This window comes from Dryas octopetala, chromosome 6 (assembly GCF_963921425.1).
Source record: "Dryas octopetala chromosome 6, drDryOcto1.1, whole genome shotgun sequence".
NCBI classification, from domain to species: Eukaryota; Viridiplantae; Streptophyta; class Magnoliopsida; order Rosales; family Rosaceae; genus Dryas; species Dryas octopetala.
This window is the reverse complement of record NC_141371.1, coordinates 9,200,625-9,340,955: the sequence shown is the minus strand read 5'-3', so window position 1 is coordinate 9,340,955 and position 140,331 is coordinate 9,200,625. Positions and strand designations below refer to the sequence as shown.

The 140,331-nt window shown below is 36.0% G+C and overlaps 19 protein-coding genes across 24 annotated transcripts; 10 read left to right on the top strand and 9 right to left on the bottom strand.

Annotated features, from left to right (window-relative positions):
* Window positions 1–5,420: 5,420 nt before the first annotated feature.
* Window positions 5,421–6,850, bottom strand: LOC147282139 (protein GL2-INTERACTING REPRESSOR 1-like). Its single transcript, XM_086248670.1, has 2 exons — window positions 6,305–6,850; window positions 5,421–6,191 (listed from the first exon to the last, which is right to left on the bottom strand). Exon 2 carries the CDS (start codon window positions 6,164–6,166, stop codon window positions 5,813–5,815), a length of 354 nt encoding a protein of 117 aa, XP_086104796.1. The 5' UTR covers window positions 6,167–6,191; window positions 6,305–6,850; the 3' UTR covers window positions 5,421–5,812.
* Window positions 6,851–26,639: 19,789 nt separating this feature from the next.
* LOC147282138 (uncharacterized) lies at window positions 26,640–29,843 on the bottom strand. Its single transcript, XM_086248501.1, has 3 exons — window positions 29,633–29,843; window positions 28,779–28,958; window positions 26,640–26,958 (listed from the first exon to the last, which is right to left on the bottom strand). Exons 2-3 carry the CDS (start codon window positions 28,932–28,934, stop codon window positions 26,791–26,793), a joined length of 324 nt encoding a protein of 107 aa, XP_086104627.1. The 5' UTR covers window positions 28,935–28,958; window positions 29,633–29,843; the 3' UTR covers window positions 26,640–26,790.
* A 3,244-nt stretch (window positions 29,844–33,087) lies between these two features.
* LOC147282137 (TLD-domain containing nucleolar protein) lies at window positions 33,088–36,893 on the top strand. Of its 2 annotated transcripts, XM_086247985.1 has the most exons (8): window positions 33,088–33,179; window positions 33,321–33,423; window positions 33,547–33,651; window positions 33,756–33,841; window positions 34,180–34,421; window positions 34,576–34,765; window positions 35,235–35,418; window positions 36,303–36,893. In XM_086247985.1, the coding sequence occupies exons 1-8, from the start codon at window positions 33,121–33,123 to the stop codon at window positions 36,606–36,608; spliced, it is 1,275 nt and encodes a 424-aa protein (XP_086104111.1). In that variant the 5' UTR covers window positions 33,088–33,120; the 3' UTR covers window positions 36,609–36,893. The 2 variants fall into 2 exon arrangements, with proteins under 2 accessions (XP_086104111.1, XP_086104112.1); XM_086247986.1 differs by lacking the exons at window positions 33,088–33,179; window positions 33,321–33,423; window positions 33,547–33,651; window positions 33,756–33,841 and adding an exon at window positions 33,968–34,049.
* Window positions 36,894–38,242: 1,349 nt separating this feature from the next.
* On the bottom strand, window positions 38,243–38,973 carry LOC147282136 (small ribosomal subunit protein eS17y-like). The gene has a single exon (XM_086247574.1). The coding sequence runs from the start codon at window positions 38,925–38,927 to the stop codon at window positions 38,505–38,507; it is 423 nt and encodes a 140-aa protein (XP_086103700.1). The 5' UTR covers window positions 38,928–38,973; the 3' UTR covers window positions 38,243–38,504.
* Window positions 38,974–40,959: 1,986 nt separating this feature from the next.
* LOC147282135 (short chain aldehyde dehydrogenase 1-like) lies at window positions 40,960–41,923 on the bottom strand. The gene is made up of 2 exons (XM_086248680.1): window positions 41,880–41,923; window positions 40,960–41,773 (listed from the first exon to the last, which is right to left on the bottom strand). Exons 1-2 carry the CDS (start codon window positions 41,921–41,923, stop codon window positions 40,960–40,962), a joined length of 858 nt encoding a protein of 285 aa, XP_086104806.1.
* A 1,338-nt stretch (window positions 41,924–43,261) lies between these two features.
* On the bottom strand, window positions 43,262–45,878 carry LOC147282134 (secoisolariciresinol dehydrogenase-like). Its single transcript, XM_086247558.1, has 2 exons — window positions 45,747–45,878; window positions 43,262–44,184 (listed from the first exon to the last, which is right to left on the bottom strand). Exons 1-2 carry the CDS (start codon window positions 45,782–45,784, stop codon window positions 43,395–43,397), a joined length of 828 nt encoding a protein of 275 aa, XP_086103684.1. The 5' UTR covers window positions 45,785–45,878; the 3' UTR covers window positions 43,262–43,394.
* A 1,058-nt stretch (window positions 45,879–46,936) lies between these two features.
* Window positions 46,937–50,579, bottom strand: LOC147282133 (secoisolariciresinol dehydrogenase-like). The gene is made up of 2 exons (XM_086246112.1): window positions 50,479–50,579; window positions 46,937–47,814 (listed from the first exon to the last, which is right to left on the bottom strand). Exons 1-2 carry the CDS (start codon window positions 50,514–50,516, stop codon window positions 47,025–47,027), a joined length of 828 nt encoding a protein of 275 aa, XP_086102238.1. The 5' UTR covers window positions 50,517–50,579; the 3' UTR covers window positions 46,937–47,024.
* Window positions 50,580–53,390: 2,811 nt separating this feature from the next.
* Window positions 53,391–63,006, top strand: LOC147282132 (IAA-amino acid hydrolase ILR1-like 3). The gene is made up of 5 exons (XM_086246110.1): window positions 53,391–53,795; window positions 60,468–60,593; window positions 60,885–61,199; window positions 61,346–61,474; window positions 62,475–63,006. The coding sequence occupies exons 1-5, from the start codon at window positions 53,439–53,441 to the stop codon at window positions 62,862–62,864; spliced, it is 1,317 nt and encodes a 438-aa protein (XP_086102236.1). The 5' UTR covers window positions 53,391–53,438; the 3' UTR covers window positions 62,865–63,006.
* Window positions 63,007–63,989: 983 nt separating this feature from the next.
* On the top strand, window positions 63,990–66,840 carry LOC147282131 (IAA-amino acid hydrolase ILR1-like). Its single transcript, XM_086246111.1, has 5 exons — window positions 63,990–65,082; window positions 65,182–65,307; window positions 65,536–65,850; window positions 65,950–66,078; window positions 66,233–66,840. The coding sequence occupies exons 1-5, from the start codon at window positions 64,729–64,731 to the stop codon at window positions 66,608–66,610; spliced, it is 1,302 nt and encodes a 433-aa protein (XP_086102237.1). The 5' UTR covers window positions 63,990–64,728; the 3' UTR covers window positions 66,611–66,840.
* Window positions 66,841–68,601: 1,761 nt separating this feature from the next.
* On the top strand, window positions 68,602–71,515 carry LOC147282130 (IAA-amino acid hydrolase ILR1-like). The gene is made up of 5 exons (XM_086246676.1): window positions 68,602–69,382; window positions 69,930–70,055; window positions 70,149–70,463; window positions 70,768–70,896; window positions 70,987–71,515. Exons 1-5 carry the CDS (start codon window positions 68,990–68,992, stop codon window positions 71,362–71,364), a joined length of 1,341 nt encoding a protein of 446 aa, XP_086102802.1. The 5' UTR covers window positions 68,602–68,989; the 3' UTR covers window positions 71,365–71,515.
* A 941-nt stretch (window positions 71,516–72,456) lies between these two features.
* Window positions 72,457–75,104, top strand: LOC147282129 (IAA-amino acid hydrolase ILR1-like). Its single transcript, XM_086246575.1, has 5 exons — window positions 72,457–73,159; window positions 73,461–73,586; window positions 73,680–73,994; window positions 74,283–74,411; window positions 74,495–75,104. The coding sequence occupies exons 1-5, from the start codon at window positions 72,764–72,766 to the stop codon at window positions 74,873–74,875; spliced, it is 1,347 nt and encodes a 448-aa protein (XP_086102701.1). The 5' UTR covers window positions 72,457–72,763; the 3' UTR covers window positions 74,876–75,104.
* A 135-nt stretch (window positions 75,105–75,239) lies between these two features.
* On the bottom strand, window positions 75,240–77,511 carry LOC147282128 (Pentatricopeptide repeat (PPR-like) superfamily protein). Its single transcript, XM_086248517.1, has one exon. It carries the CDS (start codon window positions 77,367–77,369, stop codon window positions 75,696–75,698), a length of 1,674 nt encoding a protein of 557 aa, XP_086104643.1. The 5' UTR covers window positions 77,370–77,511; the 3' UTR covers window positions 75,240–75,695.
* A 1,441-nt stretch (window positions 77,512–78,952) lies between these two features.
* LOC147282127 (bric-a-brac protein) lies at window positions 78,953–81,934 on the top strand. Of its 4 annotated transcripts, none has more exons than XM_086246580.1 (2): window positions 78,953–79,221; window positions 81,810–81,934. In XM_086246580.1, the coding sequence occupies exon 1, from the start codon at window positions 78,968–78,970 to the stop codon at window positions 79,154–79,156; it is 189 nt and encodes a 62-aa protein (XP_086102706.1). In that variant the 5' UTR covers window positions 78,953–78,967; the 3' UTR covers window positions 79,157–79,221; window positions 81,810–81,934. The 4 variants fall into 4 exon arrangements, with proteins under 4 accessions (XP_086102706.1, XP_086102705.1, XP_086102703.1 ...); XM_086246579.1 differs by lacking the exon at window positions 81,810–81,934 and adding an exon at window positions 80,508–80,806; XM_086246577.1 differs by lacking the exon at window positions 81,810–81,934 and adding an exon at window positions 79,946–80,494.
* LOC147282126 (bifunctional nitrilase/nitrile hydratase NIT4B-like) lies at window positions 80,942–84,298 on the top strand. Its single transcript, XM_086246574.1, has 5 exons — window positions 80,942–81,466; window positions 81,810–81,983; window positions 82,783–83,076; window positions 83,350–83,628; window positions 83,846–84,298. The coding sequence occupies exons 1-5, from the start codon at window positions 80,959–80,961 to the stop codon at window positions 84,004–84,006; spliced, it is 1,416 nt and encodes a 471-aa protein (XP_086102700.1). The 5' UTR covers window positions 80,942–80,958; the 3' UTR covers window positions 84,007–84,298.
* A 692-nt stretch (window positions 84,299–84,990) lies between these two features.
* On the bottom strand, window positions 84,991–88,215 carry LOC147282125 (golgin family A protein). Its single transcript, XM_086247329.1, has 3 exons — window positions 87,379–88,215; window positions 86,958–87,080; window positions 84,991–86,777 (listed from the first exon to the last, which is right to left on the bottom strand). Exons 1-3 carry the CDS (start codon window positions 87,904–87,906, stop codon window positions 85,356–85,358), a joined length of 2,073 nt encoding a protein of 690 aa, XP_086103455.1. The 5' UTR covers window positions 87,907–88,215; the 3' UTR covers window positions 84,991–85,355.
* Window positions 88,216–94,865: 6,650 nt separating this feature from the next.
* LOC147282124 (uncharacterized) lies at window positions 94,866–104,656 on the top strand. The gene is made up of 10 exons (XM_086249165.1): window positions 94,866–95,343; window positions 95,624–95,813; window positions 96,011–96,144; window positions 98,005–98,117; window positions 98,682–98,805; window positions 98,921–99,076; window positions 103,492–103,647; window positions 103,865–103,944; window positions 104,036–104,085; window positions 104,191–104,656. The coding sequence occupies exons 1-10, from the start codon at window positions 94,945–94,947 to the stop codon at window positions 104,322–104,324; spliced, it is 1,536 nt and encodes a 511-aa protein (XP_086105291.1). The 5' UTR covers window positions 94,866–94,944; the 3' UTR covers window positions 104,325–104,656.
* An 8,677-nt stretch (window positions 104,657–113,333) lies between these two features.
* Window positions 113,334–116,224, top strand: ABS2 (AP2/B3-like transcriptional factor family protein). The gene is made up of 3 exons (XM_086248125.1): window positions 113,334–114,290; window positions 114,673–114,881; window positions 116,003–116,224. The coding sequence occupies exons 1-3, from the start codon at window positions 113,447–113,449 to the stop codon at window positions 116,057–116,059; spliced, it is 1,110 nt and encodes a 369-aa protein (XP_086104251.1). The 5' UTR covers window positions 113,334–113,446; the 3' UTR covers window positions 116,060–116,224.
* A 6,268-nt stretch (window positions 116,225–122,492) lies between these two features.
* On the top strand, window positions 122,493–124,563 carry LOC147282122 (protein trichome birefringence-like 8). The gene is made up of 4 exons (XM_086246655.1): window positions 122,493–122,899; window positions 123,454–123,843; window positions 123,970–124,131; window positions 124,236–124,563. The coding sequence occupies exons 1-4, from the start codon at window positions 122,505–122,507 to the stop codon at window positions 124,561–124,563; spliced, it is 1,275 nt and encodes a 424-aa protein (XP_086102781.1). The 5' UTR covers window positions 122,493–122,504.
* On the bottom strand, window positions 124,178–134,208 carry LOC147282121 (LETM1-like protein). Of its 2 annotated transcripts, XM_086246652.1 has the most exons (19): window positions 134,062–134,208; window positions 132,884–133,379; window positions 132,178–132,269; window positions 131,455–131,619; window positions 130,967–131,360; window positions 130,142–130,260; window positions 129,979–130,051; window positions 129,677–129,897; window positions 129,543–129,587; window positions 129,184–129,280; window positions 128,430–128,621; window positions 127,795–127,862; window positions 127,583–127,670; window positions 126,703–126,852; window positions 126,438–126,563; window positions 125,549–125,719; window positions 124,849–124,908; window positions 124,581–124,753; window positions 124,178–124,501 (listed from the first exon to the last, which is right to left on the bottom strand). In XM_086246652.1, the coding sequence occupies exons 1-18, from the start codon at window positions 134,100–134,102 to the stop codon at window positions 124,640–124,642; spliced, it is 2,712 nt and encodes a 903-aa protein (XP_086102778.1). In that variant the 5' UTR covers window positions 134,103–134,208; the 3' UTR covers window positions 124,178–124,501; window positions 124,581–124,639. The 2 variants fall into 2 exon arrangements, with proteins under 2 accessions (XP_086102778.1, XP_086102780.1); XM_086246654.1 differs by lacking the exon at window positions 129,543–129,587.
* Window positions 134,209–140,331: the final 6,123 nt, after the last annotated feature.

The following is a 140,331-nucleotide window of genomic DNA, read 5'->3' as shown; positions in this document are numbered from 1 at the left end:
CATACAAAACTTGTCCTCCTACACTCAGCCTTGCCTATGAAGCAACTAGTCTAGAACGTAGATGCTGATGCCAACACAGGGAATGGCCTACAGTACGTCTACAGATATCAATTAATTATTGTTATATTTCGTTTTAGATTCTCTCCCAATGCTTTTCAAGGTTTGGCTATGTTTATTTTGATGATCGAAAAATACAATTTTTGAGGAAATATTTTCTTGAAAGCTTGTCATATATGCGGTACTGTTTAAGAAAAAAAATTTTTTTTCTCAAAAGGCATTCTTTTCTTATTTTTGACTTTAATTGATAAATTACTTCATGAGTTGCAACTGCCTACACAATGTATAGCAACATAAGTTATTTATATTGCTAAACTACTGTGAATCCAAATTATTAAATGTGTAGATTCAGTCGGCAAGATTATATTGCTGCATTATCTAGCAAGAGAATAATATTCTCTGTATATATCATTACAAGTCCCTTTGACCATGTTAGGCCTGAAGGTCTAAGAAGAGGCTGAACAGTGCTTTTTTAGTCTTGTCTACTGTGAGACTATGATTGATTTTCATATCATTAATGATCCTTACGTATGTCAAATAAGCTAGCCACATTAATTTAATTTAAGCTCTACCTCATGTTTGTGGCTTGTGGACCCTTTCTTTCATGTGTTTTGGTGTCACACCCTTCTCTCTTTCTCTCAAGACATTTGAATCCATTACTGGTCTGCATCAAACTTAGAAGTTTGTGGTTCTGCAACATATATAATCAAGCAGAAAACAAAATTAAAGTGTATTTTCTATTTCGGAAATCAATATCTATCTGGGACTTTCTTGGCTACAAATTAGTGGTGTGTAAGTATGAGTTGGGGACTGGAAATTTTTTTGCATATATATAAAGGGTGTATACAATATGCTTTTCACACTAATTGGTCATATGATCGGTACATCACTACAACAAATATGGTCAAAGACTTCTATTTTTTGCACCCATATAGATAAGAGGGTGCCTATTGACAAATGAGGTGATCACTAATACTTATTGTTAGTGATTACTATATTTATGGTAGAGATAATAGTTGCCTTAGAACCCACTAATTTGTAAGATAGTTGATTTTTTGGTAGCTATATAAACATGGTAACCAAATTGGAAAATTAGTGGGATAATTTTTATTTTCCTACCCCTAACTCAAACTAAATTTATAATGGTGGTTGTGTACAAGACCTCTTTTCTTTGAAACTAAAGTTGAAAAAGTGACAATTGACATTTTGGGTTTAGGGATGAATTTATAAAATATTTCATTAAAATTATTTTTCTATGAATTTATAAAATTTTTTGTTTTAAAAAGAAATGCTTTTATAATTAAATTGATTTAAGGTTTTAATTTGAAAAAATTAAATGTTTATATTTTAAATGAGTTTTTGGTCTAGTTGGATAGGACTCGGGACTACGAGAGCATAGACACAAAGAAGACGTGAAACAGAGCTACGACCATCAAATTTCGGGTATTTTAAGTTAAAGGACAATTTTGTAAATTTTTCAGATAGAGTTTTACTATAAAAACCTAACTTCAACATCTTTTTTTCTCATTTGCCTTCAGAAGCAGCCGCACACCACCTGGTGTTTCTCTATCTTCTCTCTCCTCTGCCATGAGCCCTCTCCGGCTATCTCTTCGCCATCCGGTAGCCAATGCTGACGACATGGACCCCAATCAACTAGTATTTTCCTCCTCTCTCTATTCCTGCCTTTTGTTTGCTTAACAACCCAATGAAAACATAGATTCAAACCGAACCTGATCCGGCTTTCTTCTCCGATAGGTCACTAATTCCGATAAACTCTTGTCGTTGAGTTGGTCCCAAAATCTTCCCATAGGTGAGTTGAGTTCAATGGTGTAAATACCTACCCCATTCAGCCGCCGCACATGGTGATTCGAAACCCTAACAACCGCGACCCTCCTCCGTCGTTTCCGGCGATATGGGAGGCGAATTCCAACGATCTTCATCAAGTTTTCCTTCTCTTATCATGGCCCTTCCATTGGTGCACATGTATGACTCTGATTGTGGATGAATCCAAAAACCCCCAAATCAAACCCTAGAATATCTACAGCCACTTTTGGTCATTCCTTTGATATCAATTTCATTTTTTTTTTCAAGTTCTTTGTATTCTGATTGTTCACCTTATTTATTATTATATTGTTAATGTTAAATATTATCTTGTTAGTTGTATTTCTTGGGTATCATTAATATATCCCACTTCAGATTTTATTTAGTGTTAAATATTATCTTGTTGTTTGAGTCTATACCACAAATTGAATGTTATAATATGCTACTTGGTTTTTTGGTGATATCTGGAACTTCTTTCATATTTTTCATTTTCTCCTTTATTGCTGCAGATTTATGGTAATAATAAAAAAAATATGTTTTCACTTCTATTAATTATAACTTCGATTATGGCATGTTCATAACTCCAAAATATAGTTTTGCTTATGTTCAACTTTGACCAAACAAAATTCCTTTTAAACTTATGTTCATTTCCCTTGTGAGTTTATACTTTGTGGTTTTGCTTGGTTGTGATGTAGGACAAGAAGACCAAAAATAAGACTTCATGACCAAACCTCATGGGAGAGGACCACACCTCCAAAAGCTGAGAAGAAGATTGAAGACCAGACCTCCAAAAGCTGAGAAGAAGATTGAGGACCGGACCTCCAGAAGTTGAGAAGAAGATTGAAGACCAAACCTCATGGAAGAGGATCAGACCTCCAGTAGCTAAGAAGAAGATTGAGGACCAGACCTCATGGGAGAGAACCGAACCTCCAGTAGCTTGAAAGTGCGAAACCTTCATTTTCATTTGCACTTTTCTTCTCTCTTCCTTTCCATCCTTCACTTTTTTAATCAACAACCTCATCCTCTTCATTTCTTTTTTGTTCTTTATCCCCCAAAACCCCACATGTTTAGTATTGTTTTGTTTATTTGAATTGTTGTCCTCTATTCTTCTTGTAAAAGGATGTTTAGTTGTATTTGTTAGAATTAATGAATATTGAAGAAAATTAGTTCCAACTTCTGAGTACGTTTTTACTCTTCTTCTTTGTGATTCAAAGAAGGTCCGTCTCTAGCACAATAGTTAGCCCCCTTCCAGCTTTTGCTGTATGGAATGAATTTTAATGTAAGATTCAATCCCACTGTAGGATATGTTTGGTGGGAAAATGAATTTTGAATTCTAATTAGTTAGTCACCAAAATTCATGGAGACATTGTTTATTGCTTATGTTCTAACACCAATACAGTAACCTTACATCTAATGGTGAAGGGAAAAAACCAACTAACTGCAGCATTAGTGAGCAGATGCCTTGTCAGACTGTCATGACAGAAGCTTCCACCATTCCTACATTTGGATGGCCTTAGCTCCTTTGCCACACCAACACCAACCTCCAACATGCTCTATGGTGACTGTAGGGTGACAATGGGCAATACAAACTAATAATAGTGACAGTTGCATCTATTCCTATAAAAAAAAAAAAATTGGTGAGTTCTGCTAGATAATGGGCCAGGCCGGCCCGACCCGAATTTGGCACGGGCCCGGCCCATTTAAAGTACGCCCAGCCCGGCCTGTTAATAAGTGGGTCGGGCTGGACCAATGTTTTCTATCCCGTTGGGCCGGCCCGAGCCCGTTATGGGTTTGGGCCGGCCCGTTTATACTAGTCTTTTTCAATTTTTTTTTTAAAAAATTTACTATTAGCCTTGTTTTAATTTTTAATTTTTAATTTTGATTTTGGTGGTGAAATTTGATAGAAAATGAAATAAAAGTAGTAGAAAATTAAAAAAATTTGATAGAAAATGAAATGACATAAAAAACTATTTGATTTATTAAACAATAATAGAAACTTAAAATAATTAATCGGCCCAGCCCGAGCCCGGCATAACCCATTATTGGATGGGCCATGGGCCGGGCCGGGCTTAAGGTTTAAAATAATTGGACTGGCCCGGCCCGATTATTAAATGGGCTGGCCCAAGCACGGCACGAAGCACGAATGTGCCGACTTTAAATGGGCCGGGCCAGCCCGTTGTACACCTCTAGTAGTAGTGCATGAAGGGCGGTTATAAAATGAGAGTTGTACATATTTGTTATGTACAATTTCTTTTCTCACTAATTAGTCATATGACCAACACATGAAAGATGGTTATAAAAGAAGTGTTGTATACATTTGTTATATGCAAGAATTTTCGAAGCGGTCGGGCCAAAAGTTTAAGAAACATTTGAGCAAAGGAAAATTAAAGAGAAAAACAGAATTGGATGGGGAGGTACATGGATAAGAGGGAGGGGAGAGACAAGAGGTTTATCAACTTGTCCCAAAACAGAAAATGGCAATTGGCAAACAAAGAGATGGCATTTAGTGAGTAAGGGAGTGAAATCAAAGAGCCAAAGACACAAACAAAATCAATATTTAAGAAAAAAAAACAAAAAAAAACAAAAAACAAAAATGAGCAAAGAGAAGGGAGTGAAGGGTGGAATTAAATTTGTATTTATTATCTGACGTAATACCCCTCTTTATGCTCAACTGTCTCAATTACTCTTGCATTTATGTGATTTTAATGGTCTGTCAATCTAATAATATAGTCTCCCTTTATTTTTCAATGCTCGAACTACCCAAACCACCCCACATTTTAATTTACCTAATTATCCCTTATTGTTCTACAAAATAAATTCCTTTGACCTATATATAACAATTGGTTACAAAACAGAAATGAATTTTTAGGTAACTCTGTCAGTGTTGCAGGTGCTCTAGCTAAACCTTAATATGTACAAAATGACCCAATTTCACACTCTTATCACTTAGCCAAGTCATAGTTCTTGGTAAATGAGGGCATTTTTGGCTCATAGGCTAAACTTTCTATTACATAAATTTTGATTGTGGGGATTTTAGCTTGATGGTTACTTTATAGTTCATCGGTTTTTAGTTGAAATGAAGTAACTTGAAAAGAGAATGATGAAAATCGAACTCTCGTGAATGTGAAATTAAGCATTAGACTACTACTACCGTTATAAATCCATGTGTAGTGGATATGACTCATGACCCATGACCCATGAGGCCATGAGTCATATGTTTGGGTTGGGTCCCATATTGCAATTGCCCATGTAAATTTGAACAGATCGAAGAGTTCAGCAAGTGCATAGACCCAGTGGGCCCAAGCTAGTACCATTTACCTGCAAACCTGGCTCGAAGCTCCTAAGCAGAGTCTATGATGTTCAAGTTTCACGATATATATGTATATATATGTATATATGCATATTTCTTTTTTTGGCCTTGAGTATATATGCATATGTTTAAGACAATAAACAAGAAAGGAAAACAGAAAAAAAAAAGAAAAAAGAAAAATTGAAGGCAAAGGCAAAAATAACCTAACAATTTGATAAGAAAATTTTGGGCAGTTACAGTCAAACAGGTTTACATTGTCTTCTGCTAAAGGGATAAGAAAAAGCAGAGAAACAAACAGATAGAGAAAGGAAACACAGCCGCCCCTACAAAACCCCATATTGCATGCCCATCATCCATAATCTAATTTCTATGATTAGCGAGGACAAGAAAAGAAAAGAAAAAACCAAATGAGTAGTGCTATTCACGCTCCACTTTTTCCACATACAACCCAATTAAGTTGACATGAACCCCGTTCGAACGGGGCTCAAATCTTCCTCTCCGCTCAAAATGTAGCTAAAAATGGAGCGTCAATAGCGCTGCCCCCGAGAAGGGTAAAAAGGGTAGAAAAATAAAGAAGGAGTCTAACATTAAGTCCTAGTAACTAAATTAAAAGCTCTCTCTCCCTTAGCTCCTCCTTGTTGGGGTGGTGGTGGTGGTGGTGTTGTCATGGAGGAAGTCAAGCAAAACGGTGCTCTTGCATTTTGGGCACTTGGGGTCGTCCTCGGAGAGCATGACGTACATGAGACACCTCGGGCACCCCACCAGCACCATTGACGTGGCCTCCGGGCTGTTGGAGTACCTGAAATTGCTGTCGTCGGACTGATTCAGCTCCGACGACACGCAAGAGCTCGGCGGCGATGTGGGTGACACCGTCGCCGAGCGCCTCGGGGACTCCACCATCGGGTTGATAGGCCTCGGTGGCGACAGGTTCAGCTTTAGATCAAGCTTTGGACCGCTCCCTCCATTCCTGCGACTCATGGCTTAATTTTTGGTTCTCTGCTGCCTAATTAATCAAATCAAAACAAAACACCCACCAAAATTAACAAATTAATTAAACATGGAATTTGCACAAATATTATAGAGGTTAAAAAGTGGTAATTAACATGTTATATATACCTTATGGTTGAGGGGGGGTTTCTAGAGCTAATTGATTATGAGTTGATCGAGGAGAGAGGCCGGTTAGTATGGCTATGGAGAAAGTGGGTTAGGCTTGAACCATGACAAGCTCATGAGGCACCAAAAACATGGTCATGGTGAGGTGGTATATATATGGACCTCTAAGACCATTATATATATACAAGGGGAGAGGAGAGGAAGATGGATTTTCTTTAATGCTTAATTTAATTATGGGGGAGAGGTGGAGGGTATAGGAGAGAGAGAGAGAGAGAGAGAGAGAGAGAGAGAGAGAGAGAGAGAGAGAGAGAGAGAGAGGAATTGAATTGAATTGAGGTCTTGGGTAGAAGAAGAGTGTAAATTGAGGCCAGGAAATGTATTAATTGTTGGAAAAGATCCCAATAAGAATGCAGAAAATGGAAATTTGCAGTAAATATTGCAATTACAAAGTGCAGAGGGGGGAGAGGCCTTGGCCTTTGCTTTCATTCATTGCTTTGAGTAGTCGGTGTTTAATAGTGTCTGTCTGTGAGAAACAAATACCACAACAGATACACAGGAAAAACCCAATGGCTTTAAAGCTAAACCCCCCCAAGCCCGGTATTATTAAAAAATTGAAAGAAGTGAGAGATGATCAGCAAAATTCAACCCCCCCCCCCCCCCCCCCCCCTTCTACAATTTTAAAAGAAAACACAGACACCACACCCAAAAAACTTAAATGGGAATCCATGGAAAATTGAAGAGTAACAGCTAAACACCCCCAATTTTTTAAATATATCCAGCACCATCCTAAAATTTAATTAAACACTACAAAACACCAAGGCAATTAATTGATCACCACCCAGAAATTAATTGCATTGTAAGATACATTAAATTAAATGAGAAATTTGAAGCTCAGTAAAAATTGAAGAGAAATTTTGATGGTCTACATATATAATATCATTTTAACCCTCGATTTAGCCAGCATTTCCATTGTACAATAATGCTAGAATTATTGAATTTATTCACCAGATTTGTTCGTCAAACAAGCACTACAAGAAATTAGAATAAAGCTCACTTTCATTGGTTGCATAGAAATGAGTGATAATTGATAAATAGAGACTAAAATACCTTGATTTTAACAAAAATAGATGGCAATTGAATAATATGGATTAAAGTTCTTTATTGTCACCCCTTCCTGTGTAACCAAATGATAGTGGGTTTTACTCACATTTCATGTACTCGAGTATCAGTACACATGTCAATATATATATATATTATATGTTAAAATTAAATGAGGTTTTGAGGGATAACATAAGGGACAAATGAAAAATAACACATTTAATAGTTGGATTTAATATGATTGTGAAATTAATAATTTCTTAAAATAAATCTAACCCTTATATATATTTTGTCCTTCATATGAGTTGGATGGTAGAGTTCAATAAATACACTTTTATATGAACAAAGTTTGATAAACAAATTTGGTGAGTGTAGCAGTATTATATAACGCATTTTCTCTGTCAATTTCAATAATAGTATACACGCTGAGTATTCTTATATTTAAAAAACTGGACAAGTAAATTAATTAGATTGCATTATACATGTCTAAATCGAATACAATTAGCTAGTCATATGCATACATTGTCAGGTGTGTGTCCTTTGGTTGGCCAACGTTCAGAGAAATTATATATGTTGTTATCAAATCTAATAATACTAATAAATTTACACAGTTTTCTCGTGTCTCAAGGCCTCTTCTTCATTGATTTTTGAAAGAGAAAGGAAAAAGGTTTTAACCCAGTAGTACTACTATCTATCTGTCCATTGTCCAAGCTTATTTAGAGCTTCCAAAGTTAAGGGGCTCCCTTCAATATAGGGCATCCAAATCATTGTCCGTGACCCAAACACCCTTTAAATTAAATCTCAAACTAATAATATTATAAGATAAGGGGAAAAAATATGTTAAATTGCTTAAGATATATCATATACATGTATATAATTTGTTAGAGAAATGTTATCTACATTCTCCGTTCTAGCTACCTTCTCTTCCGATATATTCCTTTATTATTCTAATACCACAGTGTAGTTTAAGAATAAGAACCGTTCATTTTAGATCACCTTTAAAAGATCATCTATACAAAAAAATCAATTATATTAGAAATTATTTGGTTAATTATGTAATTGCGATCAAATAAGCTAATGATTTTAGTAATAGATAGATTCATCGTTTGTTTATTTAATAATAGTTACAAGGCCAAATAATTTCTGAATTGGTTGATTTTTTGTAAAATTGATCTTTAAAGAATAATTTGAAAAATGAATGATTTTGATCATGAAACTACACGGTGAATGAGAATAATAAATAAAAATGTTGAAAAAGAAAGTGAAAAAGAAAAGATAGATAGCATTGCTTAAAAATTTGTTATATATATATATATATATTATTTCTGTTATTTTCTTAACTTGATGTTGATGCAATTAATAAGTGGGGTGGATTGAGGTGTCCCATCTAAATCAAATTGTATATCTCAGTTTGTATTAATTAAATTTAAATATTATATTTTTATTTGACCGGAAATTAGTTGCACATATATAAGGACAAAACAAAACAAAAAAGGGTCAGTATAATAAATAGGAAAATTTTATTTGTTTATTTTTATTTGAAAAATATGGAGAAAAAGAAAAGGAACAGGAAAAGAAGAGAAGAAATTATGATGGATGAACTATTTGAAAAAGTTGAATTTAATGAGCTAATTATGAAACCTTTGAGTTCTCAACTTCCCAAGTATATGAAATTATTATGAGGTGTATAGAGAGATCGTACGTACTACGTAGCTCATGAATTTAAACAAATATCACGTACTTTTTTCTTATGAATTTCTCATAAAGCATTGATGGTATTATTGAATTCAACTCCTATATGTGGTGTAAGTTGTAAGAATTGGTTTAATGAAACATAACTTCAACGTCATATTGTTGATAAGCTTTTGTCTCAAGCTTGAATAGATGAGCATGAAACAAATTTATCATATCATAAGATATGAGAAATTCAAGTTGTAATGCGTTCACTTTGTTTAGTCATGCTTGTATCTTGACATGAACTATTAACAAACCTAAAATTAAGAAAATGAAAAAAAGAATTCAAAGAAACAAATAAAAAAGCTCACATGTCATTTCAAGCACTGTTTATGGTCCTGAACAGTGAATTCCTAGTCCATCGATCATCCTCCCTGCAGTTGGGTTCTGTTGAATATAAGGTATTACTGGAAAAGAATTCTAGTCTTAAACTCCTTAAATTCTCAATTAAGATATTCTTTATTTCTATTTATTGATATAAGGGTGCCCTTTGACAATTACTTCCTACCTTTGAAATTACATGTGTGCCCTTAATTTAGGCCAATATATCAACCTCATGAAAGACTTGGTGAATCTGTAACGTACTCTGTTACGTTATGGCTTTTATTTGCATTTCCTTTAAATATTAGTACCTTATTTACTTATTTAGGTATGCAATGCATAAGTTTTACCCATGTGGTTAGGTCCGTCCCTGGAATTTTGGTGGTCCGGTGCCAAAAATAAAAGTTGAGCTCTTTTATATATACATTGATACATACCTCAATTATTTAATTTGAGTAGCCACAACCGATTTAGAAATTAGAAATTAGAATTTTCACTTTTCAGTTGTGATGAATTTATGAACATTTAAATAAAAAAGAAGAGACACAAGGGAGAGAAAAATTGAGAAAGAGAAGAGGTCAAGATGTTCACTTGGTTTTTTCTTTCTCAACTTTTTATATTTTTTCTTCGTTCTGATTGGAGCCTCTTTTTTTTTTTTTTTCTATTCTTTTTCAGTTTGAAACTAAGACAAAAGAAGAAGGAACATGAGGCCGCATATAATTTACAAAAAATTAACAAAGCTAGGGGGGCTTGAACACATGACAAGGAAGGAGTAAGAAGTGCACAGCCTCACCGACTAGACTATAACACTGTTTGTGTAAAGCCTTGTTTTTATTACTAATTAATATATAGGTTTAATATTACAATCAAAATGGGGGCCCAAAAATGTCTAGTTGCACTCTATTCTTTACATGTAGTTAGTAAATGTGGCATAAAATAGTTATATGAATAATTAATTAGATATTAAACTTACGGTGAGTAGAGTAATGCTTTATGTACGTATCATATTTTATAACTAGTTATATTATAACCACATCTCTTGTAGAAAGGCAATCTAGTATTATCTAGGGTCACCTATATGAGATCGAGATATAGTGAGTAAAAGTGTTACAAATGGTTTTATAGTTAATTGTAAAGTACTAAGTAGAGATTGCTCTACGACATGGAGCAAAGAGTATTAATCATCTAGAAGAGACATTGCATTATTTCAGTCCTCACCAAGCTGTGCGTCAGTATTCAATAAGGTTGAAAAAAATTTGTTTTAAAGAACTGCCGAACTGGGCATTTGGTTATAGTGTAATAAGTAGTAAGCTGTATTCAGTAAATGGGTATTAAGTAGAGACTTAAATGAGAGCCACCAAAAGCCAAAACTAGGTTGTATTTCTTCAATATTCTAGTTCTTTTCTTAAGGCATTCATGGATAAGTACGTATTTATATCTCCCATTTATATCCATTGTGAATATGTATGGGGCTATGAATTATGAATTGAATATTTAAGATTCTCTGGAAAATAAATAAACCTTTTTGGAAGATCAATACTATTAATATATACATATATATCGGTACCAAATTAAGGGTATGTTTTTCTCTCTTTTTTCTTTCTGATAAAAAAATTAGATCTAATAATTAATTTATCCCCCAATTATTGAAATTTTTTTGGGTGTGACTGTAACACTCCTATGGTGTTAATAATTCATGTGTTATAATATGGGTGGACAACAAGTTTATAAATTAATTTAGGATTCAGGGTTTTAAATATTTATAATTATATACATGTTATAATTTTAATCGATTATATAGTCATACCGTCACATAGTGTTATAGTCACAAAATTTTTTTTTCCTAATTATGACTCGTGTGTCAAATTGCTACTCATTAAAAATTCGATAAATTAGGACATCAAACTTGTAAAAATAGGTCAATATGGACTAATTTTCTAGAGTCTACAAATTTCCGTCCAAAAGTTCATGTGAGGGCAAAATAGATAGTTGACGTCAAAGCCTTACATGGGTCAGAATGTTAGATGTTGTTTGATATTACTAAGACTTGTCTCATTTCTCGAAATTTAAGGCATACAAAGAAACAAAATTTAATCAATTTGTAGTGAATTGGAACTGACCCGCAAGACCCATGCAACAACTTTGGACGTCTTAAATTGTTTATTTTGCCTTCACACGAAGATTGCATGACATAATTTGGATGGAAATTTGGATGAAACACTAGGAAATTGGCTCACATTGACCTATTTTTCTAAAGTTTCATACCTTAATTTACCATATTTTTAAATTGGGGGCAATATGTCACACGTATCAAGTTGAGAGGGCAAAATGGCTGTTAAGCCAAAAAAAAAAAATTAAAGGTAAATTAAGATGTCAGTTCATATTCAGAGATGATTATTAAACTTGTATGACTTAGGGCAAAGACAAAAATAAAAATTTGAAAGAAATGTTAAATTAAGTGTAATTCTTAGTTGTCTTTACAATCATAGTAATTATATATTCAGAATAACTCCTATGAAAGACTAATTATGAGGGACTATTGTTAGTTCTTTTAACATCTGTAAGCATACACAAGTATTGAACAAACTCAAGTATTGTTAAATATCATTGTTGTATTAACAAGCAACACATCAATTGATATATATAACCAGATGTCGACATGATGCAGGGGATCTGATACCAATTGAGTAGCAATAATCTTCCAGTCAGCACAGCCAAGAAACCAAAAGCCTCTCTCACAATGGAACTAAGAATATGACTTGATTGTTGTGTGACCGGGGACTATTACTTATATAGAGCATCAAAGAAATCATAGTCCCTTCCATTAAGGGATTCTAGAATTCCTATCTTAATGTAACTCATATACAAATCCTATTCTGAATATAACTTTGCTTATGTAAAAGGCCTACAGGTAACCAAGTCTTCTTTATCCAACTAGGATTAGTATCCTTGCTGGATTGTGCTTATAGTCTTGGTATTAATTAATAATTATGTTACTTGTCAATTAAACAATGGTAAGGTATTGAGTTCTTTATTAGAACAATGCGTAAGTCCATTAATTTCTTACAACTATGAGGAATTGTATTATAAGAGCCCTTAGATTAATCTAATGATCCATATTTTTATTAACTTAAAACCTCACTATACCCATTTTATTACCCAATAACCAATTTAAATTACTAGCCCTTAAAAAAAACCTCACCCAAACTCATTTTATTCATCGTCCTGTTTTTTACCCCATCTGTCGGAGAAATTATTTTATATAACTGATATACTACCATGTGGTATAACCAATACATGTGTTATAATATGAGAGAATGTTATTAATATTATACCCTACAAGACCCTATAAGTATAAACCCGCCGTCCACTAATATTATAACATGTGGATTGGTTACACCATATGACAATATATTAGTTATACACAATAATTTTTCCATTTGCCGATTTATTCACCCCATACCCTCCTAGCTAGGGTGTAGAATAAAGCTTGTAGAGGCTACATGTTAGATTTTAATTTTGCCCAAAATTTTAAAGTTAAAATCTAACATAAAGTCGACAAGCCAAGTGTCATTGATTAATCTAAGACTCTTATAAAAACAGTCTCTCACAATCAAGCAGGGCTCAATTCCCTCTAGTATAATAAAAAAGAAAATTGATTTCGTCAATTTCTTTTAGAATCTAATTAATCCGAATCTTTTAAATAGTAGGTAACAATATTTTCACTTTCCTAAGTCCACCCATTAGCACATCCTCTTTTTCGGCCAAGTCAACTTATGAAGCATGATAAATTTTTATTTGTTATTGTAACACAGTCATGTGGTGTTACTCATTTACATGTTATAACTTTTAGGATATATAATTATATACACATGTAGTATTATATTGGTAGACGACGAATTTATATTTTTAAAATATATTATTATATATACATGTTATAACATAGGCGGATTAATAACACTACTAACAATGTTGCAATCACACCACAAACACATAATTTCTGAAATTGATCCTTACTAATGGGTTGTAATTCATGTAAGCAAATTTGTATAAATTATGAATAGAATACATCTTCATAGTCAAATTCATATTTTCAATTTTCTTAACCAAACGGACGGTTCGCAACTTTGCATTGCACTTGTACACTTTATTACAACTTTCAACCAAGAGTTGACCCTACTTTTCTGGATCTTGCAATGGAATTTCAGCTGTCTTCTATTGGTTCGGTGAAATGAACTTTTAAAGATCCCGAGAGATACTATGTAACATTAATATCGATGTCCTAAGTTCCTTTGTTCTTTTCAAACAGCAAAAAAGAAAAATGTTCCAACAACATTCCATTTCATATTGGAAGTAGAGTTCGAGGGTGAGACATTATTAAAAATCAAATAATTTTGAGCCATGAGTAGTGCCATGGGTGGGATGAGAAGAAAAGTAGTTCCTATATTCGATTCTCCCAAGTCCTAACAACAAAACAAAAGTTAGAACGCGATTTTTTTTTTCAACTTTTTCTCAATTCTCTTATACCGTGCCAATTGACTTTTTAAACATGCAATTAAAATTTTTAATAATTCATTCGTCTTAAAATAAAGATGGTGGAAAAGTGGGTTGCTAAAAATAAGGGTGTAATTTTGTATTTTTTTAATTCTAATTATTCTATTTTACTTTTTTGTTCTTAATTAATAAATAAATAATATTATCAGTACCTATTTTTTTAAGTGCGGATATTGTTGAGATATTTGAAAATTTAACCTTACTTCTCATTCTCTCTTTATAAGAAAAGTGAAACTTATAATATGTGAGACCCATATCCGATTTTTCTTTTTGGTGGTACCAATGAAATCCCACGACCCAATATATATCCTATTGCATATAAATATATATGCAATCACTTGTACACACGGAAAGAATATAGGTTTCTATTTTAAAATTAAGGCTTATTTATTATTTTATCCTCTGAAACTAATTATCGTGTATCACTTTACTCACTTCATATTTTTACAAACTTTAGAAATTAATTAAAAATAGTTTTGAACTCAAAAAAATATACGAAAAATTTCTTTGGACTCGTTTTGCCTAGTACTAATTTCCTATGGGGTCAAATTATCAACTTCTCATCCGAGTATTTCCAGAAAATTAAAATATTCTAGACTTTTTAGAAATTTATAAGATAATCTCCCGAACTCCAAAAAATACAAGATTTGCACCATTGGTCTTATAAACAATAAAACTATATTTCTTGTAAACACTTGCTACCCAAAAAACCTTTCGGTCTTAGAGAAAAATAAATTTTTCTCTATAAAATAAATTCTAGAAAAATTCTAGAATTTTTGTAAAGTCTTGGAAGAATTCTCTAAAATAGGTTTTTGGTAATTTCCAAAATATTTTTGGGAATTCATCCGAGACTTTACAAAAATTGTAGAATTTTTATAGAGGGAAATTTATTTTAATTTTCTAGAAATAAATTTAGACTTTCCAAATTTTCTGGAAACTCTCAAAGGGAAAATTAGTAATTTGACCCCATAATAAATTAGAACTAGTCAAGACGAGTCTGTAGAAATTTTGCGTGTATTTTTATAAGTCCAGAGCTATTTTTAATTAATTTTTAAAGTTTGTAAAAATATGAAGTGGACAAAGTGATACATGAAAATTAGTTTAGGGGCTAATATGATACAAAATAAACCCTAGAAGATAAAGTGAGAATTGAAGTTACTTTTAAGGGGCACACTATTAAATAAGCCTAAAATTAATTAACAATGTGTGGAGAGACCCAACTTTACTCCCCGCACATACGTGGGTGAGCTTGCTCTAATACGAATTTAGGCATCCATCCATCCAAAACCAATTGCTAACATTTAGAGAGGTTTAACTGCTTATAAACTATTACGTAAGGTTATAACTTTCCAACGTGAAATAACAATTCACATTCTCACACGCACTACATATCTATATATCTATCTATGTAGGAATGACTGAGCTATATGTCCTTATCCAACAAAGTTTTCTCCATTATTATTGCCTCATCAATTCAGTTTGTTAGGTTTATATTTCCAAGATGAGAGCAAGGTCTATGACTTGCTCAAAAAAATTTAAGTAGTCAGCTTGTTGTCCTTAAGTACATTATTTTGAAGAATAAATCTAACATCCTGCAAAATTGGTCTGAGGATAGAAAAATTTCCTCTCTTACCTGATTTAGGAATTTGGCTGAAACTGATTTTCACACCATCAAGCTTAAAATTCAGAAAATAACTTACCTGCCCCTGTGTTAGGGGACAGGTGGTGTCACAAGAGAGAGAAAGAAAAAGAGAGAGAGAGAAAGAAAGAGAGAGAGAAAGAGAGATAGGAGAGAGATAGCGAGAAATGGAGGGATGGGGATGCCAGCTGGTGCCATTGGGGGTGCAGGAAAGTTCTTCTCTAAAATTCATGCTTTCATATTCTTAACACAACAGTTCACAAAATTTATTTCTTAGCTCTTGATGATATTCAAAGGTAATTTCCAACCAAAAATTTAAAAACTATGTGAAGTGGTAATTCGAGAAAGGGGTAAGCAAAAGCCTCTCTCCCTATTTTTTGAAAAAAATTTGAAAAATTATTCAACGTGTATGAGTATTATTGGACGATATATTTATATTAGTAGAGTATAATATTAATAACATTCACTCATATTATGACACGTTAAATTTGTTACACCACATGACTGTGTATCAGTTATACATAATAATTTCTCTAATTTTTTTAGCATGAGAGGATTGCCTAATAAAGAGTTTGAGTCAAGTTTTTTCTCTTTTGTTCTTTTTGGTTCAAAAGATTGAGGTAAGTGGTAGTATTTGGATTCATTTTTGCTCATCATAGTGAGCATTATCATTATCATAGATGGGTGATAGTGGGACGATGGTGGGACACATATTATCCATCCATGATGGTGGTAATACTCACCACCACCTTTTTGTGGTGAGCAAAAATGGATTCGTAGTACTTTAATTATATGATTTTTTGAGGCCAAATAATAATTTTTAGAAGAGTCAATGATGGACGTGGGGGATATAAAAATTTCACAATCACGTACGTACCCATCACATTCTAAACAGCTCCTTAATTTAAGGTCTCATTGACTCCATGCACATTTATAGCTCAACTTGGTGAGAGAGATCACATGCCAGATAGCATTAGAGCTTTAGTTTTTCAATGGCATAATCAACAAAGTTTCTCAGTCCTTGAAGCAACCAAATTAACCACTTAAAGTATGAGTTCCATCAAAGGAAGTTTTGAATGTATTCCATTGAAAATATAGGTTTCTTGTGGATGGATTATTAATTTACTACCAACCATCCATTTAACGCCATCAAGTACCCTTTCATCCCTCAAAATGACATATGAATAAATGCATATCTCTTATCAAAATTGGTTACTTGTGTTGACAATTTGACATTAGCCTAATTTGTTTATTATTTATATTAAAAAATTATTTTATTTGTAAGTTTCTAAGTAATAGTCAAATCAAAACATATCCACTACTTAAATTAAAAAACAAATGAAAAACAATGCATTTAACTGTATAATTGAACACAATTATTGAAAAGTAAATAGTGACAGAAAGTTTGGTTCAATGGCTAGAAAGTATGAAATTTTTTATTTTTTATTTACTTCAGTAATATTATTCTTGTCTATTTAAGAGGGATGAATTGTACCCACCTACCTTGGAGACCTTGGTTGTGGGTATAAAACACAACACTGAGAGAGTGAGAGATATCCCACAAATGTAAAGGTACGGACCATTTCAATGGTACCAACCCACTCACACATTCATCCTATTAACTATAAATATTCTTTAAATAGATCTATGTCTCTGCTTTGAGTCGATCATGACATTCTTTAAATTGTTTAAGGAAATGAAGTGTAGTGTGTACTAGAAAAATATAATCTTATATATGTTTTTTTAGATACGCATATAATCGTATAATAGGATATATTTAGACTTAATTGTATTTTTACCACCCAAAGTTTATATTAATTCTCACTTTACCACCCAGAATTTTATTTGTCTTACTTTACCACCTAAAGTTTACATTGATTCTCACTTTACCACTCATAACTTTATTTATCTAACTTTACTACCTAAAACTATTTTTCGTGTCCTAGTTAACCTTTTTCTGTCTATTCTGTCACTTTAGCCGTCAAAAAGGCTGATGTGGCATGAGTATTTTGGTCTTTTCGACCACCTGGAAACTCACCCAACCACATGGCATGGGCAAAATAGTCTTTTCCGCTGTTTTGGATTATTACTAAACCACCTGCAATAAAGCACCATCTCTTGCTCGCGAATAAATTTGGGGTCTGGCTTCCTCTCTTCTTGATTTTTTCCTCCATTCTTTTGTCTCATCTTAATCCCATTCTCTTGTCTAGTTGTCTTCCTTTGTTGTGCTGCTATGAGCTAGTGTTAAGAGGATAAAGGGTATTATGATGAGACAAAAGAATGAAGGAAAAAATCAAGAGAAGAGGAGACAAGACCCCAAATTTATTCAACAACGGAAAAGACTGTGAGTCTATTATATAAAATTTGAAGATGTATAAAAATACGTACCCTTTTGCTCCCTTCGTACACTTTTACTATGAGTCTATTATATAAAATTTGAAGATGTATAAAAATATATTTTCCGTCACATTAACCATACAAAATTTATTTGATAGCTAGCTAGCTGCAGTCCCATCCAAAATTAAAGGATGGATCAGAAACTCATAAAGAGCACATTTAGTATTCTAAACTTCAAAAGTGGATAGGGATCTACCAGTATCACCCCCCCAAAATTAATGGTATAATGAAAAAAAAAAATTGAAAATTTTAATTTGATGAGAACGTCATACCCATGCATATATTTTTTAACAATACTTGGGTCACCCTTTGGAGGTACCTCAAGGTCACCCCACCCCCTTGAATTTTGATTTTGATAATGCCGACACATGATTGAGATCGTTCACTTTTTAGATCACCTATTATAGATCTTCTCTATAAAAAATTAACTTAATCGAAAATCATTTGGTTATATAACTGTTATCGATTAAATAAAAAAAAATCAAAAATTTGGTAAAAAAATCATTCTTTAATTGAAAACCATATTTTTTTTTATTTAATTAACAACAGTTATATAATCAAACGATTTCCGATTGATTTGATTTTTTGCAGAAATGATCTTTAATATGTTATCTAAAAAGTGAACAATTCTGATCATACACCGACATTGCCAAAATTAAAATTTAAAAAGATGGGTGAGCTTGAGGTACCACCAAGGGGTGACCTAAGTATTGTTGTTTTTTATATTTTTATCATCATCTTGGATTTGGCCTTGTGCATGTGCAGGACTTGTAGCATTCATGGACTATTATATTTTCAAGAGACATTTGGAATCTATGGGAGGCACTTAAGCGATTAGTGAAAGATATTTATGGTTGTTGAAGTTATCCAAACTTTAGATACTTGTCATTTTCACGAAAATTTATAAAGAAACTACGCTATATACATGGATCAATTTCATTGGATTTAAAATAGTATTTTTTTTCTAGAAGAAAAAGGTAGTTGTTTAGCTTTATTTAGGCCTAATTTGGTGTTGTGGTATGTCGAAAATAAGTTGCTTATTTTTTATTTTCAACGTAACACATCTTTTGTTATTTGGTAAAAAAAAAAATGAAAACTACTTATTTTCAAAACTATGGTGTGTGGAAGCACTTTTATACTCACAAAATTTTTAAAAATATAATTTACCAAATACTCTAATATTGTTTTTTACACTCATACAATTTTTAAAAATATAATTTACTAAATACTCTAATATTACTTTTTTACGGTATTTTTAAAAACATAATTATTAAACACTCAATTGCTACTTTTTTATAATATTTTTAAAAACACAATTTATTAAACACTTAACATTCAATCTCAGAGCATCTTTATATCGCCACACATTAAGCAATTTTTTTGTCAAAGTCAAAAGGAATGAAGCTAGCTATACTATAGCTCATACGTAAATAAATATATATGACCGATCACAACTGTTAGTACAAAAATCATATAATGACATGCAATCCAAACAGTTGAATGCTATAAATTTTGATACTCCATTCATGAAACCTTGAATTGAATTCTCAACCCCTCCTCATTGAAATGCATGCAAAGCATTTAGTGGGGGTACCTACAGATTAGCCTCTAAATTTGGGCTCTGGTTTGAACCCAGAAAGCATTCAAACGCCATTAACGGATCAAGTGCATATGCATATATAAATATATATATATATATGCTATTATTATTATGAACATTCAATTCAATTAATATTGCTAGCGTGCAAACCAAACTCCACCAACAAGCCAAGGACGCTTCTGAGTCTCTCACTAACTTCAAATGCATGCTATTTATTAACATTCAATTTTGCTCTGCCTTACAAAATTAAACCATTTCCTTATACATATATAAGTATATATATTTTTTCCTATTCATATTTCTTGTACAACGAAACTCAGAGGGAGCGATTAATTGATGTGGGTTTTTAAAGCAACCCCACTCAGTAAATTCCAGTTGCAATTTTTAAAAAGTAGAGATCCTTTCCATATTTATGGTTTGGGATTTTCTGGTCATAATTTATGACAAAAAAACCAAACGTAATCTGTTTTTTTTAATATTTAAATATAGAGTTATTTGCACTTACACTTCTTGAGATTTATTGTCTTTTCACATATACCTTCTGAGGTTTCAAAACTGTTACATATGGTTCCCTGCAAGAGAAAACAATAAATAAACAAAAAAGAAGATATTTGTATTGAGGTTGGACCTTGCACCTTAAGTAATTTTATTAGGCCATTTCACCCCTTAGCATGTTTTTTTTGCATATTCTCATCATTTTTCGTTTCAATGTAGGAAGTTATGTGCAACAGTTTTGAAACTTCAGACGGTATATATGTAATTTTTTAAACCCCAAAAATGTATGTGAAAAGACAATAAACTTTAAAAAGTGTAAGTGTAAATAACTCTTAAATATATGTAATAAAATTTTTTATGAAATTGCTTATATGTTTCATGTGTCTGTCTTTCTTTTTTGGCCAGGATGTGTCTGTCTTTCAAATGATAACAATTTGAATGTCGTGCTCATTTTTTAGAAATTTTTTTCTCTATATGTGTCATGCATGCTCGCCACATCGATTTTACACAAAAATAGAAATGAGATTTATATAAAATCAAACTCGGCCTGAAAGGAGCTCAATAAGGCAACTACATAAGGCCAGAAAAAATTGGGTAAGATAGTTATACCACTCATGAATCGGTATCCTAATGCATATAGATACAAATGGTTCAATGAGAGCAAGAATTTGCAGGAATATACCATTATGCTAACATGCATGGTAAGTTCAACTAATTACATGTACCACTAATAAGTCACCTGTTAACTTTTTTTTATTCACAATACTTATCAAACATTAAGAATGTAAAATAAATTTACATGTCATGCATTATTTAAGAATGTAAAATAAAATATTGGACGACTAATTATCGGTTTAGTGCTGGTATTTTCATAATATTAGAGAAGTTTTAAATTCAAATTACTCTCACTAAATAAATAAAAAATATTATTTTATTATAAAATATTAACACATGACTTTTTATACGTAATTAGATTAAATTAAATCGTGATCATAGTGACATGATATTATGCACCAAATTTTTCTTCATTTTAGTAGTTTTGTCCGTCCTCCAAAATCTCAAGATTGACCATGACATGACCAGCCCGTGGAGATTGAACATGCACACAGAGATTTGCTATGTGGCCAATAAATCGTTTCACGTGACACGATATTCTTTACATGTACAAATGCACGTGTGGGTTTATGTATTTTCCTTTTCTCTTTATAAGGAAAATGGATATTTCTACCATATTTTTATTATATTTTGTTGATTAACAGTTTAACACTCATACGTATTATATGTGAAATGCACAAAAACGTGGATTTCAAAGGCAATCCCTATTTTTATAGTAGCAATGTACGTAGTATAGATTTACAATTTTGATCGGGATATTCAGGTAGAAATAGAATTTAGAAGAGGGGTAATTTGGTCATTAACTAATAACCTCATGGACCTCACACTGAATTCTAACCCACTAGACCCTTACTGGGATGATAACCTCTCTTTGCTCCCCAGGGCCTGGCCCCAGTACTTTATTGCACAAAAAAGATAGAAGTAATTCAGTTATTTCTGAGTAATTTTGTTCAAACGTCAAATATTTGTCACATACTAACATATAACATGTCTAATTATGGTTAACATGTGTGATTGAATTTATTAGAAAAATTTAACCATGATTAGTTGTATGACAAATGACAAAATACATGTAGTCAATATCTCTTTGCTTCTCTCTTTCTCTCTACTAGTCGAACCTAAGACCTAATTAAGATCTGTTGGACTTTATTGTAACAAAAAGCGGGTAAATAACAAAACGCATGAAGTCGAACTCATAAGTTCATAACTCATTTTAATTCTAATCATGTGTTAATTAAGGGACGCTCATAAGTTCAGATTCTTTTTTTCTTTTCCTCTCCCCATTTGTACGAAGGGACTTAGCTGTACTAATTAAGGGACTTAAGGGACTTGACTATTAAATTTAGAACATCAAAACAGGATCAATCCATCAGTGAAAATGCTCTTAAAAAAAAAAATTATATATATATATATACACACCTATTTCTTCAGCTTGCTTTGCTTTAGTTTTTAGGCAAGTGTTTAAAGGTTGTAGACCTAACCACCAGGTGGGTAGGGTTGGATCAATAAATATTGGTCTTAATTATTTTTTATTCAGGGTGGGTGCCTCAGTGCATCCTAAACTGATCAGTTGCTTAGGCTTTGAATTAATATTGAAATGTCACTCTTGTTTGGTTCTCTTTAAATTAAGAAGCAGCACATGGAATGAAAAATTAGAGGAGCCATTAATGAACCTCCATTAGTGTGTGATAAAGATTGAAGCCCACAGATTAACGGCCATGATTACTTCTCCTCCCAACCTTCTGAAGCCAATGCATGCATGACAACAAACCAGAGCTAGCTAGGCAACTGCATGCATTTGCATTTGATTTTGATTGAGGCTTGTGGTTTGGGATTCACACATGTACTGTTTTGGTTCAAGGGACTGATAACTGCTGATATAATTGTTTGTGTTGTAGGTGTTAATAAATAAAATGTTTTGTTTGGGAGGCTCATTCATGGTCATGGGGTGGGTGAGGTTACCATTTATGAATGATATGTGCAAGACATAAATAAGAAAACAACCCTAGCTATGAAGGACCAAGTTGAAAGAAAATTACTTTGTGTGTATGACATTAGTTAGCTTTTCTTCAACCATTTTTAGATTCAAGGAGGGTGATGGGTCTCTGTCCTGAGTCCTCTTTTAGATAGAAAAGGAAATCTGCCTGCATATGATTGGCCCAAACTTGCAAATTACAGCATATTAGATAGATTCCCAAGATTATTTGAGTTAAAAATTGTTATTTTTGACATGTTATGTTTCATATTATGACTTAGGACCATGCATTTTGAAGAAATTGGAACATTCAACGCAATAAATAGTTGAAAATTGATAGTCTGGTAAGAGAAATATTCTTAATATATATACACAATTACACACACATATATATCATAATATGTTTTGGTGAGTTTTTTGGCAGAATTGAGCTAGTTTCTACTTATCACGTCAGTTAATTAACATTAGTACAAAGGCAAATTGATACGGTAGAATATGAAGGAAAAAAAAAAAACAAAAGTTGCAACAGTATGCAGTTATTAAAACTTTTATGGCTGCTATAGCTTCAATAGAACTTAGGTATTGTGTGCTAGCAATTGTGCATGCAATGATGGCACTAACCATGTCTTTGATTGTATAATTGAAAAGGTACCTTCTGACTGCTACTTGCCCTACAATTTTATGATGCATATCGATTTGCAAATCCCCTAATTTATGAATGTGGGTTCTGGTACGTTTCTTTTATGCAGCAGCAATGTCTCAAAGTAAAAATTCAAAGAAACCTGCAGCACACAAATACCTTAGAGAGTTCATTAATTGCACCTACTACCAAGAGGCCCCTTGACCTAAACTAAATAAGATCATGCTAACAGTCCATGTTCTCACCTGTCCAAGATTATGAGTAAGAGGTTGGGCTCTTATGCACCTCTATGGTTAGGGCTGTATATCGGTTCGATATGGTAAAAATTTGTATTATATGTTCGGTTAGTTTTTGTTTGTAGTTTAGTTTGTAAGAGAAATATTACAAATTATCAACAAATAAAAAGAGCAATAAGATAAATCCAAATAAAAAATTAAAATCGTGAAAAGAAAAATCCTAACCAAACTTGAATTATGGTACATTCGACTCATGAAAACTGAAAAGCTCAAATTTAAGTACAACTCGAGCTTAGCTTGGTTATCTATGCCTAACTCGTAAGACTGGAATTTCGAACTTCTTAATTGAATATAAAAACTGGACATTAAAGCATTCGAATATCAATGTTCTTCTACTTGTTTATGCATCTAATTTTGTTATTTGTTTCTTTTATTTGCTTATATACCTATACTATCTCCATTATTATATTCATTATTAAGTCGAGCCGTTTATATTTTTTTTTTTTTTTTTTTTTTTTTTTTTTATTTTTTTTTAATTTTTAATTTTTCTTAAAAAACATTTTTTTTTTTTTTTTTTTTTTTTTTTTCTTAATTTTCTTTTTTTTTTTTATCCCTTAAATTTCTATTTATTTATGTCAACCCAAGCTTGGGTACTTTAATACTGGACTTGACTCAATTTATTTACACATTTACTTGAGGTTGAATGTATAATAAACTGCTATATATAGCTCACCTGTCCTAACTCCTATCTTCACAGCATGCATGACAATCATACATCAACAACACTAATCAGGCTGAGTTTGGAAGTTAGGATCTCACTTCACAGCCCTAGCATATAAATGGTTCACATTGCATTAAGCTACAGCTTGGTTAGAAAATGAGTATCCTCTTTGGAGTCCCAAGACAAAGTTCATTGGCCCAACTCTAAAACTAGAGCTTTTTAGGTACAAAAAGAAGTGTCCATGTAGTTTAAGAATCGGTCAAAATCGACCAAAAAAAAAAAAGAATCGGTCAAAAAAATACCAAAATAAATAAATCGTCACTCTAGAGTTAATGTCAAGTTTTATTAAGAGTATTTATTTGAGTCTAGTGTTATTAAGAGTCTATTTATTTGGGTCTTAGCTAGGAAAATACAAAGTCTTTGAGTATTAATGAGTCCTTTCATATTTCTAATGAGTTTTTTAGTATTTTAGTAAGTCTTATGGTATTTTAATTAGTAGTTTCTGGGAGATGTACTTGAAACCTATAAATAAGGCTATTTGCTGTAAACCTAATCAGGTTTTGAATGAATGAAAATTAAGTGTTGTTGAAGGCTAGGTGCCAAATGGTATCTCCTTTAACTTCTCTCTTTCCCTTCTACATCCTTCTCCATCTCTCTTATTTCTCTAAATTTCCAGCAGCCATAAACCCAGCCTCTTTGTTCTCTATACCTATTCTACTCCTTAAATTTTCTATCATCCTAAACCCACCATAGCCCTAGGCAACACCCACATTATGTTATCCTACATCAGAGAACAACACTGGTTTATAAATTCAGCAGGAGAATATTTTGGAGTCAGGCCCCCAGATTGGAATTGCAAACTACAATACTTTGAATCAGCAGTTGAAGTTGATTATAAACTTATTGGGAAAATTTTATGGTACAACTACTAAAGAAGATGGGTTAAGGAATTAAATCACCCAATCCCATATATGTACGTAGCTGATGGTTTTCACGAGTTGGGATCAACTTAGAATATATAAGAGACACAAGGTATCGTTACACTAGAATGATGAATCTACACAGGTACAATAATACAACTGTAAGAATGCAGGATGGAGAAGAATACAAAAATACATGGTATGATCATAGATATGTGAAGGAGAGGGAAAGCAAAGGGTGGGTAAGAAGGTGTGAAAACCACCAGGATCAATTGATCATGGTGTTTCCAGAAGTAGTACTAAAATTTTGACAAGGTTTCTTCCCAAAATTTTGAGGGACTTCAAACAATAAGCAAGGAATTATCCTGGGTTGACTTCACATTGAGTAAATTATGAAGGCTTCGTAGGTTTTCTGATTTTTTTTTTTTTTTCTGTATAACAGAAATTTTATATTGAGAGGACGAGTTTGATGAGAATATAAAAGGACAAAGCTAATAAGGAGTGTTCATGATGCTCGACACAAATAATGAAAAGGTTTAGGAAGACAAATAATACCATTTGATTCTCCTAATTGACAAACCCTTCATCAACTATAAATTCAATGCAGAAACATGATAAATCATAAGACAGGCTTTGTAGTCCAGTCAAGGTGTTGGTTCATGTACAAATTTGGTAAGCTGAATGAGAAACAGTTCACCAGAAAACACTAAGGCCTCATTTGATGCATATGATAGGATTGGACAGAATAAATGGCTAAATTCATGTGTATTCAAAGAAGAAGTTTCTAACTTAAAGAATAAGATGGGAATAAGATGGACTAATCATAAGGAGAAACTTATCCCTTCCAATCCCCCCAAAAATGGTGGGATTAGTGGGAATAAGTTTCCCCTTGTAAATAATCCATGTTCTTCCTTCAAGTTAGGAGACACCCCCCATGTTCTTCCTTGAATACATATGAATTTAGTCATTTATCCTATCCAATCCTATCCTATGCATCAAACAAGGCCTAAAGGGATGGACAACATACAATCCCCACGTTCAGCATCTACGAATATTTTTCTGAAAAGTTGAAATTACTTGTAAATTGAGATTCTCTCCATTTGATGTTAGGATGTTGAAGTAACAGGTAATAACATGATGCTTTTACAGAATACAATTCTCTGCATTTATTGGTTATTTTCCTCCAATATATTTGAACCTTGGTTTTCAGTTCAGACCACTGTAACATCTACTTGGAAATATGACAAAGATATAAACAACACCATACTATTGATTCACCACTTTATGAGACATCATACACTAAATCAAACACTACAAGTGACTGCTGCAGAAGACATTCACCACAAAAGGCAAAAAAGTAAAACCATATGGACCTCACATATCCATAACATACTGAACAAAAATAAGAGTTTGATATTGCATTTTGCAATTCAACTATTAAATGGATCAAATTTCACATGAAGCTCTATTGCTTGGTAAAAAAAGAATTTAGTTTTTCCTACTTACAGATACAAACATTGATGTTTAACGCGTATTATCCATGACTAATCCTCCAAGAGTGGATGCCTTTCAAGCTCAGAAAGAAGATCGGTCAAAGGGGTTGCAGTTCCATTGCCAATCTCATTTTCACCTCTACATTGTAGCAATTGTTCTCGAAGATTCCGCACGATCTCATTAAGTTTCTGTATATTTTTCTCTTGAGAGAGGATAATCTGCAGATAGCCAATGAGGTTAGTGAAGGTATCTAACAGGTGAAGTTGCAATCTACCATTCTATGCAATTACGTGATTGCATGTACATAAGATACAAAATTGCTGCTCTTTCAATTAGAAATTGAATAATGCAATGCCGTTGTTACTATTTCATTAATCCATGCCAGGTTAATTACAGATCTCAATGGTATGTGGTGCTTCTTATTAGACAAACACACACATACATACTCTGTGCGTGAGTCTGAAAGCATGGAGAAAGGGATGACTTTGTGGAAGAAATTACGATTAATTAATTATGAGGGATTAGCTGGTGATGAAAGAGTGGGAAGAGAATGGTTTGCATCACTTATTTTCCCTATCATATGTGAACTTGATCCTAAAATGCTGGTTAAAGTTGCCAAATTGGAGTAAAGATGATATAGAAAAGATAGAAATGCTGGTTCCATAGCCAAATTCGAGAGTGAAGATGTAGTGAATAGATGGTTTTACTCTTCAGGAAATAAAGCCGTTGCATATAAAGAAACATAGAAAACAAAGAATATGGAAACAAAGCCAAAAGTGACAAAAACTTTCTGAAATTCCTTTTCCTTTGACTGGTTGGTATGGGGGTCAAGGACCATAGCAGATAGGGTGTTGAGAATGCATGACAAGAAACAGAAAGAAGTACAAGGTGATGTTTTGGTAAATACTATTGAACTTGTACCAAAAATAAAAAACCTCTTATTGCACCTTGTTTATTCGGGAGCCTGAGCCCCTAGCAGGAAACAAGAGAGACTAAATTAATTATAGGACAATGAGTCATAAACAATGTCCGCCGAGAATAAAAAACCAAGAATATCCAATCCTATTTGAAATTTTCCTTTGAAGCACTTAATGCAACAAGAGTCAAAAAGGCCCTAATGCAATAACTGATGTTGGCCACATAGATGCCTTGGCTCATGTTGTCTCTCTCTCTCTCTCTCTCTCTCTCTCTCTCTCTCTCTCTCTCTCTCTCTCTCTCAATTGGTAATATGTGAACCTAGATCTAACCCCTCAGCTTACCCCCACCCTTTAACTGCATAAGCCAGAGGTTTTTCTTATTCTGAAAATGCAGTATATAGACAAAGTTGTGTCAAAGCATTCTCAAAAGAAGGAAACTAGGTAAAACAAAGAAGATAAGAACTGTTAAGGACAATACAAGATCACATCAAAACGTATATAATTTCCATATTTCCTTCAAACAATTCTGACAAGCCCAACATAGAGAAATCAAAGTTCACTGCACCAAAAGGAGGAAACGCCAGTTGGAAAATACTGCGGATCTTGTGGCGTCCGAAGAACACTTACCTTCTTTGTACAAGAATTAAAGCAAGGGTATTATGAAGTAAACAGGGCAATGTGAATTGTGGTTCTGTTCTCATTACCACTGCTATTAGAACCAGACTGAAGTGACAGGAAGACCCCAAAAACAATAACCTACAAGAATTTTCTGGTTCGGTATTGTTACAACATTACACATGTAATTGGGCTCTTCAAAACTTGGTCAATGCCACAGGTCTTTGTTTTGACAACCATGATAGTCACTAAAGTGTCGAAAGCTCAGGTATGTTGACAACTCAATTATCAATCCCACAGGTCCTTTCCTACCTTTCCTGCTGACCATAATACCCTATTGATTACTGATATTTCTTACATCGCCTAAAGTTAATAACACTAAATAATTGGAACCTAACCAAACTAACAATTTTGAAAGTACAGAACCACAGATTTCCAATTCAAAAGACAAGTACACAATAGGGGCAAATATACTAGGCAAAGAAAGAATATATATAAACGCTCACTTTTTCCTTCACAGCTTCTTCCCTTTCAGATATATATTGCTGTTTCTTGGAAGTGCTTGGACTTGGTTCATCATTCCCATATTGTTGCTTCCATTCAAACTGTGATGTAAACACAATTAACAGGAGCAGACAAACCAGTACCCAGGGCCTTGACATTGTCACAAGCAGCTCTCACCAAATCTGTTATACATTTAACAAATTAGCATATTGATATTCATAGAACATTTTTTCTTGGGGGGGGGGGGGAGAGGGGATGTCTTTTCTTTGACAATATATTAAATTTTAAGCTAAAAAGGCTAAAAGAAAAAAAGAGACAACTCACAAACAAGAGTGAGTAGTTATCAATTTTGTAACTAATATAGATAAAGATGTCTCTTTTACCTAGAAACTACCCCATTTTGTTCGGATTTATAAATTTCATTTAGGTTCGACCCCGAAAACGTTACAAACCAACTCAGCTTTCATATATCATTTTAAAATTGAGTGACTGAAATGGGTGGTTGGTACTGCAGCAGAATGTTTTTTATTTTACGGAATAAGAAACCTTCCTTTCCTAATCATCATCTGAATGCTTCAGCAATTTTTGTTCTGTTTGGTCGCCAGAGAATACAACCACGAAAAAAGAGTCGAAAATCTCAAATTTATTACCTTTAATACTTAATGATACTCAGAGGGGAATCTGGGTTAGTTTTCTGTTTCATGCATTTTCTCGCCAACCAAACACAACCTAACGAACAAGAAAAGGAAATCCCAACCCAAGAAAATACACCACGATAAAAATCTTCAAAACAAATATTAAAACAGTGAATAAATTAAAGAGAAAGAGGGTAAAAAGAAAAAAGTGTGCAACTTACAGATCTGAGCTGAAGAAGAAGGGCATATCTCAGTTGTTGTTGCTGAACTATCTCTTAGTATTGACGACAACACATGCTGGGGGGGGGGGGGGGGGGGGGGGGGGCTCTGAGTATAAACGTTTTTCACTAAAAGTTGTGATCAGAATTACATGCCTCTCACAGTCTCACCTCTCTTTTTTTCTCTTTCTTTCAGTTTGATTCTGCTAATTTTCTCTTGGGTAGTTATGTTGGTTTCCACTTTAATTGTTTATCATATAGGGAAAATGTTAGCAAAAGGACTATAAATATACCCCTATTTTTAGTTGAGGATCTCGATTTCACTTTGATTCAATTAAGGACTATAATTTTTCAAATGGCTCAATCAAGTACATTCCGTCATGTCTGTCACATTTACCGTTAAGAATTGGTCACGTGACCCTCACGTGACCAATTTATAAGGGCAAAAAAGTCTTTTCTCCCCTCCCCTCCCCTCTCTCTTTTCATGACGGCAAACAAGTCCATATTGCTGCATTCATCCGCTCTAAATCAAGCACTCAGAGAATCTCCACTATAACAAGGTGTTTTCTTTTGTAAATCATAGCCCTTTCCCTTACGTTGTCTCCTTTTTTTTTTTTCCTGAATAATTGGGCTTTTGGGTGTATTTGAATTTTTAGCTTTGTTCTTAGCATAGGGATTGCTTAAGTAGATTGAGGGGAAAGCTCTTATATTTGAGATGATCTTACAAAAGCGAGCTTAAAATCTATAATGTTCTGAAAACAAATGCTTAAATTGGTAAAAATTACTTATTCAATTTGGGTTATTTGCTACTGAGACCCCTCCAAAATTGGGTCATCTACTGGGTCGAGTTTACTGAAAATGGTGGGCTGGTTTAGGGGTTTCTTAGGATTTGCTAGATACCCATTACATATTGAGTGGCTTTGAGGTGGTTATGTTGTCCAGGAGGCATCCAACTGCATCCACAGGCAGGGATCGACGATCTCTTTGCCGATGGTGTAGTGGCCGCGGGCGAAGTTGTTGGCGACGTCGTCCTTGCCGCTGATGAGCTGCTCAGGGTGGAAGAGCTGGCGGAAGGTGCCCGTGCGGACCTCGTCGATGACGGTGGGCTCGAGGTCGACGAAGATGGCGCGGGGGACGTGCTTGTCGACGCCGGTCTCGCTGAAGAAGGTGTTGAAGGCGTCGTCGCCGCGGCCGATGGTCTTGTCGCTCGACATCTGGCCGTTGGGCTGGATGCCGTGCTCCAGGCAGTAGAGCTCCCAGCAGGCATTGCCCACTTAGTGCGGCTGGGTGTGGTGGACTGGGCTGGGGCTGGGGCTGGGTTTGACTGGGTTTTGCGACGGGGCCGGGGCTGGGTTGGGGTGGTGGAGCTGGATGGGGCCAGGGCTAGGCTGGGACTGGTGGGGGAGGGGGGAGGGATGACGATGGTATAGGGGGAGGAGGGGGCGGGGATGGGTGACTGTGACGGGGAGGGGGAGCTGACTGGGGGGCAGAGAGAAAAGAGAGGGGGGAGGGGAGGGGAGAAAAGATTTTTTTGCCCTTATAAATTGGTCACGTGAGGGTCACGTGACCAATTCTTAACGGTAAATGTAACAGACATGACGGAATGTACTTGATTGAGCCATTTGAAAAATTATAGTCCTTAATTGAATCAAAGTGAAATCGGGATCCTCAACTAAAAATAGGGGTATATTTATAGTCTTTTTGCTAACATTTTCCCTATCATATATTTCTGCAATTCGCTCCTTCAAGTTTGTAAAACTTTCATTTTGCCATCTCAAAGTTCTAATTCTCACAATTAACTTCCCTTGACTTTTTCTTTTTGTGTGAAACTTTCCATAACTTTTAACCGTACACTTTATTCGTTGCATGAGATGAAAACACGAATATAGGTCTCTAATTCTAGGTTTTTAACCCATTAACTAACTCATCATCACCATCCTTAAAAAAAAAAAAAAAAAACTCATCATCACCACTAAAATAACACTAAAGAGCTTGAATATCTTAAATTTCAACTCTCATATGTGCAAAAATATCGAGCTTACATGATGATATAATTAAAAGTAATTGATATTCGTGGTTCACCTTATCATGAAATCATCTTGTACACTCAATTGACCTCCCTCAAAAACTTGCCCACCCACAAAAATCTCCAATATTTGAAATTTTTATTGCTATTTTTTGCAAGAAATTGGATAACCTATATGATAAAGTTAGGACTGGGCATCAAGCGGGTTAGGGCTCAAATCGCCACCGCTTGCACAACCATCGATCAGAGCGGGCCAACATCTATCAGGTTGGTTGTGGGAGCATGTTGGAGATGGGTTAAGCCGATAAGGCTTCTCTCTCTCTCTCTCGGTAGGTCGGCTCAAGTGCCAACGGTCGGTGGATGACGGAACCCGAGCCCAAGCCGGTGTCTATCAGGTTGGGTTGGCTTCGGGTGATTTGGTCGGTCTCTGTCTCTTTCACCTAGATCTCTTTCTCTTTCACCTCGATCTCTATCCCTCTCGCCTAGATCTCTCTTTTTCTTGCTTGGATCTTTTTTTTTTTTTTTTTTTCTCTCTCTCTCTCTCTCTCTCACTCACTTAGTGGGTTAGTGGGTCGGCTTGAGTGCCGACGATTGGTGGATGATGGAACCCGAGCCCGAGCTAGTGTCTATCAGGTTGGGTCGGCTTTGGGTGATTTGGTCGGCAGGTTGGTCGAAGCATCGACTCGAACGGGTTAGTGCCCACCCTTAGATGAAGTCTCACAAAATGGGCAAAAGGGGCAAAGCTGACTTGTAATATTGTGTGCTCCTCCATAAATAAAAGTATTATTAATTAATATTTGAATGCTTCTCCACCTTCTCCACCATGAAAAATTCATCAGCCACTACCATGTAATATGATTACAAGTAAAGTTTTCTTTGTTACTTGTAAATAATTTTTTTCATAATGAAAAAACCTTGTGATTCAACAAGGTTAGATACGTATAATCATTTGCAAACCACACCAAATAAATTCATATATTTGAAGCATTTAAGTTTATGGCTCACCTAACTTCAAAGTACCATTTGATAAAAAAAAACTTTAAACTACCATATTTTTGTTTTATCTTATTATTTGTTTTTGAATGTTTTGAGTCTTTTGACTCACAAATTAGTTTACTTTGTTTACATAATTACGTAGTATGTTCCAGCCTTTACAGACCTGAAAACATTTAAATTTACCTCATACATGCAATCCGTGAATGATTATATATTTTAAGAGTTCACAATTAAAACCTTATATCCGATGAAAGAGTAGACCGCAAAAACTTTCATAGTTACCAAGTACGATTATCCTTTTCCAAATCCCAACTTCTTAAAACAAATGTAATTAGTAAGAGAATTGGGGCAATCTAAACATATCATAAAATACAAGCACCTAATTTAAAAAATTTCCATGAAAAAGTATAAATCTATCTAGATTTTCTTAGCGCAGACTGTAGAACAGGAAAGAAGCGAAAACAGAGAAATGGGCAACTCTCAGTCACCTCCCTCTCACAACGATCCTCGCTTTGCTTCAGCCTCCAGGCACTCTCTCTCTCTCTCTCTCTCTCTCTCTCTCTCTCTCTCTCTCTCTATAACTATATACACACACATATGCATACACTTTGGCAGCCATTGAACCATAGACATAAAATTGATTGGTGTTGATTCTTGAAATGATTGCAGAGCATTCACTCATACAGAACTCGAAGATCTCAAGTCCCTGCTGGTATCCCTGGCCTCTCAATCTCAGAGCAACGGCCAGTACATCTCTTCCTCAGTTTTTCAGGTCATTTTGCTTCACTCCCCTTCTCTTCAGTTCTTTCAATTTCCACAAATTCCAATTCTTTCGTTGCAATATGATATTGTAGATATTTTCTCTCTAATTAGACATAGCTTTAAGCCTTCACAGACATACTTTGGACTCCATGGTCCTCTTGGAGATAGGATGTTCGATTTAGTTACCCAACAACGCAAGGACCAAAAACTCACCTTTGAAGACCTCGTTATTGCCAAAGTAAATTTTTCTTGCAAAAACTTGTGAATTGTGTTATTTATTGGGTGTTTTTTAGTTTTATCATATGCCCACTTGCTCTTTTTTCTTCCTTGTGTGTGTTGCAGGGTACTTATGAGAAGGGAACAAAAGATGAGATTGAAGAGTTCATATATCAGTTATTAGACTTATCCGGCGATGACATTTTGGGGAGGTAGAATTAGAACTCCTACTTACCATACCGAGAATGATAAAATCGTCATTTATCGTGTCAAGCAGTTTGATTAATGTTGTAAAATTTGTGTGCTGGTGTGTAAGTTTCATAGTGTGATATTTGTACAGGTTCTTGGAATACAAATATACATATACTCGTTGTGATGATTTGAAGTTCATAGTATTATGAAAGAATATTCTGAGATATGGTATATTACATGATTTTGGTTTTACTTGGCATTTTGGTGATTGCTAATTATAATGCCATAAAAAAAACGTTCTTGCCATTCCATTATGTCTTGTTTGATGCATATTATGATATTAGGAATTTAAATTCAGGTCCGATCTGGAATCTGCTCTGTCTGCGATGTTTGACAATATATTTAATGTGGACAACTCTGAACCTGGATCAAGTGCGCATCAGGACACTGTGAATGTATTTCTTAATGCTGCGAATTTTACAAAGCATGATGAAGGACATGTCCAAGAAAGTTTGTCTTTTGAAGATTTCAGAACTTGGTGTACTCTTCTCCCATCTGTCAGGAAATTCCTTGGAGGCTTATTGATACCTCCTGATCAAGGTTTTCTGCTCAAATTCTTTCATTTGTATCATCTGGTTTACTATTTGCTTTAATTATATGGTTTAACATTCTAAATATTTATCCCAATTAGTTTGGGAGAATCTGAATTTTGATGGCTATTTCCAATTTTTTTTTAAATTACCTTTCTGTGTAGGAAGACCAGGTTCTCAAGTTCCTCAATTAATGCATTGGGAAAACAACAATTCTAATATGATGTTATTGAAGAAGGAATATGCTTGGCATATAGGAGGAATCCTTACTCAGCATGAGTTGGGAGAATGGAAACTTTTATACCATAGTGCTTTCAGTGGTCTGAGCTTCAGCACATTTTTGGGCAGCATATTGTGAGTACCTTGCTTATATCTTAAGATTTATATTTCTTTTGAATCACTTAAATAAAACTATTTTCCAATCTCGGGTGAGTTGAACAAGCCTTTGTGGTATTGTGAATTTATCACTGTTCTGATATACCTTTGTAGAGTTTTTGATAGTATACCTTTGTAGTTTAAGTGGTAGAGTTGTGATATTACTGAACAGTGATATCACTGTTCTGGTTTACATGAACATGCCGTGGAATGCTAAATTACTGAACCAAGCCACTCTGGTTTCTTTGTTTTCTTGGGTTGAAAGGGAGATCTTTTATTCCCCTCACATCATGTATAAAGACGACAACAGTGTTCCATTAAATGCTTATACTTCACCTCTTTCCCATAGTAAGACAAAAGGCTAAATGCTTTTTCTATTTTAATTTCTGTTTTGTCAGTTGCTGCAACTAATTTGGGCTGGAATGGGTAATTGTTCAATGAACTGCAGAAATGATAAAGGGCCAACTGTATTAATTATCAAGGATAAAGAAGGTTATGTATATGGAGGTTATGCTTCCCAGCCATGGGAGAGGCATGGTGATTTCTATGGAGATTTGAAGTCTTTTCTATTCCAATTGTACCCGAAGGCATCCATATTCAGGCCTACTGGAGCAAACACTAATCTACAATGGGTGAGTTGCTATTTGAATCTTATATGGATCTGAAATAGAGGTTTTTGCATTGATGTTTTTGATGAAAGATCTTAGCCTTTAGTTGTTGCCTTATTCCCTTTGGTTTTTCTAAATGATCTACCCTCATTATGTCCTGACAGGCACAATTTTCTCTCCTTCTAGATCAATTAATTAAATATAATAGTTAGTATTACAATCCAGAGGAGCATCTTCTGGATGTTCTGTATGTTATATTGCTAAAGGACATTACCAAATAGAGTTTCTGCCAGATGTTTGGAGTCTTTGGACTGGAAAATGATCCACCTAAAATAGAAAATAAGATTATGAACCAGGCCTTCTCCAATCTCATGTGCCCACCTTTCAAAGAGCTAACATCCTAGCTGTGCCCATCCTTGTGGAAAGTTGTGTTTACTTGTAGTCCAAGTATAATTATCATGATTTCCCTCATTGGGCGGAAAAGAGCACAACATCTTAGATTTGGGTTTGAAAATTAGCCAGAATAGGAACTAGTATCAATCATGGAGGATAACTGAAGTTGATAGAATTTTAAGCCAACACATCAAACATGGAATTATTTGTGGAATATTGAACCTTGAATGAAAGTAATCTAAACAGACTATCTGCTAATTCTTATATCGTTAGCCTATCTGACATTTATGTTATGTTTATTTTGCTATTCTGGGTATTCAATTATATATTCCTTTGTCTTTGTTGATCCATTTGAATAAAGAATGTCTATGTTATCTCAGTAGCACTTCTTTTAGAGTCAATCAACTGAGCATCATGTAAGACTAAAGCGTGTGTGTTCAGATGATCTGCTTTGTAACTGTGTAAAGTTTTATGCCTCGTAATATTTAAGAACTTGTTATGCTGCATACTGGCAGTGCGCTGCAAATTTCAGTTCAGAGAGCATCCCAAATGGCATTGGTTTTGGAGGAAAGGTGAATCACTTTGGCCTTTTCCTTTCAGCCAACTTTGATCAGGGGCACACTTTCTCCTGTACCACATTTGGTTCCCCTTGCCTCTCCAAGACCAACCGAATACTCCCGGAAGTGATAGAATGCTGGGGAATTGTTACTAAAGTAGCAGAAGAGGAAAAACATGATGGCGGCAAGGGTAATGTATTGGATAGATTTAAGGAGGACCGTCATATGCTCAACATGGTTGGGCTTGCAAATGCAAGTGAATAATTTGTTTAGGTTTCCTAGAATTATACGGTTATAGTTTACACCTCTCAAAGGTTTTTAAAGAAGCATCATGTTTCTGATATGGTTTTTGCTGTGCAAGTATCTGAAAAGGATCTTCACTGTATCTTAATTTAGTCCTGTAATATGGGTGTTTTTGTTTTTTGTTATTTGCTTCACAAAGCATGGTGTTTCCTTCTACAACTTTTACTCGTCATTGGATGGTCCTTACAACTTTTATGTAGACGCATTCCTCCATCTGCATTTCTGCAGCAGGTGGATTTATTATAACTACATGAATATGTAATGAAGGGCAATGTGGTGAAGATCAAACATGTAGAGCCCTTAAAGCAAATGGCCCAAAAAAATGCCCATATAGCCTACCTATGTAAATTGTGGTTGAGATTTGAGATTTTACTCAGTTACTTGTGTCACATATCCTGTTGCTCAAAGTTGGCGATGGATATCTGGTTGCGAACTGTTAACGAAAGCAAGCTTCAATCTTTTTGCACAAACACCACTGAATGGGCCGATCAGAACTTGATGTATGATTAAACCCTCAGGCCCAAAAGACAGAAAGGAGGGTTTTGTCTTGGGGCATTTTACGCAAAAACCAAAAACTCAATTGCTTGTTTGTTTTCAAAACAATTGTCAAGAGAAGCTGAAGCTTATCTCTTATACCAAGTAAAAATGGTGATGAAGAGCCTGTCTGAAAACCAGTCTTCCTAATATCAAGATCACAAAATGGCGAACTAATTATTCACATGAGAGGCACTAAAATATCATCACTATACATCTTAAATCAACCCCGGGTTTCTACCAACATTGATATGCATAATGCAGTTGATTCTGCAATTGAGGAAACTTAAGGCAAAGCGAAGATATGAAATGACGTTGGAGGCAAAGGATGTGACAGCAGCATTAGGCCATGGGATGGGAGTAAAAGTGCACAGTACAAGTAGAGGGTGGACTGAACCTAAAGCTTTACAACTCAAAGCACAACTCATCCAGGCTTGGAAGCAAACTGAAGAATTCAGATTCTTAGGTGATCTAAAATTCCCTTATGATGACTAACACTTCCCATGCAACTATTGAAAAACTGTTGAAATTCACCCTTATAACATAACAACATTAACAATACATTGTGTGGGAAACCCAGAAATGAGGAACAGAAAATAAATAACAGTCAACAAAGTGATACACCATGGCTACTTAAACAAGGTCTATAGTTGGATTCAAGTTTTCCAATACACATTTGAAAACATAATGCATTCAATTGCTCATAAGAGTAGTATCAAGGAACAAAACCTTGCCATATAACCATGGAAATGCTACCCACAAGCAATTTATAATCACACCCACAACCACTATAATTACCAATTTCTGAAAAAAAAAAAAAATATCAGGAGGGATGCATTCCCTGGGAATTTATAACCAGCTTAAACAATATAATGATTTTTTGCATTGAACCCAATAATATGAATCAAATTGGCATTATGCCGGTTCCTACATATCATGTATAATTTAAATCATTCTTAAATTAAACCTAACCATGCGGTCCATGCCTAATAAAATATCTTAGTAATAGTAAACCGATAGAATGCGAAAGCAATGTGGCAAGCAGCATACTAAGTATCAAGTATCAACATAACACCAAATGATTTATTTAGCAAAAGAAATAAAGTGCATGATTTCGATTCTAAAATCCAAAAATAACAAATTCCCATAAAGGATAGCCTCAGCATTAGTTCCATAATAAACTTAAAAGCATAGCAATTTAGCAATACTTCCTCATCCAAAAACCCAAAAGCTAACAAGACCCAATTTACTATAACATCAAAACTGTTCCCTCAAAAACGACACTCCGACTTTTAACCCAAACCCATTATTCTCTATCCCCTTTCAGTACCTCCTGGGCCCGCCACGCCCGAACCCGAGCTGCTGAGGCTGAAGCGAAGTCGGGTCGACCCGCTTGAGCCCGGGAAGATCCGACATGCCCAGAGCAGAGAGCATGTCGAGAGTCTCCTTGTCGACCTCGATTTCGTCGGTCTTGATCGCCGACTTTTCGGGGACGTAGTCCATGCGGCGCTCGCTCTCCTCCTCCTGGAGCTTCAGAGAGATACCGCGAACCGGACCCTTCTGAATCCGTTTCATGAGGTGGGTCGAGAACCCGGCGATCTTGTTCCGGAGCCGCTTGGAGGGGATGATGGCGACCTCCTCGAGGACCTTCTTGTTGGTGTGGAAGTCGAGGGTTATGCGCGAGTAGTACCGCTCGATCACTTGGCGGGAGGACTTCTTCACTGTTTTTGTACGGACGCGACCCATGGTGGTGTCAGGGGTGTGTGTGTGTGTGTGTGTGTGTGTGTGTGTGTGTGTGGAGTGAGGAATGGCAAGTGAGAGGCGAAAAGAGAGGGTGCAGGGGAGGTTAGGGTTTTGGGGTATTTATGGGAAAGCCCTAAAATGGGGTTTGGATGTTGTTTTCGGCTCCAATTTTTGTTATGGGACGTTTGGGCCTATGTGTTGTGTTGTGGGAAAATGTTTGGGCCTGGCATAATAGGCTCATCTCCAAAAGTAAAGGAGAGCTGAATTAGTGAGACAGAGCCAGTATTATTCCGATCATCCTAAATTGTTGAGTTGATTACTTTATTTTAAAATTTTAATTTTACTCTTAAAACAAAAAATTTTAATTTTGTTCGTCGGTTCATTCAACAGTTATCTACCAAAATATTTATGGTTATTTGCTGAACATTGATGGATTATTCGGTAGATAACCACCAAATAGAAATGAAAAAAGCATTCGACAGTTATTTACTGAAATATTTGTATTTATTTGACACTTATCTGCCGAATATTGGTGGATGTTTCGGTAGATGACCACCGAATAAATCTGAGTGATTTCATCCCGTTTTTACAATAAAAGGTAAAATAGGAAAAAAGTTGGACAAAATATGATAGGATAGTCAACTCAGCAGCTGAGGGTGGTCTGCATAGCCTTACTCTTAGTGAGACGTTGTGTAAGATAGCTAAGAAGCAAAGGTCTACAACGGGCCGGGTTGGCTCAATTATTTAAAAGAGGTGGACCCATCTATATGGGTTAGGGGCGGATGCAGGATGAGGTCAATTGACCCCATAAACCCAGAAATGCTGGGCTTGAGAAAAATTTTTGACCTCATGAAGCTTGAGTCTTGGTGGCAGGCGCATGGGCAAGAATGCATTCAATGTGTTTGTGTAAATGTCTAAATGAGAAAAAAAGAACCAAACTGCAAAGGAAGGGGAAGAAAGGCTGAAAGGGTGAGTGACAGTCACGTGAGATGCATATGAGTATTTTTATTTTTTTTTAATTCTAAACTTGCCAAAACGAAGTTGTTTTTGGCAAGTTAATTAAAAAAGAAATTGAGTAGAAGAGAGCCAAGAGACTCACTCAGTGCCAATGCACGCGAACAAAGGACAAAGCAGAGCTAGACCAGACCCAAGGCCCAAGGCAGAAACAAAGGGCTGAACTGCTGAAGGCGACTCCCCCTGCGCAGCTAAGCGCCTGTGCTCGCTCGCGATGCCAATCCCAAAAATGTTGTCGCCCCCTGCTCAGCTGCTCCCTAGCGACGACCACTGCTCGCTTGCATCCACCCCTGCTGCTTGCAAGTCGCGACTACCTCTGCTCATTGGGTTAATCTTGCTCCCATAACAGTTGATTTCTGGATCCGCCACTAGTATTGGTCTCACATATATGGACCCACCTTACACTACATGATTAGTTGAAATTCCCGTAATTGTTTCAAGTGATGAGTATACTGAGTAATTGGTTGGATGCATACACACATGTAAAATGACCCTTATCAGACTTACATATCCCATTTGATTTGGACCAAGTTGTACTATATATAAGGCTATGCACAACATGATTGCCCTAGGCCTAGGGACATCACGGGGCACAAAAAGAAAAATTCATAATCATGTCGGGTCTTAGATGTGTTCATATTATACCTTAGATATAAATCTTCTTTGATTTTTCTTGGTGTTAATCTTAGTTACACATTTAATTATTGAGTTTTTGTTACCTAAGAATCGAAGAAGATTTTATTTTTTTGTCTGAATTGAAGAAGAAGATTAAACATACAATAATAACAGCATCTATAATTTGTCGTCTTATTTACTATTGAAATTTAAATATAATTGATATCTAAGAAAAGGGTTCAACCTTCAAACATTAATTTTAATCTTTCTGGTAAGAGAGTTCAAACTATATTTTTTAAAAGAGAAATCAAAAGCTTGCAAATATCAAATCTAACTCTTGCATCAATTAGTGATGGATGGACACAACTCTTCCTCACTAGACTAGTACCACAGCATTAGATGCTGCTTACAAACCATGGTTTTGGGACATCACATTTCTCAGAACATTACTAAACGCTTGATTGGTGGTGCTATAACCCCCATCCAAAAGAAGGTTCAGTCCACTCACGAACTTAGACTCCTCACTCGCCAAGTACAAGGCAGCCTCTGCCACATCCTCTGCCCTCGGCACTACTCCTTTTAAAACCCCGGAAGCACAAATCACATCCTCTAACACATCTCTGCCCATCCCCATAACATTTGTCAACAATGGAGTGGCAATGGCACTTGGAGATATGCAATTGACCCTAATACCCCACTGCCCCAACTCCACACACAAGCTCTTCATCAGCCCCACCACTGCGTGCTTCGAGGTGGTGTAAGCGTGTGGCGACTCACCACAGCTCGCGGATACCACACTCGAGGTGAAGAGAATGACACCCTTTTTGGCAGGGATCATAACCCTAGCAGCATGCTTGGCGCCCAAGAAAGCTCCATAGACGTTCACATCAAACACCTGCTTGAAGTTTTGGTTGTCAGAGCCTAAAATTGTTGGGTCCAGGCTCCCGGGTATCCCGGCATTGTTGTACATGATGTCGAGTTTTCCATGCTTGGACAGAGCCAAATCCACCACGTTTTTCACATCAGAATCAATGGTGACATTGCAATGGGTGAATGAAACGGTTTGGTGATCTGGGTCGAGTTCTTTGCAGAGGGACAGACCAAATTCGTCTTGGACATCAGCTATGATAACTATGGCACCATGTTGGACAAACAGTCTTGCAGTGCTCTCTCCAATGCCACTGGCACCTCCAGTGATTATTGCCACTTTGCCTTCTAACCTGCAATGCTTTAACATTTAGATGGTGATTATGATGAAACCAAAACAAAAGGGTTTGGAATTTGGACCCCAAATGAAGAGGGACTGTGAAAATTGAGCATAATTACCTTTTGGCAGTACTAGGAGCTGGTGGTGAGGAAGAGCTGCTCATCTTAATTTCACTACTTGATTCAAATTATGAGCCAAACCAAGTATGTGTTGGTTCTTTATAAAGTGAAAAATATTGGATAGAGTGACAAGTTTTGTGGGGGTTACCGACAAGTTTACGCGGCCCAATTTGAATGCATGTGACAGAGTACTGGTTTTGAAGCTTTAAACTTTTGTTTGAAAGTGTTATGCATTTCATGCTTAAGTTGGGTTTTTGAATTAGGAACTTGAGGAGTACACTGCCGGTGTGAAAGGATTGGTACAGCATGAAATAGAAGCCAACCAGAAACGTTCCAATTACTACCAGATATGGGGAACATGTTCCTTAAAAAAAATGCAAGCAATTTGCCATGTGATGCAAGAAAAAGTGGAACCAGCTGATATGGGGAACTATATTTCTTTTTTCTTGGACCAGTGTTTGTCCCCAATTGAATATAGATGGAGATGGAAGAAACAAATTGGGTGCAACAAAGAATGACAATAAAAAAATCATGGCATGGATTTGATTGTCGACAACCCCTGTACGTAATTGATGCTTTCTCCCCCCCAATCCGGTTAAAAAGGCAGTAATTAAGGTCATGAAGATATATGCATATTTCAATCTTGCTTGTCAAAAAGTTCTTTGGAGATTCAAAATGCATTTTACTTGGCTGTACCTTAGTCAATCGAATATTTTTAGTACATGTACATAAACGAATCCTAAGTTGAGCAAGCGGTGTTATATATTGATAGATTCCCTTATGTTTTTTTGGGAATAACTGTTAGTTTCATATATACAGGCTCCTTCTGTTGAGGTATACCTCAACTTATTTATGTTGAGGTATGACCTTGTTGGAGCCCACACGAGTCGTTTTGTGTCGATCCGAACCGTTCGCAAGGATAATCTTCATTGATAGATCATCCTTGCAAAAAATTAGCCCAATCGGAAATCATTTGCCTATCTAACTTTGATAAAACAAATAGACGGTTTCATTGAAAATATTTGGTTCGTCCATTTATTTGATCAAAGTTAGATAGGCAAATGATTTCCGATTGGGCTAATTTTTTGCAAGGATGATCTATCAATGAAGATTATCCTTGCGAACGGTTCGGATCGACACAAAACGACTCGTGTGGGCTCCAACAAGGTCATACCTCAATATAAATAAGTTGAGGTATACCTCAACAGAAGGAGCCTGTATATATATATATAGGTATATATATCCATGGCCTTCAAAACCCAACTTATGCTGACAAATTTGGATTCTTTGTTTGTCTTATTTTTGCTTATTTCAATCCTAATTATGTAAAATAAATTTAAGAATTTATGTAACTTTATTTACACTCCAAAATGTATTACGAATCCATAATGTATTACGAATCCATTTCATTATTAATTTGTCTTTCATAGTTGGATAATAAATACACGGATAAAATTAAAAGTGAAGCAAAAGAAAAATGAGCCGGAGACTCAAACGTACGTAGCAGGCAATAAATCAAGGCTGTGGGTACTGAAACATGTGCAATGAGGAATTGAATATACTAAAACCCCCATCTATGAGTAGATTATGGCCACTTATGTACCTCCCCTCTTCACTAGCCAAATACAGAGCCGCATTGGCCACATCCTGTGCCTTAAGCGTCACACCCTTCAAGTTGCCCAGCGACTCCATCACATTCTCCAGCTCCTCATCACCCACCCCCACAAATCTCGTCGCCAACGGCGTCGCCAGCGCGTAAGGTGACAAGCAGTTCACTCTGATCCCGAACTGCCCCAACTCCACCGCCGCGTTCTTCGTCAGCCCGTTCACCGCATGCTTCGAGCACGCGTACGCATGTGAGGCTGCACCGCCAACATACGAGCTTATGCTGGCGGTGGAGATGATGCTGCCCGTTCGGGCAGAGATCATAGCTTGCGCTGCGTGCTTGATGCCTAGGAAGACCCCAGTCACGTTGACCGCCAGCACGCGCTCGAAGTCGGCCTTGTCGTTGTCGATCAAACGGGGCTTGTTGTCGTCGGCTATGCCCGCGTTGTTGAACATGATGTCAAGCTTTCCGTAGGTGGCTACGGCTTTGTGTACGGCGTTTTGGACTTGGGCCTCGTCGGTGACGTCGCAGTGGACGAAGGTGCAGTCTGCTGGGCCGAGGGATCGGGAGACTGCATGGCCCAGATCGTCTTGGATGTCGGCGATGATGACTTTGGCTCCGTGGTTCAAGAAAGTTTTTGCTGTGCATTCGCCGATGCCGCTGGCTCCTCCGGTTATCAGTGCAACCTTTCCTTCCAGTCTGCATTCACAAGAACGTACAAAGACTTCACAAATACTACAGAGATTTTGTTAAGAAAAATGCTTATAACCCAACTATATTTATTTGGACTAAATTGAACCAATGTATATTCTCTTTTAATCACACCGTTATTTTTCAAGTTGTGTTTGGGTTGAAGTTTTTCCCACCTGAAGGTTAACGGGTCGTGTCAAGTTCACCCGTTAACACTTACAGGTCGTGTCAAATTTGATCCGAACCCGTAAAATACGACCCGTTTGCCAACGCTACTTGTGGGTTGGCCAATCATTGGGCAAGGGCATTTTTGATTGATATATTGTGCAGATGAAGCCATGCCCTTATGAGAAGCCTATGGTGTGGCCCTTGGTTTCTAACCCAAATAGTGGAGCTAAGCTAAGGTTGGCCTAGACATCAATCTATAGCCAATTTTCAACACATCACACTCTGCGCATGTATGGTGAAGTCAGTTTTGGTTACAAATAAATTAAGGGTGGTCATTGAAATGAGCAGTGCTAGGGATTTCAAATTTGTATTCCAAATGATGTGTTCGTACTTCCTTGATTTATACATGGCCCACCCAAATGATTATTAATTTTATAACAAGTAAAACACTGACACGTGTATTTGGAATCCAAATTTGGGATATAAATTTAGGATCCTTAGCATTATTGTTTTTTTAATTGAACGGTTTGAAAACCAAACCAAATTAACTTTAAATTTTGGATTGGTTATGGTTTCATTATCTTAAACCGTTGGTTAAACCAAACCAAACCGACTACTTATATAAATTAATAATAGGCTTATTCGCACAAATGCATTTTAAAGTAACTTTCATTCTCACTTTGTCCCCTTAAAGTTTAATCTTTTCACTTTACCCCCCGCACTTTACAAACCCTTTCAGTAAGTCATATTCCGTTAAGTTCGTCAATGACTCCGTCAAGGAAAATACCAGAATACTCATCCACGTAAGTGCCCCGTTGAATTTTTTAACAGGGCTATTGACGGACTTGACGGAATATGAGGTTTGTAAAGTTCGGGGGGCAAAGTGAGAAGATTAAAATTTAAAGGAGCAAAGTGAGAATGAAAGGTACTTTTCAGGGGCATTTGCGCGAATAAACCTTAATAATATATATTTTTTTACACGTGACATTATATAATTGGAGTAAATCTAATCCATATGGTGGTATGCACCACATACAATTATGTATAATGTCCTAAATTTGTACTATAAACTCAATTTCCAAAAAATAATCACTATGAGCTTGAAAAACCAAACCAAACCAACATTTTCGGTATACCGCACCTTCGATTTTAGGCTACTACGGTTTGGTGATAGTTTGAGAAAATTTGAAACCGGCCATAGCGGTTTGATGATGGTTTTGATCCAAAACCAAACCAAGCCGTGCCCACCATAGTTGTAGTTATACTTGTAAATTAAACAGGGACATCAAGTTCAAGACAACTACTATATTTGGCAGATACATATTCAAGTTCTATAATGCAAAATAAAGAAAACACAGTCACAAACATATGGTTAAAAACTTAATCAAGCTTGTTCTACTAACCTTCTTGCGACTGCGGAGAGTACTGAGGAGGATGCCATTTCTGTGAAAGAGGGAGAGAGAGATATGAAGAGTGATATGATTCTCCCTTTTGGAAATGGGAAGAAAGCTAGACTAGCGGTAGTGAGAGAGGACCCTAAGACCCTTCATTTATTAATTCTCAAAATTTGGCATCTTCTAATCTATTGTGAGAGTGACCCATGTGTCGCATCTTTATGGTCAAATAAGTCACTGCATGAATTGTGCATTTCGATTAATTAAGTGGGATGATGGTCAAGAAAAAAATTTCTTTAATCCTATTACTTATTAATTCCATAAACTAATGGGGTGGTTGGCTTGGCTCTAATGGCAGGCATATTATCAAGGAACGTGACTTTTGTAATTTGGTTGGACCACCTGCATTGGTATAAACTTATACTGCTCGTGCTTATCCTAATTAAGCAGTTTTATATTACACACTGGGGTTACCTAGTAAGGACATTGCAGGCAAAAAAAAAAAAAAAGATTCCAATAAAGGCACGTGCATATGGTTGAGTGAAGAATCATTTTAATGACTCATGAGATTCTTATTTAATTCAACGTACATGTAAGCCTATACTAATTTATTTATTCTACTTATATATATGTTATGTGGAAATAGGGTCTAAAAAATAAACGGTTCGGATTTTGAAATTATATTGTGCAGTGGGTCTAATAGGATTGTTAGTTTTGTATTAACTTACTAACTAGTTTAGTTTTAAAACATTTTTGTATATATATATATATAATATTGGCTTATTTTTCTAACTAGTTTGTCTTGGTTAATTGCCTAACAATGACCTAAAAGTGATCATGTGAGGATCAATTCTATTGCTCAAGGAAATATGCAATCCAATTCTTGTATTTATAGTTACATTTATTAGATATGTGTTACATAAAATATGGTACATCTAGCATGACTCATTTGATTTGATTTTGTGTACTTTGAAGTCTTTTTACAATAATTTGTTGTCATTAGCAGGGTATAGCACTATATATATATAGGTATATATCCATGGCCTTCAAAACCCAACTCATGCTGACAAATTTGGATTCTTTGTTTGTCTAATTTTTGCTTATTTCAATCCTAATTATGTCAAATAAATTTAAGAATTTATGTAACTTTATTTATACTCCAAAATGTATTACGAATTCATTTCAACGTTGGTCTTTTATTATTGGATAATCAATACACGGATAAAATTAAAAGTGAAGCAAAAGAAAAATGAGCCGGAGACTCAAACGTACGTAGCAGGCAATAAATCAAGGCTGTGGGTACTGAAACATGTGGAATGAGGAATTGAATATGCTAAAACCCCCATCTATGAGTAGATTATGGCCACTTATGTACCTCCCCTCTTCACTAGCCAAATACAGAGCCGCATTGGCCACATCCTGTGCCTTAAGCGTCACACCCTTCAAGTTGGCCAGCGACTCCATCCAATTCTCCAGCTCCTTATCACCCACCCCCGCCAATCTCGTCGCCAACGGCGTCGCCAGCGCGTAAGGTGACAAGCAGTTCACTCTGATCCCGAACTGCCCCAACTCCACCGCCGCGTTCTTCGTCAGCCCGTTCACCGCATGCTTCGAGCACGCGTACGCATGTGAGGCTGCACCCCCAACATACGAGCTTATGCTGGCGGTGGAGATGATGCTGCCCTTTCGGGCAGGGATCATCGCTTGCGCCGCGTGCTTGATGCCTAGGAAGACCCCAGTCACGTTGACCGCCAGCACGCGCTCGAAGTCGGCCCTGTCGTTGTCGATCAAACGGGGCTTGTTGTTGCCGGTTATGCCCGCGTTGTTGAACATGATGTCAAGCTTTCCGTAGGTGGCTACGGCTTTGTGTACGGCGTTTTGGACTTGGGCCTCGTCGGCGACGTCGCAGTGGACGAAGGTGCAGTCTGCTGGGCCGAGGGATTGGGAGACTGCATGGCCCAGATCGTCTTGGATGTCGGCGATGATGACTTTGGCTCCGTGGTTCACGAACGTTTTTGCTGTGCATTCGCCGATGCCGCTGGCTCCTCCGGTTATCAGTGCAACCTTTCCTTCCAGTCTGCACTCACAAGAACGTACAAAGACTTCACAAATACAACAGAGATTTTGTTAAGAAAAATGCTTCTAACCCAACTATATTTATTTGGACTAAATTGAACCAACGTATATTCTCTTTTATTCACACCGTAAATTTGAATTATTAATTAAGTTGACTTTTAATTAATTCACAATTAAATTAAGAATAATGCTATACTTACCACATTTCTTATACCACATTCTTATACCATATCACGTGTCATTACTTTATTGGACAGAGTTTTTATTTTTCTTTTTGGGTTTTTCTTTTTATTATTTAGTATCCAATGTATGAATGCCATGTAAGTTGCCACATAAGGTGGTATGAAATTATGGTATAAAAATGTGGTATATCTAGCACTACTGTTAAATTAAATCATGGGTAATGTTTGTAGAAGGTTGTGCCTTGTGGGTGACTTGGCAAAAACACACGCGACCCGATAATACGACACGACAGGACACGAGAATTTACAGATTCGGGTTCGAGCTTATAGGGCCGGGTTGATATCAGTGTCACCCGTTAATGACCTGTTAAATTTTCGGGTCGTGTCGGGTGAATTCGCGGGTCACCCGTTTCACCCGTTAAGAGAATCACATTTTAGTAATTATGTTAAAAAGCTTATGTCCCTAACCAAACAAACCTAGCTACTACCAAACCTAATTTCCTACAACTTCCCTAATCACAGCCACCCCACCTCCTCTCTCTCTCTCTCTCTCTCTCTCTCTCTCTCTCTCTCTCTCTCTCTCTCTCTCTCTCCTTCTCTAGCTAGTTTCCTCTATGTGCTCTCTCTCTAACTTTCTCTTTGCTCTCTCTACCTCTCTGTGTTCTCTCTCTCTCTCTCTCTCTATATATATCTCTGCCTGGGTGTGAGTGGGTGGGTGCAAGATGGGCTGGGTGCGCAGCGCGCCTGGGTGGGCTTGGGGCGTGCCGCGCGCAGAGATTGTTGGGGGCGGGGTTGGGGGTGCGAGGGGTTAGGTAAGGGAGGAGGGGGAGGAGGGGGATTGGGGAGGGTAGATCATTGGGAGGGAGGGAGCCAGGGAGGGGGGATCGTCGAAGGAGGGAATAGGGGTAGTGAGGAGGGAGGAGGCCAGATCGGGGGGTGGTGTGTTGTAGCTGGTTGTGAATATGTTTTAGAAAAATAATAATAATAATTTTTTTATTTAAATTATTTCTAATGGGTCAAACGGGTCAAGTCGTGTATACCCGTTATTTTTCAGGTCGTGTTTGGGTTGAAGTTTTTCCCACTTGAAGGTTAACGGGTCGTGTTAAGTTCACCTGTCAACACTTACGGGTCGTGTCAGATTTGACCCGAACTCGTAAAACACGACCGTTTGCCAGGTCTACTTGTGGGTTGGCCAATCATTGGGCAAGGGCATTTTTGATTGATGTATTGTGCAGATGAAGCCATGCCCTTATGAGAAGCCCAAGGTGTGGCCCTTGGTTTCTAACCCAAATAATGGAGCTAAGCTAAGGTTGGCCTAGGCATCAATCTATAGCCAATTTTCAACACATCACACTCTGCACATTTATGGTGAAGTCAATTTTGGTTGCAGATAAATTAAGGGTGGTCATTGAAATGAGCAGTGCTAGAGATTCCAAATTTGTATCCCAAATGATATGTTCGTACTTCATTGATTTATACATGGCCTACCCAAATGATTATTAATTTTATAACAAGTAAAACACTGACACGTGTATTTGGAATCCAAATTTGGGATATAAATTTAGGATCCTTAGCATTATTGTTTTTTTGATTGAACGGTTTGAAAACCAAACCAAATTAACTTTAAATTTTGGATTGGTTACGGTTTCATTATCTTAAACCGTTGGTTAAACCAAACCAAACCGACTACTTATATAAATTAATAATAGGCTTATTTGCACAAATGCATTTTAAAAGTAACTTTCATTCTCACTTTGTCTCCTTAAAGTTTAATCTTTTCACTTTACCCCCCGTACTTTACAAACCCTTTCAGTAAGTCATATTCCGTTAAGTTCGTCAATGACTCTGTCAAGTAAAATACCAGAATACTCATCCACGTAAGTGCCCCGTTGGATTTTTTAACAGGGCCATTGACGGACTTGACGGAATATGAGGTTTGTAAAATTCGGGGGGGCAAAGTGAGAAGATTAAAATTTAAAGGAGCAAAGTGAGAATGAAAGGTACTTTTCAGGAGCATTTGCGCTAATAAACCTTAATAATATATATTTTTTTACACGTGACATTATATAATTGGAGTAAATCTAATCAATATGGTGGTATGCACCACATACAATTATGTATAATGTCCTAAATTTATATTATTGACTCAATTTTTAAAAAATAATCACTATGTTTTGAAATTTCGAGCTTGAAAAACCAAACCAAACTAACATTTTCGGTATACCGCACCTTCAATTTTCGGCTACTACGGTTTGGTGACGGTTTGAGAAAATTTGAAACCGGCTATAGCGGTTTGATGATGGTTTTGACCCAAAACCAAACCAAGCCGTGCCCCACATGGTTGTAGTTATATATACTAGGGACATCAAGTTCAAGACAACTACTATATTTGGCCGATACATATTCAAGTTCTATAATGCAAAATAAAGAAAACACAGTCACAAACATATGATTAAAAACTTAATTAAGCTTGTTCTGCTAACCTTCTTGCGACTGCGGAGAGTACTGAGGAGGATGCCATTTCTGTGAAAGAGGGAGAGAGAGATATGAAAAGTGATATGATTCTCCCTTTTGGAAATGGGAAGAAAGCTAGACTAGCGGTAGTGAGAGAGGACCCTAAGACCCTTCATTTATTAATTCTCAAAATTTGGCATCTTCTAATCTATTTTGAGAGTGACCCATGTGTCGCATCTTTTTGGTCAACTAAGTCACTGCATGCATTGTGCATTTCGAGTAATTAAGTGGGATGATGGTCTTGGCCAAAAAAAAAAAAAAAGTGGGATGATGGTCAAGAAAAAAATTTCTTTAATCTTATTACTTATTAATTCCATAAACTAATGGGGTTGTTGCCTTGTTGGCTTCTCAAAATTTGGCATCTTCTAATCTATTTTGAGAGTGACCCATGTGTCGCATCTTTTTGGTCAACTAAGTCACTGCATGCATTGTGCATTTCGAGTAATTAAGTGGGATGATGGTCAAGAAAAAAATTTCTTTAATCTTATTACTTATTAATTCCATAAACTAATGGGGTTGTTGCCTTGTTGGCTTGGCTCTAATGGCAGGCATATTATCAAGGAACGTGACTTTTGTAATTTGGTTGGACCACCTGCATTAGTATAAACTTATACTGCTCATGCTTATCCTAATTAAGCAGTTTTATATTACATACTAGGGTTACCTAGTAAGGACATTGCAGGCAAAGAAAATAAAAAGGATTCCAATAAATACACGTACATATGGTTGAGTGAAGAATCATTTTAATGACTCATGAGAATCTTATTTAATTCAACGTACATGTAAGCCTATACTAATTTATTTATTCCACTTATATATTATGTGTTATTATTTTCTTTGTATATCTCCAAAATAAAGTTGTGTTAACTTGTTAGGTTTTTCGGATTGATGACTAGTACATCGAAATTAAAGTTCACACATTAAAAAGTCAATTAAGTAAGAATCATATAAACAATGTAATTACAATTATAATTATACATATAAAAGTGGCCAAAAAAAACTAATTATACATATAAAATCAATACATAAAATATAAGGTTCATTGATTTTAACTACTAAATTTTAATAATTTTTTAATTTAGGTATCAAAATTAAATAGCATTTTAGATTAGGTATTAGTTGAAAAATCAAACAAAATAATTTAGTAAAATGTATTAGAATTTACAAATATTACATCACATGCCATTATAATAAAAAAATAAAAATAATATTACATCACTTATATTACATTAATTTATACTATATTGTATTAATTTATAAAAATAGAAAATTAGGATTAAATACCAAATATCAATAGTTTTTCAGTAAAGCAGCAAGACACTAATTTTTTTTAGTTTAGGTACTAACCTAGAATAAGACATTTTGGATTAGGTCACAAATCAGTTTGTTATACAGTTGTGACTGTCGAACAGTTACAGTTGTAATTGTCGAACAGTCACAGTTGTGATTGTTTAAAATTTATAAAAAATCAAATTTTTAAGGGTTTCATACTTTTGATTTAGGTTTGGGGGATGAAATCCTATAACCCAAAGACTAAAAATTAAAGTTTAAGCCTTGCAAATATTGAAAAAACAACAAATTAATAAAAAATTTACATAGCTCGATATAACCATGTTTTTTAAAGTTGGTACTTAAACTGAAATTTAGTACCTAAAGTGAAATTACATAAATGTTTTGGTAATTAAAATGAAAAAACATTACAATTTGGTACCTAAAGTCAATGGACCTTAAAAAAAAAATCAATTTAACTGTGACTGTTTTGGTAAATTGAAAGAAACAACTCATACAACTATACTATATATTATTTTGAGTAAAAGTATTGTTTTGACCTCTATTTATACTATATTGTATTATAATTTTTCTAAAAAAAATTTAATGAAGTCACAACTTAATTGTGATTGTCTCACAACTTAGATGTGATTGTCGTTCAGTCACAAATAAATTTAAAGTTGTGAGTGTCGTACAATCACAACTAAATGTAAAGTTGAAACTACATTAGCGAGTTTTCAAGATAATATAAAAGCATCAGGGTAATTTTGCCAAAACCTTATAAATTTTAACTAACACTCATCATATGTGGGCCAAAGGATAAAAATGTCAAATGAAAAAAACTTAAATCAAAGGGGTCAACATATTTGTAACCTAATCTAAAAAACTACATTTATATTTGGTAGTTCAATTGAAATATTATATAGTTTTCATGTTATATCAAAAAATTATTGAGATTTGATATTTAATTTTAATTTTCTATAAAATATAAGCATATAATCCAAATTTATTTACTGATAACTTAAGAGCTAGCTTTTTCATGTTATTTTTTATAATGTTATTTTCATGTTAAGGTCTCTTAGCTAGTGTTACTATGTATCTCATAGTCGCGCTACGGTGTGGCTCACAGACTTGATTGTTTTGCAGTCTCAGTTACGGATAGATTCTTCTGGCCAGGTGAGCCTCCTACTTTGATTCAGGATTATTTTACAGAGGATTTATATAATCTTTCATCTTGAATAATATAAGTTTCGTTTCATTTTAAAAAAAAAAATAGCTTTTCAAATCCGATTCCATTATAAGAGATGTTAACGTGGTGACAAACAATAAGTCATGGTTGTACCAAAACGAAATAGTCAAATTTGCGTACTCGAGGACTAATGTTAGGGATTAAAGAAATAGCCAAATAGTTATTATTATTTTTTTCGACCAAAACAAAAAAAATTCCCTTCCAACCCTCTTGCTGGACCGGGCCGGGTAGGACGCAAGCCCGATTGTTTCACAAGTCTATTTTTTTAAGAATGATTGTTTGACAAGTCTTTAGGAGGATTTCGACCACGAAAATAATTAATTAATATAAGTTTTATTTTTTATTTGTAATGAATCGAAAATAATATATACATGTTGGTTAACTTAATCCAGAGTTGTGTTCCAGATCTTCATGGAGTGGCTGCGTTTGTTGTTATTGTTGTCAACGTTAACAAATCATGTAACATGGGGTTTAGAGGCTGCAGCTGCTTCGAGGTGGGAGCTGAGTCAGCTTACTCGGGCACTGCTGGACTCGGCTAGGGAGCCCGAGTTGTTTGATTGGCTGAAAGGGGTTAGGAGGAAGATCCACGAGATCCCAGAGCTGGCCTTCGAAGAGCACGAGACGAGTCAACTCATTAGATCGGAGCTCCACTCGCTTGGGATCGAGTACACGTGGCCGGTGGCCAAGACTGGGGTGGTAGCTTCCATCGGTTCTGGGCTAAAGCCATGGTTCGCTCTGAGAGCTGACATGGATGCTCTCCCAATTCAGGTAAGGCTTATTTACTATTTTAAAGTAAGTCTATTAATTTTAACTACTAAACTTTAATAATTTTTTGGTTTAGGTATCAAAATTAAATACCATTTTAGATTAGATACTAATTGAATAGTCAAATCTTAATGAAATTAAAAAGCCTTCAATAGTTCTATATTTACTTGCTATGCCATTGTAAAAAGTACAAATCTACCTTTTCCTCATTAGCAACATGAATGACCTCCGGCCACTGTCCTCCAGCTGACCTCTGGCCAACCTCCGGCCAAGCTTTACTCATTACACAAAAAATTAAATGAACATTTAACATAGAAGGGATTCGAACCCCTCTCATTCAAGAGGAATGAAATATCACACACCATTACAGTAAGTTAACTACTATGCAAAAGTATTGCTTTAACTTAATTTATACTATACTTTTGTATATTTTTTTAAAAAAATAATTAATCCAATTAACTCACAACTAATCTAAAGTTGTGACTATCACAATTAAGTTGTGACTATCTTTAGATTTAATTGTGACTGATTTAAGATGTGACTATCTCACAACTAGAGTCGAGCGCCGGAAGAAGTGCTCAGTTGTTATAAAAAAGTCACTGCCGAGTGCTTGGTACCATTTACCAACTTCATAACCCAACCCTATATCCCTAAATTAAACAAAAACAAAATCATTATAAGGACTACTATAATAAGAGAGAAAGTTTTTTTAAGAAATCTACAATTACATATGCATAAAGAGTCATGCATTTGGCTTCCAATTCACACACAAAGGATTCAAATAGAAAAAATAAAAAATCAAATGGATTAATACAGAACACCTAAAAATAATAAAAAATTAACTGTGACTGTCACAATTTAGTTGTGACTGTTTGGTAGTCACAACTGCATATGAAATTGTGATTGTCTTACAATCATAACTAAATCTAAAGTGTGCCTGATATTGAAAGAGATAAATTTAGGTTCTCAAAAGATAGACCCTAATGTCCTAAACTCCAACATGAAAACTATAGAAAGTGCACATAAACCATCCCCAAAACTCATATAACGACCAATTAACAAAATTTGAAGTTGTGACTGAGATTCAGAAAAATAAATTTAACATAAAACACCTTAATGTTTAGCATAAAAACTAACATAAACAGGGGAATGCATCATATTTTACAAGTGAGATCACTAGTGTATATCACAAGTGTATGGAAATGCATCATATTTGACATGAAATTCATGAACTATAGCATCATTCTATACCTTATAAGAACAATCCTCTTGTGGATATAACATAATATACTTCCTTTGTTACTTACAAACAAAGACCAATTCCTAATTCACAAGCTTACAAACATCTCTGCAATATTAACACCTTACTGCATTATGGATCCACGTGATAAGTCGATAATTCTGCTCAATGAGGCATTTTTTAGTGTAACCCACATAGTCCCTGACCCAACGAATACGAAAGCTCTGTATCTTTTTATCCCCACGCTGAATCAAGAACCTATCAAAGGAATTCAAAAACATCGATCGCTTCCACTGCCCTTTGTAATCCTCATAGTGCCTGACCTCCAAATTCAAGGATGGAGTTGATAGATAAAACTCTCTGCATCTCTTGGACACGCAGCCAACTTGAGTGAGGTCTCTAAAATCAAGGAATGAAAGAATGTATAGAACTCAAGATAAAGCACTTCAACATTACATCTTACTGCATTATGTATAGAACTCAAGATAAAGCACCTAACATTAACATTAGGTAATTAAGTAGTTGCTAAAATCACACTTCTAGTAATTCCTAAAATCATGAATAGAAGCTGTGACTGAGCTTCACAAAAAATTTAAAACTCTAATGCAGAAACCACAACAATGGAACAGTCACAAACATAAAGAGAAATAAAAATCAAATCAAATACAAAAGAAGAATTAAAAAGCAAAAACATAACCAAGCCTAAACTCCAAAATTAAACAATATACAAAACTTGAAACAGAAACACACAAATTACTCAAAGAGAACAAAATCCAAAGATCAAACCCTAAGAAAATTACTACTAAAAATCTAATTTTTCCCATCAACCTCCTAAACAAAGCAAACTAACCCAAAATCCAACAAAGCTCACCCATTTGATCACAAACACAAACAATTCAAAAGAAAAAATTGAAATTCAACACAAGCAGATTGTTTACCTTAGCGAAGCCCTCAACTGTACCAGTTTGTGTCCCAAAAAAGATAGTGACCTGACTCTTGACCTAGGCGAGATCAAACTCGTCCTCTTCATCCTTCATTGTCGGCGGCTTGGGCATCACCAGCTGCTTCACCTCTAGGCTCTGATCCGACGATCTCCTCCACACCAGCACCAAAACCCCAATGATGAGCACAATTGAAGTTGTCGCGATCACCACAATTGTGTCCATCACCGAGTTGACGAATGAAACCCCAAAATCGACTCCAGCATGCGCAACAAATCCGAGTTCGAACTCATCGTGATCCTAATACAAAATTTGAAGGTCAAAAACTACTTGCTCTCTCGCTCTATCTCTCAGCTCCATGAAGTGAATAGCTTGGTATCGAGGTATGGAGCTATGAAGCTCTTTCTCTTTGGGGTTGGATCTCTTCTTTGGCAGCAAGCGTGAAGTAGATAAAACTGATATGAAACTAAACTCAATGTACTAACCAAGGGCAAGATCGGAAAAATAAAAAGGCCTAAATGATTTGTGACCTAATCTAAAATATAACCATATAAATTAGTAGCTCAAATGAAAAATTATAGAGCCTTACTGGTTTTCTAAAAAATTATTAGGATTAGGTATTTAACTCAAATTTTCTATTTAAAGTATGGTTAAATACAAAAATGGTCCATTTGGGCAAAAAAATAAAAAAAATAAAAAAATAGTTTATGAATTTTTCAGTGAATCTCAATTTAGTCCATTAACTATAAAAAGTATCAATTTAGTCCACGAACTTTTCAAGTTGTTTCAAAGTAGTACAAATGTTAATTTCTATCTGAAAATTAATGGAATTGGTCACATGAAAATGTGATAAACGAACTAAAATGCTTCTGAAAATGTGGTCACTTGCCGTGCACATGACTAGTTTTCATTAAATTTTTCGATGGAAGTTAACGTTTGTATTGCTTTGGTACAACTTGAAAAGTTTGTGGACCAAATTGACACTTTTTATAATTAGTGGACCAAATTGAGATTCACTGTAAAGTTTGTGGACCATTTTTGTATTCACTGTAAAGTAACTTCCATTCTTACTTCACCTTTTAAGCTTTATTTTGTTTCACATTACCTTAAACCAATTCTCGTGTATCACTTTATCTACTTCCTATTTTGGCTTTTTTACTCAAATACCACCTGAACTATAAAAGGTGTGCTCAAATACCACCCAAACTTTTTTTATTGCCAATTTACCACCTGAATTTTCACATATTGGTCAATTTACCACCTACCGTCATTTTAGTTAAATTTTCTGTTTATTTCAAGGGTATTTTCGTCATTTATATAAAAAAAGCATTTTAAATATTAAAAAAAATCTAATTAAACCCCCTAAAAAAAAGGGTATTTCCATTTTCTATTTTTTTAGTTTTTAATTTTTTTTTCTAATTATATTTTAAAAAAAGTTTTAAAAATAATAATATTTTTTTTATTGTATTCAAGGGCAAAATGGGAAGTTTGGGAAATTTTTTGATGATTTAACAGAAAAATGGATGTTAGGTGGCAAATTAGCACATATTAATAATTTCAGGTGGTAAATTGGCAAGAAAAAAAGTTTGGGTGGTATTTGAGCACACCTCCTATAGTTCAGGTGCTATTTGGGTAAAAAAGCCTCCTCTTTTTACAAATTTTACAAATTAATTAAAAATAACTCTGGACTCAGAAAAATATACAAAAAATTTCTACAGACTCGTCCTGACTAGTACTAATTTACTATGAGATCAAATTATTAATTTTTCATCCGAGTATTTTCAGAAAATTAAAATACTCTAGACTCTTTAGAAATTCATAGGATAATTTTTCGAACTCCAAAAAATACGAGATTTGCACCGTTGGTCTTCTAAACAAATAACATTACCTTTCTTATGAACACTTGCTATCCAAAAGACCTCTCGGTCTTAATTTTTCTCTATAAAATCAATTATAGAATTTCCATATAGTCTCAGAATAATGCTCTAAATTAGATGTTTGGCAATTTCTAAAATATTTTTTAGAAGTCATCCGAGACTTTAATAAATTTTAGAATTTTTATAGAGGAAAGTTTATTTTAATTTTCTAGAAATAAATTTGGATATTTCAAATTTTATGAAAACTCTCAGAGAGCAAATTGTTAATTTGACCCTATAGTAGATTAAAACTAGTTAAGACGAATCCGTATGAATTTTTCATGCATTTTTCTGTGTTTAGAACTATTTTTAATTAATTTTTAAAGTTTGAAAAAAAATAAAAAGTTGACAAAATGATACACAAGAATTAATTTTAGAGGATAATATAATACAAAATAAATGAAAAAGTAGAATTGAAATTATTTCCGGAAACAAACTAGTAAATAAGCCATTCAAGTAATTTGTCATCAACGTACGCTTCGTTCTCTGTCTTTCCACTACAAAGTCGACACCACCAGAAAAGTGGGCCCATTTGGACTCACATGTGTAGGGCTGGGTAGGTTTGACCGAAAAACCGAGACCGTACCCGAAACCGGTCCAACCAATACCGAGAATAACCGTACCGAAGAGGAACCGTACCGAGATATCGGTTTGCCAACCGAACCGGTATGTTCGGTTCCGGTTCCGGTTCTCAGATCCTGAAACCGTCGGTTTACCGAACCGACCGAGTATATATAACATTTAATTTCAATATGACATTTTTATACATGTCTATACCCTAAAATACATTTATATACATTTCTATAATTTATATAAAAAATATATAATTTATAAACCCTAAACCCTTTATATACCCTAAATCCTATAATTAATAATTTATATGTTTTTTAATTTATATAATATATTTCTATATAAAAACTAATTAAAAATACCCTAAACTAATATTATACCATATTCTAAACAATTGATACCATATAACTATAAACTAAATACTAAACCCTATATCCTATATCTCATACCCTAAACTCTATTGTGTATTTTAAAATTTTTAAATCTTATACCTTATAAGCTTATTACATCCTATACTAATATACCATATACCCTATAGGACTATAATTGATAATTATTTAATAATTTATAGTTAGTATATAACTAATAACTATAGTCTATATAAATGTTTAGTATGGTATAATATGATAATAGGCTATAACTAATAACTATAGTATGTCTATATAAATGTTTAGGGTATAGAAATGTATTATATAAAATATGTTTTATATAAATTATAAAACATATGTAATACAAAGTAAAAACTCCAAACTCCAAACCCCAAAGTCTAAACCCTAAACCCCAAACCAAATTCCAAAATACCTTAGTGTCTAAATTTTTAATGAATTTAGGGTATTTTAGGTATAAAAATATATTTTAAGGTATAAAAATGAATTATATAAAATATATTATATATAAATTATAAAACATATGTAATAAAAAGTAAAAAGTCCAAATTCCAAAATATCCTACTGTCTAAATTACTAAAATAGTAATTTTTTTATTTTGTCTTTCTTCCCTTATTATTATTATCTTTTTCGGTACAATGGGGCAAAGCCCAAAAGAAAGAAAAAGCTACCTAAGCAATCACTAATCTAGGCCTAGCCAACCCAGCCTGATCAGCTCTAAAGCTGAAACAAAAAGCTTTGTTCCCCCCATTATTTTTTATTCTTATCTAAAACCAAAAAGGTTTGTCCTCCACCCCCCACCTTTTCTCTGCGCGTGCATACTGCCAGTGCCCAGTGCCTCCCTTTTATTTTCTTCATATTTTTCATTCTTTGAAACAACTTTCCTCTCACTCTCTCTCTCTCTGCGTGCGACCTGCCCGGCCAGGATTCACTGTTGCCGGCCACCCCCCAGCAATCCAAGGCTACTGGTCGACTCCCCAAGCCGGCGCAAACACAACCCAGCCGCCACCTAGCTCGGCCGGCCTCCCCACGCGACGGAATCACAGCTCCAAGCCGCACCTTCCTCGCCGGATTTCTTCAAATTCCGGCAGTATTTTCCGTCGACCCAAGTATCAAAGTTTATCCTCTCTTCATTCTCTATCTGATTATATAAATGGATTGGGTTGTTGTTGCTTAAAACTGAAACCCTCTGTGTCGCTGCCTTCTCGCCGCCCACTCGCCGCACCATGCCGGTCAAGACCCATACCGAGCCGAGCCGACCGAGAATGCCGGTCCAACCGAGTGCCGGTTTACCGACATTTCGGTACCGGTCTCGGTAACCAAAGTGGCCAACCGATGGGGGTCCGGTCGGTACACGGTTTGGGGTTCTCGGTTCGGTAACCGTACCGAACCCACCCCTACACATGTGTGTCTCACGAGACACGTACTAATGTAAACCAATGCCTATACAATTTAAGATTTAAACATTTAGAAATTCGAGATGGTTACTTTACCTAGACCAATCCCATCATCACTATTGTTGAAATGTAACTTACACCCCCTCATAAATATAATATATAAAATGATCGGTTGAAATTGTATGGATAGTAATATCTAATTTTGATTTTGTTGTTTTGAATAAGGAATTGGTTGAGTGGGAGCATAAGAGCAAGAATCCTGGGAAAATGCACGCCTGTGGCCATGATGCTCATGTAACAATGTTGCTTGGGGCTGCTAAGTTACTTCAGCGAAAGAGTAATCAATTAAAGGTAATAAATTTATGAGTAAATTATAATTTACACTCCTGAAATTTGAGGTGTTTCATAACTTGCACCATATAGTTTCAATTTTTTCAATTAATACATAACGTTTTGATTTATTTATAATTGACTATAGTCATATTTCTGACTGCTTAATTATACGTTAATTGATGACTTGACAATTACAGGTCACACATTAATTAAACACACTATATCATTCAAACATCTAAGAAAAAAGTTAATATGACGAAAATCCGAACTTAACTAAGTAATTAATCTGGTCAAATTTGTATTTTACAGGGCACAATCAAGCTTGTTTTTCAACCTGCAGAAGAGGGTCATGCAGGGGCTTACCATATGATAAAAGAGGGTGCTCTTGATGAGATTCAAGGCATTTTTGGGTTACACATTTCACCAGAAATGGCCACTGGCACTATTGGTTCAAGACCTGGTCCATTGCTTGCAGGTGCTGGTAGATTTTTGGTGACAATCGAAGGGAAAGGTGGACATGCTGCATTACCCCATTTGACTAGAGACCCAATTCTTGCTGCCTGCTCTGCCATCATTGCCCTTCAACACATTATATCTCGGGAAACAGACCCTCTAGAGGCCAGGGTATATAAGGAATTAACACATGTTCTTATATATTAATTAATTTCGTGCTTTTTGTTATATGGTTTCATGAACAAGGTGGGAGAAGTAGAAATCTAAAAGGGTATTAATTTGTTTCTCATTTCTGAATGTTTATACTTTACATATAGGTGGTGACTGTTGGGTTTGTTGAGGGTGGCCAAGCAGCTAATGTAATCCCAGAGACAGTGAGACTTAGAGGCACTTTTCGAAGCATGACTTCAGAAGGTCTATTCTACCTTCAGCAGAGGATTAAAGAGGTACCCATTTTAGGTCTAATTAAGCTGCTATATATATACAATTGTTTTACTTTACAAGGCTGGGAAGTAATCCTTTAAATTAACATGCATGTTATATATTGGTCGAAAAATATTTTCTTGTTAGATAGTCTAGCATGTAGAGATGGAGTCAGATTCTAAACTAAGGTGGGTTGAACCTTTAGTGGGTGGGAGGCTAGTGCCTTTAAGAGTTGGAGAGGGGGATTGAGACTTGTGAGCTATTTAATTTACATAGGATTTTTTTTTCATTTGTGTGTTGGGTCGGCCTAGCTAGCCTACCAATAACTTTTTTCTACTAATATGTTATGTTATTAGCTAGACTTACAATATGAACTATTAACCAAGTACAAATACTTATTTGAATATATAATTTATAGTTTGAGATCTAATTTGAGTGCGCAGTCAAATCAGATCTCAAACTATAAATTATGCATGCATAATGTGTCAGATAGACCTGGCAACAGGTCGTGTTTTTGCGGGTTCAGATCAAACAAAACACGACTCGTTAAGTTAACAGGTGAATATGACACAACCGTTTCACCCATTAAGAAAAAAATATACATTTTTTTAACAAAAAGTTTAAATTAAATATATTATATTACATAAACAAATACATTTTATTACATAAATAAATGTGTAGTTAAAACATTACACATAAGAAAAATTTTTAAAATGTGCCAATTAAATGATTAATATCATTGAAAACAAATCAAATAAAATATATTAATTTCTTAACGGATCACTAACGGGTTTTGTGGGTTAACACGAACACGACACATAAATTAACGTGTCCACATGATTTCAATACAACACGATAAGCCTCAACCCACACTGAATTTTTCGTGTAGTTTTGTATCGTGTTAACGGGTCAGATAAAATATTGCTAGGTCTAATATCAGAGGTATCGATCAAATATCATCTATTAAGAATTTATAGTTTGAGATGAATTGCATAATACATAGCAAGTATGATTAATTGGCAGGTCCTAGAGATGCAAGCATTAGTGCATCAATGCACAGCAACAGTGGACTTCATGCTAGAAAAAATGAGGCCATATCCAGCCACAGTTAATGACGAAGCAATGTACAAACACGCCAAGAGTGTTGGAGAAAACTTGGTTGGGGAGCCAAATGTGCAGCTTCTTCCAATGTCCATGGGAGCAGAGGACTTCAGCTTCTATACACAGAAAACGGCAGCCGCATTTTTCATGATTGGGACAAAGAACAACGACACTGCGTTTGATCAATCAAAGACAGGTTTACATTCACCCTACTTAGTAATTGATGAAGAGGTCCTCCCAATAGGAGCAGCCCTTCATGCTGCGGTTGCAATCTCTTTCTTGGATAATATTGATGCTGTTGTGACTCAATAATTAGGAACTTTTAGATTAACTGTGAATAACTCGTAGTACGTATAGGACCTGTGTATGTTCATTTCTGAAAAATGAAGATCATGTCAATGCTGAAAATTGAAAGATCTTATAGGAGAATAAAGTTCCACCAATTTCCCTTCAACGTTGCATATTAGCATCTTCAAGACTTTGATCCAGAGACGAAACTATGATTACAAAATGGGGTGATCGAACCTTACCAATATAGAAAAGCAATCAACATGCCAAACTCGAAAAATAAATAGTTTTATAAAGACTGTCCTGAGATTCTGAAGGCATGAGACAAACTATAAAAATGAGCTCTGGACATACTCTTCATATACATTCACTTGTTTTTTTATACCATACTTTAACCTAACATAATATATAAAGAATCTATAAAATTTAAGAATCGGAAACAGTCGCCTAATTCACCTACCCTAAGGGCCATCATTAGTTTTACAAATGCTCTAGTACAACTTCTAAGACCCTGCTTAGTTTATTTTGTTTTATATGCCGGCCTAGTAATTCCTTGACCACCACCATATACCATCAAAGATTCATAAACGAAAATGAAACCAAAAGTTAGGATGATATATATTTTGTATCTCCCAGATTATCATTTGTAGTGGGTAATGTACTCACATTTATTTTATAAACAATTTGGCATTGAAGTGGGTCATACTTTTGTAATTAGTGCATGAAGGATGCACATGGATTCTTTTATGTACATTTTCAATATTAATTGTCTTTTGTAATATAAACTTGTAAATAAGCATTTTCCAATTATTTAATCATGTACGTATTAATTATTAGGCATAAATTCAATTTAGACACATAACTATATAAGCTATTTCAACGGGGTCCATGAACTTTAAAATATTTCAAATTTACACCTAATTTATTATCTAAATTGAAAAATGAATTTCTGTCCATTGATTCATTGAGAGATCAGTTAAATGACAGCTTGGCTTTTGCTGATCGGGATTACTTGACGACGTGGCGCTATCTGAGCAAACATTTCCCGCCAAATGAGCGACACGGGTCCACAATTTAATAATAATAGAGAGAGTGAAAGTTTGTAGGCCCGTGCCAGGGGTTAAGTGGACCCGTGTAGCTCATTTCCCGCCAAATGAGTGACACAGGTCCACCTAACCCCTGACACGGGTTCACAAAGTCATCATCTTTTTCTCGCTCGTTGAACACAAGTGAGAGATTTATATTCGAATTTGGGAGAAACGTGATATTTTTTTGAAGACTAAATGGTCAAGAGAGCGTTCGATGAGCGAGAAAGAGGTGATGAGTGTGTGCGCCCGTGTCAAGTGGACATGTGTTGCTCATTTGGCGGGAAATGTATGCTAAGTTGGTGCCACGTCGCCAATTAATCCCCGTTAGCAAAAGCCAAACTGACATTTAACTGATCTCTCAATAAATTGATGAACGAAATTTCATTTTTCAATTTACATAAAAAATCATGTGTATATTTGAAATATTTGAAAGTTCGTGGATCCCGTTGAAATATCATATATAGTTATATGTCTAAATTGAATTTATGCCTAATTATTAATACCACGTGTGATTATCAGAGATTGCGTGTTTTCGTGCCCAATTGTTGTGACTTATGATGGTGTGAGTGGTCATGGGTGTGATCACCAACAGACAATAGATGATACGTATGATGAATAGGTGGCAACTACAAGACTCCAAGAACCCATTAAAATATGCAACAGAAATGGTGTCCGTGCAGACAGAGTCTTAACTTGGGAGAAAAAAAGAAAAAATTGTCTGGTTCTTGAAGCCATAGACTTCAAATTTTCACCAAAAACCCAGAACTGTTGAAGAAGGTCTGAATAGTAAGAATTACTCCATGGGGTTGATGCTATTTTGTTTATTATTGCTGTCAACTATTTTGGGCCAATCTTGGGCTTTGGAAGCAAGTGGGTCAGGGTCAGAGCTCGAGTTCTTGACTCAGGGGTTGTTGGAATCGGCAAAGGAGGCCGAGTTCTTTGAATGGATGAGAGGAGTGAGGAGGAGAATCCACCAGTACCCAGAACTCGGATTTGAGGAGCATAGGACGAGTCAACTCATCAGGTCCGAGCTTGACTCGCTTGGAATCGAGTACACCTGGCCTGTTGCCAAGACTGGAGTGGTGGCTTCTATTGGATCTGGGTCCAAACCAGTCTTAGCTCTCAGAGCTGACATGGACGCCCTTCCACTTCAGGTTCTCTCTTTCTCTCTACTATGAAATGGTAGCTGCTACACTTTTATTTTTGTGTTAATGATAATTGATAAACAACTTGCAACCCATTGAATTTGGAAGGAACAAGTAGAGTGGGAGTTCAAGAGCAAAATAGATGGCAAAATGCACGCATGTGGGCACGATTCTCATGTTGCAATGTTGCTTGGAGCTGCCAAGTTACTCCAAAGCAAAAGAGACACACTAAAGGTACGTACATGTTGGCTTAAAATACATTCTCCACTCAGCACTAGCATAATATCAGAGTCTTGTTTGTAAGAGGTCCTGAATTCAAATTCTCATCCCCAAATTTTGTCTATCAGTATATGTCTGGTATTAGCTTTTGGGGCACAGTAGTTGTCTAGAACTTAGAAAGATATGTAAATTACAACAAACCCGAGTCACTAATTTGATGTCTATTAATTGGATGCTTTGAAGGGAACTGTGAAGCTGGTTTTTCAGCCTGGAGAGGAGGGTTATGCTGGTGCTTACCATATGCTACAACATGGGGCTCTAAGTGACATTGATGCCATCTTCTTTATACATGTTGTGCCATCACTTCCCACTGGTGTCATTGCCTCAAGGCCTGGTCCAATGCTGGCTGGTGCTGGCCTTTTTTCAGCCACAATCAAAGGAAAAGGTGGGCATGCAGCAGCCCCACATAAGAATAGGGACCCAATTCTTGCATCAGCATCTGCTGTTTTGGCTCTGCAGCAGATTGTATCAAGAGAAACAAATCCTCTTGAGGCCAGAGTAATGTTTTAATTTGGAACAGACTAATTTGTGGCATATATTCAAATTGTCTTACTATTAGTTTACATGATTTTCTAGCTAATTTGATTAAGCATATAGGTGGTTACAGTTGGGTTCTTGGAGGGAGGTCAAGCAGGGAATGTAATCCCTGAGTTTGTGAAATTTGGGGGAACTTTTAGGAGCTTGACTTCGGAAGGACTCACCTATCTCCAAGAAAGGATCAAAGAGGTAAACTATAGGCAATCACTCTATGACCATGAATTTCCTTCATTACCATTTTTAATCAATATATGAAAGCAGCAATTTATTGTATAGCATTTTAGCCTTGTGGTTATGTGGGAGAGCAAAAGAAAAGAATGTGACAAGTACGTTTCTCTTGCAGGTCATAGAACTACAAGCAGCCGTGCATCGATGTGAAGCTACAGTGGACTTCATGGAGGACACACCATTGCCTTATCCTGTGATGATTAACAATGAAGCATTGTATGAGCATGCAAAGAAGGTTGGGGAGGCCCTGCTTGGTGAACCTAATGTTGAGCTTTTCCCAGTGATCATGGGAGCAGAGGATTTCAGCTTCTACTCACAGGAGTTTGCTGCCACAATTTTTGTGCTTGGGGTCAAGAATGAGACCTTGAAATCAGATCAGCCATTGCACACATCTCACTTTGTCATTGATGAAGAGGCTCTTTCAGTAGGAGCAGCTCTCAATGCTGCTGTGGCAATCTCTTACTTGGATAGACATGTTGTTGGGTCTCATTAAGAATTCCCGATGGTTTGCTCAAAATTCATCAATGTGAATTTATGTCAGAGTATCAAAGAGAAATCATTTTAGACATGTCAGAATGGTCCATATGTAATTGATATAGAAACAATAAGAGCTGCACTCTGCCAGAATCACATTGAAAAGCAATGAGGCACACCCTGTATATTGATCATGTAAATAAAACAAACCTAATAGAATTTCACTATTAATTCCTCTCTAAACCTGGATAATCTTAAGGCCATAAATTTTTTACAATGACACTATTTGTATCACATTTACTAACGACATTACTGATCACATCTCTTCTATTTAAAAATGATATCCATTTCCATTTCTGTGAAAAAATATGGTTCCAAGACGAAATTTTCATGAGAAAATATTCATATTGACGAAATTTTCGTATAGATTAGTATCAGACTATCAGTATAGTATGAAGTCTAACTATTTAACCTTCTTTTTTTTGTGAAAGAGGGGGGGCCATTGTCTCAGATTGGCTAATGAGTGTGGACAAGTACATTTCTGTAGCTTTCGTATGGCCATAATCTCACTGAAATCAAATACTACCTAAAGAGGCAGAGCAGCCCAATCAGCAACCACTCAGTCTGTCGCTCTGATAATTTGTAAGGAAATATTCCTTGCCTTTCAAAGCATTTCTTTAGGAGGATGAACTCTGTCACAAATACAAGATTTGATACTGAATTAGATGACCGAAAAACATAAAAGATCCACAAAACCAACTAATTAATAAAAGCACACAAGAATTCAAAGTGGAGACCGTGAGAAAATTCCACCATAATCAAATAAAGTTTAGAGAAACACACAATAGCCAAGCCCCAAATACACCTAACAATCCTCAACTCTCTCAAACAACAATAGATAATAAAAGAAGGTCTGTTCCATTCTCACACAATCAGCATGACACCACTTTCTCTAAAGCAAAGAGAAGGTCTGTTCTTTCTATGGGTGTTGGGGCACTCATATCAGCAAATGAGAGAAATCAAGGTTTTTATATGAGAAGAAGCAACAATACTTGGTTTTCAACCTACCTCACAAAAATATTATCTTTTTTGTTTTTCATTCAACCTATGAATAATTAAGTTTTGGGTTAATTAAACTTTGCAACTTTGTTGTTTGGGTCAATAACATATTGGTCTTTTAACTTTTAAAACGTAGCAATCTTAATTCTTAAACCCAAATTTTTAAATTCTTACAATGTTGTCCTTTCGTTAAATTGACCGTCAGGTCAATCATTAAGCGCTTACATGAAAAAACCTGGGCCCACTTTTTGTTGTTGATGTGGCCTTCAACCAAAGATTTCACTAGCCAAGACATGGTATTGTTTAAGGTTTATGATTTTAGATATTAATGATTGTACAAATGAATTAATAATACCATGTTAACATGTCACATAGTGTTATAGTCACATAAAATAGTTTTTCATAAGGATAAGACCAGTTTTCTTGTGCTTTTGTGGGATGGCGGAGACAAAACCACTCCTTGCGACTTTGCACTCTCCACCAATGGCTATGAGGGTGGAGAGCTTGAAAACCTTGTAGCATTTGTGAGATTCAAAAAATAAGCGGTGCATGAGTAGGGTGTGGGGAGGAAGACGTTGTGGCTTGTAGAGGCCATAGTTTTTGAGAACTTAGTAGACGACGAAAATACTTTCATAAAACCCAAGGAAAGGTCCGAAAAGAAACAATAGGAGACCATAAACCCTCCAGAAAGAAACAACAAAAAATTATTATCCTTGCCTAAATTCAGTCTCATAGAATCTAAGGACTTGGATAATCTTAAGGTGCTGAATTTCTACAATAATACTATTATTATTCACCACATATTTCCTAAAATTGAGACTCATTTTCACCTATGTGAGAATTGATAGATCAGTATTATTATAGAATAAAAACTAACATTTCAATATTTGGTTAAGCAGAGCTTTGTCTTCCTCTTCCATACTTTTCTACTACTGGACCCAAATTATCATCTCTCAACTAATTCAATTTTGATGGGTACCTAAAAAACTTAAACAACCATCCTCTACCGAGTGTGGAGAAGTGCATTTCTGTAGCTTTGGTATGGCATAATCTCACTGACATTCATAATCTCACTGACATCAAATGCTACCTAAAGAGGAAATATTCCTTGCTTATCAAAGGCTTCAAAGCCATTTCTTTTGAAGAAGGAACTCTGTCAAATTTGATCACTCATACTATAATTTCACTTCAAATTAACATATCAACCCCATCAAGATAATATGATTACCATTTTGTGCTAAACCAGCTACCCAGTAATGAAAAAGACGGAACAACTTTCCCAGACACGTGTCCGAAATCTGAACTACCAGCTGCTTAGCTCTAGCTTAAAAACCCACACATGGGGCTCTTGGAATCCCAGAAGAGATTTTTAGTCATGGGTTTCATCTTGGCCATGTTCATGTTACTGGCAGCACCACTCTTTGATCAATCTTGGGCTTTGGAGGAGGCTGCAGATGGATCAGAGTTCGAGTTCTTGACTCGGGGGTTGTTGGAATCGGCTAGAAAGCCCGAATTCTTTGAATGGATGAGAGGGTTGAGGAGGAGAATCCACCAGCACCCAGAGCTGGGGTTTCAAGAGCACAAGACGAGTGAGCTCATCAGGGCCGAGTTGGACTCACTGGGAATTGGGTACAAGTGGCCTGTGGCCAAGACTGGGGTGGTGGCTTCTATTGGGTCTGGGTCTAAGCCAGTCTTTGGTCTTAGAGCTGACATGGATGCCCTTCCTGTGCAGGTTTTCTCTCTCTCTCTCTCTCTCTCTCTCTCTCTCTCTCTCTCTCTCTCTCTCAGTTGTCAAATTGTACTTTCCTGGCTTTCCTCTGTAGGTGGTATGGCTCTACTGCTTCATATCACATTGCTAATCAAACCATAGCAAACCATTATGCATCTGTTTAAGCCTTAAAGAGTATTTATGCTAGCAAAGTACGTCTGGCTCTTGCAATCTCAAAGAGCAGGCCTTCATTATATAATGCATCATGGTCTGACATAGTGACATGCAGCCATTCATTATATGTTAGAGTAATGTGAAATTTAGTCACGTGTCACATTTGGTTCCACTAGATTCCTTTTATTCATAGTAAATGTATTTGAAAATTGCATACCTCTATATAAAGGGATGATAGTGTGCAATGGACCCTGATCTGGCTTCAATGCAGCTCACTAGCCAATCCCTATAGATAGTTTGATGATGGATGCCTTCTTAGCTTCTCTGTAGTTATACTTTTAACTAGCTGCTTATTATTGATGTCTGATACTTTGAAATCAATCTTAATATTTGGAAGGAATTGGTAGAGTGGGAGCACAAGAGCAAGATTGATGGGAAGATGCATGCTTGTGGTCATGATGCTCATGTAGCAATGCTACTTGGAGCAGCCAAGTTGCTTCAGGACAAAAGAGATATGTTGAAGGTAGATGAAAAGCTATATTTAGTTTAACAGAAAAATCTACCTGTCTAGCTAAATGTTAAATGTTTCCTTTGTTTTTGCAACATGTGATTGAAGGGCACTGTGAAACTGGTTTTCCAGCCTGGAGAGGAGGGATATGCTGGTGCTTACCATATGTTACAAGATGGTGTTTTGAATGATATTGATGCCATCTTGTGTTTACATGTTTTTCCATCAATACCGACTGGTGCTATAGCTTCAAGGCCTGGTCCACTTCTTGCTGGTGTAGGGTACTTCTCCGCTAAAATACAAGGAATAGGAGGGCATGGAGCAGGTCCGCATGAAACTAGGGACCCAGTTGTTGCAGCATCCTCTGCAGTCATTGCTCTCCAACAGATCGTGTCTCGAGAGACAAATCCTCTTGAATCCAGAGTAATCTTATTTGCTTCCTTTTAATTTTTTCTGGAAGGTACTCCTAGAAAAATTCAATTAAAAGCCTCAATCAGTAAGAATCAAGGTGAAGAAGCTAATTTGAATACTGCTGATGATTTAAAACCAGTCAACAACATGATGGTTAACATTAGGCCACATCCCCAAGATACAAGCTGAATAAAAAGTAGAATAAGGGATGTCATTGGCTTTAATTCACTGTAAAACTGGGTGATGCTTTTGAATTCAGCATTTCAGCAGCAGTTTATAACCAATAATTCTGATCCATTCATTTTGTATGATGTAGGTGGTAACAGTGGGGCTCATACAGGGAGGTCAAGCAAGGAATGTGATCCCAGACAGTGTGGAACTTGGGGGAACTTATAGGAGCTTGACTTCTGAGGGTCTCTCCTATCTCCCAAAAAGGATCAAAGAGGTTTACGTGCATGCCCTCATTGTCCAAACATGCTAAATGTCTATTCAATCAAAGTAGATTAACGAAATGCATTCCTGATTCCACTTACAGGTCATAGAGCAGCAAGTTGCTGTGCATCGTTGTACCGCCCTGGTGGACTTCATGGAGGACACACCATATCCTCATCCAGTAATGATTAATGATGAAGGGCTGCATGACCATGTGAAGAATGTAGGTGAGGTTCTTCTCGGGAAACCCAACATGCAGATTATGCCACTGACCATGGGTTCAGAGGATTTCAGCTTCTTCTCGGAGAAGACTGCTGCTGCACTTTTTGTTGTTGGGACGGGGAATGAGACTCTGAAATCGGATAAACACTTGCACTCACCTTACTTTTTTATTGATGAGGAGGCTCTTCCTGTAGGAGCAGCACTTCATGCAGCAGTTACAATCTCATACTTGGATGACCATGATGTTAAGACTCAGTAGGAACAAAGTTCATTCTAGGAATAAGGAATATAGAGATGAAAATATGTAATAAAAAATGGAATGCTGTAAAGCCTATGTCTTACTAAAGTGATATGACATCTTCTAGCACTCATATCATAATATCACTGGGTGATTGTCCTAGTATAACCTACTTTGATAGCCATGGTGTTGAAACTGACTAGGAATATGGTTCTGTTTTCACCTCTGGAAATCTGTAGCCTTACTTTTGAGTTCCTCAAACACTCAGAAGTCAGAACCGAACAGAGAGAATTGACACACATAAAGCCCTTGCCATATTTAAACGCAACATCTTATCAATAGTGAAACTGAACTAGGTTAATTAACTTCCATCATTTTTTTTTTTTTTTGGATAAAATTTGATCCAAGACCAATTCTACACCCAGAACATCCCTTACCATATTGGCAATATGTTACCACCACTGATAATTAATCCTCTAAACAAAGTAGGCATGATTTTGCTACTGCAGCAGTGTACCAAAAATAACACTCAAAATAAAGATGAACATTTTTAGCTGCAAGAGGAAAGAAGAAAAATATTCTGGACCATTTCAATATTTGGTAAAGCAGGGCATGGCCTTCCTCTTCCATGAAATTTTTCCACTTTCAGAGAAGTTATTCCCATAACTTCTCCCTTCCATGATTATCGAATGTAAAGTGGGCATAATTCATAAAGGCTAAAACACAGGTTAATTACCCTGCATTTCTCCGAACACTAACCAGCGTTCATAATTAATGCTACTTAAATTCATCAATCTGTTGAGAAATGTTATAAATATTATATATAAAACAAAAATTTAGGGCATGTAGGTAAATAGTAACCATTGGCTTAGAACATAGTATGTGTGTTATGTATACTTTAGTATGTGTCCTCTCTCTCTCTCCCCCACACTTTCTTCCAGTTTCATGACCTTTTCTACTTATTTAGCTATTTGGGTCCTATATATTTATCATCTCAACTAACACAATTTTTGAAGGCTATCTAAAAAACTTAAAACCATCATCTCAAATTGGCTAATGACTAATGAGTGTGGAGAAGACTGAGAAGTGCATTTTTATAGCTTTCGTATGGCATAATCTCACTGAAACCAAATACTACCTAAAGAGGCAGAGCAGGCCAGTAATCAACTTGTCAGTATGTTGCTCTAAAAGGAAATATTCCTTGCCTTTCAAAGCCATTTCTTTAGGAGGAGAAACTCTGTGTCTGCCAAATTCGATCACTCATACTAAATATTTCACTTCAAATTCACATCAAAATAATATGATTACCATTTTATGCTAAACCAGCTACTCAGTAACAAAAGGACAGAAGAACGTTCCCAGGCACGTGTCCAAATTCTGAACTACCCAGTTTCTTAGCTCAAGCTTACAAGACCCACACATGGGACTCTTGGAATCCCAGAAGATATTTTTAGTCATGGGTTTCACTTACAACTTATTCATGTTGCTATCAGCAGCACTCTTCTTTCATCAATCTTGGGCTTTGGAGGAGGCTGCAGATGGATCAGAGCTCGATTTCTTGACTCGGGGGTTGTTGGAATTGGCTAGAGAGCCTGAGTTCTTTGAATGGATGACAGGGCTGCGGAGGAGAATCCACCAGCACCCAGAGCTGGGATTTCAGGAGCACAAGACGAGTGAGCTCATTAGGGCCGAGTTGGACGCACTGGGAATTGGGTACAAGTGGCCTGTGGCCAAGACTGGGGTGGTGGCTTCTATTGGGTCTGGCTCTAAACCAGTCTTCGCTCTTAGAGCTGACATGGATGCCCTCCCTGTGCAGGTACTCTCTCTCTCTCTCTCTCTCAAAGAATGGCTGCGCATCAGACTATGTTAAAATAATGTGATAGTTATCACATTTGTTTAAACTTGGTTCCTTTTACTCATGTACATATATTTGAAAATTGCATACCTCTATATAAAGGGATGATAGTGTGCAGTGGACCCTGGTCTGGCTTCATTGCAGCTCACTAGCCAATCCCAGTAGATATGGTTTGATGATGGATGCCCTCTGTAGTTATACTTTTAACTAGCCGCTCATTATTGATGTCTGATACTTTGAAATCAATCTTAATATTTGAAAGGAATTGGTAGAGTGGGAGCACAAGAGCAAGATTGATGGGAAGATGCATGCTTGTGGTCATGATGCTCATGTAGCAATGCTACTTGGAGCAGCCAAGTTGCTTCAAGACAAAAGAGATATGTTGAAGGTAGATGAAAAGCTATAGCTATATATGTTTAACAGCATAAACTACTAATCTAGCTAAATATTAAATGTTTCCTTTTTAAACATGTGATTGAAGGGCACTGTGAAACTAGTTTTCCAACCTGGAGAGGAGGGATATGCCGGTGCTTACCATATGTTACAAGATAGTGTTTTGAATGATATCGATGCCATCTTTAGTCTACATGTTATGCCATCACTTCGGACTGGTGCTATAGCTTCAAGGCCTGGTCCACTTCTTCCTGGTGTAGGGCTCTTCTCAGCTACAATACAAGGAATAGGAGGGCATGGAGCAGGTCCACATGAGACTAAGGACCCAATTGTTGCAGCAGCCTTTGCAGTCCTTGCTCTCCAACAGATCGTGTCTCGAGAGACAGATCCTCTTGAATCGAGAGTAATCTTATTTGCTTCCTTTTAATTTTTTTTTTTCTGGAAGCATATATAATTAAAAGCCTCATCAGTAAGAATCATGGTGAAGCTGAGTTGAATACTCTTGAGGATTTGTAACCAGGTCAAAGACATGATGGTTAACTCACATCCCCAAGATACAAGCTGAATAAAAAGTAGAATGAAGGATGTCATTGGCTTTGATTCTAGAAAAACTGGGTGATATTTTATAATTCAGAAATTTTCCTGCAATTTAGAACCAATAATTCTGATCCATTCATTTTGTATGATGTAGGTGTTAACAGTTGGGTACATAAAGGGAGGTCAAGCAAGAAATGTGATCCCAGACAGTGTGGAACTTGGAGGAACTTTTAGGAGCTTGACTTCTGAGGGCCTCTCCTATCTCCCAAAAAGGATCAAAGAGGTTTACATGCATGCCTTCATTGTTTAAACATGATAAATGTCTATTCAGTCTAACTAGGTTGACTAAATACGTTCCACTTACAGGTCATAGAACAGCAAGCAGCTGTGCATCGTTGTACTGCTGTGGTGGACTTCATGGAGGACACACCATTTCCTCATCCAGCAATGACTAATGATGAAGGGCTGTATGACCATGTGAAGAATGTCGGTGAGGTCCTTCTCGGGAAACCCAACGTGCAGATTATGCCACGGATCATGGGTTCAGAGGATTTCAGCTTTTTCTCAGAGAAGACAGCTGCTACACTTTTTGTTGTTGGGACGGGGAATGAGACTCTGAAATCAGATAAACACTCCACGCACTCGCCCTACTTTTTTATTGATGAGGAGGCTCTTCAAGTAGGTGCAGCACTTCATGCTGCAGTTGCAATCTCATTCTTGGATGACCATGATGTTAAGACTCTGTAGGAACATGGATCCCCCTTGAATTCTAGGAATAAGGAATATAGAGGTAAAATATTTAATAAAAAAATGGAATGCTGTAAAGCCTCTGTCTTACTAAATTACAATGGTATCTTCTAGCCCTAATATTATATCACTGGGTGATTGTACTAGTATAGCCTACTTTGATAGCCATGGTGTTGAGACTAAGTAGGAATATGGTTCTGTTTTCCCCTCTAGAAATCTGAAGCCTTACTCTTGAGTCCCCAAGCACTCAGAAGAAAGAATCGAACAGACAGAATTGACACACATAAAGCCCTGTCAAATTTAAACACATCTTATCAACTGTGAAAGTGAACTAGGTTAATTAACTTCCACCATTAATGTTTTTTTGAGGGGTACAATTTGATTCATGGAAGCCAAAACTATTTACTGCCAGTATCAATACAAAATTTTTTGACCGAATGAGTTCAATTTGACAGAATTGACGTGCAAAAATCAAGCACATTTCAATGTATATGTGACAATTACATAGCCAAGCTCCATGCTTTAAGCGTTGGGTTACATCTACAATGAGGGTTTCCAAAGAGCAACATTCAAGTCGCAATTCTCCTACTTGAGGTGAGAAGTTAGACTTCCTCAACCAAAATGCCTTCATGGATTGTTGAAATGCAGAAAATTGCTACTCTAGGAGTGGCGTAGAAGGCAGTGCCAACAGCTTGAAGTAGAACTTAATTTTTTTAATCAACTCCAACTCCACAAGACAGACCTCAGAGAACATGGTGCTCATTTGTATAAATGACAGGCATTGCATAAAGAGAGTTACCAAGAAGCTCAGCCTTTAAAACTAAATCCGACTGCAACCACGCATCTTTAAAATCCCTCTCTCCTTCATTTTGTCCCTCACAAAAGAAACATCCCCCCAGCGGTCTGCTGCCGCATAGATGTTGGACAAGAGGACATAATTACCAGGATTTTGAGGTTCAAGCTTAAAAAGTCGATTTGCAACCAACTCTCCTAACTCAATATCACAATTTAGTTTGCAGGCTCCTAGTAGTGCACCCCAAGCACCAGCATGAGGCTCCACAGGCATTGATTGTAGAAGCTCATAAGCTGCTTTTAACCGTCCGGACCGGCTCAGAAGATCAACCATACATGCATAATGATCAGGAGAGGGAATCATACTGTATACATCTCTCAATGATTCAAAGAAGTGCCAACCCTCATCAACAAGCCCGCAATGGCTACAAGCTGTCAGGATGACTGTAAAAGCTACCTCATCCGGATTCAAACCTTCACTTAACATCTTATTGAAGAGGGCAATAGCCTGATGCCCTCGGCCATGAATCGACAACCCTTGTATCATGGAACAATATGAAATCATGTCCCGTTTAGGCATCTCTTCAAACAAACTTGTTGCTCTGTCCAAATTCCCACACTTTGCATTCATGTCAATTAGAGCCGCGAGAACATGAAGCTGGCGAATATCAATTGAGCTCCGGCTCAAGTAATAATCAACCCATTTAGCCAATTGCAAGCAACCCACTTGGGAACAAGCTGACATCAAGCTCACCATTACAAACTCATCAGGCTTGACATTCCTCGTACCCATTTCAAGAAATACATTCACAGCCTCATTGGGTTGCCCATTTTGTGCATACCCTGATATCAATGCCGACCATGTAACAACATCTTTATCCGGGGCTTGCTCAAACAAAAGCCTTGCGGACTCCATATTGCCCGACTTCGCATATCCATCAATCATTGTAGTAAAAGAAACCATATCCTTCTCGGGCATCTGATCAAAGACCCTCCTAGCATTCGTCAAGTCACCCAATTTGACAAACCCACCAATGATCACATTCCAAGACACCACATTTCTCTGCGGCATCTGATCAAACAGTCTATTGGCCTCCACCAAATCCCCAACACTCGCATACCCAACAACCATAGCCGTCCAAGAAACCACACTTCTCTCATCCATTTCATCAAACACCTTACGAGCACACACAATCTTCCTACATTTTCCATACAAGTCAATCAAAGTTGTGCTCACAAACACATCCCCATAAACCCCACACCTCACCGCCGACGCATGTACCGCCCTGCCTTCCCAGACCTTACCCTCACTCGCACACGCCTTAATGACAGAAGGGTACGTATACCTATCCGGGACACCCTCCTCGCTCTTCATGCGAACAAAGAGAGCAAAAGTCTCAGCAAACGAAGACCTCTCGCAGTACCCTTTGATCAGAGAGTTCCAGAGAAAGATACTGGGGCTGTGAACGCGGTCGAAGACGGCGGTGGAGTAAGAGAGGGCAGAGAGAGTGTTGGAGAGGCAAATGAACTGGGTTATGAGGAAGTAGTCTTGCTCTACACCTTTGCGTACAATGTGGGCGTGGACTTGTTGCAGGTGGTACTGGGTTTTGCAGGCTTTCAGTAACGTCGCGATTGTGGAAAACAGAGAGTTGGGGAGGCTAATGGGTGAAGCTAAGGATGAGTATGAGCAGATAGTAGGCATGGGAGTGTACGATTTGTGCTTGCATTTGCATGACTAAATTTCTCCTTTCTTCTTCTTCTTCTTACTCTTCAATTTTTGTCGCACAGACTCTCTGTAGGTGTCAAACAGGCTGTGCTCGAGTCCATTACTGTTTCGTGCCCATGCTCATGCCGGTTTAAGAAGCTAAGACTTTTCCTAAACCCATCATATGATCCATTTGTGCTCGTGGCAACTCGTGGTGGCTTGGCCTTTTTTTGTTGTTTGTGGAGTGCAAATTTGCTCACCAACTCTAAAATAGTGAGTATCACCACTTTATTTATACGGTGACATGTGTACTTTAAATTGACTCTAGTTAATATTTTTAAATTAATAAATTTTGATATAATAATGAGGTGAGAGAAAATCACTTTTTTTCCAAAACTTACTTGTCTTTTTCAATTCTCACGCTCTCTCTCCCCTTTATTTTATTTTCCTGATTTTTCTTCTTTTTTGTTTTTCTCTTTTATTTTTGTATGCACTTTTTTCTTTACACTGAACTCTTTGTCACATTACCCTATTACACCATTTTTTTATTTATTCACCCTGCACTATCTTTCATCACACATTTGAAAGAAATTTCCAGAACTTTTTATATTCATTATTCCAATTGAAGACCTTTTTTGAGCATGTAATAATTGAAGACCTCATTTTTAATCTAAAACAATTGAAGACCTTATTTTTATACTTGTTATTCCATAATTTATTTTAAACTAATTGTTCATTCAAAATTATAACACCATAAATTGTTTTAGTTTGCTTTAAATTCTTAATTTTGAATGAAAAAATTACATGAGGTCTCCATAGGCTTCTTACATGAAGCCCAATATATCATAATTTTACAAAACACATAATACTACCGACTCAAAAACATTGTTGTTGCAATGCAACACAACTATGCTAAAGTTAACATATCGGAAATTATGTGTAAAGTACATTTACAACTCTTCTCTTCAAACACCGCATCAAATTGAGCCTGAAAAATTTAACTGACGAGATGATCCTTGAGTTGTTGGTTGAGTGCTTGTACTTGCCTATCAAATTTATGATCACATATTTATTAATCAGTTAATCAAATTAATTAATTTTGGCAAAAAAAAAAATCAAATTAATTAATATTTGAAATAAACTAGTAGGGAACAAGGTAGACGACCAAACTTATTTTCCTGAAGAAGATGAAAGTTGAAAAGACATAGGGTGTCAAACAAGAAATAAAATAAATAAAATAAAGAAAATAGAAAGCGTGAGAATTGAAAAAGGCAAGTAAGTTTTGGAAGAAAGAGATTTTCTCTCACCTCATTATTATATTAAAATTTATTAATTTAAAATTGTTAACTAAAGTTAATTTAGAGTACACATGTCACCCTATCCGTTCACCACTTTTAAAAGTAGTGAGCAAATTTGCAATCTTTTTTGTGTTCATGCCGTGCTAGTCACATGTCCAGCCTCGACTCTACTAAAATCCTAGACAAACAAACGACAAGTCGTCTTTATTTTCTCCTTCAAACGAGAAATGACCACTCGTATCAACAGGTATAAAACAATGAGCGGCACCCAAAAAGCGAAACGCAAACAGATGAGACATGGTGGTGTGGTCGTACCCACCAACGCCCAAGCAGCTGGCCGTGACGGCGTGCTGTTTCGTCACCGGAGTCGCGCTCTTCGCCGTCGGAGCTCACCTTTCACTGGCCAACGTGGGCCCACAACAAGCCCGTGTCAAGGCTCGCAAGGATTTCATCAAAGACCGCCTAAGAAAGCTCCTCGATGACTAAAGCTGCTTCTTTTTTCCACTTTCACGCTCTTGCTTCATGACCCAGATCGACCTCTCTTTGTTTTGGTAAGCTTCTTAGGCTTTTCAATCCCTTATTGATTGGGCTTCTTGGAATTGGCATAGAAATGGCTGAGTTAATTGGTTTGATGCTTTGTTTCAATGTAATTCACTAAGCTATCAATTTTGTTCCCTTCTGTTCAATTTTATCACTGAGTCATCATGTGACCATTTGTGCATGGACTCTTTTTTACCCTCCAGCAGCCTTTATTGAAAGCCATGTATGCTTTGTTAGATATTCAGGGATCAATCCTTCGACACAAGGTTGCTGGGTTTTTTTTCTCCAGCAATTTTATCTTGTATTCTTGCTGTTTAGTAATGTTTTTTGGCCTGGTCTAGGAAAGACAAGTGCCAATTTTAACTATTAATCAAGTGAATTTTTGTTTAAATGTGTAGTTTAGATTAATAGTCTAACAGCATAACATGTCATACCAGACATTCAAGTTATCCTTGGTTATGATTACCAAATGTTTTTATTTATACTCTGTTATCTTGGAGAGAGGAATCTATAAGACTATAACTGAGATTACTTTCTCACAGTGCTGTATATGGAAAGAATTTGATTTCCCGCCATCCAATTTCTGCATTAATAGGAGCTCGGATCCTGGCCTCATTGTTTGATAAGTTTTACTCTGCAAGAACTCAAAACTTTGTTTATGTCACATTAATTAAGCATTTCTATGAATTTGCTTATTAATGTCTCTTGCTCTTAATGAACACAAATGCATGGCAGGCATCTGCAGCCTACTTAGTGCCAAGGATGAATTAAAGACGCTTATGGCCCTCATGCTACCCTGCTTTCTTGGTGGATGCTTTCAAGAGGATTAACACTGCTGCCTTTTGTATTCCCTTAATTCCTTGGATGATGCATTGTCATTTTAGTTTTGTAGGACTGATTCCAATGACAGTGATGATGGGGAGTTCCAATATTCAATCTACACCTTTAAGGGATCTATGAAATGTCTAATTTTTGAAAGTAGAAAGTGACAAAATTCTGCAATTTGATGAGCACCAATTGACATCAGGGTATCTGAGTTTGGCAATTTACACACTGGATTTTATAGGAAACTATCAAGGATGGTCGTTCTGGAAACCAATTATCTCAATTCAATCAGCTGTGTGTTTGGTAAACAATGTCTTTGGTTCTTTTGGTGATGATTCATCTCACTTAATTGCATTATATTCTTTTGATATATTTTTCCATGGATTAGATGTTATGTAATACAGTTAGAAGGAGCAAACTTTCCCCTGTCATCTTATGTACTTGTTTTTTTTCTCTTAATTACATATTACAGTGGCATATTATCACATTTGGAAGCAACTTTTATTCAGCTTCCACAAGCAAAATGGAGACAGTATTTGAAGGAGTAATGCAATGGATCATATCTTTCGACTATTTTAATTGATATGTGGTAGTAGTTGATTGTAATAATTGTAAAAAAAAAAAAATGGTAGCTTTAGTATTTTCCGAACTTGATGAGGCACTAGATCAGTAGATCCATGCAATGTAACTTGTTTGACATGCTCTTGTTAAGTTGTAACTTGTAACCAACGTGACACACAAAATGCAAGTGAATTGAATCTATTTACGTTACACACAGAGTCAAACAATTTCCTATTTACTTTTCCCAACTCAACTCCAAGAGGCCAAAGAGTCCAAGAGAGAAGCACAGATCTTCCGGTTACTTTGCCTTTTTTTCTGAAACGCATAGTACTATCGCTCCTCTCCTCACCAGACATACATGCATGAGAGAGAGAGAGAGAGAGAGAGAGAGAGGAGTGGCAAATCAAATGGAGATTGAGCAACCCATCACCACCATCACAACCCCAGAGAACCCTCCTTTAGAAACTCAGCCACAACAACAACAACAGCAGCAGCTGCAGCTGCAACGACGTCGTAGCAAGGACAGACACACCAAAGTGGACGGCCGTCACAGGCGGGTCCGCATACCCGTGACCTGTTGCCCCGGCATATTCCGGCTAACCCGGGAACTGGGTCACCGATCCGACGGCGAGACCATCCAATGGCTCCTCTCCCAGGTCCGACCTGACCTCGTTTTCCCCTCCAAACCCAAGTCATCCAAGACCCGCCGGGGTCCCACCGACCCGGTGGTCCCTCAACCCATTTGCATGGCGGCAGAAGAGGTTGGCTTTGAGGAGAAGAAGACTGTGGTAGCTCTTCTTCCGAGGCCGACCGTGAGGGCCACTGTGGTTCAGGCCTCCACTGTGCTCTTCGACACTCCAGCTACGTTAGGTGACCCAATTTGCTTAACCCTCTTAAGTCTCAACTGGGTTTCTTTTTCTTCTTCTTTTTGGGGTCTTGGGGAGGTTTTGGGGGTTTATGGGCTGCCTAAGATCTTTGTATTCTATAATTTCGTCAAGTGGGGCCAGGGTTTGAGGGTCCAATATGTTCTTCTCTGTGAAGATTAGGAGATTAGGGACCCCACTTTGCACCGTCCCTTTCATTTTTGGTGTTTATTGTGGACCTGTGGTTTTGTTATGCCCTTTGAGTTTGAGACCATGTCCTATAGCTAGTGCATGCTTATAGTTATAGTTCCCTAACCATTGATAATTTGGGTTTTGTGTGTTGTTTGCAGATAAAGCAGAGAGACTAATTGCTGGTGCAGCTGCATACGGGTCGCAATTAGTTGTGTTTCCCGAAGCATTTGTTGGTGGTTATCCCCGCGGTGTGATGTTTGATGCCACAAAAGGAACTCCGGAGGAGAAGCTGGTGTTTCAAAAGTATTATTCCTCAGCCATTGATGTGCCTGGTTAGGTCCTTTACACTGAAAATGAAGTTGTCTCTCAATGAGATTTCTACACCATTTTACCCCCTTGCATGTCCTGAATGTTAGCCTGTGTGACTTTAAGAATTGTTGATAGTCTCCTTCTCCATGTTCAGAAAGCATAAAGAACACTTTCAAGTTGGTGCACAACAAGTTTCCAGTCTATAGCTAATGTTTCTATGTGTTCTAACTGGAAATCAACATTTTTGGTATATCCTTTGCAAGAACTATTTTTAATATTTTCTCAAACCACCACCACCTTAGTTGTGTTTTTCAGATGCCTATAGCTGTTTGTACCCTTATCCGTTGTTGTCCTTACCCCCTGATTAAAGCTGGAAGTTTTTGAAAGTTTTACAAATGTCATCCAACATAGTTATGATGATTATCTCAAGATAGCACTGCAAACTGGCTAGAGAAAACTAAAAACTTTCTGAGTCATCATATTCTATTTTCTCCCTTTGTTACCTACCAAATGGATGAACTCTAACAAAATACATGCATCAACTCTAGAATCCAATTTTTCACAAATTAGTTGTAGATCTAGCCTAAGAAGTGGTTGCAGTGGATGATAGAAAATGCTGGAACTAGTCAATGTTTTTAAATTTTTGAGCGTTTTGATAAATCATTGATTTGTTTTATATTGTCAATTTTCTTAAATTTCAGTTTTAAGATAAATCATAGATTTGCCCGATCTTGTGGCTGTTGAAAATCACTATCATATAGCTAATGCATTCACTTTTATTCCTTTTCTTGACTAAAGTTATTTTGGGTGTTTCATATACAGGCCCTGAAGTGGATAGGCTAGCAAAAATTGCGAGTAAATATAAAGTCCACTTGGTAATGGGAGCAGTGGAGAGAGTTGGATTCTATCTCTGTAGCACAGTTTTATTTTTCGATTCCTTTGGTCGGTGTCTTGGAAAACATCCCAAGCTACTACCACTGGCTTCAGAATATCCACTATGGTGTTTTGGGGAGAAATTTTCACTGCCTTTGTATGAGACCGCAATTGGGAAAGTAGGCGGCCTTGTTTGTTGGGACAACAGAATGCCAAATCTTAGAACTCAATTATATGACAAAGGTAAGTCTTCTGTCATACTTCTTAAAAGACACACTACCTGAGTCCATCTTATTAAAGGCCAAAAAAGAGTCCATCTTATTTAGTGTTTTTTACTTTTCGACCAAACTGAGCATCCAACATGAGAAAAGGTCCACTTATGTGCCTCAACCATGGTTATAATTTCATACTCACTATTTTATCACCATTAGCATATTGGGATTTGTTGCTCGCCCTGGTGTTTTTGTCCAAGAGTTCTTAGTTTCTTATCTTAGTTTCTTTCCCCTATATAATTAGGTATTGAAATATATTGTGCACCCACGGCTGAAGCAAGAGAAAGTTGGCGCTCATCCATGACCCATGTTGCCCTAGAAGGTAGCTGCTTTGTTCTATCTGCAAACCAGTTTTGCAGAAGAAAAGACTATCCACTGCCACTGGAATATGTTTCTGGAGATTCAAATGATGCTACATCAGAGGATATCATATGTGCTGGTGGAAGTGTTATAGTTTCCCCATCAGGAACCATTTTGGCGGGACCTAATTACCAAGGAGAATCCCTTATCTCAGCTGATCTAGGTATGAACAATTGAATAAATATCATATAATTCTTAAATAAAAAAATAGTAATTTGGTAAGAATGTTCCTATTTAAAGAGTGAATGCATCAATTCCAGGAAGGGATGCATCACCAAACTACTATTTCATGCTATCTCTTACACGCACATGCACACGCACACACACACACTCACACTCAGAGTTGGAATGATATCTAAACTACTATTTCATGCTCCCAGATCTTGGAGAGATTTCTCGAGCAAAATTAGAATTCAGTGGAGTTGGGCATAATGGAGGGCCAAATGCTGTAGGTTGGAGCACAAGAAGACCCAATCCAGATTTGTTTACAGCTACCGTGAAAACTGAAGTTTCTGATTATCCAAATGAGCTGTGTAAATAACTGACTCTACCTCGTGTGCCGACTCCAACTGCTAATGTAGGCTGTGCTTAACACCAGCTTTTGAAAGCTTTTGAAAATGACCAACCTTAATATCATAGAAGTATCTGGCTGTGTAATTTTTAGGTGTAGGTCATGCCTGCCAAATAGATCATATTGTACAGTTGATCAAAAGTTGGTTGGATGTATTGTGATATCAGCCATCAAATCCCATTAAACGATGGGGCAAAAAGAAAACAGAAAGTTGTAAAATCTCATCATCTGTTACTACGAAGTGACTTTAATTTTTTGCTTCTATTATTTTGTTTTTTTGCTCTGAATTTTGCAGCTCGTGCAATTGATCTATTTGTGGACTCATATCAAGAATGCCAGGGCACATATATCTTATTGAAAATGTATTCTATTTCATGCCACTGCACTACCTCAGTCTGATTTTCCTTCCCTTTGGGAGTACCTAGCAAATCCTCCCATGCTGAAATGAAATTATCTCCTTTCACTTGATCTACCTGTAAACTCAATGAGCAAGCAAACCAAAACGCATTCACACACTGGAATGTAAATAGTACATGTGCAATGATCTTGTTCCCCTCCCCTTGCCAGATTACATAGGTATGACATGAATGGCATAGAAATATATTTTTAACTCTTAGATTTTGGCAAGTTTCCTTTTCCATACTAGAGTATGGATTTGTAAACCATTAGATATGTTTTTATCTGAGTGTTCATAACATAAACAAACTCAATTACTAGTTTGTTGACTCATTATTCTTAATGATGCAAGTTGCAACCATGTTTAGGAAACATGGTCTAGCAATCTCCTTTCGAAACTCAAAACCTGATAAAATTACTGTACATAAAACAAGAGAAACAGTCGTCATACTCAAGAAATAAGGCAAGGTAAATAACTAAACATAGATACCAATTTTTTTAGCTAAAACAGAGATACCAATGAAACAGCATAAAAGGAAGAAAAACTGATGGCGAAAATTGAAAAGGGAAAACCAAAGAACAAAAGCAAATATATGATATTTCTAGTATAGCTGATACATAAATAATACAAGGTTTTGTACAGGACAAGCTCGCTAGATTATCACAGCTTTCTCCGAACAATCTACAAAACAAGCATTCTTAAGTGAGGATAGTCATAGTCTAGCGCAAAATGAGCAGCCATTGCTGCAACTTAGCAGCTCTTAGTGATCACAAGCTAAAAGCATCAGTGGCCAAAACCCTTATCATCATTCAAATCGTTTTTCACCAGCCTGGCCTCTGCACAAGTACCCAGTATTCAGCATCTACCGTGGCAACACAAAAGGCTCTGACAATTGCAAGGCATTCGTGAAAAAGAGAATTTTTCACCGTTTAGACCTCCTGCCATTTTGGCCTTCACATCTGGCTTCCCCTAGCCTCGACTTTGAGCCACTGCCCTGGACAGTGGGAGGCCTATCTTGAACTTTACCAGTAGGATCTCGTGAAGGCCATGGCTGTCCCCATTGCCGTGTTGGACTAGCATGAACTCTAGCAGATCCAAGCCTAGAACCAGACAACATTTGGTCCCTAAGACCCTTTGATGATTTATACCCTTGCATTTCATCTCCACAACCTTTTCCTTGCAGTTGTCTCTCCAGTTCAGGAAATCTCTCCCAATCTATCCCATCTCCTGAATTTTGGAGCCTTTCAGTTTGGATGCCCCATTCCACTCCATCTGATATGCTCCTTTGCAAAGAAGTGCTTCTTCTTGGTGGCTTCCCAGAAGTAGACTTCCTCCCTTTGATTCCTTCATCATCAAGTGGAGCCCATCTTGGATCACGAGCAGCTCCAGAAGCATGAGCCCAGTTGTAGCTTTTGTTGTTGTTGCCCATACTTAACTCTATGGAATGAAGATCACTTTCAGCAGAATCCTCTTCACATTCTACTCCATCTTCAACTTCTCCTCCATCCTCATCTTTTTCTTCATCCTGGCGGGAACCAAGACGAGTTCTACTTAGATAGGCGGAAATCTCTTCATCATTCAGATGAGTAGAACTATGTCCTTTTTCTTTTGTTCTTTTACTTCCCAGAAACGCTTCAAGTTGACTCCTCAATATATCAACAGCTTCATTCTTCTCCTCAAGCTGATATTTTGCCTCTGAGAGTTTCACTTGAGCTCTCTCCTCACGCAACACATCAGCAAACTGCATAATCTCCCTTTCCTTGTCAACCTCTTCACGAACTTTTGCAGACTCTCTCTTCAATTCCTCTGCTTCAGCTTTATCTTCATCAATATCCCTGGCTAATTCATCACAGACTTGTTCCATAATCTCTCTCGTCCTCTTCTCACTCTCAAGTTCTTTCACTGCCTTAACAAGAGATGCTTTTGTCTCTGCCAGTTCTTTCCCGAGTTTCTTGTTCAAGCTTTCCAACCTTCTTCTCAGTTTCCTCTCTACCTCAAGTTCTCCTGCAACAGACTCAATGGCAGCCTCAACAACTTTGTGCTCCTTGCTTTTCCAAGCTGCCTTTTCTTCAGCAAAACACTTCATGAGGTAGTTGATCTCATTCTGGTCTGACCGTTGTTCTTGGATAAGCTGATTGACCTGCAAACGAGCCCTCTCCAGCTCAGCATGCAAGGCTGAGATAAGGGACATGCTTGACGAAGGTCGATCTTCATTACCCCATATGCGGTTGATGATTTTCAGTAGCTCTTTAGACGTGGTCAAAGCATTACTAACATCCTTCAAACGTGTCTTGACTCCAACAGTGGAAGCAGTAGGAGTCTGGGCTCGAGATCTAGTCTCTACCTGTATCAACAAAAATGTAAGGGAAAAATAATATCATTGATACAAATCATGAATTTGAAATTCCTAAAAACAATCGTCTGATAGAAATCAATTAAAAAATGAAGATTATGATAACTTCAAATGAGCAAGGGGAAAGCAAATTCCTTTCTAAGAACTGAGTATATCATTGACTCAATGTACCTCCATTAAGCTGCCATTGCCAAGAGAATCCAACATTCCAGCATGGTGATCTGTGAGCCTGAGTCTCTGTGAAATGGACGACGCCCTTCGGTGGTAGCTGCCGGTTCCGGATCGATCCATCCTCTACAAAATGAAGATGGGTATTATGAAAAAATAATGGTCAATCACTCAATCTCCACCAATGCCTAATTGATAGTGACAGGTGTAAAGAATCCAAATTCAGCAAAATGACTATCTATCTAACAACAAGATCAATTTCTCAAACCACAATTCATAGTAACATAAAAAAATAAAAATAAAACACTAAGCTAAGCCCAACACACAACACAAAAAACAATCACAAAAGACAAAGTACATTTTCCATCAGATTCCCGCAAATTCTCAGCAACCAAACAAAACTCGAAACAAGAGATAAACCCACCTCGGAAACGGGACTGTGGGACGGATCGGAGAGATGGGGAGGCAGAGAACCCGAGTGTACGGACCTAGCGATCCTCTCCCTCTCTCTGGCTTTACTAATCTCCTTCCTGAGCCTCCTCTCGTCGGAGCTTTCCTCCTTCACTCTCGGACTCGGAGATGGCATCTCGTTCATTTCCCAGAGCGTGGCCGCGAGCTTCCTCGCCGACACCGGCGGATGATGAGGCGGCTGCTGCAGCTTGGACTTGACGACGCCGTTTTGGGACGATTTGGGGGTCGACTCCATGGCGCGCAATGCGGACGCGGAGGGAGACCTGGAGGAGCTCATGAGCTTCCACGTGGGCACGGGCGTACTGGATCCTACTCCTCCGCCCCGCTTGCCGACGAGTATGGCCCTCTTGAACCTGTAGTTCTGGATGATCGACGACGACGACGAAGCCGACGAGGAACAGCCTCGCTTTCTGATTTTTCCAGGGATCATCATCAAGTCCATGCTCAGGTTGCTGTTGTTGTTGTTGTTCTGCCTTGGCATTATCAATTTCTGGAAAAAAGGACCTGCTAGATTTGTTGTCTTAGGAGCTGAAACTGAAACGCACCGTTTTCTGGTTCATGGTAGTGAAACCCTAACCCCAACCCTAAGACAAAATGTGAGAGACAGAGAGCTTTTGATGGCTCCCACAGTCCCACTACTCCTTCTTCTAGATTTGATCAGAGTACAGACTGTATGCTTGTGCAGTAAGGGGGCTAAAGAGGAATGGTAAGCTAGAAGCTTGGAATGAGGAATGATTCTCTGCGGTCGAGATCAGGTGAGCCTGAGATCGCGTCGGCAATTGATTCGGTGCCGTTGATTTTGCTTTGTTTTTTTTTTTCTTCGTTTTGATGTTTTGACCAAGCCTGTGGTTGTGGATGTGGTCAGCACTTGAACTTTATGTACGAATCGAGACAGCAGTTATCCCCATCTTTTAAAATTTGAAGAGTACAGTATTAGGCTATTAGCGAAAATTTGGTGGATTTTTGGATTTTGATACCGAATAAAGTTTGAATTAAAAAATAAAAAATTCAACAAGTACTTTTCAATTTAAAAGTTTAGCGCTTGTTTGGCACTGCTTTTAAAATTGGTAAAAGTGTTTTTAGATTAGTAAAAGTATTTTTTGTTGCGTTTGACAGAAATAAATAAAAGTACTTATGAATTATAAAAGCCCTTTTAAGTGGTTTTTTGATAAGCATCTGACAGGTGCTTTCTTAAGAAACATTTTCAAGTGCTTTTACCTGAAATACTTGAAATTTGTATAAAAATTTGTATGTGCTTATGAGCAAAAGCATTTCCAATAAAAGTTCTACTGATTATAAACGCTTCCAAGAAGCTGGATGCTCTCATCTACCACGTTGGACTTGACTAAATTATTCTTTAGATTAAATGAGAATATGAGATTAGATTATTATTTCGGACTAGGTGAGATAGAATACCAAATTGTTAAGAGTATTATCCCTTACGCTTAATTGCAACAGAAGTTCACTTACTCTTCAAAATATTTTAATGTGGTATACGAAATTAGGTCTAAACCGTCAACTTATGTTGAATGCCCGATTATTTGAGGGGTAATATTGTCCATTCACAGTATAATAACAGGTCAAAAAGGGTCAAAGCCCCACCCAACCCTACTTTTGTCCTTCAAATAACCAAACATCCAACATGAGTTGATGGTTTGGACTTAAATGGGGCGCTTCAAACATTTCATGAACAAAATTAAACAAAATTAAATTTGTAGACCACAATGAGATTTTGAGAAAAATAGATGGACTTCTAGTGCAATTAAGCCTCTTCCATATTTTATTTTATTTTGCTCAAAGCCTTTCCCATATTTGGTGTGCTATGTATTATTTCTTTCATTTTGTATCTAGGAAGTGGATTAAAATTTGAAAACTCTCCAAATATTATAGAGAGAAATACCATTAAACTAATAACTAGTTAGTACTCTTACAAAATTAATCATGTTTGGATGGATTCTTTTGGCTTTTGACTGGAAGATTGTTGCTTGGAATTAATTCCTTTCCCTTCAATTTTAGCATAATTATTGCAATTTTCAAGGCTGAATTTGACATGAAGCGTATGCAAACTTTATAATAATGACTCAAGTGGAATGATGTTCAATTGAGTGCATTGAAATTTCACCTTAATTCTCTCAATTCACATTTCTTTTACCTTTTCTTTTAATGGGATCAATTAACTCCTTTAAGAACAAATAAAAGTTTTATATACAATACTAACAAGAAAATTCTCAATTAAATCATAGGAGAACTTAAAAGTTTGCTAGTCAACTATATTGGGTCCCCCTCTTTTTTCAGAAGAATATATTGTTTAGGCATGAAGAAAGAAAAGCTTGGAATCCTTATCAATATTCCAGATTGGAGAAGTGAAGCATTGCTTTATAATTATAATTGGAATAATATTATACTTATCACATTCTTATACCACATTTTTATACCATTTCACGTGTTATTACTTTATTGGACATAGTTTTTCTTTTCCTTTTTGGGTTTTTATTTTTATTTTTTAGTATCCAATGTATGAATGTCATGTAAGTTGTCACATAAGGTGGTATGAAATTATGGTATAAAAATATGGTATATCTAGCACTACTGTTATAATTGGTTTGGGAGGTCTAATTTTAACATGATATCATGTAAAAATCACACACATAAGGGTGTTTGAGAATAATACCCCATATGAGGAAAGTCTTGAGGACATTATCCCACATTTGTAAAGTAGAACATCTGTTGTGCACAGTTTCCTTACAAGCTAGTTTTGCAAGGTTAAGTTCTATCCATGAATTTAAAGAATTTATCATAATTGTGCAAATTTTCTTGTTGAGCATTGTCTGCTTTTAGTTCATCTGTGGCTTTGAAATAGCAGGTGACTGATTTAAAACAATTGGAATCTTGGGCTAATGGGTTTGGTTTTTGTAACTTATTCAATGCTTTCGGTGAGAAGGTTTAATTTCAATAGTTGATCATTTATAGCCCACCAGGTTGCTGTTAAAATGTTTAATACATTGTATTTAAGATATATTCTTTTAACTCATAGGCCATTTAGTTAGCTCAGAGTGCAGTGCATTAGTATTTTAGTAAACCTCAAAGATTGGTAGTTGAAAATTACCAAGATATCTTAGCAGTCCAATTCATTTTGTACTTCCATTTGGTGTTGGTGAAAATCAGAGCCTTCATTCAGTTTTAATGTGGGTATAGGTCATTCTAAAGACTAATACTGAACTGAAAGGACAATACTTCCCTCAATCTATGGAAGGAGGAATTCCTCAGTCCCCACGAATGTAGCACAACTTTAACTACAGCCATAGACATCTTTAAAAATAAAAATAAAAATAAAAAAAACCCATAACTCAAGGGAATGGGAATGGGAATAATTTCCATTCTTGTATTTGTTAACATTTGTGAATCATTCTCATTTCTATGTTTACTTAACTGATGTGACACAACTTTAACTATAGCCATATACATCTTTAAAAAAAAAAAAAAAAAAAACCCATAACTCAAGGGAATGTGAATGGAAATGGGAGGAATGGGAATGATTTCCATTCTTGTGTTTACTAACATCTGGAAATCATTCTCATTTTCATTCCCTTAGTTACTTAACCGTTAGGAATGAGAATAATTATCATTTCCTTGTTTACTAAACTTGGAGAGGAAAGAGAATGCATTTGGGGCCCACCAAAATCAAGAATGAGATTCCTGATTTTAGGAGAATGAGATTCCTTAGGGGGTCCGAAATGAGTGAGGGGGAATCATAATGAAATTTTCATGTCCAAAATGCCCCCACATTTTTTATGTAAAACCAAAAATATCTTTTATTTTATCATTTAAAATAAATATTTAAATGAATATTCATCTTTTTGAATATTTATCATTTAAAAAATTGTGATTAATAAATAGTTGATAGAAATATAATGGATTAAAAAATTGTGAATATTAAATAGTTGATATAAATAAATTGTAAAAAGTATTAAAATTGTAAATACAAATAGTTAGCAAATGGATTAATAAATACAAATATTAAAAAGGTCCAGTGACTTTAGGTACCAAATTGTAATGTTTTTTCATTTCAACTACCAAAAAATTTATGTCATTTCACTTTATTTTCTAAATTTCAGTTTAGGTACCAACTTTAAAAAACATGGTTATATCGAGCTGTGACTATCTAACAGTCATAACTTTTTTATTGATTTGTTTTTTTTTCAATATTTTAAGGCTTAAACTTTAATGTTTAGTCTTTGGGTTATAGGACTTCATCCCCCAAACTTAAATCAAAAGTATGAAACCCTTAAAAATTTTGATTTTTTATAAATTTTAAACAATCACAACTGTGACTGTTCGACAGTCACAACTGTATAACAAACTGATTTGTGACTTAATCCAAAATGTTTTACTCTAGGTTAGTACCTAAACTAAAAAAAATTGGTATCTTGCTGCTTTAGTGAAAAACTATTGATATTTGGTATTTAATCCTAATTTTCTAATATTAAAATTGTAAAAAATATAATGGATTAATAAATAGTAGTAAAATGAATATTTATCATTTAAAAAATTATGATTAATAAATAGCATCTAAAAAATATAATGGATGTTGTATAAGGGCGCGTATTTTAGTAATCAAATTCATTTTTATTCTGATTCCTACTAGTTGGTCAACACATTTATGGAAATCAACTTTATTTTCATTCTCATTCCTAACGGTTAGTAAACATGTTAATGAGAATGGCTGATTCCGATTCTTGTTCATTCTGATTCATGTTTATTCTGATTCCGATTCCTGCCGATTCATGTTTATTCTGATTCATGCTCATTCCGATTCTTGCTCATTTTGATTTCAGTGTAGTAAACATACCCTTAAGTCTTAACCCAAATACTTTTTGTTGAGATAACTTTTGCTTTAGTTAAAATGTTATTTTATTTTATTATTATTACTATTTTTTTATGATAATTGATACCTCAGTTAAAAAATAATACTTTCACACTATCTTTCTCTTGTACTCCTCCATTGTCCAATTACTCAAGTTGGTCATATTCTAGTTTTTTTTTTTTTTTTGGCCAAGGCTGGTCATATTCTAGACTTCTAGTTAAATAATACTCTTGCAAGAATCATGACCTCTAGTCCAAACCTGCATTCCGGCCAGCATTCCGGCCAAAACACTCTTACATGGGTAGAGATCTCTTGTCCCCTCTCACATATTTTGAAAAAAATATTTTTTTTTAAGTAAAACAAGAATTACGAAAAGGCCCTCAAAATTTGTGAGAGGGGACATGAAGAGACATGAGATTTAGAGACAAGAGATCTCTACCCCTCTTCCATTGTCCATCAGTCTAACTAAAGTATCATAAAAAATAAAATAAAAAAATTGGCCAAGAACAAAATTAGCCACCAACTATTGGGTATATTTCAATTGGGTCCACAAACAACAAAATCTTTCAATCGTATCCATGAACTAATATCTAAATTGAAAAATTGACTTATGTTAAATGCACTGTTATGTTTGGGGGTTAAATGCCAACGTGACCAATCATAAAGTAGCATGTTTAATGATGTGGTGCCAATGCCACGCCTCGTCCTGCCCAATCTCTGACATGTGTCTGCCTACCTCCTTACACGGACTCACCACTCACTCCCCTTTCCCGCCTAAAGTATATTTCTCACATAATGATTTCAAAATATAGTTGTGATTTGTGAATCCCTTCCATTAACTATGCAAGAAAATGGAGTGAGTGACGGGCGCGTATCAAGAGATAGGCGAACATGTGTCAGAGATTGGGCGGGAGAAGGTGTGGAACTAATGTCACGTCATTAAACATACAACATCATGATTTGTCACGCTAGCAATTAACTCCCAACTATAACGGTGCATCTAACATAAGCCAATTTTTCAACTTAGATATTAATTTATAGACGCATTTGAAAGATTTTATTATTTGTGGACCTAGTTGAGATATCCCCAATAGTTGGTGGGTAATTTTGTACTTGAGCCAAAAAGATTTTAACTAAGGTAAAAGTTAACTCAACAAAAAATATTTGGGTTAAGAGTTATTGGGCTTTTAAAAAAAAAAGGATGTGTGTGGTTGTGGTTGTGACACATCAGTGGGGACTAAGGAATTCCTCCTACCATGGATTAAGGAAAGTATTGTCCATACTAAAATAACTGTGGGGTAGCCATTTTATATTAATTTGTGTAGAGCCTTAATTTGGATTCTATAGGTCAATGCTACAAATAGTAAATACAGACTTTTATGTGTAGGGCCTGATTGTCCTACCCTTTTCTGGTTCTTCAAACTGGGTAGATTTCTAGACTAGTGCTATTTAAAGCTGTGTTCAAGAAAGATGTTGATCATAGCCATGTAATTGTATGGGTTATGAACTATGAGATAAATTATGGTTTGGTGGAGTAGCTAGTCATGGACCAAATCATTAACTACAAAACATTAGGTTCTCATAAGACTGGTGTAGTAGTGATGGAATTGGATGTGTTGGAGTAAAGCTCAACCCAAAAATTGGCACTAAACCACCCTGCCAATTTTTGAAAGAACATAACATTATAGAACTCTTTGTACCTCCAATATCACTTTCAAAAAGCAATGCACATTTTGAGACACAATGGAAGGCATCAAGGAAAAAGTCATAGCATAATGGGGAACCCTTTCTATATATACTAATGAACTAGAGCTTCCATTTTGTGGTAACCTAGGGAGGTACCAATTGAGGGAGGAATAACTGGTTCCAATTGAATTTAGGATAAGCAATCCACAATCACTGAGAAATGGACAAGTGAATTTAAAACAGCCATTTAATACTAGTGTGTTTCTTTTTCTTTTTGATTTTATGCAAATAAGAATGTCATTATTAATAATTTAATAATGAGTCAAGTTGCCAATTTTTCAAATTTTGACATGGCATTGAATTATGCAAGAACATATCCCCTGTGTTTCTCTCTTAATGTTTTTTCTTTCTTCAAAATTTAAATTTTAGCTTTTTTTTTTTTTTTTTTTTTTTTTTTTTTTTTCTGGTTACATTGAAAATGGAACGAATCCTTAACCTATTTTAATCATAACTTATTTATCCACATTTCTTTTCCACTTGGACCGAACCCAAAAACTTTCACAGACATATTCTTTTGATGAGGAACTTACAAACTACACAACAACCCCAACACCTCTACACCAACCCAAACCCCATGAATCAAAATTGACAAATTAAAGACTAATCTACCACAGCAGGTAACCCCATCTCCCTGAGTTATATGTGCTTTAGTTCTCTGCCCACCACTCTATTTTCCCTTTAATATTTTTATGTCTCATTGTCAACAAACCAATAGTCAAAAAGTCCAACAAAAGGTGATCAACCTTTTGTCTATGACAGCCCATCTCCCTTGGCCTATTATATAGAACTTGTACACTTTGGAAATATCTCTCTGTCTCTGTCTCTCTCTCACTGTCTCGGAGTTGCCAAGGCCGGCCTCTCCCACTAGTCCACCCTCTAAAATTCTCTCTGCAGAAACACAGAAACCCAATGAAGATAACAAAATTTGGGTACTCTCCATTTCTCTGGTTTTCCTTCCTCTGTTTTCTGCAGTACTCTTCTGTTATCTCCTTTGCCAAAACCACACCAACTGCTAGGTTCCCATCTTCACTCATCACCCCAGAAAAGCTTTCCCTTTCTACTCAAACCAAACTTTACAGAACCAAATATTTCACCCAAATACTTGACCATTTCAATTACAATCCCAAGAGCTACCAAACTTTTCAGCAAAGGTATTTGATCAATGATACATACTGGGGAGGCCCCAAGAACAATGCTCCAATCTTTGTCTACACAGGCAATGAAGGAAACATAGAATGGTTTGCTCAGAACACTGGCTTTCTGTATGAGACTGCACCCCATTTCAAAGCCCTCATCGTTTTCATTGAGGTAATTAATAATTTTTATTCATTTCAAATTGGAAAAGCAGGTTCTTCTGTATAAATTAATTTTGTTTCCTGTTCTTATGCAAATTACATTTAAGTGAAAATGTTGTTTTCTGACATATGTTATGCTGTTAGAGGTACGATTGGTTTGAATCATTGATTAGCATTTAGCTACAATCATATTTGAAACGTGTTGTCTTAATTTATAATTTAATAACATAACATATCAGACTGTGTGAAAAAACCGACCCTATTAAATATATGTATAACATGATCAATTGCAGCATAGGTTCTATGGCAAATCTATACCTTTTGGGGGCAACAAGAGTGTGGCTTATAGCAATTCAACTATGCTTGGATATCTGAGCTCCACACAGGCATTGGCAGATTATGCAACTTTAATCACGGATTTGAAGAAAAATTTGACAGCAATTGACTCTCCGGTGGTGGTCTTTGGAGGCTCCTATGGAGGAAGTATGAGATTATTAATAATGTCATTAATTATCAATTATGATCTTCTAAACTAATTTCTTTACTATTTTAGTAATATTGGAATCTTTTTCTTGTCCCGATACGTACATAATCTACAATTGAATAGCTGGTTTGGACTTCTTGTCTTTTTTTTGTGACTTGTGACTTGTGAGTGATGAAATACGTTTAAATATATGCAGTGCTGGCAGCATGGTTTAGGTTGAAATATCCGCACGTTACAATTGGAGCTTTGGCATCATCTTCTCCCATCCTCAATTTCGAGAATATAACGTCTCCTTATAGCTTCAACAACATCATTACTCAAGACTTTAGGGTACTCGCTCTCTCTCCCTCCCTCCCTCCCTCCCTCCCTTCATATATATACATAAGCCGTTCTCGTAATAGATAATTTAACAATAAAAGTATCTTATGTTGTTAATTAAACTATGAATTTAGGTCATTTTTTTGATATATAACACTACGATATTCATGGCTAAAAAAAAAAAACACTACGATCTAAACTGTCAACCCTATATATAATACGAGATCTAAGGTTTAATTTTTTCTTTACCTAGAGTATGTATATCCATATGCGCCCATTATCACATTAGTATTGGACCATATATAGTAGTGTATAAGGGTCACATATACACTATATATGGGTCTGTTACGTTCTCTATTTTTATTAAGTTGTTATTTTATTTTGTTTCAATAAGATAAGTCTTTCACTAGAAGTCAGATTATGATAGATCAGTTGTGGGCTAATAAGTAGGATTAGTGGGATGGTGTAGTTGCTAGTTACTAGGATGTTGTTTCCTTATTTCTACAGATATTGGTTTGTAATAAACACCTATATAAGGTGTCTACTTAATGAATGAAAGAATCAGAAGAGAATTAAGTAAATAATGTTGTTTAATGTTAGAGACTTAGAGGTCAAAACTCTTCAGTTAGCCTTATTGTTTTTTGAGGTCACGGATTCCTTAAAATATCTTTAATCAACATCAGGGTCACATAAATACTATTGTGGTCGGTGGTCCAATAATCATGTGATAATGCATATACCACACACACACACACATATATATTATATAGAGAGAAATTAAACAATTAATGTTAATGAGTTGTTATTAAAGTCTACAAATTAAACATTATAATTATAAGGCATAAATTTAATTTAGACACATAACTATATAAGCTATTTCAACGGGGTCTATGAACTTTAAAATATTTCAAATGTACACCCAATCTATTATCTAAATTGAAAAATGAATTTATGTCCATTGATTCGTTAAGAGATTAGTTACATGACAGCTTGGCTTTTGCTGACCGGGATTACTTGGCGACGTGGTGCTATCTCAGCAAACATTTCCCGCCAAATGAGCGACACGGGCCCACAATTTAATAATAATAGAGAGAGAGTTTGTGGGCCCGTGTCAAGGGTTAGGTGGACCCGTGTTGCTCATTTCCCGCCAAATGAGCGACACAGGTCCACCTAACTGCTGACACGGGTCCACAAACTCATCATCTCTTTCTCGCCCGTTGAACATAAGTGAGGGATTTATATTCGAATTTGGGGGAAAACATGATATTTTTTGGAGACCCGCCAAATGAGCGACACGGGCCCACAATTTAATAATAATAGAGAGAGAGTTTGTGGGCCCGTGTCAAGGGTTAGGTGGACCCGTGTTGCTCATTTCCCGCCAAATGAGCGACACAGGTCCACCTAACTGCTGACACGGGTCCACAAACTCATCATCTCTTTCTCGCCCGTTAAACATAAGTGAGGGATTTATATTCGAATTTGGGGGAAAACATGATATTTTTTGGAGACTAAATGGTCAGGATAGTGTTTGACGAGTGGGAAAGAGGTGATGGGTGTGTGGGCCCGTGTCAACTGGACATGTGTTGCTCATTTGGCGAGAAATGTATCATGAGTTGGTGTCATGTCGCCAATTAATCCCCGCTAGCAAAAGCTAAGCTGACATTTAACTGATCTCTCAATAAATTGATGGACGAAATTTCATTTTTCAATTTACATAATAAATCATGTGTATATTTGAAATATTTGAAAGTTCATGTACCCCGTTGAAATAACATATATAGTTATGTGTCTAAATTGAATTTATGTCTAATTATAATAATAACTCTTTCTGAATAACTATTTTCTCTATTTTATTCTTTGCATGTGAATTAGAGTGAGAGTGAAAATTGCTACAAGGTGATCAAAGGCTCATGGCAACAGATCGAAAACACAGCAAACCAATCTGGGGGACTTGAGCTACTCCGAAAATCATTTAAAATATGCAAGTACGTACAACCACAACTCATATAATAAAGTTATTTGTTCCATCTTTACTAATTAGTTCTTGTATCTTCTTTAAATATATGAGATTCATTTTTATTGAATAAAACATGATTAGTTGAGATAATAATCATAATACGAGTAACAGTATTCATATATTGCAAATGATTGATATATATTTTCATAATCTAAACTGTTTTTTTTAAGGCTCACTTCAAAGATTATCATTGCAAAAAATCTACCAAATCGAAAATCATTTGATCAAATCTAACTATAATCAAATAAATAGATTAACACTTTTTTTTATTTTATAAAAGCATATAAATAGTTGTTAATTATTATAATCAAATGACTAAATGACTTCTGATTTTGAAAAATATTTTACAAATATGATCATTTTAGTGGGCCTTAAAAATGAATAGTTCGAAATATGAGATTATATCATGTGGTGGGTTCAAAAAGATGGTTAGTTTCGTATTAACTCTCTACTAATTAGATTTAGAACATTTTTGTATAAATATATCTTCATGTTAAAAATTAATTCTTAAAATTTGTTTTATTTGTTTCAGAAATTATATTAGTGAAGGTTATCTTGAAGGTTGGCTGTCTACTGCATTTGTTTACACGGCAATGACGGATTATCCTACTCCCTCAGATTTCTTGAGTCCCTTGCCAGCATATCCAGTGAAACAGGTTAAAAGACCAAAAAACAAAAACTATTTTTTCCTTTTCAATTTGGGTTCATGGAGGGGTATGATAGTAATTTTGATATCATGATATAGAAAATCTGAATGTATCGGTGGCGCAGATGTGCAAGGCGATAGATGATCCAACGACCGGGAATGACACATTCGCGAAGTTGTATGGTGCAGCTAATGTTTACTATAATTATAGTGGAGCCGCCACGTGTTTTGATCTTGATGATAACTCTGATCCTCACGATCTCGGAGGATGGTCTTGGCAGGTAGGGGAACATTCCTCCTCTTTTCTCTAAATTCCTCACTTCTATTTTATTTATGGGTAAATTACAATTTAATACCTCAATTTTACCTCGAATTTCAAGTTAGTATCTCAAGTTCAAAAAGTTGCAATTTCATGCATCAACTTTCATTTTGTTTCAAGTTAATGCCTTTGTTAGTCTTGCCGTCAAAAATACCGTTATTTGATGACGTGACACACCACTAAAAGACTTTATTTCAATTTAGTACCTCAACTTTATCATATTTTTCAAGTTCATACCTCAAGTTAAAAAACTTGTAAATAAATAAATGTTTTACAGTTTTTATCTCAACTTCACTCCAGTTTTTTACCCATCAAATCTCTACCAAAATTATCAATCATATACTCATTTTGAAGCTATGAATCTCCTCTTTGCAACCATATAAAAATCATTCAAAAAGGATTTATGAAACCCAAGATAATTGGTCACAAAGTTGGCTGCCCGAAATTGCCAAATTTTCCAAACAAATTGACAATTTCGGGTAGCCTAATTTGTGACTACTTCTTTCGCGTTTCATAGCTCCTTTTTGAATTATTTCTATATGGTTATAAAGAGGAGATTCATAGCATCAAAATGAGTATAAAATTGTTGATTTTGGTGAAGATTTGATAGGTCAAAAGTTGGGGTGAAGTTGAAAAAAAAACTGGAAAACATTTATTTATTTGCATGTTTTTTAACTTGATGTATGAACTTGAAAAACATAGTAAAGTTGAGATACTAAATTAAAATTAAGCCTTTAGTGGTGTGTCACGTCATCAAATAACAGCTTTTTTGATGGCAAGACTGACGGAGGTATTAACTTGAAACAAAATGAAAGTTGAGGCATGAAATTGCAATTTTTTGAACTTGAGGTACTAACTTGAAATCCGAGATAAAGTTGAGGTATTAAATTGTAATTTACTCTTTATTTATTTTTAAAGAAAAAATTTAGAGCAAATTACAATTTAGTACCTCAACTTTACATGTTGTTTCAACTTAGTACCCCAACTTTGAAAACTTGTAAAAAAGTACCTCAACTTTCATTTTGTGTCAAAATAGTACCTCCGTTAGTTTTTCTGTCAAATAAACCGTTATATGCTGACGTGGCAGAGGTATTTTCGTGTTTTTTCTAAATTTAAAAATAATAATATTTTTTTAAAAAAATTTGAATAAAAAAATTCTTAAAATAATTAAATAAAAAAATTTCATAAAACAAAAAAAAAAACCTTTCCCCAGCCATGCCCCACGCCCATCCCCCCTCCCTTCCCCGTCCCCCACCCAGCCCCTCCCCTCCCCTCCCCTCCCCTCCACTCCACTCCTCGTCCCTTACCAGGCCCCCACTCCCCCCAGCCATCCCCTCCCTCCTCCTCCTCCTCGCCCCCACCCAGCCAGCCCCCAGCCATCCTCTCCCTCTCCCTGCCCCCTCACCCCGCAACCCCCCTTGGCGCCCCCTCTCCCCACAACACCCCCGCCCCGCTCCTCACCTTGCAACCCCTACCCCCCGCAGCGCCCCTATCCTGCCCAACCCAGATTGCCACGGACCACAAAACTAGAGAATCGAGGAGGAAGCTATGGTGGGTAGTTTAGGTGTAGAGGTCAATCAAAGTGCTTCTGAAATAAGCGTTGGCTATGAGATGTGCTTTTCTTCGACTTGCAATGGCAGGCCCAACAGCGCGGTTTGGTCCGAAAGCAATGAAGACAAGTCTTCTGCGAAGCCTTTTTCTTTTTATGCTCCAAGCAACCTCCTCGCCCTCACCCCTCGTCCCTTACCAGCCCCCACTTCCCCCACCCATCCCCTCCCCTCCCTCCTCCTCCTCCGCGCCCTCAGCCATCAACCCCATCGCACCCCTTCCCCACCAGCCACAGCGCCGTCGCACCCTCCACCCCTCCCTCAGATGGTCGTTTTGGTGTGAATTTATGAAGGTGTATTATATATATAAAATACATGGCATCGTATGATGAGCCAAAAATAGTGGATCGGGGTGTTAAGGAGATCGAAGAAGAAAGATTCAGGGAGGAGAGAGGAGGAGGAGGAAGGAGAGGGGGTGGATTCATGGAAAAGGTGAAGGATTTCATTCATGACATAGGCGAGAAGATCGAGGGAGTAATTGGGTTTAGGAAGCCAAGTGCAGATGTTATTGCAATTCACATCCCTAGCATTAATCTGAAAAAGGGCATGGTTGGGGGGAGTGGGGGGCGGGGAAGGGAGGGGGGGATGGGCGTGGGGCATGGCTGGGAAAAGGTTTTTTTATTTTTTTATGAAATTTTTTTATTTAATTATTTTAACAAATTTTTTTATTTAAAAATTTTTTAAAATATTATTATTTTTGAAATTTAGAGAAAAAGACGAAAATACCCTTGTCACGTCAGCATATAACGGTTTATATGACAGAAAAACTAACAGAGGTATTATTTTGACACAAAATGAAAGTTGATGTACTTTTTTGCAAGTTTTCAAAGTTGGGATACTAAGTTGAAACAACGTGTAAAGTTGAGGTACTAAATTGTAATTTGCTCAAACATTTATATACACAAATAGAAAACGCATGTGAGTAAATTCCCCCACCATTTACCAAAAAAATAATAATAATAAGGCATAAATTCAATTTAGACACATAACTATATAAGCTATTTCAACGGGGTACATGAACTTTAAAATATTTCAAATATACACCTGATGTATTATCTAAATTGAAAAATGAATTTCTGTCAATTGATTTGTTGAGAGATCAGTTAAATGACAGCTTGTCTATTGTTGACCGGGATTACTTGACTCCGTGGCGCTATCTCAGCAAACATTTCCCGCCAAATGAGCGACACGGGCCCACCATTTAATAATAATAGAGAGACTGAGAGTTTGTGGGCCGTGTCAGGGGTTAGGTAGACCCGTGTCGCCCATTTCCCGCCAAATGAGCGACACAGGTCCACCTAATCCCTAACACGGGTCCACAAAGTCATCATCTCTTTCTCGCTCGTTGAACACAAGTGAGATATTTATATTCGAATTTGGGGAAAACGTGATGTTTTTTGGAGACTAAATGGTCAGGAGAGCGTTCGACAAGCGGGAAAGAAGTGATAGATGTGTAGGCCCGTGTCAAGTGGACATGTGTTGCTCATTTGGCAGGAAATGTATGCTGAGTTGGTGCTACGTCGCCAATTAATCCCCGTTAGCAAAAGTCAAGCTGACATTTAACTGATCTCTCAATAAATTGATGGACGAAATTTCATTTTTCAATTTACATAATAAATCAAGTGTATATTTGAAATATTTGAAAGTTCGTATACCCTGTTGAAATATCATATATAATTATGTGTTTAAATTGAATTTATACCTAATAATAATTCCATAAGCATTCTGTAGATGCCCAATGCTCGTGGTGATTATGTCCTTTAATAAGCATTGCATTGTTCTTGTTGATCGAGAAAAAGTCTTGTATGGAACATGTCCTATATGACCTCGTCTAGGATTCACTCATATTTGTTGTGGCGATCGTATAGGACCTGCCCCACAGAAGACGTTGGCCTTAGTAGGAGCACAATCGCTTTCGGAATTATTTGAGTTCTTGGGATTATTCTAAGTAGTGAGAGTTGGTGGAATAATTAAATTATGATTAAGATAAGTTCAAAATTCGATTTTTTTCCAATGTAACAAAAAAAGCTTATGACTCATTTTATTAGGAGTTTTGCTTGAGCGAGGAGGCACTGAATATTAGGAGTTGAGTCTTCAACATATCTCATTAATTTTATAGGGAAAAGAAATTACCATGCTATAAAGATAATTAAGGAGCAATCAACAAAGAAGAATATGATCTTTTTGTAAAGGTGCATAGTTACAAGGAATCGATTATGAGCCCGATAAAAAGGAAAAACACTTTCGTGAGTAAGAATCAAAACATCTTCTCTAATAAAGAGAGCACATGGGAGCATCCAAGAAAAGCATGTTCTCACAATCAAAAGCTGAGCCTTAACAAAATTATTGATTATAAATAATCTTTATTCCTTTGGAGCCTAACAACTCAAACAGTCAAACCTATCTAGTATTCAGTTCCACCACAAGCTTCAATAGTTTTGGCTTGGGTGAAGGAAATATTACCATTTTAATTACAGGGTTAAAATTGGAAGTTTTATAAGAAATATAATTTTAGGGCATGGGTGTTCCAAACAACAAGTTTGGGTGTCCATAGAATTCAAAATAAAAACTGCATGTTGGGCTCAAGCCTACTGTAACAAATACAATATGCCTGCAGTCCATTGTCATCGTCATCATCATCATCAGTGTACTGAACTTTTGATTGGTTTTTTCTCGACAAAAAAAAAAAAAAAAAAGAACATTTGATGGGTTGGTCATATTCATGATTTCATGTCATGTGTTACCTAGCTTGGCTTAAAATTTGGTGCAGGCTTGTACAGAGATGATAATGCCAACAAGTGGAAATAATGAGCAAAGCATATTCCCAGCTTCTGAGTGGGAATACAAGTACAGAGCTTTGATATGCAAAAAGATGTTTGACATCGAACCTAGGCCCAATTGGATCACTACCGAATTTGGCGGCCATGTGAGTATCATCATTTCCAATCATTCTGTCAATTTTATAAGAATTTTCTGATTAATAAGTGTATACAATATTCTTCTCATAATAACTGATTACATAATCAGTAAATGAAAAACTTATTGGAAAAAAGAATGTTATATACACTCATCCTGCAAGAATTTTTTGGAGATTGAATATGTAGTTTGGATTTTGAACATTGAATATTGACATGTTTTGACAGGATATCAAGAGGGTTTTAAAAAGATTTGGAAGCAATATAATCTTCTTCAATGGCTTAAGAGACCCTTGGAGTGGTGGAGGGTAATGATCCATTTCTTTCTTAATTCTCACCAACATGGCTGAATGCTGAAGATGTATTCACCATTGGAAATTTTTTTTGCTGTTTTTGCAGGGTGCTGAAGAATATATCCAAGAGTATAGTAGCCATTGTTGCAAAAGAAGGTTTATAGTTAAACAATTTGTTCCCAAACTAGCTTACATATAAAAATATGAAAGAAAATTAAGGAGAATATATGGTAACATATTTGTATTATTGGATTTTTACAGGTGCTCACCATGTAGATTTGAGGTTCCAAACCAATGAAGATCCAGAATGGCTCAAAGATGTGAGGAAACAAGAGGTCAAAATCATTGCAAAGTGGATCTCAGATTATTACCATGACCTAGCTCAACTATCTTAATCATTTGATCGCAATTACGGAGTAGTTCATTTGACATGATGATTGAGACCCAGAGAAGTATCAAATGTAAACAAAGGAAATACCGACACATTTTAGTATCCAAAATTCCGATGTGTCTAACATTACTCTTTGCAGAAAAAAAAATAAAAAGACAATGAAGACAAAGCAAAAGAAAGATTTGTCAAAGCCAAGAATGTAATAAAATTTGGGCATGCAGCATGTTCCAAAACGGTTGCTTTTCGATCTGGGTCAGAACTCAGAATTTAATATCTGACAGGCCTGGGCCTAATATATATATATATATGTTGGATACTGTTCTTGCTTTGGGCTGATCTACTGTACCATCTAGCAGGCCAGCAAGCAATGTAGCCAGTGCCACAGCCCACAAACTTAGTCCACATTTCAATATTCTAGCTGACAGGTCCTTAGATTTTGGGTCGACAAAACTTACACGGTTACCCACTAAATAATCAATAATATTAGATCCCACATTTGAATTATAAATAATGTGCCATTATAGGTGTTATTACTTATTGCTTAACTTATGTTGAAATAAATGTGTTTTAGAGTGGGCTATATATGAATCAATAAAAAATATTATCACATTATTTGGAATACAAATTTGAGATTTTTAGCATTATTCCTAAATAATATACAACATCACTATTCACTACCAACTAGTTCTCATAATGTACATATGACGGGTTCTACCACATAACAATAAGTCTTATATACATGTGAAAAGGGATGAGATCACATGTAACGGTGACATACTTCACCATTTTTATTCTTCAAAAACAGGAGCCGCTAATATCCAAAAAGCATAACACAATTTTGGTTAGGTATTAATTAATGATGACATATATTCCATTTAAGTTTGGTATTCTCAAATAGCTAGCCTCTTGAATCAATTAGTCCAACTTGCATATTAATTTTTAGCTAGCTGCCTAACTAAGAGTAGGATGCTAATTCAGTGCATACAAACTGTTGGAACATTAGGAGGCATGTCTGATTTACAAAGCATATACTGATTGTGGATAAGTGATATTGATAGACGTGGTCCCCTTGAGTTAGCTATAGCTTACTTTATCCAAAGTTAGGCAAGGATTAAGAAAGGTCGGTTCATTATTCAACATTTGGCAGAGTGGGTTTTCCATTTGATAGTGAAAATTAAACTGTACATCCATGTCAAAGTCATCCATATTGATATAACGTACTGTATCATGCATTGATGGAGAATGAGATGACAATATAGTCAATGTCAATTGAAAAGTTATTGAACTCCTATTATTGTTAATTTGATAATGTTACATTGCAATGATCAATGTGATATTACTATTGTATATGTGGAGGCCGGCTTATTGACTTCTATAATTATATTAATTGTATCTAATGGTTAAGTATTTGGATGTCCCACCCAAAACTAATTAAAAATAAGTGAAGAGGTCCAACATTTTATAAACTACTATAACACTATGCAACGAAATGTTACTCTCAATGTATGTGAGGTTTTTCTCTCAATACAGACTTTATAGCACAAGAAATAAATCAAAATGAAATACATACAAGCTAGCTACTGTACTTAAGGTTGTGTAACGCATGCTAGCTCCTGTGCTGCAACGTTGCAAAATCTGCAATGCCATTCCATTGTAAGGCAATATTGACAGTCTCTTTCACAAAAGTACGTTTATCTTTCCTGAATTCCTTGTCAATTGAATTGAAGGTCGAGGCCTGTAGGGATCCTATATACAATATGCATATTCCATTATTCCTCTATCTGCAACATTATGTATAGGGTACCCTACATGTTGTTCATGGTCCCGCACTTAGCTATTCAAAATTAACCACCAGGTCCAGGTCCAGGTCCAGGTCCACACCACAGAACCCTACACGTTAAAATTTACAGTAAGTTGTAAGTTCTCCACAGCATGATCAGAGAAGCCACGTGTCAGTGACCCAATTGCATGCATCACCATGTTTTTTACTCCTCTGCTGCTGCTGCTGCTCTTTGATTTCTTATTGCTCACTTTCACAAACATAAAGAAAGCATGCAGATCAGATCTATGTATTATGTAAATGAAGTGTGCACCCACCAACAGGCACCAGCCAGCAGGCAAAAACAGTGGGATGGAATATCAAATATGGACCGTGGAGGACAATATTAAAGCAGAGATGAAAAGTTGGGTTTGAGTTTGGGTTCATTGGACCTGTGGGGCCCACCGGGCTCACTTCACTAAAGAAAGGAAAAAAATATTGATCTTGTGGGCCCAACATTGCATGAGATGGACTGATGGAGCGAGCCATTTAGGGCCAGGCCAGACCACCAGAATTTTGGGAGACGTGGCCTCTTCCATGTAGTTTTAGATCCCACAATTTTTTAGTGTTTTCTCAAAGTCCATGTAAACTCAGCCTGTGGCTGTGAATGAGTAGACATTGCTAGCTAACACATAATATACCTTTGGAAATTGCTACAATATTAATTGTCTCTGTTTTTTAATGAATTTATTTCTAAAAATTATTAATTCAATTTTGCTTGGCTTGGCTGGCTAGTTGGCTAATTAGACTATATGGTTGCATTGGTGACTCTTATAGGCTGCCAGATACATGTATATCATTATATGCTTGTTTGAGTACTTCTGTGTATTATTTATAGTAAAAGCCCACTATAGAGAGAGAGAGAGGTGATGAGAAACTACTTGGGGTGTTTGGTCTCTGAGATATATTTTAATTAATGCTTTAATTAATTGCAGGCCAACTAATAATTTCTTGGGCAAATTCATTTTTTGTCTGATATGTCAGACCTTTCGCTGACTTCTAGTAGCATACCTTTCACCATATTGAATCATTTAAGCTAGCTGAAGCTCATGTGTCTTGTAATTATAATTTCTCTTTTTAATTTCAGTGCTATATGATCATAACATATGTCAAAATAGTCTCTAATTCAATCCAGTAGGAACATTTTGCCATCACCAAAAATGGGAAAATTTAATTCATCATTTCAGCAACAAACAAATATATTTGTTTAATCGATCACTACATATGCATTACACAGCTATACTGATGAAAATTCAATGATTTTGAATTCTTCTTCTTTTTTTGGCTGATTATAGAAAAAGGGTCATCAGGCCTTTTGACTGGTACAATCCAATTTGTGATGCGCTCATATATTTTTTCATATAATATGTTGCTAAATATTGGAACAGACGCATTACCTGAGCCAATTCTTTTCATTATATATCTAGCTGAATATGTTGTATCCACTCCCTCCTTATCCATATATCCCTATCAAATTAAACCCGATTACCAAATCTCACCTGGAATTAATCATCAAATGTTGAACGAAAATATAATAAATTAATAATACTCTACATTGATTAATGCAGTCTAACTAATAAATTAGGTCTAAAAAATCGGCTCCATAAATTTGCAGGTGTGGACTGTTATCATTGTGTGCGGTCCATTACAAAGACATGCAATCTTCATGTGAGGACCAAGGTCCCCACTTTAGCTAGACAGCTGAGATAAAAAATTATATTATCATATATGAAAATGTGGGGTATATATCGACCAACCCTTACCTTTTTTTCTTTTTTTTTTGTCAAAACAAACCCTTACGTTACGACTTATGATCGAAAACTGTAATTTAACACTATCGATCCTTAATTCAAGAGGATATGCCATGTTTTACACCCTGGCCTCGGAACTCATTATAAAAGTCACATTAATACACATTAACAAAGCAATGCTCGATCATTAGTGCTGACTTGACGTATAATTTGATCACATTAATTAGCCACTCTCGTCTTAATTTGTAGTTCTTTTGTTCAATCTATCTTTGTAATTTGTTGTTTGAACCCTTAACACATCCCAGTTCTATTTTGATAATTTTTAACTAAAACAAAAAATATTGAAGTATCATAAATTTTGATGAAGTTAAGGAATAAAATTAAGAAAACAAAAGTCCGTTTTATAGTTTCGATCCTTTCAAGTCTCATTCATTTTGATAATATTATTGCATGGCTGCATAATGCATTGGGATTCCAATTATTCTAATATGCATATGCTAATAATGATAAGATTATTTTAAAAATGCTTATCATCAGAATAATTATTGAGTAATGAATTATATATGCTTTCAAAAAGACTGGAGAAAATATCTGAACGTTGCCTCCACTTGGTGGATCCCAGATATTTGTTTGTTTAATATTGTATATTTCTGCCTGGCCAAAAAAAAAAAATTTGAATATAGAAGGTGTTATAATTAGTTTACATGTTTCTTTACATTTGGCAAAAGGTGATTATTATATATACAAGTTGTTATAATTTAAAGAAATTAGGGGTGGAAAAAGAAATAAGAGGAGCTATAATTCCAAGAAAAAAGCCAATGTTCCCCATAATTAGTCACAAAAATAAAAATAAAAACACTATACCAGAAAAGAAACATGCATGTTATATTAAACCTGATTAGAAAATTAAACATAATGCATGTCCCCACCATTAAGAATCTAATGTTCAAAAAGCATAACGTACAGGCGCCATGTCCAATGAATCAGCAATGCATGTAAATTGATATATTATAAGTCTCTCTCTAAACCATATGGTGTAATGTAGCTATGCAAATTGCGTATCAAGGTTTAAGATTACGATACATTGTTTGTGGCCTTGTGTTTAGGTACGTGTTTCAGTGTTTGTGTTTGCCAGTTTGGACACTTCTATTGCTACATTGAACCGATCATACATCTGAATTAAGCAGCAGCCACAATATTTCAATAAAATAATCACATACCAGCCATCATGCATTTTTTGGGCAACTGACCACACTTTTATCAGATACAAAATTCTAAAATAACCTTTATATATAGTTTATTCTAAGATAGGAGAAAATTTTGTGTGTAACGAAAGTAAGGGTGTACCCGACTTCTTTACACTCACAATAAATACATAACTAGTATGCGAGGTGATTTGTAAGAGTAAAAGGCTATACCCATATTCACACAAGCTTTTCTCTTTTAATAGAGCACAAAATCTTAAAATAATCCTTGAAATACATAAAAGCCACTCATAGTTAGTAAATTCGCATTTTGTACGCATACATACGTATTTTTGAACAAAACTTATGTTTTTTGTATTTTTCAAAAGATAAGAAAAAACAATCTGTATTTTAAATCCAAACATATAATACACATATTATTCCCGTATTACCACATATTATTCTGTATTTCTACATATTATTCACTTTTTTCTTTTGAAAAAAATAAAAATAATATATTAATTTTAAAAAATAAAAAATATATATTATATCCAAATTTTTCAATTCCAAATAATACATGTACGCATTTTATACGTATTGTTGCCGTCCTGTATATTACTAACTATGAAGCCACTATTAAACAAGTCTAGTTAATGCAATGCAATTATAACTTTTTTAAACTAAAATTTAAAAGGCTCAAATAGAGTACAACTATATTTAATTACTAAATTTATTCAAATATAGATTCATCGTGAACTTGATCATCTTGTGAATAAATTTGATGACTTCAGCTAGCATTATTGTTTCAGAAACCCAAGTTTTTACCTGGTCAGATATCTCATTTTTCATTTCCTCAGGTAAAAAAGGGAGTGATAGACCCAAGAAATTGAATGCAAAAAGAAAGGCATGGACTTTAGTAGGGGCCGGGGGAAGTCTCATCAGCTCTCACGGATTGGTCTTCCAAAAACCAGGTGGTGTCTGGAGCGGGTTTTAATTTAATTTTAATTTTACTTGGGAATTGAAGAATTCTCAGAAATGGAAATATCAAATTCTGTCTTTATTATTATACAAAGTGTCAAAGACTACCTCCTCCCTCTTAAATTCCTCAAATATCTCATTGGCCCGTCATGTTCCCTGCTGCTCTAGAAAGATAATTAAAACAATATATAAATTATATACAGATTTTTCCAGATTATATTGCAGAAGACTGAGAGTGAAGAGAGAGAGAGAGAGAGAGAGTTACATATAATACATTACATGGCAGACTCACACCCACTAACACACACTGTGTCTGTTTGAGAGGTTTCTTTGTGGTCAAGTATTCCCGTACCTGGCCAAACAACATCTTTCACCAACCTATAAAAAGATTTCAGGGTGAGTCTCACACTCTCACAGTCTCACACTCTCACTTAACCAATTTTCTCTTTTGCTTTTTTCCTTATTAATTTGATGATGTCATTATTGTCCTCTCAAAATATCCCAATATGTGATTTCAGATTTTCTTTTTTTCTTTTTCTGAGCTTGACTATATAATTATTTGGAATTCAACACTCACCTAACAATTGGGGTCATTTGGATCCTTAATATGGGGAGGTCTTTAATTAATAATTAGCTACATGTTGACCCATTTAATTAGGTAGTCTCTATTGACCGTTTTCTAGTTTATCACTTCCAGGTGGGCAATCAATTGAATAGGATGGGATCAGTTGTCAACCTATTGGTGAGTATGATTTAGAGAAATTTTTTATGTGACTGGTAACATTTCATGACAATCAATTAAATAATATAAGTTTAGCAATTTATTTAAGTCTCGATACTTTTGAAATTTTAATATATCTCGTGTCTAAATATGTGTCTAGAGCGTTATCCAATATTTACATACATATAATTCATTTTGCCGATTTCCTTTTTCCTACATTGGATGAGATCTGATTTATGAACTATCCTAACAGTAACTCTTTAATTTCCTTACTATTAGGCTAGCCCTGATGACTTATTTTGCAACTTACATGTAATAACAGCGAACAAAATGGTCTCACCATTAATTACATAATTCTTTTTTAAGTTGGGTTTATAGTTACAAATTTATTATATGTAAGTCCACCAAACAGTTTTATTATATGTACAACTAAGTCTAGCAACACGTTGTGGGTTGGTGCCATGTTGTGTTCATATTGTGTGAAAAATGACTCAACTCAAACACATGTTGTCAAACTAACGGGTGAAAAAATGCCAACACAAGCACGACACAAAAAATAACCTGTGAACACAACACGACTCGTTTCACATGAGTCTTCACAATTTCAACACAATACGATAAGTCTCAACCTAAACACGAAATTTCATGCAAAATCGTATTGGGTTAATGACTCATGTAATTTTCCAAGTTTATGTACAACATTAATTAGGGTTACACGATACAAAAAATGTGTTAACATGATATGCTATTAGGACCGTGGGATTGAAGACAATGACTAGTCCAGTCAATATATATGATTTATTGATTGAGACGAATTGCATGGTACCCCTTATGATAGGGAAATGAGTATGGAGAGTAAGGAAAGGACACACAAAAAATTAATGTTGTTGAATTGGTATTAGAGAATGAAGATAACACATCCAACAACCTTTATTGTGTGTGTGTTCCCACATGTAGTACGTGTATATACTACTTAAAATTAAAACTAACACAACTAATAATCCAACACCCTTTTTGTGGGGGATGAAAATGGTGTCTGAATCTACCTGGAAATTAATTGAGGTGGGTTTTGTCCGAGTCTCAAAGAAAAGACACAATCCAACTATAAAGATAATAGGGCATGGAATATAAAATTGAAATTGGGGTGAAAGAATACACCTATAGAGACAGAGCTAGGCAGAGACCAAGAGAGAGAGAGAGAGAGAGACCCCAGTTAGTGTGTTTTGTCATGAGAATTAATATGAGGGTGAGAGAGAGATGGGAGTGTGAGGGAAGGATTGAAACACGAGTACTAGTGTCCCAAAAGGGGTGTCTTGATCTCCAATTGGACAAATCTTATCTCATCCCTCTGCTTAATGCTTATTGGAAAGGGAAGGGATCTGTGGATTTTTTCACACGTCCAATCCCTATTTTAAAAACCAAGGAATGGCCAACACACCAATAATGCATGCTGTCATGCACGTGATCTAAATCACTATATATTCTTCCCCATTTCCATATATATAGATATCTATCTTAAAACTTGGACACCATTTAGCCTTTTATCTCAAAAAAACATAAACAAAATCACCACACACCAAAATTCACCAATATGAAGTACCAAAAGCATTTTTCACAACCTTTCTTACCATTGCCCAATGCCCATTGAATCCTAATCACAGTTGTTGTACATGCATCCATAATTTATTATAATTGTCATATATGCGAGGATAATTATTGTTGTTGATATGGATAAATTTTAAGTAACTGTTGATTTATATGAATTCCACGTATCCTAATCAAATCCCCCAATTCGCTAAAAGCAAACTTCTTGTATACTTTATGAGAAAAAAGAAAGAAAGCAAACTTATTTTAGTTAAATTAGGTTCCTATGGCTTTATTACAAGTGAACTATAAAAACTTTAGAGCTTAATTGGTATGGTTGGGAAAATGTATCCCATGTACATGTGCTCCATAGCAGTGAGGGAGTGCAAAACCAGGTGCTAGGCCAGCCGTTGGATCGATGCAAATTACCAGGTGATATTATTACTTCAGAGTACTCCATGTCCCCACCATTAATTTGATTAAATTGTTTGGTAATGTAGTAGTAACATGGGGTGTTCCATAACAAAATAGTTTTTATACAAATGAAATAGTTCATCCCAAGAGCTATCTCTGATCTTCTTCTTTCTTTCTCAAGATTCATCAAGGTACATGTTCTGTCCAATTCAGCAAATATCACTACTCTTTAATTCATTTCTTATATATATATATATATATATATATATCTCTCGGCCCACATTATTTTTCAGAACAAAAGCTATTCAATTCCTTGCTCAAAATCCCAATAAAACACACATACAAGGTAGTAGTGTATATATATGAAATTTACACTGAAAATAATGATTGAATTTTTTCATCACGCAAAACCTTAAAGTAGTACCTCTCGTACTTACATTTCCATGTATATCTCTCTCTCTCTCTCTCTCTCTCTCTCTCTTGTTGTCGTATCTTGGTAGCTCCATCAAATAGTTGTCACAGTTTTTACCGAAAAAAAAAAATAGTTGTCACGGTTCTCACATCAAACCCATAATCAGCAGCACGCCTGGCTAGCTATCAATTTCCCTTGCCTGGCTTCCCCCACAGTCTCCATATATTCATCACGCACCCAGACATCATCTCTCTCTCTGGAAAATGTCCATAAACCACTTCTCCTCAGACCATCCTGCAGAAACACAGTGGTGGACTCGTGCTGCTCAACAAGAAGAGGGACATTTCGATCACTCCCAATTCTATAACAACCAGCAGCACAATTACCAAGCCTGGCTTAACTCCCACCCCCAACAACAACACCAACAAGCTTCTGCCTCTGCCTCTTCCATGTCCGCCTTCCAAACCCCCACCCTCAATTTCAACCTCAACCACCACCACGATCAAAACGCCAACAACGAACCCGAGGAGGAGGATCTCGACGCCGACTACGACAAGGAGCCGATGTTTGAGAAACCGCTCACGCCCAGCGACGTCGGGAAGCTGAACCGCCTGGTGATTCCGAAGCAGCACGCCGAGAAGTATTTCCCGCTCGGCGGCGGCGGCGGCGACTCAGCCGGAGAAAAAGGCCTGCTGCTGAGTTTCGAGGACGAGTCGGGCAAGTGCTGGCGGTTCCGCTACTCCTACTGGAACAGCAGCCAGAGCTACGTCCTCACCAAGGGCTGGAGCCGCTACGTCAAGGAGAAGCGCCTCGACGCCGGCGACATCGTTCTGTTCGAGCGCCGCCGCACCAACAGCGACCGCCTCTTCATTGGCTGGAGGCGCCGCAGTCAGGCGCAAGATAGCGGCGGCGGAGCTGCTTCTGCCGCGGCGCAGGTTAGCGGCGGTGGCGTTGTAGAAAGTGGTGGTAGTAGCGGTATAAGTCGGGTTGGCGGGAGCGGGGCTGGGGCGGGTTGGACGAGGATGTTCTATTCTGCGCACCCTTCTTATCCTGCGCACCAATACCAACATAGCGTGCCATACCCACCTGACTCTCTACATGCAGCAGGTAATGTAGTCTACATTCATTGTTCACGTTTTTAACCCCATCTCTTACTCCCACTGTTTTAATCTGTTACTTACGCACGTTAAAAGTGCGTGAAAAACACCTTCCTATTAGTTTGGAGGAATGTGCTTTCCAATCAAATAAATAATTTTTAATCCCGGATCTTAAATTTGTGATATTTATGTTGCCCAATTTTAATATTTTTTATATGCATTTTGGTAGCTTCACTCAAATTTAAATGGTAGCCCAAATGCCCAGAATGTCATTGCCTTAAATTTTGTCTCTGCTAATTAATTAAGCAGCTATATATATATATATAAGTGGGCAAATTGTGGCATTAATCTAATTACATGCACGTAATTAATGGAATGTATTACTAGTGCAGGGTCGTCTGTTCATCAGAATCATCAAACGACGACGTCGGGAGGGAGCTCCTCGAAGATACTGAGGCTTTTTGGGGTGAACTTGGAGTGCCAGCAGGCAGTTGATCATGAGTCCGAACCATCCACACCAGACGGCTCGTCGTCTTTGTCAAGCGGCCAGGGTCCAACCCAGCAACAGTTGTACCCTCCTGCTTACTATGCAGACCACAGGGTACGCCAACTATCATTCTCTTAAATCATTAATTATTATTTATATATATATATGTGCCATTTTGTTTCCTCTAATCAGACAGATTAATATGAGACCAAGAGAAATGCTAGCTAGTGTTAGCATTAGCGACTGATAGTCGTTGATTGGTTTGACTTTTATCAAGAGTTTTATATCTATCAACGATTCAGAACCCCTGACGTACGTTTAGGGGCAATCTATACTAGCAAAACCACACTAGAGTTGAAAGTTAATTAATGAAAAAGCTGGTAAGCATGCATCTAGCTGGTTGGATTTAAGTCAACAAATATATTTGGACAGTTTCGATAAAAATGACAACTTTTGAGGCTACAATTGAGCCAAATTAAAGAATGATGGACCAAAACCCAACTTTACCCGATGAAGGTCAGTATTGGCCTGAGTTCATTTCAATAATGCATAAAAATACACCACCACCGCAAAAGCATGAGATCGAGCAGCTTTTGTGGACTGGTCTCTCATTATCCCATATTTGAACCAAGTTTGATTTTTCTTTTTGCCCCTGGCTATATATGTTATGAGCCTTATATGAATATAGCTGTTAGGTCATATATGTGGAATATTTTAGGTATTGACTCTCTCTTTAAGGCGGTCATGTGGACTATTTGCATATATATATAGCTGCCATATCTGAACTTTCCCTAGTCGTTAAAGTTTTTTTTTTTTTTTTTTGTTTCTTTCAATTTTTCAATAGTTCACACTTCGTCCTGCTGCTAATATGTTAGAACATCAAACTACAAAGTGCCATATAAGTAATGTTTTTTTATTTGATAATCTGATAATTAAGTTATATGACAGACTGTTGATGATTGATATAATATATAATTATGTTCACAGTCGAATATATAGTATAACATGTGCTACAGTGTTAGTAGCAATTATTCAAGCTGTCCAAAATTAATTGATGGTCAAGTAGAGAACAGTATTATTGCTACTTGGTAGGCATGTAGGTCAAGTAGTGGCGTTAATGGCATTTGATAGGGGGTCTTTCAGAAACCTATAAAAAGAAAAAAGAAAGAAAGTGGAAAAAAAAAAAAACCAAAGCACTGATTTTCACAATGTAATTGATTTTGTGATTGCAACAGGATATCACTTTCTCCTCCTCCCGAGATGTCAACCCAATGAGAAATCGCCGAGGATGATAAAAAGATCTCTGTGGATGTGACGTCCCTTGATTGACTTCAATTTATATTCTAACCCACTTGGAGAAAAATCCACATCAGAAGAGAAAATATTCAGAACCCAGAAAAAAAAAAAAAAAAAAGAAGAAGGGTATATATATATATATATATATAAATATATATTAAAAAAAGAGAAAAATCCCAGATTTTCAGGCCAAGTTTGGGCAAGGCAGGGGGTGAAGGGAACCAAAAGGAAGGTCAAGGTGGAGAGGAGGTGGTGGGGAGAAAAGGGAGTGATGCTTGCTAGCTAGCTGCAGGTAGCTTAGGGGGGTGGGGTGGGGTCCACATGGAGGTGACGTCAGCCATATTATGTCCATGGCAAATGGGTTGTTGAAAATTGATCAGCTAGAGTGAATTGATGAAGAATCTATTTAATTACTACACACTGTTGAGATTCTGTAAGAAGATTTTTCATAGAGGATCATGATCATAATAATGGAAGGGTATGGTGGTGGTGGTGGACTGGTGGTGATGGGTGGCATTAGTGGGTTTTGGGTGTGGGTGGGTGGACTTGAATAGATGGGTGACAGACAACCTGCAGCAGCTCAGTCTTGTACTAAGTACTTCTTCATCACTAATTAACTAGCTAAATACCACATACCAGTACTAGCTAGCTCCTTCTGTCTAATTTCTTAAGAGTTTTATTTCATATTTTCATTCTAATATTCTCCCCCTTTTAAGTAGCTAATCAATCAACTAAGCTGGTTTTGATGCTCTGGTACTAGCATTCATTTATTTGCATAGTGTTTGACAAATTTTATTTATTGGAATTTGCTTCTGTGTACTTGATATCAGAAAGAAAAGTCTTCTGAATGAATAGTATTGATCTGTCCAATTCCATGTATATCCATATATGGTCTCATATTCTCTTAATGATGATAATGATTTGATGACACAAATCATCAAAGATGTGGAAAAATAAGACTAGTGTTGGTTACTGCTTAACTAGAAGCAATAGGTTATTGACTACTAATTTACTCAATGATTTTACCTTAATTACTATATGGTGTATTTCCTCGGGCATGTGCTTGAAACACTTGAAAGTTTGGACTTTGCAGCAACCTCCATCACTACTTTTGGCTTAACTCGCCTGCTAAAGACTAAAGAGGTTAGAATCCACCACATGATATGATTCAAACCACACAGGAGTTTTTGCTCACTAAGATGTCAATTCAGACCAAACCAATGAATGCCTGTCCTAAAATGACAATTTTCAGGGTGCTATCAAACTGAAAGATGATGCAACCCATCAAAGAAATGCCCCAAACGCAATAATTGGACAGCGAATCCCTTGTATTATTAGTACGTAGTACAGTTCACTAGTTCCCACGCTGTTATCCTGTTAGATAATTACTCAACTTTGAAAATTGAAATCATTATTGAGATATAAACAATATATCAAACTAAACAATGCGGAACATGTGTTGAATACAAGTTACATAACATGTCAATACAAATGAATTACACAAAAAAGGGAATAGGGGCAGATGGAATAACTGTATGCTAAGCATTTGCCATGTGATTGTGAGGGCCCATAAAGATTGAGACAAGAGTGATAAACCATTGACCTTCGATCAGGCTTCTGGAGATGGAGTCCAATGTTTAGTGGCTCACTCCCTCTACAAGTGGGGATGAGGGTCCCCAGATATATCATACATATAGATTTGTGTAGTTATGATTGAACTCCTAGTCAGTGGCAAATAAAAGGAATGAAGGGACTCTTCCTGTATATTTAGTTTGTCCTCCTGCCAGAATAATAGTTCAATCATTCAGACCCAAGTACACTATACAAAACAAATTACACCATGTGAGTTTATATTTTTTCTTCCCATTCCCACTCAGACTCAGCCTCAATGATAGCAGGCTTTATTTATTATTGCTTTGGAGCATTAGGGTCAACCTCACCTTCACCTCACTTTGTACCAGCCTTAGGAAAAAAGAGCACCACTAGTCTGTGACTACTTTAACCTCTTCAACCTTAAGAATAAATTAATACCCAGCAATAGTGCCAGTGTATCAGCAATATTAGGGCAACCACCAAAATGTCCTTAAGAAACAAAAACATGGAAACATGATTTCAGTTTGATATAAACAGCTGATTTGAAAAACCTTAAAACAGCCAAAGAGGGTGATCGACATATTGGATAGAAGATATTTGAGTATATTAACTAAAAAAACCAATTAATTTTGGGTCTTCCAAATATACTCATATTGCCTTCAACTTACCCATCTAGGATGAGATCAGGCTATATATGGAGTTTTATCCCAAAAAGCGTTAATACAATTTAAGAAAGTATCTCATTTAATATACTCAACTTTGTTTGAGTCATTTATGATTTATCTATGTTAGACAACACTGAACTCCAAAAAGGCTTATACCATCATTCACTTACAACTCCATTTTATATGTGGAGATGCTAACAGATGGAAGGAAGGAGAAACATATTACATATAGGCGCAGGTGCAGCCCGATACCCTGCACCTGGAAACCAACAAAAAATGGAAAATGAGGATCAAACACGAGTTCACTTGCAAACAAGGCTTTGACCATGTTACATAACTACTAAACCCCAAAAACTTAAGTTGTTAGAAAATGAGCGCCAATAAATATCAAATTTAGAATCTGATATGAGATAATTAATTATACTTAATCCACACAATTCCTAACACATGCCCCATCAGCAAGTTGAAAAAGATAAAATTCATAGGTCATGGACTATGAATCTGGAACTGTGCCAGATCCTCCATCATATATGCAAGTCATTTTCAGTCTTCTCTCCCTCCACCCTGCTCTGTACATAAAGTGTCATTCACCCTTCCATTTTATGTCCCATATAAGTTGTCCGTCATATAAAATTTTTCCAAATAAGAAAAAAGGCACACCATGCTGTATCTGCAGCTTCAATCCTATTCAGATGGCTTTCCTGAAGATTCACTAGTCCAGCAGATATTACAATGTCCAATGAAAAAGGGACAATAATGATATCATTTGTAAACAGTGGACATATACAACTCGATTGATCGATATGTTGAGGAATCATCCAGGCTGGATCAGACATTCCTGTTCCAACCAAAATAATAATCTAGTTAGATATGCAGAGGATAACACAAAAGCTGCAGAAATTATTTCTTGTGACTAAATTCCTATTTCATGCATATCTCTCACCCTCGATCTATAATCCCCACAAGCAATAATTAAGCAAGTGTGATTCAAATAAGAAACCTTTTGTGCTGGTTTCCTTTAGCCAAACTTTACATCAATATTGTTCTCAACTTTAACATTTTGAAAGCGTTATTTGACCAGGTGTCTGTTTTACTTCGAATAATGATCACATATTATGTGTTCCAGCCAAACTAAATTAGCTCTAATACCACTTGTTGGAGGCCCAAGTCTTTTGGCTCCCTACATTACATAGATATTGTCTCTCACTTCACCATCCTGAGAGCATACAAATGTGAAATTTTACCTTAAAAGACATTTATGCAATTTAGGGAACTATATATCCCACTTAATATGTCTAATGCTAGACAGTCACTTAAACTTAGATGCACACAATTTATTTCTAATAAGGACAAAAAAAAAGATTAATCAAGGGCTACTTGTCAAAAGAGTATAGCATGCATTTCTTCAATCTCCCACTAGTCACAGTAGCAGCAATTAATTTGGATTTGATTGTTTCCAAAGTCCAGTTAATTGTTTGTGTTTCTTAATTATCATACAATAGAATAGGCCATATTACTGTTTTTACATGCAACTAGCTATACAATGGAACTAAAACTGGCAGCATACCATCAGGCATTGCTCTGCTCAGCAGACTAGACTTAACACAGATATGGAGCCCAGGAGTACTTCTGTAAGATACTTTTCCCAACAATCAAAGTTCTACAGGGTATATGTGGCATGCGAATATAATATGTACCATATTTTAAGAGAGAATAACATATGAGGTGTACGTAAATTCCACATTTCAAGCACTGTATTAATCACATTTCTTGAATTTTGTGTTAGGAGTACTCAAACGTACATGTCAAAGATCATGCCAAATTTTGTTACAAACTGACCTCTAGGAAAGAAATATTGTGCTTCCTTCATTGTTCACCACATTACAATTCTAGAACATATCTGTGAGGATGATAATGAGAGGATCTATGGACTCAATCTAGGCGTATTGATTAAGTGATGAATACTCAAACTTTATAACAATTGTTTTGACCAAATTAATTGCGGTATAAGATTATAGGGGTGGACCCATTAAGGGTACAGTGTGGGCAGTTGCCCCTACTCATAAGTTGACAAACACGTTACATTTCTGTAACATTCTAACGTTTTCTTTAATATTTTTTTTCAAAAAAGTAGACTGTAGTCCTTATGACTTTGAACTGAAACTTTGTGGACACTTTTTTTTTTAAATAAAACCTACCATTGCCACGTCTTTTCTATTTTTTAATATTCAACACCAAGCACTTGAAAATGGTGCTGAGCACTCAGCAATGTTTTTTTTATAATAGCTGAGCATTGCAACAAGCGCTCGCCGTTGATTCCTTCGCCTGTTTTTTAGGGTATAGAGTACGAGTTCACCACATATTTTATAGGGTGTATAATGAAATTTATAAAAGCTGCATATTAAATTTTAACTCTAAAATAAAACTTAACATAAAACCAACAATCCAACATCAAGTGCTTGAGGGAGAAGAAAAATAAACTTCTCGGCGCCAGAAAATTGTGAGAAAAAAAATGTGTGCCCGTACATTTATAGGACTTTAATTAATTAGAAATTTAAAAGTTATAAGGGTTTTGTCTATAAAAAGTAAACTTGGGACTGAACTAGAATGAAAGTATGGGGGTAAGATATTAAAATGCTTGAAAGAAGCTGAACCAAGGACAATGAGAAATATTTAAGAGTTTTTTTCTCTCAAAGAAAAAATTATATGAAAACTTCCTCTTATCTTGGGCACACGAAGAAATTTTTTTGGATATGCCTTAAGATACAATTACTTCTTTCTAGTAGCTTGCAATGCAAGGACGTGCATTTAGAAGTCATGTTCATTTAATGATTTGGAAAACTGCGACCTTTTAAGGACCCAAAATCATGCCCACAAGTATCATATCTCTAGCAACCTTGTAAAGACCCAATTACCCAAACTCTTGTTATGGACGTTGTAGTGACCGTGAGGCCACATATCAGGTTGACTCTGATAACTTTTGTCATGACCACATTTTATTAGGATACCTCAAAAAAGACTAATCGCTAATGAACCTTCATGTAACTGCTTACACAACTCAGATTCATCTAGTACGTACAAGGTGTCCTAGCCTTCAAATAATAAGATCAAGAGTCCGACTTTTATGAGAAACTAATAATAAGAGATTATTTTATAATAGTCCTTGAATTAATTAAATGATACATAATTTTTTGGCATTATGTTAGATTTTAATTTTGGAATTTCGAGCTCTTCAAAGTTAAAACCTAGCTAACATGTAAATTTTACAAACCTCATTTTATACTTTAGGAGAATTTGAGACAAACTCATTGACAGATGAAGTAAAAAACAAGATGAGAAAAAAAATGAATTTTGGTGAGGTTTTTTTATTTATTTATAAAAATTAGTTATTTAAAAGAAGTTATAAGGTAATAAAATGAATATAAGTGAGGTTTTAACTTAATAAAAATATATATCATTGACTTAATCTAAAAGCTACTATAAAACAATCCCTCATATTTAATCTTTCATAGAAACCATTCCGATAAGATCAATTTCCTAGAGAAATGGAATGTATCTTATGATTGTTGTCTCATAAATATGAAAATTGAAAAATACCCGGTGAACTATAATTCGCTTTAAAAATACTCGCACACCACAAAGTCAACTATCTACGGGAAGACTGGCAATTTTGTGATTAAAGATATTAATAGCTGAATAAAAATGGCAAAAAGCTTCAGAATATAATATTAATTCCCTGAATAAAAATGACATCTATGTGGTTAAATATCATTATAACTGTGAATGCATGTGTCCAACATTTATGGGTTCTGTAACAGGTGGGGAAATTTAGAAAGAGCTGCTTCAAACATGGTGTGCACGTTAAGTCAAGACAAGAAACGTGTCAACCCCTAGCATGCAAAAGTGAAGAGAAGACCCCAAAAAAATTTAATATCTATATTGATCTCTTTCTGAAAAGAAAATCAATATATATATATATGGAGCTAGAAAACGTCGGTGCCCCGTAATTAGCATGCAAATCCCACTATTACCCTTAATACCATAATAATTTCAGTGCACACCCCCACATCTCTCCCTCCCTCTCTCCCTACCTCCCTTCTATATCTGAACCCACAAGACTTGTTCAAAATATTAAAAAGAAAAAAAAAAAAAAAAAAAAAAAAGGGTTCTCCGTCCTCTTCTAATGGATCTCCAAGCCTCTGATGATCAACCTACGAAGCTCCAAATCTTCCCTTTTCCCATTCCCATCAAAAGAGAAGTTCGTTATGCACTCTTTTTCTTCCTTCTCTTAGTCTTTTCCATCGGTATTCTCAGTCTTGTATCCCCATTTGACTCACAATTTATATCTCGTTTGGGTTTCTTATATTCCCAAATCCTTCCAAATCGTCATCCCAACAAAGCATTTGGAACTTGTGACTATTCCTATGGCAGATGGGTCCCAGACAGTAGTCGTCCACTTCAGTTGTACACTGAGAAGTGCCCGTTTCTTGACCCCGGATTCCGGTGCAGCCTAAGTGGTCGAAAAGACCAAGGCTATCGGAGATGGCGGTGGCAACCGGCTGACTGTGATCTTTCAAGGTGAGTTTATTAAGTCCCGGAGTAGTTTTCAGAACCCTATTCATGGCTTCATGCATGCCCCTGCATGCTGCATGCATGCTTATCTTATAGATAATTCAGTGTTGGGGTTGCATTTAGAGTCTCATACATTATTCTAACTACATTTTAGGGATAATAATCGTCCTCATCACTCTTAACTATGGTGTAACATTATCATTTCACTCAATATTTGTCACATGTTATATTATAGCTAAATCATTTTTAACCTATATGCATGATTGTATTTATTACAAAAAAGAATCATAATTAGTGTGTATAACACGTAAGTAGTAATGCTAGAACTAAAAGATGGTGGGCAAAAATTTTCTCCATTATAGGTTAAACTCTAAGAACCAGAAAATTAGCGAATGATGTCCTACATCTAGTTTGAGAGGTTGGTTTCATAGGGTTGATGTACGTACTTATTCTATCGAATTGAGACAAATATAATTTCTCTTCTTTGCTTATACTTCAACTACTTATGAAATCAACCCATTGATGATTTTTGCTTCTTCCTCCACATGCATGATCTAAAGATTTAATGCAAGTGATTTCCTGGAGAGGAGCAGAAACGGACGGATAGTGTTTGCCGGTGACTCCATCGGGAGGAACCAGTGGGAATCTTTGCTATGCATGCTTGCAGAAGCAGTATCCAACAAGTCTAGAATCTATGAAGTAAATGGAAATCCCATAACCAAACACAGGGGTTTTCTCTCCATGCGGTTCCAGGACTACAACCTCACAGTTGAATATTACAGGGCACCCTTCCTCGTCCGTGTAGGGCACCCACCTCCAAATTCACCAAACCAAGTCATTACCGCACTCAAGCTCGCCCAACTCCACTGGTTCTCCAGAAATTGGGTTGGGGCAGATGTTCTAGTTTTCAGTGCTAGCCACTGGTGGAACGATGACAAAACCGTAAAGGCGTATGACCATACCTTCCCTATCAACCGATTCACACATCTACTTACCCAAACTCACTTACTTACCCAAACTCACTTACTTACCTGTTGTAGGCTGAAGTTAATGGAAGGAAATGTTGTTTATTTCAGGGGTTGCTACTTCGAGGAAGCTGGTGGGAATGTGAATTTGACAATGGATGTCATGGAAGCATTCAGGAGGTCTTTACAAACCTGGAAATCTTGGGCATTGGAGAATTTAGACCCTCAAAGGACTCATATTTTCTTCCGCAGCTACTCCCCAATACATTACAGGCAAGACATACATCCATTTACATTCTTCACACACACACACCAAGCATGGCCTAAAGGAATTGATAATTAATGAATCTAAGAGGTTTTAACATGTGAAATTGCAGGAACGGCACATGGAATGAAGGGGGAGTGTGTGATACCTATATGGAGCCAGAAACAGACTACAAAAATTTTGCAGCTGACCCATTGAACAATATATACATATCTGAAACAATCAAACAGATGGACCACAAAAACTGGAAGGTCCAGTTTTTAAACATCACATATCTAGCAGAGTTCAGGAGTGACAGTCACCCTTCAAAGTATCGTGAATCAGGGACTCCAGCGGATGCTCCACAAGACTGCAGCCACTGGTGCTTACCTGGAGTGCCTGACACATGGAATGAACTTATTTATGCTAATCTACTGGCAAAAGGTTTCAGAACCAAATAAAAGAAAGGATAGGGTACCTTAAATTTGAATATTTATTTGAGTCTCGAAAACTGTACATAATCAGCATTGCTTCTACTCAGGCTACTTCCTCCACACTTTCAGTGGAACTGTCTTCACTGCTTTCCATTTCCTTCACTTTCTCTATCTGCCTCAAGAGATACAACCTTTCTGGTCCATATGTTGATGGTATCTGTCAAAGAAACATATTAATGGACCCTAACAAACTCAAGTGTGGTTTCTCGTGAAGAGTTGGGACTGAAACTCTTGGGACCAGAAGTAACTCACCAGAGCTGGTACATATCTCTGAATAGCAGCCAACATAGCTGCATGTCCAACAGCAGTGATCTGTGGGACACAAGTTATTCTCTATGTTAAGTTCCAACAGGTCAACAACTAAGAGTACCAAAGTTGCAGCATAGGCTGCATAGCACAGGTTTAGCTTAAGTTCTCGATAAATGTTAGGTGAAACAGCTGAAAGATCTATTCCTTTTTTATTTCTTTTATTAGCCTTATGATTGAAGATACTTTAGCCCAACCCCCCATTCCACCATGACAAAGGTACAGCTTTGGAGAAGTTATTCACTTGCAATGTCACACAATAATGCAACATATACAAACAACATATCCAAAACACGCCAAGTTATATCAATAAACCTCCTCCAATAACATCCAATGTCGGACAATAATGCAATATACCCAAACAGCATATCCAAAACACACCAAGATTCAATAAACCTCCCTAATAACATAAAGTCTAAATCTTATAAATTAGCTGTCTCAACTCCCCATCTCAATTGATAAGGCAAAAATGCTAGTTAGAACTAAAGGGCCAATGATGATCCTGATTTGAGACGAGACAGAGAAATAATAAATCGCATCAGCCAGATGAAAAAAATGATGATAATTTCATCATTTATACATATTTGGCCAGAATAATTTATATGTTAATACATTGAACTAAGAGAGATATGAGGAAGAAACTCACGGGAAGAAGCATTAAGACACCAATAGGAACAACTGATGCCAAGTCAGTCAGAGTTCTCCGTAGAACTTTCTTTTCTTTCTCGGTCAGTTCATCTCCAATCAAGACCCTTCTAAGCAACTCCATCGCAGCAGCAACGTCAATAGCTAGCAATTGAGTTCCTTGCCACACATCCTGCTCATAATCAACCACAAATTATACCAGAGACGTCCACAGATAATTAATTGAAATGATAAATGAAGGATGGGTTAAAGGAGGCTTGGTCCTGATTGTGAATGGTTTTCTCATCAAAGTATCAAAAACATTAGAGTAAAAGCAACATTAAACGTTATTCAACAGGTTACACATGTCACAAGTTCAGCACATAGGTGTATTGTGTCTGTTTACAAGGAGTTTTGCAGGTGTAATTATATTTCAACATGTATAGATTAGTGTGCACGTATTGAAGCAATGAGATAGAGGACACAGGGAAAAAAAGAAAAAAAAGCCTTTTATTCCTGCTTCAGTTTTTCTTTCAATGGGGTACAAGTGCATATGGAAGAGAGAATATGTAGGAGGGGAGGAGGTAAGCAAAAAAGGGAGAAAACCTATAAACAATGGTTATTCACAGTTTAACTGATGACATTGCTTGACAAGGTTATTAATGTTTACATTGCCAATCTGTCATTAAGCACACAACCAGAGACCTACAGAATCTGCCAAGATCACAAAATACTGAATCTGGTTAACTTTTCCTAACCTATAAGGATCCAAGCAAAGCTATAAACTCTAAGGTGATCAGAATACTTGATTTCTAAACATCATAATTTCATTTCTTTTTTCCTTGGGCCAACAATGTCTACTAATTGACAAAGATCATCATTTGCCTATTGAAGCCGGAAAATATTCATACCGTGCTAGCTTCTTTTAGCTTGTCAAATGATTTTTCAATCATACTCTCTTTCTTCTGAATCTGGACTATTTGAGCAGCTCCAGCATCATCGCGGTACTTAGAACTATCATCAGCAGACTTAACATCCTGATATAAAAATCCATAATAACATAAGAACACGAAAACCACTCAGAGTTTGAATGGCAGTTCTCACAACTTAGGACTGTTTACACGTCAACTTTTTCCGAGGAATATGGTATCATGTTGCACACGGTTTAGAAAATACCTCCTCATTTTCTGATTGATCAGCACTCCTTTGCACCCGCTTTTCAAGTTCTATCAGCTCATTCCTTAGAAGTTCAAAACGGTAGATTTTATTTGATTCGGGGTCTTCAACATCTATACTTGGAGTAGTCTTCTCAATAATTTTGTTTTCCTGCATGCAAGAAAACAACAGTCATCAAGTAACTTTCTTTGAGAAAGTGCACATTTCCAATTTTCAACAGAACAATAGATTTATGCACTTCCTGAATCAAGTGAGACGATAACAACAAGGAACAATCTCATAAATCAGAGAACCAAGAGCTCCTTAATAAACTTTTCTCCACACTCAAACTTTTTATGGTCTTTGTATGCCATGTTACATAGCTGCAAACAGTGAGTGAAAGAGAGTGCTTCTCTATCTCCATTCAGCTAGAGTAGATGCTAACACCACATCAAGGGGCAACAAGGTGAACTAGGCAACCCAATTAAGTCAAAAACTACCTAACTTCTGAAATTCCTATTTAAAGGAAAAACAAAAAGGAGCAAAAATAATATAACAGACGGCTAAACAGAGCAGTTACACGAACAAACTAACATAGAGGTTAAAGCATAAATATAATAACATGCAAACGCAAACAGATGTTATCTCAGCAGAAATTTTGACCTAACCACTAGTGATAAATGACCTTGCCCTAACCGTAAAGTAAATAAATCAGATTAATAATTGTTATGCACTTTTGGTAAAAAAACAATATCTAAATTCAGCTAGCAGCATACACAATTTTTTTTAGATGCAAGAATTCTAGCTAAAAGCTAATGCATTTGGAAATTAGATAGCACGATAGTGAATAACAGAATAAGCAAATGCATAAGCAATAGATCATTGTGAAAATGGGGCATACAGATTCATCCACAATCAACTCAGGATTGGGCTTCCTGGTTGGAGGGCGCATAAAGGAGCTCCACAATCTGCGATAGTTACTGGCAGCTCTACAAATAAATTTTTAAAATAAGATTTGTTTTTCATCCAAATATATTAAACAAAATAAACCCACCACAAAAAAAGAAATTAAAAATTAGGGGGTTCCAGCACATGGACAAGAGCTCTTCACACCTGTTTTTCCCTTTAACAAACTGTTGCTGCTCGTTAGTAGAAGACTGAGAATCATTGTCATCATCTTCCTGGATGACAAGCACACAAAGTATAACTAAGAAAAGTGAGATTTCGCATAATCCAACAAGGACCAAAACGTCACATAATAACTGTAAACCTGAGTGAAGCAATTAAAGTGCACTATGCTGGTCTGAACAAAAACAACTTATGAACCTAGAATAGGCAGGATTGGGAAGGAAACCAAACAACATACCCTAAAAATGCAGGCAAAAACACCAGCAGAATTGGTGGTTTTCATCATTGAATTTTCTATCTGATACATGTAACTAGAACTATGAAACACTTTGTAGGCAATTATCCTACATCTTTTATACAACATCAAGAAGCCAAGGCATCTATCTTTTAGTTATAAAACTTATAACAAAACATGAAATAAATCCAATAATGAGCATGTACTCTGGAAACAAAGCCATATATTGGACACCTGAATACATTATAAAAAAAAAAAAAAGCTGCAATGTTACCAACTATCAAGTTATAAGATAGTTGGGTGGTGCACATACATCAGATGTTGGTGGTCAAAAGTTGTAAGCACACAAAGGTTGGCCAAATCTTATAAGAAAATGAAGAAATACCTGCCGAAGGGAAGCTGCTTTAGCTCTGAAGGATGCTTCCAGAAATTCAGCCTCTTTTTTAAGTTTCCTTATCTTCTCAAGGTCAGAACAAGCAGCTTTTATATGCTCTTTGCCTGAGTTAGAACTTGACACATGCAAATTCTGAAGCAACATTTCTAGTCTTACCAAGGCTTCTTCAACACTCTCCAAGGCCTGACACAAAAGGCCAATTCCACAATTACATCAGAACCATTTAACAAGTTCAAAATAAATAGAATAAGCTTGGTTAATGCAGCCACAAAGGGACCTTTTCTTAAGGTTTTGACCAGTAGGACCACAAATGGATTGAGAAACCTGTTCATGTAGCTTATCAGTTAAGTAGGACACTGCATTGGCAAGGCTCAGAACTACCAGTTTAACCATCATGCAAATTTATTTGACACCAGAACGCCATGAGTCTAAAAATCAGTGATAAATCAACACAAAATACTAAGTACTAAAAATAGCATGCTGGCAAATCCATGGTGTTTGGAACTTGTCCGGGTTCAAGCCCCGGAAGCATCCCCTATATTGCCTAATAAAATAATAGAAAGTATTAAAAGAATAGCTAGTAGCCTAGAACACACAAACAGGAAATAGAGCCCCTTGTGACCATTTATGCATGGTTAACACAAAAAGTTATATGGAGAAATTGTGGGTTAAAAAATTTACTAAGAGATGCATTAAGTATAGTCCATCTTTGAAATGAACGTAACAAAAAAGCAAACAAGCTAACCTTGTCAAAAGAATCCAACTCTTTCTCAGTTGGTGGATAAGTTCTAGACCCAGTCCTCTTAACAATGTTGTTGGCATAGCTTTCCATCTTTGCATTCCTGCATCACATTTTAGAAAGTGTAATCTCCAACTATTAAGTAATCCAAGTGAATGTTATGGTCAGATAAAAACAAAATCATAACCAACACAGCTCTTGGTAGGGGAGGGGGATCCTTTGGTCCTAGTAATTTACTAATTATTAATAATACTAGAAAACATTTAAATATGGAAATGCTTGAGAGAGATACTTCTAATATACAGTACTATATATATATATATATATACGGAGACAGAGAGGGTGATATAGCGACAATAACTTACTTCAATATACCCTGTTCTTCCATACACTCCATTAATTTGATGTGCCTAAACATTGAAGATGGAAAACACTTTTTTAAAAATTTTAAACAAAGCTCTTTATTGTCCAATCACTATGTACCAATGAGTTCACATACCCTCTAGACAGGTATCTTGCTGCCTTAACATTAGAAGGGCTCTCCAACCATTTACTGTATTTGATAAAACTCTGCATCCAATGAAAGCATACATCTAAAACTTGGGGGATTGCTTCAGAATTGGGAGGTCCTTCCCATTTACTTTTATGGCCATGCGACTGTTTAAGGGAGCCAGAATTGCCAGGATAAAATGGAAGCCAGTCCAGCTCTTCACAGACTACCTGTGGAATAGAAATATCATTAACTATCATAATTGAACCACCAAATCTATCCATAAGATGGTAATGACAAAACATGCTGACCTCTACATACAATTGATAAGAACTTATAGATGAAAGCTGAGGATAGTATAAGACACTGCCCCCGATGAGGAACCTGCACGCACAGATATCAAGATTACTAAATCCATACCATAAAAAGCAATTCCAAACTTAAGCATCACCTGTCAAAAGAATCAAGGTATACCTAACAAAGCCTTCAAGTGGATCATCTAAAACATCAAATCCATTTGCCGATAGAAAGGATTTTGTGCTTCTACCCAAGGCAATAAAGAATCCAAATATAGCCAGATCCCTCTCCAATACCTACACTAATTCAGTATTAGCTTCCATTAACAGCATGAACATAGTAGAGCATTGAAACTGCATATACACAAAGGCTTAGAGGCCCCAACATACCTAATTGTTATATCTTATAGAAATTTTGGCCTTTTCTTCTCACATTTTCAAGAAGATCTAAGCAATTTCACTATCTGGTTCTTATCTTAATTTCTTCACATTTGAGACACATCTTTAAAACTCTCCCATTATTTTGGCTGGCCAACCAAAACGTCTCTCAAAGGAATTCCAGGGTGGAGTATCAAGTATGCTCTATATATCCAAAAGGTTTGACCATTAAGTCAAAATTTGTACAACAAGAGAATCCTGCTCAGTACTAAATTATGTAAGAATTATAGTAGCTACGGCCACTCAGCACTTCCTAATTCCTCAGATACTCTCCCAAACATATCCTCATCATAAACAGGTCTGCCACACAAATGACAAATAGTGATGACTACTATGGTTTTATAATATTCTTCCCATTACAACTAATATAATGTTTCGTGGTGATGGACCTGACATTGAAAATTCACACTTATGCATTCCACACCTCATTTTCTCAGCCTGCAAGTATGTTAGCTCCAAAACTATTTCAATTTTGAACCATCCAATCAATAAGTCACCTTTAGGAAGGGTGACAGACCTATAAGTAGTCCCTGGGGATACCCATTCAGAAGCATTAAGCACTAACCTCAATACTTTCAGATGTTGTGAGTCTTGACCATATTCTCTCTCTATCTATAGCTCGCTGCAACTGCATCTGTACAAGATCCACCCAGAAAACAACTTCTTCTGAACCTCGATCATTTTTCTCTCTACAAGCCGCAGCTCGAGGACCAAAATGAACAAGGAACTCTCTGCGCAGACCAATATCCTTTATAGAAGGATAAGCCTGGTGTATAGGAATAAAATCAACCAGCATGTCCATCAATCTACCAGTTATATCTGGAATTGTCGAAAAGAATTGAGGGGAAGAAACTTTTGCTTGCCCCAGTTTTGTAATTGCGGCATTGCAAGTCAGTGCGAGCATTAGGAGCGATATGTCACTTTTGTTGCTAGAACCCAAGAGCATTCCCTTCCCAGAGCTGGAAGAAAATTGAAAGCAGTATAAGTTCTGTATAATCTTCAGATCCATCTAACAAAATTATAAAACACATTAAACAACAGATAATAACATACACATTAGTTGCAGCCGCAAAGCGTGTGTCCCCTTCAAAATAATTAACAAAGGATGTTACCACCAATGGCACTTGCTCAGAAAAAAACCACTCATAAGCATCAGGTTGCTTGGCTGATAGTTGATCCTGGATTAAGCTCTCAAGGGAAGCAGATTGTCGTAGTAAACTGCATTAATGCATTAGTTATGGGTTAGTGTAATCTAAAACTAACCAAGTTGATAGAAAGCACACATCAGTAGCAACTGAAACTTTTGCATTAACAAATCCACATAACTAAAATTTCAAAGTCTGCAATATAGTATTCCTGGAAAAATAAACGGAGTACACGTTTTCCACCATCAAGTTAGCATATTAATCAACTTAATTTTCAGTTTAAAAATATAATTGTTTCCATTACACAAACAGTCAACTCCATTGAAAGATAAGGTTGCTGATGCTAATAATTTAAAACTTTAAGGTTGCCTTATTTAAACTGGCTGTACAAGACATCAAATTATGCCACTGTTATCCAAGTGAGGAAGAGACCACAGATCCTTATCCAATATGCAGGAAAAGACTCTCACTGTTAAAGTCCAAATTTAAATAATACATCCTTAGTAACAGCATTGACAATAAAGGAAATCATAGTCTTAATTGACTAACTGAAAAACTGATATGACAAGCTACTAGATAGTTGACTTCCATACAAGAATTCATAACTTCCAAAATACAAGTGAGGTAATACCTCCTTTGGACAAAAACATTTATGTCTCTGTCTCTACCATCCCCTCGGGATGCAATCTCGCTTGCAGCTTGCAATAAGGAATACACTGAAGCCTGAGAAATTTATGAACTTCAGATAGCCTCAGTAATGGTATAACATATAATTAAATATATAAACAACTAATTAATCAAACCCTAGAACAATAACTAGCGCAAAGAGTTCACAAGTCAATACACGCTAAATTAGACCTATGTAGAAGATCTAGAAGAAACATAAACCAGTTACATATATGATAAAAGGAGAAGAGATTCAAGATATAGAGTAGTATAAAGGATGAAGTAACAACATGACCTTAGAGACATGGACTACCAGTCTTTCTTGTATACAAATGATAAAACTTCTAATACTAAATTACTAATTCAACAAGAGAAATATGAGAGCCGTACTATGGGAGACACATCCTGGAACAGAAGATAAGTTCAGTAACTCTAAGAGATTGGCATAAACCAAGTAGGAAGAAACATTGAGTGTACTCATGCATAATCTCCATTACTGAAGTTAAAAAGTTCGAGCGGTACTGGTTTTCTTGTAACAATAAATATCCTCAAAGACAGCCATATGGTAGTATTTTCCTTTGTTATAAACTAGTTGCAGCATGCAGTGAATCATAACATAGGGCATACATGTTGTGGCCTCTAGAGAGACATCCAGAAGTTTGTGGCAATACCTGATAAGATAGTGCTTTGACCCATGCGTTTTTGTCTACACTAAGCCATGCAGTTGAAAACCAAGAGAATTTTGAGAATGAACTCTGTTCCTTAATTGCCAACTCAAAAACCCTTGCTGCTTCATGTAAAAATTGGACAAGTCCATCACTAGAATCTTCACCATGAAGTGACTGATTGAGTTTGATCTTCATCTCCTCAACATCCCTACTGGTACTTGCTTGGGGACTCCCATTGACTGTAACGCCATCATCAGCAGATGCAAGGGGAAAGAGGTTACCCATCCTTCTTGCTCTTCGAAAGTTTAGATAGCATTTCCTATATCCCACCGCTCGGTGATTAAGACCAAAATAATTACTGTGCTCTAACAAAGCAACTCGTATAAGGCGTCTCTTCCTTGAATAACCCCAGTTAGTAAATAAGTGGTCCCAATCAACCACTTTATTGCAGGAATAATGAATTCTAGTCGGCTTACATGAATGCCACGGATTTGGAGAGCTGCAAGTACCAAGTACAAGGGTAAGCAACAAACACATACAACGTGTAACTCTAAAGGGTTGCCATTAATAACAAAACAATGGGCACTTCAAGGTTGTCACACCCTAGTATTTAGCTGCTATATTTTTTAGGTTTTCTATTTTTTTCCCTCAATACAAAAGTGCAAAAACACTTAAAAACCACACAATTTCTCACATAATATTCTTACATTCTCAGAAATTGTCAGGAAAACAGAGTACAACACAGTTGCACATAATGCACATTGATTACCAAAACAGGCACTAGAAAAGTAACATTTAGGACTCCATCTGCTAAAAGGGAGTGTCCTCTATCAGTTATTGATAAATCCCAATTGAACAAAAGCGAAAATCTACTATTTGGTTTAGAAGAAAATGAGATCCTTATCAACTAAAACGAACAAGTTAAATTAATGCAAAACAACCGTCCACAATATGTCATATCTTATCTTCTTTACTTTCAGCTTCTCAGCAGCCAAACATTGAAATTCTACAGTTAATACTTAAACATAAATTCAGTGAGTAATCCTATATCACATCCTCAAAAACCCTAGCTTTTCAGAAATTAAAATTACGTACGGCAAAAAAAAAAGTAAGCTGTGAAGAATTAAGAAAAATATATATAATATATATCATCTATATAAATAAAAAGAGAATTTGAGCACCTTGATGGTAGAAAGCCATTATGGTGAAATTTAGTGGCCATATAGTTGAAAGATAAAACCGGTGGGAAAATCTGCTTGGTTGCCGAGAAAAACACAGTGAAATGGTGCGAAAGGCAACGAAAATTTTTTTGGGGGAGGGCTGTGGCTGGCTGTTTTGATTGTGTAGAGAGACTGACGTGGCAAAGGGAATTATCCGCATACGTGGAGAAGCGTAAGATCACATAACGGATTGTTGGCTCCCAGTCCCGGGATCTCTTGCGACGATCTAGTCTCTACAACACCGAGCTCTGTAGGCCCAATAATCCTTCAGTGGGCCGAATAATGGGCCTCCTCCGCTGAAGAAATAAGAAATTTTATCAAAGCAACATTATTGACGTCAGTATGGTCGATCACAATCCAGTCTATTTAATTTTTTTTTTTGCCACTCCAGTCTATTTAATTATTAAAGCAACAAAAGGGTGGTTGTATTTTTCAAGTACGCAAGATATGCATGGAGCACATATGCCTAGTTTGAAATAAGCCAATAAGCCTAGTTTGATTTCAGATTTTTGGAAGTGCATATATGCAGTATCGATATGGTTGCATTTACCATACCATATTTTTTATTTAGAAAAGGAAATGGTCAAAAATCAAAATGAAACTCTTAAAACTCTATTCGGTTCATCAAAATAAGTTATTTAGAAATGCCATTTTCATGCATATTTTAAAAAATAAGAATGAATGACTTTTTAGTGTTTAAAATTACTGGAAACCCGTTTGGCAGTGCTTCTTAGAAAGTGTTTTACTTAGTAGCACTTTTGCTAGAAGCATTTCTGCTTAGAAGCCCATCCAAATTTTTATAAAAAATCTAAGTGTTTCATACAAAAACATTTAGAAGTGCTTCTTGAGAAAGCACTTTCTCATAAAATCTCTTAAAAACATTTTTATAACAAAAAAAAAACACTTTGTTTATTTTTTACAAATGCTACTAAAAACGCTTTCAGATTAGTGAAAGCGTTTTTAACAGATCTAAAAACAGTGTCAAACGGGTTAATGTAATTTTATTTTCATTTCCATATTTGGTACGTTTAGTAATCAAAATCAAAATTTATTCCGTTTCTAGCCATGTCTTTATTTATTTACCTGATAGAAATGGAAGATATGTACTCATGAAAACTCATGAAAAAGCAATTTCAAAGGATGCTAATTGCTAACACGTACATTCCTAATGTACATATATACCAACATGAAAAAGAAATTTTATATCCATTTTGACAAATCAAACGGAATCTTAAAAGTAGTCGTAGGTAGTGATAAAGTAATTATCGAGCTAGAAACCTCACCACAATTACCATGCTTTGAGTCTATTAATTATATTAATTATAAGGTACTAACAAATCAAAATATTAATCAAAAATACCCAAACCATTTCTATTAACATGCAAACACTTTTCACCAACCCAAAATATAACATGCGAACACTTTCTTTTCTTGGCCAAATCGATTTGTTTCTTCAACTTTACTAAATCGACAATTGTTCATCTTCACTCTCAAGCATCCTTCTACAACTGCTACAACAAAAACAAAAAAAAGAGGTTCAATTTTTATAGTTCCATCTATAGTAACTGCAACTGCAAGTCTGCAACTTCAATAAAACTGTAGTTTCTGAAACTGCAACTGCAAGTCTGCAATAAACTGCAGTTTCACTAGCAATTACTAACTGCAACTGCAATTGCAAGCTTGCAACTCTAATAAACTGCAGTTTCTGTAATTTCAGAAACTGCAGTTAGTAACTGCAACTCCAATAAACTGCAGTTTCAGTTTACTTACAACGTTCCAGAAATTGCAGTTTCAGAAACTGAGCTTTAAAAAAAAAAAAAAAAAAATCAAGAACCTTCTACTGATAAGAAATCAAAGTAGGAGTCTACCACAAACTATGATCATGCCCAATCGAGGAGAAGCCGGAGTGGTCAAAGTAGATCCATAAGGCTTCGATCGAGCTCGGAGCAGATCCATTGCTTCTTGGTCGGCTTTGAGATTTTCAAGGTTGTTGACAGCAGCGCTGCTCGTGGTGGCGGTGTTCGTCTCAGAGGTGCTTGCTCTGCGAGAAAGAAGAACAAGAAGATGATGAAGAGGAAAGAGAAGATAGACATAGCGGGGGGAGAGAGAGAGAGAAGAAAGAGAAAGACAAAAAAGAAATAAAATGGCAATTGATCAGATTTCAAGATAAGCCAAGTAGCTGCAACTTATTTTGTTGTTAAATAAAATTAATTGGTGCACTAGAGAGTAAAAACAATAAGTAAAAGGTAGCCTAGTATAATTAATTCTATATAAAAATCATCTTGGAAAGTCAAATTGGTTAACTAATCAATGTCATGATCAGTCGATCCAGAGATTTCTGGGGTGGGACAATTGATATTTAATTTGATACAATCTAGCTCAATTATAGTAAGCAAGTTGATAGTGGCCAAAAAAGATAGTAAGCAAGTTGTTGCATAATAGAATAGAGTCACATTTCAAATTATATAATAAAGTTAATAATGAATGAGATCTTCAACTGTTGATCGAACACAATCTTCTAGCATGCATGCCCATCTTTATTTTAATAATGCTAACGAGGAAATCGTGGTTGCATTACATGCTTTCACTTTTATTGCCAAAATAAGCACGTTTATTAATTTCATTTATCCTTATTTTTTTGGTTCCCAATTAACAATTATACACGTTTATATTGCATCTTGCTGCTGCAAAGCTACGTTCTCCCATCGATCTTAGTAAAATTTTATAATTATTTTTTAAATTAAAAAAGAAACAAAGTACTACTACATAATATATGGCATGGGTAGTGTTCAAGCATCCACGTACATTAACTGATAAATGGTCACTACACATGAATACATGATCGAGGAATAATATTATTCTAAGTTTCTAACTTCAGAAGTTCAGATCATTGTTCAAATTTGCACAGTTAACCCACATATATAGACAGGTAATTAATAAATGGTGAATATGTATATTTTATATTAATCCCTAATTCATAAAAAACTCTCTGCAGGTCCAATATTCCAATTATATCGGGAAATTTTAATCTAACATTTGAGAGCTACATTAGTGTGAGAGTAGGTAAATCTTCTAAAGTTGACCTGTTTGTTGTAATATCCTAGGAATTACAATATTCAAGCAACAAGGAAATTAAACATTCTTCTGCCCAAACAAGGATCTTTCCCTTAAATAACTCAAATAATTTTTTCTACTAATTTTTCGGTGTTGTTTAAGTTTTCACCATGCACATGTACTATGTAGGCTAATAGCTATGAAGCTATTTAGTGATCTAATGATTATTAATTTAGATATGCAAAGGAGAAAATCAAACATTTTAAGAAGAGAAAAACTCATACTAGCTTGTTGTATACCACGAGTGTCTCACATCTAATACATTATGTGATTAATTGACTAACTATATGTAAAACACGTATAAAACACATATATATGTGATTAATTGACCAGCTATTGTATACATGGTCTAGAGGTGTAGGTACGTTTTTCTCTTTTAAGGAGCACCTCCCTTCATGATATATAGATATTAATTCCTCTGATGTCGACCCTTGAATTTTCGCCTCCAATTGTCAAAGAAGTCCAGCATCAAATTCAATTAGCTATAGCTACCAACCCCACATAGAGTTGGTCCTATACATATCTCTCTCACTCACAGCCCATATCTTATAATCCTCTTTGTTGAACCCACATCTTAATCTTACAAATGAAAAGGAATTGATAATAAAATTTCAATAATTAATTAAGGACATCTCAATCACAAACGACCAGTTTTAGCTGTAAAAAGCAACGAGTTGCAGTGTCATTTAGGCAAGCTTAATGGGATTTGGTAATTTCTTATTATAATATTACAAGCCGGTGCCATCTCCATCTTCTGATCTTAAATCTTAATCCTAATAATTATGTGAGTTAATTAAATATTTAATCCTAATGTTGACAAAAGCATATCTTCGCTGTGGTCTCAAATCTCAGTGAGGGAGATGAGTCACAGTCAAGTGATTCATATTAGAGCATGGCAAACGCATAGGTCAAAAGTGTCTTTTACTAACTCATGTGACAGTTTGACATGAAAATTTACTATTTTAAAAATTTGTCACTCTAATAAATGATTTAGGCAAGCTTAATGGGATTTGGTAATTTCTTATTATAATATTACAAGCCGGTGCCATCTCCATCTTCTGATCTTAAATCTTAATCCTAATAATTATGTGAGTTAATTAAATATTTAATCCTAATGTTGACAAAAGCATATCTTCGCTGTGGTCTCAAATCTCAGTGAGGGAGATGAGTCACAGTCAAGTGATTCATATTAGAGCATGGCAAATGCATAGGTCAAAAGTGTCTTTTACTAACTCATGTGACAGTTTGACATGAAAATTTACTATTTTAAAAATTTGTCACTCTAATAAATGAGGTAAATAGTTAGAGCAAATATTATTTTATAGATTTAGTAAAAACTACTTTATTAGAATTGATAAAATAATAAAGTTGTTAGATTTTTTTATTGGTTGAATAGTAAGTAGGCCTCAATTTGCTCTAATTTGACATTAGGTCAAATATACTGTGATTTTTCCTTGGTCAAATTTGATAATGAATTTGCCTCATCCATTGGAAGTCCAAAGCCCAAATTTGACATGACACTACAAATAAAATTTGCCCAATCATTTGACTCATCTATTAGAGACTGCATTTGTGGTGGAAATAGATATTGTACCATTGGCACTTAACATTTGATTAATTATATATACGGGGCATAAGGTCCAATCTCAAATTTAATTCATGTCAATTCATTCAAAGGCAACTTTAAACCCAATTTATTGAAGTTTCAAAAATAAAAAGAGAACATTTTCATCAGATGACAAATTCTAATGTCTTGTAATCTTTTTTGACCTCCTTCCACACAAAAATTCTATAAATTAGACTATTTGAGTCATTTTTGGATCGAAATATTCGAGCTGGTAATTGAGATGTGATCGAGACAATGGTCAAGATTGTCTTGATCACCATCCTAACCATTGTCTCGTCCACCATGAACCATCAACCACCATCTCAACCAGGAACAAATCCAGATTTTCAATATGGGGTGTGTTGGAGTGGATTGGCCCGATTGGGATAGGTTGGAGTTGACTAGAATGGGCTGGAGTGGGCTAAGCTAAGGTGTACTGGAGTAAATTTTACCTAAAACAAAACAAAAAAAGTATAAAATTTTGTTTGCATGAGCTACATCTATGTAGCCCTTGTAATAGATTTGTCTCATATCTCAACTACCATATATCAAAGAGAAGTTCTCATATAAGCATAAGAAATGTGAGTTGATCATTAAATTATAAAATTTTAATAAGCATTTTGTAATCCAATTACTCACCTCTATCATATTTATGTATGTCCACTTCTCTCATACTTATATTCTCCCGCAATAACTATGTTATTTGTGTTCCAACAAAATGGTACGATAGTGGAAAAAAAAATAAACATGAATAATGCTCCTTTAAGAAAATTATTTTATCAATACAATATTTTAAAATGAGAAAAACTTACATGTCCCTGTATTAAGGACAGGTAGTGTCACAATCCAATGAGAGAAAGAGAGAGAGAAAGAGAATGAGAGAAATAGAGACAACCAATGAGAGAGGGAAAGGGATGCCATGTTAGTGTAACATGGTTATAGGGAAGTTCTTCTCTTTTAAAATAGAATACTATGTAGAGGATCTGGTTCTAGTTATGGCAACCATAACAATTTACGGTGACAAATTGGAAACATCGATATGTTCTCATTCAACATCTTCCATTTATATTTTAAGTTTGTTTTTAGGTCTGATATATTGTAAGTGCTTGCATCTTGACTAGTAGTCCATGAATAATAACTACTATGTGATCCATGACCTTAAGGATATATAAACTTTCGGCTTTTTTACAAGTTACTAATCTACATTATTAGCTGAATTAAAAATTGAATCAATATGCCACCTTAATTTACAAAAATTTGCAATGTACAACCTTCGTCCAAGTCCGTCAATATCTCCGTTGAAAATAAGGGTATTTTAGTCTTTCTACGTTAATTTTCTATTATTAAAAAAAAACATGTTTGACATGTATCATATGAATTAACCATAGTTAACTAAGATTAATAAATATAATAAAATATTTTTACCCTTATTTATCTTTAAGTAAAATTGAAGGATACCTTTTTATTATCTAAATAAAATGAGAGTGTAGAATCTTTATTCTCTGATGAAA

Excerpts from the sequence above, each read along its gene's own strand:
- LOC147282138 (XM_086248501.1), bottom strand. The coding sequence starts at position 28,934 with ATGTCAAGGCCCTGGGTACTGGTTTGTCTGCTCCTGTTAATTGTGTTT. Across the intron at positions 26,959-28,778 it reads AAGAAGCTGTGAAGGAAAAA|ATTATCCTCTCTCAAGAGAA; the intron begins GTGAGCGTTTAT and ends GGCTATCTGCAG.
- LOC147282126 (XM_086246574.1), top strand. The coding sequence starts at position 80,959 with ATGAGAGAGAGAGAGAGAGAGAGAGAGAGAGGAGTGGCAAATCAAATG. Across the intron at positions 81,467-81,809 it reads CGACACTCCAGCTACGTTAG|ATAAAGCAGAGAGACTAATT; the intron begins GTGACCCAATTT and ends TGTTGTTTGCAG. Across the intron at positions 81,984-82,782 it reads CTCAGCCATTGATGTGCCTG|GCCCTGAAGTGGATAGGCTA; the intron begins GTTAGGTCCTTT and ends TTTCATATACAG.
- LOC147282131 (XM_086246111.1), top strand. The coding sequence starts at position 64,729 with ATGGGGTTGATGCTATTTTGTTTATTATTGCTGTCAACTATTTTGGGC. Across the intron at positions 65,851-65,949 it reads CAAATCCTCTTGAGGCCAGA|GTGGTTACAGTTGGGTTCTT; the intron begins GTAATGTTTTAA and ends TTAAGCATATAG. Across the intron at positions 66,079-66,232 it reads TCCAAGAAAGGATCAAAGAG|GTCATAGAACTACAAGCAGC; the intron begins GTAAACTATAGG and ends TTTCTCTTGCAG.
- LOC147282137 (XM_086247985.1), top strand. The coding sequence starts at position 33,121 with ATGGGCAACTCTCAGTCACCTCCCTCTCACAACGATCCTCGCTTTGCT. Across the intron at positions 33,180-33,320 it reads CGCTTTGCTTCAGCCTCCAG|AGCATTCACTCATACAGAAC; the intron begins GCACTCTCTCTC and ends AAATGATTGCAG. Across the intron at positions 35,419-36,302 it reads CAAACACTAATCTACAATGG|TGCGCTGCAAATTTCAGTTC; the intron begins GTGAGTTGCTAT and ends GCATACTGGCAG.
- LOC147282130 (XM_086246676.1), top strand. The coding sequence starts at position 68,990 with ATGGGGCTCTTGGAATCCCAGAAGAGATTTTTAGTCATGGGTTTCATC. Across the intron at positions 69,383-69,929 it reads TGGATGCCCTTCCTGTGCAG|GAATTGGTAGAGTGGGAGCA; the intron begins GTTTTCTCTCTC and ends AATATTTGGAAG. Across the intron at positions 70,464-70,767 it reads CAAATCCTCTTGAATCCAGA|GTGGTAACAGTGGGGCTCAT; the intron begins GTAATCTTATTT and ends TGTATGATGTAG.
- LOC147282136 (XM_086247574.1), bottom strand. The coding sequence starts at position 38,927 with ATGGGTCGCGTCCGTACAAAAACAGTGAAGAAGTCCTCCCGCCAAGTG.
- LOC147282122 (XM_086246655.1), top strand. The coding sequence starts at position 122,505 with ATGGATCTCCAAGCCTCTGATGATCAACCTACGAAGCTCCAAATCTTC. Across the intron at positions 123,844-123,969 it reads GATGACAAAACCGTAAAGGC|GGGTTGCTACTTCGAGGAAG; the intron begins GTATGACCATAC and ends TGTTTATTTCAG. Across the intron at positions 124,132-124,235 it reads TACTCCCCAATACATTACAG|GAACGGCACATGGAATGAAG; the intron begins GCAAGACATACA and ends GTGAAATTGCAG.
- LOC147282128 (XM_086248517.1), bottom strand. The coding sequence starts at position 77,369 with ATGCCTACTATCTGCTCATACTCATCCTTAGCTTCACCCATTAGCCTC.
- LOC147282133 (XM_086246112.1), bottom strand. The coding sequence starts at position 50,516 with ATGGCATCCTCCTCAGTACTCTCCGCAGTCGCAAGAAG. Across the intron at positions 47,815-50,478 it reads CTCTCCGCAGTCGCAAGAAG|ACTGGAAGGAAAGGTTGCAC; the intron begins GTTAGCAGAACA and ends TTGTGAGTGCAG.
- LOC147282134 (XM_086247558.1), bottom strand. The coding sequence starts at position 45,784 with ATGGCATCCTCCTCAGTACTCTCCGCAGTCGCAAGAAG. Across the intron at positions 44,185-45,746 it reads CTCTCCGCAGTCGCAAGAAG|ACTGGAAGGAAAGGTTGCAC; the intron begins GTTAGTAGAACA and ends TTGTGAATGCAG.
- LOC147282129 (XM_086246575.1), top strand. The coding sequence starts at position 72,764 with ATGGGACTCTTGGAATCCCAGAAGATATTTTTAGTCATGGGTTTCACT. Across the intron at positions 73,587-73,679 it reads ACAAAAGAGATATGTTGAAG|GGCACTGTGAAACTAGTTTT; the intron begins GTAGATGAAAAG and ends ATGTGATTGAAG. Across the intron at positions 73,995-74,282 it reads CAGATCCTCTTGAATCGAGA|GTGTTAACAGTTGGGTACAT; the intron begins GTAATCTTATTT and ends TGTATGATGTAG.
- LOC147282127 (XM_086246580.1), top strand. The coding sequence starts at position 78,968 with ATGGTGGTGTGGTCGTACCCACCAACGCCCAAGCAGCTGGCCGTGACG.
- LOC147282132 (XM_086246110.1), top strand. The coding sequence starts at position 53,439 with ATGGAGTGGCTGCGTTTGTTGTTATTGTTGTCAACGTTAACAAATCAT. Across the intron at positions 60,594-60,884 it reads GAAAGAGTAATCAATTAAAG|GGCACAATCAAGCTTGTTTT; the intron begins GTAATAAATTTA and ends TGTATTTTACAG. Across the intron at positions 61,200-61,345 it reads CAGACCCTCTAGAGGCCAGG|GTGGTGACTGTTGGGTTTGT; the intron begins GTATATAAGGAA and ends CTTTACATATAG.
- LOC147282125 (XM_086247329.1), bottom strand. The coding sequence starts at position 87,906 with ATGCCAAGGCAGAACAACAACAACAACAGCAACCTGAGCATGGACTTG. Across the intron at positions 87,081-87,378 it reads CCCACAGTCCCGTTTCCGAG|AGGATGGATCGATCCGGAAC; the intron begins GTGGGTTTATCT and ends TTCATTTTGTAG. Across the intron at positions 86,778-86,957 it reads GCAATGGCAGCTTAATGGAG|GTAGAGACTAGATCTCGAGC; the intron begins GTACATTGAGTC and ends TTGTTGATACAG.
- LOC147282139 (XM_086248670.1), bottom strand. The coding sequence starts at position 6,166 with ATGAGTCGCAGGAATGGAGGGAGCGGTCCAAAGCTTGATCTAAAGCTG.
- LOC147282121 (XM_086246652.1), bottom strand. The coding sequence starts at position 134,102 with ATGGCCACTAAATTTCACCATAATGGCTTTCTACCATCAAG. Across the intron at positions 130,052-130,141 it reads CCACTTGAAGGCTTTGTTAG|GTTCCTCATCGGGGGCAGTG; the intron begins GTATACCTTGAT and ends CTGTGCGTGCAG. Across the intron at positions 129,588-129,676 it reads GCAAGATACCTGTCTAGAGG|GCACATCAAATTAATGGAGT; the intron begins GTATGTGAACTC and ends TTCAATGTTTAG.
- LOC147282135 (XM_086248680.1), bottom strand. The coding sequence starts at position 41,923 with ATGAGCAGCTCTTCCTCACCACCAGCTCCTAGTACTGCCAAAAG. Across the intron at positions 41,774-41,879 it reads GCTCCTAGTACTGCCAAAAG|GTTAGAAGGCAAAGTGGCAA; the intron begins GTAATTATGCTC and ends AAAGCATTGCAG.
- ABS2 (XM_086248125.1), top strand. The coding sequence starts at position 113,447 with ATGTCCATAAACCACTTCTCCTCAGACCATCCTGCAGAAACACAGTGG. Across the intron at positions 114,291-114,672 it reads TGACTCTCTACATGCAGCAG|GGTCGTCTGTTCATCAGAAT; the intron begins GTAATGTAGTCT and ends TTACTAGTGCAG. Across the intron at positions 114,882-116,002 it reads CTTACTATGCAGACCACAGG|GATATCACTTTCTCCTCCTC; the intron begins GTACGCCAACTA and ends TGATTGCAACAG.
- LOC147282124 (XM_086249165.1), top strand. The coding sequence starts at position 94,945 with ATGAAGATAACAAAATTTGGGTACTCTCCATTTCTCTGGTTTTCCTTC. Across the intron at positions 99,077-103,491 it reads TCGGAGGATGGTCTTGGCAG|GCTTGTACAGAGATGATAAT; the intron begins GTAGGGGAACAT and ends AATTTGGTGCAG. Across the intron at positions 103,945-104,035 it reads GACCCTTGGAGTGGTGGAGG|GGTGCTGAAGAATATATCCA; the intron begins GTAATGATCCAT and ends CTGTTTTTGCAG.